This window comes from Apus apus, chromosome Z (genome assembly GCF_020740795.1).
Source record: "Apus apus isolate bApuApu2 chromosome Z, bApuApu2.pri.cur, whole genome shotgun sequence".
Taxonomy (NCBI): domain Eukaryota; kingdom Metazoa; phylum Chordata; class Aves; order Apodiformes; family Apodidae; genus Apus; species Apus apus.
In genome coordinates this window covers 26,520,371-26,663,878 of record NC_067312.1, presented here as the reverse complement: position 1 = coordinate 26,663,878, position 143,508 = coordinate 26,520,371, and the positions used below count along the sequence as shown (strand labels likewise).

The 143,508-nt window shown below is 42.7% G+C and overlaps 6 protein-coding genes across 7 annotated transcripts in view; 3 read left to right on the top strand and 3 right to left on the bottom strand.

Moving 5' to 3' along the window:
* The window catches only part of ENC1 (ectodermal-neural cortex 1), a 12,807-nt gene extending 10,378 nt beyond the window's left edge, over positions 1–2,429 (bottom strand). Inside the window, exon 1 of the mRNA XM_051642987.1 lies at positions 2,370–2,429. The gene's annotated coding sequence lies outside the window, so the exon portion shown is untranslated. The remainder of the gene's footprint in view (positions 1–2,369) is intronic.
* A 24,901-nt stretch (positions 2,430–27,330) lies between these two features.
* Positions 27,331–42,449, top strand: HEXB (hexosaminidase subunit beta). Of its 2 annotated transcripts, XM_051642988.1 has the most exons (14): positions 27,331–27,669; positions 27,793–27,950; positions 30,660–30,725; positions 31,246–31,292; positions 31,509–31,619; positions 33,963–34,064; positions 35,554–35,683; positions 37,191–37,371; positions 38,407–38,493; positions 39,068–39,140; positions 39,765–39,939; positions 40,756–40,846; positions 41,061–41,165; positions 42,079–42,449. In XM_051642988.1, exons 1-14 carry the CDS (start codon positions 27,383–27,385, stop codon positions 42,140–42,142), a joined length of 1,677 nt encoding a protein of 558 aa, XP_051498948.1. In that variant the 5' UTR covers positions 27,331–27,382; the 3' UTR covers positions 42,143–42,449. The 2 variants fall into 2 exon arrangements, with proteins under 2 accessions (XP_051498948.1, XP_051498950.1); XM_051642990.1 differs by lacking the exons at positions 27,331–27,669; positions 27,793–27,950; positions 30,660–30,725; positions 31,246–31,292; positions 31,509–31,619 and adding an exon at positions 32,957–32,975.
* Positions 42,418–66,701, bottom strand: GFM2 (GTP dependent ribosome recycling factor mitochondrial 2). Its single transcript, XM_051642985.1, has 21 exons — positions 66,492–66,701; positions 65,228–65,317; positions 64,203–64,287; positions 62,374–62,419; positions 61,300–61,397; positions 60,269–60,394; positions 59,788–59,876; positions 56,725–56,813; positions 56,419–56,479; positions 56,148–56,333; positions 52,229–52,309; positions 51,593–51,741; positions 50,789–50,929; positions 50,608–50,707; positions 49,671–49,860; positions 48,838–48,914; positions 48,206–48,344; positions 47,871–48,056; positions 45,251–45,366; positions 43,811–43,993; positions 42,418–43,346 (listed from the first exon to the last, which is right to left on the bottom strand). Exons 2-21 carry the CDS (start codon positions 65,288–65,290, stop codon positions 43,218–43,220), a joined length of 2,334 nt encoding a protein of 777 aa, XP_051498945.1. The 5' UTR covers positions 65,291–65,317; positions 66,492–66,701; the 3' UTR covers positions 42,418–43,217.
* Positions 66,702–66,926: 225 nt separating this feature from the next.
* On the top strand, positions 66,927–71,274 carry NSA2 (NSA2 ribosome biogenesis factor). Its single transcript, XM_051642992.1, has 6 exons — positions 66,927–66,995; positions 67,177–67,364; positions 68,419–68,569; positions 68,897–69,076; positions 70,196–70,388; positions 71,011–71,274. The coding sequence occupies exons 1-6, from the start codon at positions 66,993–66,995 to the stop codon at positions 71,076–71,078; spliced, it is 783 nt and encodes a 260-aa protein (XP_051498952.1). The 5' UTR covers positions 66,927–66,992; the 3' UTR covers positions 71,079–71,274.
* Positions 71,275–74,006: 2,732 nt separating this feature from the next.
* FAM169A (family with sequence similarity 169 member A) lies at positions 74,007–109,102 on the bottom strand. Its single transcript, XM_051642986.1, has 13 exons — positions 109,031–109,102; positions 93,140–93,277; positions 91,595–91,694; positions 90,451–90,536; positions 88,898–89,069; positions 86,379–86,558; positions 84,941–85,069; positions 84,611–84,720; positions 82,694–82,748; positions 82,186–82,324; positions 79,935–80,100; positions 78,942–79,148; positions 74,007–78,222 (listed from the first exon to the last, which is right to left on the bottom strand). The coding sequence occupies exons 2-13, from the start codon at positions 93,272–93,274 to the stop codon at positions 77,725–77,727; spliced, it is 1,977 nt and encodes a 658-aa protein (XP_051498946.1). The 5' UTR covers positions 93,275–93,277; positions 109,031–109,102; the 3' UTR covers positions 74,007–77,724.
* Positions 109,103–125,990: 16,888 nt separating this feature from the next.
* On the top strand, positions 125,991–128,197 carry LOC127395705 (uncharacterized). The gene is made up of 2 exons (XM_051642993.1): positions 125,991–126,412; positions 127,717–128,197. Exons 1-2 carry the CDS (start codon positions 126,127–126,129, stop codon positions 128,112–128,114), a joined length of 684 nt encoding a protein of 227 aa, XP_051498953.1. The 5' UTR covers positions 125,991–126,126; the 3' UTR covers positions 128,115–128,197.
* Positions 128,198–143,508: the final 15,311 nt, after the last annotated feature.

Below are 143,508 nucleotides of genomic sequence, written 5' to 3'. Positions count from 1 at the left end.
CCCTGCAAAATTTTAACTTTCCCAGGTGCTTTAGCATTTTAAATGCAATTATGATACAGTGCAAAGCATTCACTAGATCTCTGCAAACTGGCTTTCCCCAAGCTGCGGACCTGCAAGGTTTCCTTGCCAGGGAGCAAGACAGGAGCTAAACAACCACTGATCGGGGACAACAGTCACTAGGATATGAAGATGCTCGTTGTCCCCCTGCTCTTCATCCCAATTAAATGAATGTGTAGGCACCACAGACAAGGCATGTTAGGATCTCTATGGAAACACCATTCCTCTCCTTTCCCCCCACATATAGGGAGAATTCAGAGTACACCAAAAACTTACTTTTATCATGCACAGAGAGTTCAAAAACAGGGCAGGTACAGTTTGTGTCAGAGGCTGTAAACACAGGCATTCAGATCTTTCCGTGGTCTCTGTGCTCCTGTGAACACCACTCACTCAGCATCATTCAGAATGAGCCCAAAACCACACAAAAATAGAGCCAAACATTAAAAACACACCCTGAAGTTATGCATGCATTGGACACTAGTGAGCTACATAACATATGCAGAGAGAAGGAACAGATCACTGCCTGTTACCCAAGCCCACCCACAGCAATGAACACCACAGTAAAAAAAAAAATATCATAAGTCACTCTCAAACAGCTATTGAATAAGGTATCGGCATTTCATCCCACTAAAAAAGAAGACTTGGTCTTTCAGTGAGCAATGCCATTTCTCATGAAGCACTTGCAGATTTCACATTTGATGGTCTTTAACTGTTCTAGTAACATTGCCTTTATCACTACAATGTCATCTATTGAGGATTCAAAGCACGTCAATTCTCGTTTAAGATAAGCTAACATATTTCCCAAAACAGAACAAAGATACATATCTATACATATCTTTTTTCTCCAGTGTGGTTGCCAGATGAATTCACACATGGACTAGTCAAACAAACACCCTTACAAGCAATTACCCTAATTTACTAACAGGCAGTGTTTCTGTAAACATGTGCTTTTGCAGTTTCTGACAATCCGCTCAGTACGTAATCTTACAAGAATATTCAAGTGTATAAATGACATCTCTGATTTCTCTGTTTGGTGATGGAAATTAAGCAAGCCTCAAATACTTCAACAGAGGTAATTTCATCTTGAATAATATGAGTCAACTCCCTTTAGGCATTTTTTCCTTAGAAATAATAATATTTGTATGTAAAAGACAAGAAGTGGTCAGTAAATTGCAGATACAGATTTTATCTAGGGACAGAGGTTGAACCAAGACTTTGATTTATAATTACACTTCAACAGGCTGCTTGTCACTGCAGCTCAGTAGTAAACACTACTTTAAGACTAAACAACAAACTCCCTGCCCTACTTCTACAGCATGCAGGTCTCATCCTAAGTCAAGTGAAAAAAATCAAGTATTTTCCAATTAGTGACACATCCCTGATGTAGCCTCATTTAAATATGACTCTGTAATTACATGGTAGTGGTTGCGTTTTTGTTTAGAATCAGCGAAACAGCTGAAGGAGAGGAAATCTGCTAAACATCCCATCCATTTAATCAACACCGCCTTCAGTTGCTAAATCTGCAGCGATCCTACCAGTGCTGCAAGAGCCAAACGCTGAACCTACCTAAAGTCCTCCAGCACAAACTCATTGGCTTCCTAGGAACCTGCAGCGAAACGGAACGCAGAACACGCTTCTCCTGCTAGAAATGCAGGACTGCTCACCACATCCAGACAAAGAAACCCAACTCTAAATTCCCCCAGGCAGCTTCCATCATAACGCCTCAACAACTCCGTCTCTGAAAACAAACTTGCTCCTTTTCTTCCCACCCTGATAAAGAAACGGCATGTAAAGTTAAAATGCATTTGGTCCCCTTCACGGACCAACCACCACGTGCTCAAGTTCCTGTACCAGCGCGGGGACAGCAGCGCCGCAGCCAGCCCCGGGAGCAGGGAGGCGAGCGGTCCCTTCCTCTGCCCTGCCCCACGGGATGCTCCCTGCCGGCGTCCCAAGGAGGAAGCCGGAGCTCACCAGGGAGGCTAGCAGCCTTCCTAACAGGAGCCGGCACTTTCCGAGAACAGCCGCACATCGGAGACACTTCACAGCCCCCGCAGATGCCCACTCCCCGGGCCGCCCAGCGTCCCGCTGCCTGAGCACGGGGCGATGGTCCCAGACCGAAGGAGCGGCAGGGCAGCCCGGCTCCAGCCGGAGCGGCCCCGCAGAGCCCCGCGGGCGCGGACCCAGACAGCTCTGCTTGTCGGCTCGGCCCCCGCTGCCGGATGCACAGCAAACGGGGCCGCCCCCCGCCCCGCACTGCCCACCCGCCTCCCACCGCGGCCGGCACCGCAACAGGTCGGCGGGCACCGACTTACAGCAAGGGCTCGCAGGGGGGGCGCGGATGTCCCTCTGCCTCCGCGCAGCGCCGCGCATGGGAGGGGAGCGCGGCTGCCGGCTCGGCGGAGAGGTGACAAGGCAGGCCGGCTGCCGGGAGCCGCGCCGGGCGGAGGTGCTGCCCGCGGCGGGAGGCGGGCCCCGGCAGGGAGCGGCGAGAGGCGGAAGGAAGGCCAGAAGGGGGAGCGGAGCGCTGCTGGCAGCGCCGCCGCAGCTCTGCCCCGGCGCCGCCGCGGGAAGGGGTATATGGGCTGGGGGCGGGGGGAGCGCTGATGCAAAGCGGGCGAGGGACGGGCGGGGGCGGGGCGGCAGGAGGCGGGCAGCGCGCGGGAGGCGCGGGGGGGCCGTGCGGGCGGCGGGGCCGCGCGTCCCTTGCGCGCTCCCGGGGCCCGCGGAGCTGCCCCGCCGTCCCTGCCCGCGGGAGCGCTAGAGCAGCGCGGAGCTACCCCGTCTAAGCCCGGGCAATTAGCAAAATGTGAAAACAACGGGCTTGTAGAAAAGGCCGATTTGAAGAACAAGCATCGTCTAGGCACAACAGCAGTGTTTACATCGTGGTGTTTGCAGTGCAGCTCTCTGCCAGGAAAATACAGGATACACTACTAAACAGGATTCATAATGCTAATTTACCATTTGCTAATACCATTTAAAGCAACGATATTAGCCTGAAGAGGCTTCAAGGAAGATAAGAACAATTATTTTACTTCCAGCAGCAGGTAACTCCTACCTGCATATAATAGTTTGGAGAATTAGTTTATTCATTAGAATAAAATGTCACCCAAATTTCTGCAAGCCATATAATATAACGCAAAATAATATAACACAATATAATATAACACAAAATCCCTGCAAACCATATAACTAACGTGCAGAGGGTTACTTGTATTCCTGTTGCTGGGCTCCAGAGACTGGAGATAAGCACACACTTAGTGTACAGCAGAACACGTCTGAAATTCCAGAGAGCCCGGAGAACAGGGAGCAGATGAAAGAGTAATTAGTTTCACAGATTATTTCTTTTTCTCAATATTGTTTGATTATTACATGAAGTATTGCAGATTGCAAGATCTGAAAATGCTGCACATCTGTAAGTAATAAAGTGTGTTCCAAAGCTGTTTAGGTGTGAGAAGGTGTTGGAAATTGTAAACGACCCTATGCAAGGGGTACTCATGGGCACCAGTGCTCACTTAAGTCATGCATCTCTAGAGGATTTTGGTTTCGATTCCGAATGTTCAACATGTTACACATCAGATTGTCTATTTTACGAGTCTGGGGTTTTCCTTTCATTATAACATTTCCCATAAAATACCTTGATCTTGTTTTCTACCATTTTCCCCCAACAAAACCTGCAGAGATTCCACCCAAATCCTGTCTCCTTAAAGCTAATTCCATTACGGTAAAGCTTGCGTAGTCTCGTGTCAGGAAGTCAGATTATATCATCCTATGCAATTAAAAACACAGGGCCTCATTACTTCATCCAGTGTGAGGACAAACTTCCAGCAAGTAGAACTGCCACCATGAGTTAAAAACAGAAATGGTAGGATGATGTTACCTAATCTATCAGTCAGCAATGTCTGAACTGTAAAACTGATTTTGAGCATGGTTATGAGGAGCTGCCAGTGAAAAATTAGGTCTGTAGAGAGGACAACAGACAGGGCTTGCACAGATGCTCACAGCACACAGATTTGGGCAGGAACAGAAGGAGGCAATAATCCTGAAAGAGATGAAGTACGTATCTTCCTTGTCCTCCATAAAGCGAAGAACCTGTTGAAGTTAATCAGGACAGAAAGACTGGATGAAGCTATATATCATCCATTGTGGAAACAACTGCACAGCCAGACAGTCCCTTCTCTGTGCATGCAAGTCTGCTCATATGCACTGTGTAAAGCAGTGCTACTGGTGGGAGCAGAGAGAGACGGAGAAGGAAAATGAAGTTCCATAGTCCTCTGCCTGTATTTCCACACCTGGAATGCTTACAAATCACAATAGCAGTTCTCTTGAACATGCTCATGGGAGGTGACAAGGATCTTCTAAAGTGCTTCTCCTCTCTTCTGTACAGGAGTTAAAACCAGGTAACTCTGGCTGAATACATCTTACAGCACATTTAGAATGCTTTCACGGCTATCATGGAAAAAAACATTCAAGAAATTAACCTGGTCCAAAGCAAATTTTTGGCCTGGTTTATGTTGGTGTAAGAACAAAATCAGGTCACAATTAAACACAGTTCTGGTTAAGCCAGTTTTGTAGATGTGCCGATCTGTATTTTGACACTGCTGAAAACAAAGCTGGCCTAGCCTATTCCAGGACATAGTTTAACATACCCAATGAACTAGTTCTAACATGTTTCTCCTAGTTATTTGTATGCCAGGTTAGATAGGATCTTTGAAGTGTTGCTAAATATCATAATTTTATCACAAATCGTAAGATAATTGGCCCTTTTCTCAAAGCACCAACTTCTAGAGTCATGTGAAATCAATAATCACTTAGAGCTTGTTCTGTTGGGTTTGGGTTTTTTTTTGGTTGGTTGTTTTTTGGTTTTGTTGTTGTTGTTTGTTTCTTTGTTTCTTTCATAAAAGTCTGAAAGAATGACTATGTAGAATGGAAGTGTGGCCTTCAAAACCAGTAAGCATATAAACCCCAAAATACTTTAATTTTTCATCTCTGGAATTTTAAGTGCCACATATGACTCAAAAAAGTTGGGGTAGGAAAAACTCTGTTCAACTCCAATCCAGCTTGCTATGCAGGGGAGCACTGCTGTTTTAACTAAAAGAGTTTCACCTCACACTTTATTTAAATTGGTTTAGCTTCTGTGTTGAAACAAGTTCTTGGGTCCTTAAATAGCAATTTTTATAATATGGCTTTATTGACACTTAAATGTTTTGCAGACATACCTTTGTACCTAAAATGTCTTCTAGACTACCGTAGCAACCCTAGCAACACCAGCAAAAGTTCCAACGCTAGCAGAGCTGTACCAGCAAGATAATTCATATACCAGTGCAGGTTATTTCATTCAGAAGATGAAAATACATTTTTTTGTTTTGCTTTGTTAGTATCAGCTGCATCTACACTAGCAGGGTTTGCCAGTACAGCTATCTTGGCAACCCTTTTAAATGCAAACCAGCAGTATGTGCCCGCAGCACAGGCTGAGATCTCATTTTTAATGCTATTAAACAGCTGTGTCTTGGGCTTTTGCCTTGTTAGACTCTGTAACCACATTATTTTGTTCAACTGCTAAATAAACAGCATGGGGTTAAATGTATTAGTGTAATTTATCTTCATTCCTTCCTAATTTACACTTTGAATTAATTAATTAGAATGATCTAATTAACACTGTACAATAGCAGTACCAGTGCCAGATCTCTTCCAGGAGGATAGGGTCAGGAACACCCCTCTGTGACCCACACCTGCTTTTCTTATCATTTTTCTTCTATGGGCTTCTCCAGCCTGGCCTGCAAACAGAGGTTTGGGTTGATAGAGCCCAATGTGGTACAGTGCTTGTTTAGTGCCCGAGATGTGTTTAAAGTGTTTGGTGGGAGATCAACATTCAACAATACTTAGCAACAGTTAGGTCAGCTTGCCCACTGATTCTGGGGCGAGAAATCTCTCTTTGCTCTGTTCTCCTTTTCTCACCTCTATCTGTGTTTATTTTTCAAAAGGATTGCATTCAGTGAGTCTGGCCCGTAGATGTCACTCCTGCGTGGCATGGCAGCTGGGACTGAAAGGAAAATATCTGCTGTTGTCTAAAAACTAGCTGTGCTAAGGGGCAAACTATAGTGCATGTGACATGTAACTGCTCCTCTCCAAAACAAATTTATATTCCATCAGTGTGACAAATTGTTGTGAGGTGAGTCTCTTGTTATTTGTAAGTATATGAACACTAGCCCATTTGAAGTCAGTGAGTTATGCCATCATCTTATACGTAAGAGATAGGAAAACTCAGGCCTTGGTTTTTATATAAGGGTGAATATGTTCTGTACCAAAGATTTTCAGAAGGGTCCATTTGTCTGTAAAATAATGTTATAGATGTGGATTATGTCTGGAGTAAGAAAGCTTTTCCCCTGAGGTTTCTTTATCTTTAGGTGAAACCCTGGGAAAAGCCTGAATGTTGCATCCAGTCCAGAATTCACAGTTCTACATCATACCAGAAGTATGTGCTGAAATACAGAAAAGTAGTATTGAGGAAAAAATACATTTTAGGCTATAAGGAGTAGGCATTTCCCTTTTGTATGTAATTCTTCTGTCCATCTTATAGTTTTTCAGTTTGTCTTGATCTCTGATTACTCCCAAAAAAATCTCTGCTCCCCAACTTCATTTTTTTACTATTTCATATTGCCTATTCTCTTTCTTGGCAAGAAGAGTCATTCCTGATCAATTAAGACAACTGTGATGATGACCCACTTTTGACTAAATGTGATTAGCAAGGGGTCCCAGTTATTACAGGTATGAAAACCACTTCCAATAGATACCTGGACCAGCACAGGACTGGGAATACCACTGCAGAGAGTGGTTGGTGCCGCTTCTGCTGTCACTCTTGGTGACATTCAGCAAAAGCCTTAGCATATCCTTAGGAGATTTCAGTTGCTTGCACACATCTTTGCTGGTTATTCCCATCTCTGAACGGCGGCTCCACATCGGGGCAGTTCCTTCCTTCTCTCTAGGAACCATTTCCTGTCAGTGCAGACGAGGCCTTGGAGCAGCCTCCCTTTGCTTCTGTCTTGTTAAGTAGCAGTGGCCCCCAGTGGTGACAGCTAAGCTGGCTACTTATTTCCAGTTTTCCCACTCTGTGCTGAAAAGCCTTCCTGCTGTAAGAGAAACTTGGCCTAAGGACTTGCAAGTTCCCCAGAGCTTCCAGTTCTGCAGGGAAGATGTGCCAGTTCCTCCTGATCCCTTCCAGCACCTACAGACCTAAGCTTGGAACCCACCAACGTAATAAATCGCTGAGATAAGGCTGTCCCTTATATTATTCATTAAAATGTTTAGTCTTTAAGAAGAAACTAGATAATTTAAACAGAGGACATTGTGTCATTTAGGGAGACCCCTAAATGATGGATATTTTTTACTTGCCTTCATCTTTTATGTTAGAGAGCAGGAAGATAAAAATGTATTCAATATAAACAAATGGCTTTGGCTTTTTAAGGGCATGTTCTTATATTCATGAGTAGCAGTATGCTATAAAATACAAGGTATTTAAGGACTTTTCATACTTAAGGACTATTTAAAGACTTTTATTTAAGGACAAGGATTTATTTTTTTTACAGGAGATGGGAGCACACATGCTTTTTTGGTGGTGTAACTTTGACTCACTCAGGTCTGAAAACACAAAAAAGTAAAAAAAGTTACAGTTTTGCTTGGGGATTTGTTACACTGTTCCCCTCAGATGCTATTTTGCGCTCAAGTAGGAAGGGAACTAGCTCTGCAAGCCTGCTGAAGAGTCAAGCCCCACGCCAACAGATGCCAGAAAGAAGGCAGCGCATAGGAGCTGAAATGCCCTGACTGCATCACGTAGTATGTAGGAGAGCTTTGCATTTCTTCAGGTGCGTAAGAGGAGACACAAGAGAAAAACTTGTTTTGCTCCTTGTCTTTCAGTGTCCAGGGGACATCTTACGGATACATGACTAAATTAGGACCTTGAGTGTAAGCTGGGGTTGCCCACTTGCCAAAAGTCTATGTCTCACTGTTATACTGTCATCCGCTGTACCAAATTCAAGTGGCAGCCAACAGAAGTCTTGTAGCCATGATTTCCATTATCGTATGCATGCATCTTAGAGGACCTGTTTCCAAACTACAGGCCATGAGGTCATGGGAAGTGGTCCACAGAACCAAAGTAAGCTGCGAAGTTTATATTGTTTCCAATTCAAAAAGTCTGATAATAAGAATGCATGAGAAATTTGGAAGCTTAGTATATTTTTGGGGGACCACTGCTTTAAAGAGACAAAGAGTACAGAATTTCCTCATTTTTATGGGTTTAGGACAGATCCAGACAAGTCTTTTAGAGTAAGCTTGTTTGTGTAAGTATGGCTTTATTAATTTTCCTGCTGAACAATTCACCACAAACATCTGGAACAGCATTATTAGTTTTGAGGCCACATTAATTCTGGATATTTTTAAATAACATTTTTACAGATTCTTAAGAACACTTAAGAAAGGAACACTTTTGAAGGCTCTTGGCAGAACATGAGAAGGTTAAAACAGAGTCTCAGTTACCTACTCTTATTCTGTGAAGCTTGTTGATGATTGTGAGGACTAAGTAATCTGATTCCAGACATTTTAACAGTATGAAATGTGTCCTATGGACCTGGCATTTCTGTGGTTTAGATCTAACTTTTGAACATGTTGCCTTCAGCAGGGGTTGTTTCGCAAGTAGCCTCAGTATCCTCATCAGCCTGTGTCTGTTTAATAAGGACTTAAAAGGACACATTTGCTTGTTTTAAAAGACCTGCTTATATACTCTCTCAAAGCCTTTATTTGAGACTTGATTGTTCTTGTGTACAAAGGAAAACAGTGAATTAGATCCTGCCACAGAGCCCATGTATTATACAAAGGTTTAAATTCTTCATGGTGTTGGTTTGAATTTTTTTAATCTTTTTTATGAGCAAGCCTTTGTAGAAGATTAATTCACTGTTTGCGCAGTGCTGGCACATTCAGATCTGCAGCAAAAACCTTTTTTAAAAGGAAAAAAGAGGCTATGAGTGAAGAAATGTCATGTATAATAGGCACCACCTTGCAAGTTTCACGTTCAACAGTGAGGGGAAACCAGATTTCTTAGGTGAACAGTATTCCAAAAAAGCCTATTACTTCTCTGGTCTACATTTTGTTTTGGACAATTTAGTTAAGCCCAAGCTAAGCAGAGAGGCTTAAACTTGGAAGAATGTGTAGTGTGGGCAAAGCTTCAAAACTTTCTTAATAAAATCAATGTGGCATTTACTCTGGTTATTGATTTGCATCATCACAGCTCTGCTCTTTTTTAGGTTAATGGAGTTTAATTAGAGATCTGATTGCTGCTGAAAGTAGTAGAAATGAAACTGTTGATGCTTTATTCCAGCTAAACATTTTCTGGCGATTTTCCCAACCTCCAGGACATGTCTCAACATGTTTTTACTTTCCAAACTGAAGAAGGAGCCACTTGGCATGTCAACATATGTATGTTTTGGCTTAAAGAAGAGACAGTAGTTTGGAAATACAAAAGACAGCTTCTGTCTTATGTAACAGGTCGCGTGTTAAGATGTAAAAGAGGTAATACATTAAATTAGAAAGAATTTGAAGTGCATAGTTGGAAGATAGCTAACTGATCACTTGGGTTTTCTTAAAGAAATGTTTTAAGGTTTTAGTTAACAGGCAATTTCCTTTTCAGAATCTACTTCCATGTGTATGTAAGCTTAGAATTTTGCTCAAATAGAATAACAAAGCCTTGTGACTTAGCACATCCAAATAATTGATTGGAAAAAACATGGGATGTCTGCACATTCAGCTACGGAAGCAATCATATTGCATGCTGGCTAAAAGATCAGAAGATTTCCACTAGTACATTCTACAGACACCTTTGAAATGCATTGCTTATAGCAATAAACTGCACATATCACAAGTCTTCTGGATTGAAAAATACTTGCAAGCTTTGACATATCACAATAAACATATGGGGGCAGGGGATGACAGCCTTAAGAGACTAGTTCTCACATAGCAATTGTCAAGCACACATAAATGGGTTTTGTAGTTCAAAAGTCCACAAGAGTCCACAAAAATATCTGTGCAAATATCTCTTAAGCATTGTGTGAAATGCCAGTGCACTTCTGGCACACGCACACACGCACCACACAAGCTCAGCCTATGGAATGTACAAGCCCAGCCAGAATTTGTGTTTATACATGTGTAGTACAATTTTCTCAGATAGAAACATAAAATGGAAATTTATCAGTGACTCATATATAAAAATTATATAAAAATTCATCAGATTTGGAAATCTGGCTTCAAAAATTTCTCAAGCAAATTTTCATTGTTCAGTGTTCATATGGAGACTGAAAATACCTAAAAACCTCAGTAAGCATTAATTCAACTGCCAGGTTTTCATGCAAATGAAAGCTGCTTGCATATGCAAACAAAACCCTAAAATTTGCCTAGAGGATTACTTGAGCTCCTATGACCAAGGCACTTTGGAAAGACCTTCTGTTCTCTTCTTCGCAAGAACATTTCAAGAAGCTTCCCTTCTGCTGGGGGTCTTTGAGATTCCAATATGTTAAACAGGGAAAAATCTTTGAGGTACGAAATACCTGAGAAAAATGATAAGTGGTTTCATTAGTTGCTATTGATTTTCTCTGATCACAGTAAGATCAAAAGAAAAAATAAAGATTTTTAAAACAAACAAACAAACCACCCCAAAAAACCCTCATAGAATTCTCCTTTACAATTGACACAGCAGATTTCATACAGTCTGTAGAAAAATAATAAATAAAATTATGTTATGTTGCTTCTCTGAGCAGGTCTAATGAAGATGGGTTTCTGCAAGACAGCTATGTTGTTTGACAGCAAAGGAGTTTTAAGTGGCTAGAGTTCCTACATCTTATTTCCTACCAAATAACATTAATGTGTGAACTTCTAAGACATGCATTAAGTAGTGTGATGTGGTTTAGCTTTTTCATGCTAATAGATCTCAATAAACAGAGCATAGAAATTAAAATATATTTAAAACACGAGTCCCATCCCATCCAAATATGAAGTATAAAATTTTGTCCATGATCTTCAAGAGTAAATTTACACAAGGACTAACCTTTAGACTCTTTATCTTGTAGGTTTTTTTCCTTTTAGTCTATCCTAAATATTCTAAATATTTCAGCATACTCTGATATACTCCTGTATGAGAAAATAAGCTAAAAAAATACAGTCCATTGTTTCAAGGGACCAAAAGATCCGTTAAGTATTTGTCACCACCACAAGATTTGTAAGAAGAGGAAATATCTTCAAAGCATCATTCTTCTTCCAGTGTTGCAGTTACAGCACCATAACTACTACCATGGAACTACTATAAGGTTCAACCATTTGCTTGCTAGGCATAATGCTTTAGACACCTCTTCTTAAACTGTGGTGGTCATAAAGGCTGGGCTGCATTTTGCAGCCAGCTCTCCCTGTTCTCTCTCACAGCAACGTGACAGGTGCCTGCCCCAAGTCAGGACCTCTGCAGGCAGGGCAAGACTGGGACATCCTCCCTGTCTGTGGCTGGGAGACAAGGACATGGCACCAGGCAAGGTCAGAAACTGCCCAGAGCTCATAATAAAGTACATTAAACTCACTGTTTAGGCAATCCCTTGTCATGAACAAACATTAGGTGTCTGAAAAGGGATGAGGTGAATTCTGGCTTTGTTGAAAACAGCACAGATGATCAGAAATGTCATTTTGTCTCACTAAGTATTACAGAACCAGGCAATTATGATTAGCGAAATAGGTATGGCTTTATATTACCTGTGCTCACAAATGTAAAACTAACTCCACCCTTACCTCTTTAAATACATCCGTCCTCCCTCTTATATTATTACTTCTGGTACAATTACTTACTCTTTACAGATAAACAATTCTTGAGGAACTCATGACAATTATGTTTTTTCCTTTCTTGTTTTCTGCATATATTTACTTCTCTTTGCACATTCCTGTCTTGCTCTTCCTTGCCATACTGCATTCAGGCTGTGCCCTGACTGTTCACAGTGTACTTTCTCTTAGCTACCATCCTAGTTTAGGAGTATTCGTTCATAAATATAGAAGGAGGTGCAGAGAGGGGAGTCTGCCAGTTGCACAGCCAAAATATACTCAGTCACACCCTGGTAATGGACTGATTTTGGAAAGATCGCACAGATTCCACTCTGGTATATTTTGGTACCACATCCCTTATCCGACCCACTTAAATCCCCCAGCCATGAAAAGATATGTCTGATCTGTTAATATCTGCAGGCATAGTTATCCCTTCTACCCTATCTCAACCAAAACATTAACTTAAAGTTTCTGAAGCACATTTTGTTAACATTATTCATTTAAGACTAAAACCCAACTCCTGTGAAGTCACTGGGAGTTTTGCCAGTGAACTTCAACCCCTCTGGTATTTTATTCCTCAGCTTCCTAAGCAGACACTGTCAATCATGCTGTATTACACAGTAATTTTATTAGGCATTCAGTTGCGCTTTCAGTGAAGTAGAGACAAACCACCTTTGCCTTTGCCAGCAACAGAATCAGACTCCTTCAGCAAACTGATAAATTCTCTACATATTTCTCTTGTTGGAAAAGACAACTGTAAACTGCTTCAAACTATTCTGACTTCTGAACTGATAAACATGATGCCATCACATATATTTAGTATCAAACTCCTGTCTGCAAGCCTATTTTCTAATTTTTTTTCCCCTTTTTCAGGAACTAAGTATTTTCCCGTTTCCTTCTGAATTTCAAAGTCTGTAAACTAGACATTGATAGATTCTGTTATATCATTCTGTACAACTAATATGAAGAATCAAGAAAACATAAGATAATAAAAAAATCCAAATCATATTTTTCTTCAGAAAATCAACTTAGACTTCATAAAAATGTGTATTACTTCAGAATTTTTGCATAAAATATGTATTTTTAAAAATTATAAATATACATATGACAAAATGATAATATGGCTAATAATATTTGGCAAACTTCTTAAAATATTGGTACCTTGGCAAAGCGGCTCTTGGCAGAACTGAAAGTAGTAGACACGTAGGACTTTAAACTGTCTTACTCTCTTTGTTTCCAGTTCTCAAGCCACAGCCAAGGCAAAAAGCCATCTCCTAGCTTCTTTTCACAGTGTTCATATTCAATAGCCCTTGCAGAGGGAAAGCAGAAAAGTGTCAGTACATGTGTGCAACCTCAGGAACTTGAAATGTGAGTAGCACAAGTCTCCTCCATCCAGGGGTTTGCCTTAAAGCCATTTTGCACTACCAGCATTGGTAGAAGCAGGTCTAAGCATAGGGTCCCATTTGAGTGCACATTCCCTTTATCCAATTGACTTGAACAAAGCTGGCTTTCTAAGCACTCTTCAGCTGTCCAAACACAGTGTCAAAAATGGTAATAACAAAAGGCATTATAGAGTCTATTTCTGATACCATTTACTCGTAGTAGTACTATGAAGAGCATTTACACGAAGCATCCCAGGCAATAAGAATAAATAATGACCACAAGAAGATGGAGTTAAATAACATGATCTGATCATGTCTTCCGACAAATTGATCTGCAAATACAATACACAAGCTTTAGAGTTCACTGAACAGAAGAGATTTCTTACAGACTGCCAAAAACGAAAGCAACATCTGTTACTGGGTTCTATACAAAGAAAATATTACTGTTTAACTGCAATCAAAACCATTCTGCAGCTCTTAAAATCCACATTTCTCTTTAAATGTATTGTATTTTTTTTGTTGAAACTTGATATTTTGTCAGGTTATTTTAATCAGTCAAGAAAAGTTTTTCTCAAAAATGTTTCACAATAAATCTTGACATACTTGTCAACAAGTTTTACTCAGTATATGGAGCAATACTGCTTACAAATGCCTTTTAGTTACATTGTGGTAGCTCTTTGGATTGTGAATCTGTGTTTATTCAGATCTTTCTTTGACACTCGTCATAGTCATAGCTTTCAGATAACAACTCTCAGGCTCCATGCTGTATTTCTAAATGAAATTATCACAATAAATTCAATATTCACAGTAAAGATTAGGGACCTGGGGAGGTGTGTGTGTCAATAACTATATTGATTATGTATAAAAGGACTAATAATTCCTTCATTTTATGAATACACAGAAAGTTAAAAATATTTCAAGTCTAAATGCTCTTATGGACACAGCACTTTTAAATATAAGCTCCATAAATTCCAGAGAATTTACTTTGTACTTGCCCATTAAGTGATTAAATTAATTTTGAGAGCTGAGATCCCTCAACAGACTAAAAGTTATCAGATTATCTTCTTTGTTGTGCTGAAATCAGAATACCATCTGGAAAGGGTCTCTGGTGGTCCTTAGTCCAATCTCTTGCTCACTGGAGGGTTACTTCTGCAGTTCTTCTTATGCAGAAAAAGATACTTCATAGCTGCCAAGCCAGCATCCCTGCAGGCTTTTACTCTCTTTCAGTATAACTTAAGGGATGTGCTAGAAGAACTACAGTGGTATTCTGGTATTGACACCTGCCAAGGCAGGCCTCAGTGCACCTGCTTTAAAACAACCTATAGCTTGTATTTCAAAGTACACATGTAGAGGACTTATTTGTCTGAGGAGGTATTGCAGAGTGAAAAAGATAACTAAAGAAGCTGCAAGAGAAATTTGATATTTACAGCCCTTCTACAGGCAATACTCATGGAACACGGAACTGAAGGACTATACCAAATGCAGAATATAGTAGGATCATCTCATGTAGACAGAGCTTAATGGGCTCAACAGAAATGGGAATGGTGAATGAAAGAAAATTGTGGCTACTATTCTTGAAAAAGCAGTGATGGTTCAGGCTGAAAACAGTAAAAACCTTAGACAAAGAAAATGTCTACAGAACAGCTCAGTTACGTGCTTTTCAGGGCTGCTTGGGATGTAAAAATGAGAAAAGCAAGGTGAACAAATAGATGTTCAATTCACCTTACTTGAAAATGCTGTGGAAGACTGAAAATGGAGACTATGCAGCTGGCTTTTATGCAAAGCTGTAGTTCTAATGAGAAAACGTGAAAGGCTGAAGAGTAAGTATTTAAAAAACCCTGTTTCTTAGACCAGTAAATGTAACAGAACACAGTCCTAGAGAAGAAATAAACAGCTCTTAGGTCAAAGGATTCATAGATCACCTTCACTGGAGGAATAAGTAGTAATTTATTAGTTGCCTTTTTTTTTTTTTTTTTTTTTTAAGCTAGCTCACAATAAGTATAAAGCTTAATGTCAATTTAAATTACATTTACATTTTTATGAGAGATTCATTTGCTTTTTCAGGTTTATGTCTAACACACTGACAGTTTCTAATCAATAGAAGACAATTCCCTTTGAGAGTTATTAAAATATACCTTGCATTTAAATGCTATAAAAAGCATGACTGAACATGCCTCTGTTCCTCATAACACATAAATACCACATCTGGTCCATTAAAAACAGGCATTATATAGAGGTTGTATGAATGCCAGATACGTATTATTACATGGAACTGTTTTATCCATCTAGCTTAATTTCCAGATGGTTTATTACTTGTAGACAAGAGTGTTGTCAAAATTGCTGCTGAAGTCCATTTATTTCAAGAGGGCAAGGGACAGGGATAGTGCGTTAAGCTACAGGAAATGTTTGGGATACAGTTAGTGGCTAGTCATGTGACTGAATCATCAGCACTATCATGTTTAAATAGATGCACTTAAAAATTCAATTTCAGACTAAAATTTCAGTTGGCTGCATTTTAAATATGCACTTACTCTTCTAGCAGTAAATGGCACATAATTGTAGGCAATATTTACAAAAAAAACAGAGGAAGCAACTAATGAAAATGAAATGGAAATAATTAATGCAAAAGTTGCTGGTAACCATAATCATATCCAAAAAACATATCAAGCAATTAGCTAAAAATTCTGAAGACACTGACAATTAAAACCTTTAATCCCTCCAATGTGGAGTTGGGCTGTGGGATTTTTCTTTGTTTTGCTTTGGGTTTTTTGTTTCTTTGTTGTTGTTTTTTTTTCTCTGTAAGGAGCATAAACATGGTTTCAATCATTATTTGAAATGAAAGCAACAGTTCTAAAGGAGCCTTATGAAGAGGCTCTGAAAGGCTTGTTTTGGTTTTCTAGTGAGGTTTTCTATTACAATGGTAAAACTATGAGGCAGGGAAGGGGATGAAAAGGCATGTAGGTGAGTGCATAAAGGAGAGGAAAAGCAGCAGACAGTATGTTATAAAAGTGGTGTTTCACCAATATGTCAAAAGAGACAAGGCTAGGGTTAGTCTGAGCACAGCAAGGCAGAAATGAAGCATTATAAGAATGCCACTAGAATGTAGGCACTAACGTTAAGGGCTGGACAGTAGCTGCTAGTTTTCCTTGTAGAGGAAGTCCCTTCATTAAATGCAGGATTTGGTTTAGTGAAGTACAAGCTATACAGAGATGTGAAGATTACCAAATGAAAACACATTGATTTTTAGAGTATTTGGTATATATCAATGTGACATTTCTGATTTTATCCCTTAAAAACACCAATAGGATGACTAGTAAATTTATGTAACAGTCCCATTCAAAGGGGCATCATAATGTGATTTCAAAACTTATGTTTCAAAGAAGTAACATTAACCTCAGGTTCTCTTCTGTCCTGTAGTATCTCCTACACTGGTACAGAAATCTTAAATTAAATGTGGATCCTATTTCAAATTACGTACTACTTCTCACACCATACTTTCTTTTTAGTAAATCCTGAGGAGAAGCACAGCCAATTAAAATACCACCAAACATCTCAATGATCAGGTAAAGGTAGGCAGTCTAATCGTGTCTCAGAGAAATCTGGAAGCTACAGTCCATGATTCTAAGGTCAATTTCCCAGTTTATTTATTTATTTATTTATTTATTTCACCGACTCTCTTTTTTTTACTAAATACTAACATTTAAAACAGGTTTACACTATATCCACTGAAAACCTAGAAAACATTTCCAAATTGTTAGAGGTACATAGTGGCTGTGAGGATAAAATTAATTTCAGTCCTGTGAATACCATGGCCCTATAAATTTTATTTGCCTGAAACCCAACATAGACTACAAACATGACCCAAGGCTTAGACAGGACTCAAAAAATGGGAAAATATTCATCATTCTGTCCATGAAAAATGTGATGGTTACTCTACCATCATTGATAGTTTCTCAGCAATCAAGTTGGGATGATCATCAATAACATGCCCTACAGGTTAAGGCCTGCCCTGCTGCAGCCATTAGCCCTCTTCTCTGAAGACAGCTCCAGCAAGTCTCTTAAACCAGCCACTAAGCTTGTGGTTTAGTGTACTGCCAAGTACAAGACCAAAAGATTATCCTTGCTAAACACAAGGCTCCTTGGTGGAAGTCAACAGCCTGCTGAATGGCTTCTCAGCGTGGTCTGTAGCCAAAGCCAAGGGAGTTCTCATGTCCCCTCTCAAAAGGTTTGTGTATAATGGTTGAGACAGCTGCGATAAGACTAAGGAGAGAATGTTTCTAACTGTATGTATCGGCCTTATCACTAATGCATTCCCTCCCCTTTCTCTTTCAAACTTTTTGTTCTCTCACAGTAAATGGAAAGCACAGAGAGCACATCTCATTCTGTTTGCATAATTGGATGCTAAAAGAGGACAGAGCATGTGTAATATCCCGTGTACAGATACCACCAAAAAGAGAGAGACAATTCACTTGTGCAGTGCTGGAAGAAAAACATCACCTACATTCTCTGCAATGTTTCTGTGTAGGAAAAGTAAATGAATTGTTCCTTTTTGGATCTCACAAAGAAGCACTAGTTAAATTAATCTTGAGACTCTGCATGACTCCTGCTATTGAAAGTAAAAACAACTCAGCTTCTCTGCCCTGCCAAATATCCTGACATCTCTAGGGATCAAATCTGTGACTTAGAATATGTCTATAGCATATCTAACAGAATTTAATTAAACTTGACTGACTACAGAAGTATAAATATATAATAGTAAGAGAATTCAAAACAAGCAGGTTGTTAAAAACATCACAAGACTTACGCCTTTATGCTCAAAGTGGATTTTTCTGCAAAGTTAAGAACATAAAGAATATAAATCCTGGTAGTAGTGTTTACGTTAGGAGGTCTCCAAATACTTTGCAAAGGAAACACAGGTCTCTAAATATTACACACCAGCCAAAAACATGCTAACCAAGTAAAAAAGATGGAAAAACCCCATCTTAAATCAGAACAGCTGCAAATTATATGGAGGTAGAACCGGTCTCAACCTCAGTCTATAGAGTAATGCATTCACCTGTGTTCCACTATCAATTTTTATAGAAAGCATCTGCAAGCTCTCACTACTACACTCTGTTGTCCAAGGGAAAGACAAGTGGTGTTAAAACCAAAACATTATCCTCAGTGTTGGCCCCTCTGAGGATTTGTCTCTATTCTCATACCTATATTATTGTCTGAAACATAGGGTTTTCCTTTTGCAGTTCTCATTACACCCAAGGAAAAAAAGGATATCCATCTATCTTTGATTTTTTGGACTAGAAATTGTGTCTGCTTTGTATGTACTTTGGGTCTTGTTTGCATACATGCTGTAATCCTAACACATGTTCTTGTTTCATTTTATAAGGACCAGTGGAAGAGTTTTTATCCACTGGCTTCTTTACTGCTCCATAAAGCATGTCTCCTCTGTAATCAAAGTTTGTGATAAAAAATGAAATGAGCCTAGGGAGGCTAATTCATACCTCCTTCCTCCATATCCTATAGCCACTCCATCCTGCATTACAGAGTGTGTATTTGACATTGCAAAAAAAGGTTTAGATTATTTTTGTCTTAACAGACTACCCTGCTTGCAGCTTGCTGCTTTTTGGGATCACAATCTTGTTTTAAAATTACGGAAAATCAGTTAAAACTTGCCAGCAGTGAACAATGCACCCAATCTAGTCTGGCAACACACACGTCATTGGGGGACAACACTATCTGAGCTTTTGGACATACAGATACCAAATAGAGATTGTAACGCAAATATGCCAAACATTTTTTAAGCATCTCTGCCTCTCACCTTCTGCTAACCCCTTCTTAATACGTGATCTGATTGTATTTGAGCCAGAAGTTAACTTACAGGACTTAACCTCTGTGGAAAACCTTGAGCATTGAGTGATACATACACCTGCTCTCCCTACAAGACTTATTCTTCTTCCAAGACCACATAAATGCAGCAGTAGCTCTGCTCCATGTCCAGGTCAGCTTTTCCTGCACCCCTACCTACCCCCACACACCAAGGCACAGTCACAATGAGGATGCAGGTTCTCTCTCTCCAGCTGCAGCAGCAAGAGGCACAGCTTGGCCAGGTGGCATAGGGAAGCTGAACCTAGTTGAGGGTCTCCAAGGAGGACAGAAGACAGTATCATTAGACTACTATGCCTAATAACTTTGATGTCACATGTTAATCACCTCATTAATCAGCGCACATACATAATTTGACTGTAGTGTATAAAAGAGATCTACTGCAACTGGCACTAAGCCACAGCAGCATTGATCAAAGAGTATTGGCAGGAAAGGACTTCTGTGCAGGGTGGACTAACATTACCACCAGATGAGGTCAGCCACAGCTTTATTTGGCAAAGATCAAAAGTCTCTATGGATGAAAATGTTTTGGCCTCTTCAGATAGCTTGTTTCAGTGCCACACCAAGGAAGTCACCAGCCTGTACTGATGCACAGGGTTATTCTACCCCTGCACACTTCTCATCATTGAAGTTGATTAGTTTTCTGTCAGTGCAATCTTTAGTTTCTCAAAGCCTGTCTGAAGTTCTACCTGTAGGTCTGTCATTCTCTCCTACTACACTGCACCATCCACAAATCAGACCTTTAATCACGACAGACCCATCATAACCCTTCCTAGAGAACTGAGACTGCACTTGAAACCACTCTATGTGCTTGTTTAGTGGGGACTTAGTACAAAGGAAAATCTTTAGGAGAAAGAGATCAAAACTTTCAAGGCTCCAAAAATTAAATTAATCCAAAGTATTAACATTTTCAGTGATAGTGAGGAGGGAGCCAGGAACAAAAGATCTACTCAGAGTCTGAGAAGTAATAATTTTGTTTCCTGCCTCTTTGCTACTGGAAAATTCTTTTAACATCCTTAAAGAGCATGGGCTTACCTCTCTGCACTAAATGTTGCCCTGTCTCAGAAGCTGTAGCAATTATATGATTAACCATTATCCTGAAATCTCTGATCAGTAAATTTTAATGTTAACTCTTCACAAAACAGCTAATCATGAAGTAGCCATCTGATTTGCACGGATTTCTTCAGTGACAAAATGCAATAATATTAATTTTGCTATATATGCACCATGGAGGAACTCAGCAAAGAAACTACGCGCGTGGAATCCCTGTACAATTTCTAATGAGCTAACAAAAGGCGTAGAGGGGACTGACAGCTGTTTCATCACTGCCTGTAGTGCCACTTCCAGGGTGGTGTCCCCAGGAGAGGCAGCCAAACGCCCGATTCAGTGAGGGAATAGCACCGCCTGCTGCCAAGACAAGGTTTCAGAAAGGAGGAAAAGATTTTGCCGTTTCATTAGGAGAGAAAGAAAGGAAAAAGAAGGGAAGGGAAGGGAAGGGAAGGGAAGGGAAGAAAAAGAAGGGAAGGGAAGGGAAGGGAAGGGAAGGGAAGGGAAGGGAAGGGAAGGGAAGGGAAGGGAAGGGAAGGGAAGGGAAGGGAAGGGAAGGGAAGGGAAGGGAAGGGAAGGGAAGGGAAGGGAAGGGAAGGGAAGGGAAGGGAAGGGAAGGGAAGGGAAGGGAAGGGAAGGGAAGGGAAGGGAAGGGAAGGGAAGGGAAGGGAAGGGAAGGGAAGGGAAGGGAAGGGAAGGGAAGGGAAGGGAAGGGAAGGGAAGGGAAGGGAAGGGAAGGGAAGGGAAGGGAAGGGAAGGGAAGGGAAGGGAAGGGAAGGGAAGGGAAGGGAAGGGAAGGGAAGGGAAGGGAAGGGAAGGGAAGGGAAGGGAAGGGAAGGGAAGGGAAGGGAAGGGAAGGGAAGGGAAGGGAAGGGAAGGGAAGGGAAGGGAAGGGAAGGGAAGGGAAGGGAAGGGAAGGGAAGGGAAGGAATGATGACAAGATGCTTCCCTAGAAAACATCCTTTTTAGAGATTGTACATACAGACAGTTTTGTCTAGTATAAAGCAAGGGATGTAGAAAGATCTGTGTCTTCAATGTGTAATTTATTACGATGATGCAACAGATAAGTGATTAAGATGCTCTGATAATAATAGTAACCTCAAACAAATGTGCTGTAGTTATGTTTGTGAGGTTCTGCTTTTGGATCATATTACATTAGCAGGTGTCTTCCTGTACCACACCTCTTCCTGATTCACCAGCCTGCTCACATGGATGAGCTCTCCTCTTTTGAGATCTTCGAAGCCTGATGTCACCTCACTGAAAAAATGCTGCTGTGCAGTTGAGCTTGGTGCACCTCCAGGAGACTCAAAATAGTGACTCATTTGCTAAACACCTCAGTTCTAATCCAGGACAGCTTTACCATGTCCTACCCTGCCAAGCTGTATATAGTGATGGACAGTGATCTGAGAAAGCAGCAGCTAGTGAACAAGAACAGATCATTACTCAAAGCAGACTGTACAAAAGCCCTTACTTGCTTCAGCTTTTTCCCCTCTAATATCGCATTGCAATTGCTGCAGATCAAAGCACCAGGACTGATGAAATTAAAGACCCCAGAGAGATCTATTTGGGAGCAGCAGTTCTGCACCAGGAGACTCCATCAAGTCTGAAGTCCCCAGACACACAGTCAACAGCACTCCAGACCTGAGAATTCCCAGACATCTGTAAAGCAAAAAAAGACAAATCAACAAAAGATCATGAAAGCTTCTAGCCAGCCAGCAGAGTGGAATGTTTCTGCATCTGCTATATGCTGGTGCTTTCTCACAGCATGTTTTTTGCACCCTGTGTGGGCTTACACACTGAAGCAACAGACTTGACTCAGTACCAGATTTATTCAGATTTCCTTTTATCCAAACACAGCAAACACTGACACACTATGCAGACAGTAACACACAGTGAGGCTTGCAGCCTAAACCACAATTCTCTTTACAAAACAATATGCATATACTATATATGCTATGTCCACAGTTTGCTTTGTAGCTGGTTCACTTAGACTCATCCTGTGTCTGGCAGGTCCATCCATTCACAAATTGTTCTTGCTAATGTTTGAAGCAGTTTTGACCTATGAGTTTTTTTCAAGTTATGTGAGTTAAACATCCTGTGTGGGTTAGTTCTCATCCCTAATTACTTATGTATGTCAACATCAGTACCAGCATTCTCAGAGTGTAGCTCACACACAGCTCCTGTATAATCTTCTTCCATCTTGAAATTCTCCTCAGCCAACAAAGACACTTGAGGTCAGCTGGTCCCAAGCCCATAATTCAAGCCAGTGTGTGGTCACACACAGGATTTCTAGGCTATCAGAGGTTTTCAACCTTCTAGATCTAATAGGTGCCTGGATAACCCTGATATATAAAGGATGTCCTTAAAAATAAAACTGTACAAGGTTTTGCCACAACCTGTGGCAGAATCTTGACAGACAATCACCACTCAGAAGACTACATATAAGATAGATTAGGAATTTACAGTGCAGCAAGTGACTCCCTGCTAGAAGCTTATTCTATTTCCAAACTGCAGAATCTTCACAACCTTTCCCTTAATTAATAGGAGGATCTACTTCTAGTATGAAAATACAGAATCATAGAATTGTAGAATCATAGGGTTTGGAAAGGACCTCTGAAGATCATTGAGTCCAACCCCCTTGCTGCAGCAGGAACACCTATGGCAGATCACACAGGAACACATCCAGACAGGTCTTGAAAGTCTCCAGAAAAGGAGACTTCACAGTGTCTTTGGGCAGCCTGTTCCAGTGCTCCATCACCCTCACAGTAAAGAAGTTTTTCTTCATGTTGAGCTGGAACTTCCTGTGTCATAGTTTGGTGCCATTTCCCCTTGTCCTGTCACAGGGCACCACTGAAAAGAGACTGGCCCATTCTTGACATCCACACTTCAGATACTTATAGACATTAATAAGGTCCCCTCTTATCACAGAATCATATAACTGTCAAGATTGGAAAAGACCTTCAAGATCATCTGGGCTGCCTAGAACTGCACACAGTGCTTGAGGTGCAGCCTCACCAAGACAGAGTAGGGGGGCAGGATCACCTCCCTGGTCCTGCTGGTCACACTACTCCTGATGCAGGCCAGGATGCTGTTGGCCTTCTTGGCCACCTGGGCACCCTGCTGGCTTCTGTTCAGCTGTCAGTCAACACCCCCGGGTCCCTCCCTGCTGGGCAGCCCTCCAGCCACTCCTCCCCAAGCCTGTAGTGCTGCTTGGGTTTGTTGTGGCCAAAGTGCAGGACCCAACATTTGGCCTTATTGAAACTCAGGCAATTTGCCTCGGCCCACCAATCCAGCCTGTCCGGATCCTTCTCCAGAGCCTCCCTGCCCTCAAGCAGATTGACACTCCCACACAACTTAGTGTCCTCTGCAAAATTCCTGAGGGTGCACTCTATCCCCTCACCCAAGTCATCAATAAAGATGTTAACCAGGAGCAGCCCCAGCACTGAGGCCTGGGGAACATCACTCGTGACTGGTCACCAACTGGATTTAACTCATTCAACACAACTCTTTGGACCCAGCCATCCAACCAGGTTTTTATCCAGCAAAGCATGTGCACATCCAAGCCACAAGCAGCCAGCTTCTCTAGGAGAATGCTGTGGGAAACCTTGTCAAAGCCCTCGCTAAAGTCAAGGTAGACAACATCCACAGCCCTTTTCCTCATCCAATAAGCATGTCACCCTGTCATACAAGGAGACCAGGTCAGTCAAACAGGATCTGCCCTTCAAGAACCCATGCTGACTGATCACCTGGTTGTTCTGCATGTACTGCATAATGGTACTCAGGATGATCTTAGTCTTAAGATCTCTTAGTCTTTTTTTCTCAAGACTAACCAGCCTCAGGTCTCTCTGCCTTCCCTCATAACACAGATATTCCAGTCCCCTAATCATCCTCATAGCCCTCTGTTGGACTCTCTCCAGCATACCTCTATACCTTTTGAACTGGGGAGCCCAGAACCAGACACAGTACTCCAGATGTGGCTTACTAGGGCAGAGTAGAGGGGCAGGAGAACCTCCTTTGACCTGCTGGCCACACTGTTCTTAATACATCCCCAGATACTATTTGCTTTCTTGGCCATAAGGGCACACCGTTGTGCCATAGATAACTTGTTGTCCACCAGGCCCCAAGGTCCTTCTTCACAGGGCTGCTTTCTAGCAGGTCAACCCCTAATCTATATTGGTGCGTGGTGTTTCTTCTCCCCAGGTGGAGGCCTCTACACTTAATCTTGTTGAACCTCATTAGGTTCATCTTTGCCCAGCTCTCCAGCCTGTCTAGATCTTGCTGAATGGCTGCACAGCCTTCAGGAGTATCAGCCAATCCTCCCAGCTTTGTATCATCAGCAGACTTGCTGAGGATACACTCTATTCCCTCATCCAGGTCATTGATGAAGATACTGAATAAGACCAGACCCAGTACTGACCCCTGGGGAACACCACTAGCCACAGGTCTCCAACTGGACTCTGCACCATTGATCACCACCCTCTGGGCTCTGTTGTTTAGCCAGTTCTCAATCCATCTCACTGTCTGCTCTTCTAACTCACACTTGCTGAGCTTATAACCTTCTTTTCTTCCATGTTCTTAGAGATGACCTCCAGAATAAGCTGCTCCATCATTTTTCCAAGGATGGAGGTGAGGCTGACCAGTCTGTAGTTACCTGGGTCCTGTTTCTTGCCCTTCTTGAAGACTGGAGTGACATTAGCTTTCCTCCAGTCCTCAGGCACCTCTCCCATTTTGCAGGACTTTTTAAAGATGATGGTGACCATCCTAGCAATGAATTCTGCAAGCTTCCTCAGTACACATGGGTGCATCCCATTGGGCCCCATGGATTTATAGATGCCCAGTTTCCTTAACAGATCTTTAATCCAATATTCAGTCCAGGTGAAGTCTTCATCACTCCTGACTTTTGCTGTGGTCTAGAAGTTTTGGGAATCCTGAGGGTCGGCCTTAGCAGTAGGCCTTATCATCCTACCTTACTCAGTCACACAACTCTTTGTAGGCAAGCCCTTCAGCTGAGGTACCCTATGCCATTTATCTACAGAGTAAGCTACTGCATGTAAAGATTCAGGCTCATCTGCAAAGGACAGTCTTCCTTAGAGGATGTGTTCCACTACCCACATAGTGGAACATTAGAACTGCTTACAACGACAGTGAAAACATTTACTTGTAATTTAAGTAAGTTTCAGTTCACTTAGGAATTCAGCTTAGCTTGGAAATGCAGCAAATAAAGTATCACCTGGTTTTCCAATAATGAGAAAGTCACACTTCTTGCTAACTGTGATTAATTTCTCTCAAAAATCAATGGACAGGCTTTTAACATACTCTAACAAGGTCTTAAAGGGACACCAATGCAGAATTCCCAGTTTGGTGTCGATTCACACATTAGTTTACTGGGCGGTAACTTCCCCATATGTTGACTAGACTACAGTGGCCACAGAATATTACTTGGTGATAAGTCATTGTTTCCTCTCTGCTACTTTGTTATTTCTCAAGTAAGGAGACCACTGCACAGACTACCTCTTTGTAGAGTAAATCTCCTTGACACCTAGAAGCACTGCTGAGAAATCTCCAGTCACTTTGAAGTGACTGCTCTAGTCACAGAAGAATTGGAAGAACTGAAAGCCGCCTTTATCACTTCCTCCCATAAAAGATATTGCTGTCCAGCTCTATTCCACCATTTTTGTTAGCAAGATGAACATTGGAGATTCCTTAATGTCAACAACTGCTTTTATTTTTTCTCCTATTTAACACGGGAGTGTGTGTGTGCAGGAATCTGTACCATTCTGTTGTAGAACTGGAGCTCAGCCATATCGATCGTGTTCTATTTTATCTTTCATGTTCCAATTGCATGGATGGGGACAGCGAATAACAAAACCAGGTTGTTTTGTGATTCATTCCTTTCAGCTGCAATTCACAGTCTAAACATGCCTGGCATAGTCCCAGCCTTCTCCTCATCCTGCCATTTGTTCCCCCACTTTCCAGTGTGCCATCAGTTTTCTGGAGGGCAATGAGATTAGATCAGCTCCCCAGACCTGCTGGGAGTAACTGCATGGACTGGGAGCAGCACTGGGGACACCTGGCAGCCAGGACTCCCCTTCCCACAAATTTCTGTGCAGCCCAGCCCCACTGTGATTCACCAAGTGGGCAGCACACCAGCCTTCCCAGGTAGCCTTCCCAACAGCAGGAAGAGCTTCTCCTCCAAACTGGCAAAGCAACATTCACCAAAAGAGGAGGACAGGCCCTACCAAAGGAGAGGGATTTTGCTCCTTATAAATTCTATGGCAAGACACGCGCTCTTTGCAAACGGATCTAACTTTCGTTGTGGGCATACCCTTTTCACTGTCGTTTTCTTTTTGCTATTGTTTGGGTTTTTAACTGAAGAGTCTGTTTCATACCCCAGCCCACGCTCCTGTGTCTAACCTTCCGCGCAAGGAAGACGGCTGTGGGAGCAGAGGCCGTCGGGCCCCTCCGCTCCACGCTGATGCCAGCAGGCAGGCATCGGCTCCCTCCTCCCTGCCAGTGCCCTGCTCTCTCTCCTAGGACACTCCAGCGTTTGCATTAACTACCTCATCACAGGCGGCGCAAAAAACCCCAATTCCTCCCCGCTGTGACTTCCAGTTCTGAAACGCTTCACGTGCCTTACCAACACTTCCCGACAGCGTTCCCAGACTTGCGCTGGGCTCCGTCGAAAGACCCAGCGCGCTCGGTTGGAGCCTGAAACACTGCGCTGCCACTCGGGGTTCTGCTTACTCACATCGTGTTCCGTGACACAGCCCGCAGGAAGCCCCTCAAAAAGTAATTTCTGCTGAGACTGACGGTGCTTTGTAACAGCAAAAGAGATGCGCTATTTTCCCTTCAGAAAAGGTATCCCAAATCAACCCCTTTCCCCGCAGAAATGGAGCTGCTCAACATTTCCCACCCAGGAACGCCTGCCTGCTCGTTCCTCCTTCCAGCGCTGTCAGGAGCCGAACCGCGCCAGGCCCGCAACAGGACGTGCCCGGTCCCGCCCGCCCAGCCCCTTCCCGGGCCCCTCCCGCAGGTCCCGCTCCCGGCCGGCAGGCGGCGCTGCAGGCGTTGGGGCGCGCTCCCGCGGCGGGTGCCCGCGGCCCGCCCCGGGATGGCAGAGGCGGGGCCGGGGCCGCGCTGCGCGGGCTGCCTGGTGGGGCCGGCAGAGCCGCCGCGCCATGGGCAGAGCCATGGGGCTGGTGGGGCTGCTGCTGGGGCTGTTCCTGGTGCCCGCCGTGCTGGTGAGCACCGGCCTCCGCCACGGCGCCCCGGGGAGCGAGCCCGAGCCGGACGAGTGGGGGGCGGCCTCGGAGCCCGACCCCGAGGACTCGCTGTGGCCCCTGCCGCAGCGGCTCCGCACGTCCCGCCGCCAGCTGCAGCTGCTCCCCGGCCGCTTCCAGCTGGTGCACGGCGCCGGCTCCTCGGCGGGGCCGGGCTGCGGGCTGCTGGAGGACGCGTTCCGCAGGTGGGGAGCGGCGGGGCCGGGGCCGGGGCCGGGGCCGGGGCGGGGGGAGGCGGTGCGGGCGGCGGCCCGGGGACCGGCAGTCGTTACTCCAGGGCCCCACCGGCGTCTGTGCTCCCCTGGCAGGTACTACGAGTACGTGTTCGGGGGGTCCCTCTGGCGGGAGCGGGGCTACAGGCCGCTGGGCGCCCGAGCGGAGCCCGAGCTCCGGCAGCTGCAGGTGGTGATCGAGTCCGGGGAGCCGGGCTGCCGCAGCTACCCGCACCTCGGCTCCAGCGAGGCCTGTGAGTACCGCGCTCCCTCCCTCCTTCGCGGCTTGTGCGGCGTCGCTAGCGCTTGTTTTCCCGGCGTGTGCCCGATCTGAAGTCAGCAGCGTGTCCTCTTGAGGAGCTAGAATTCATAGGCTCACTGGGGCGCTTGAGAACATTTCACGAGGGTGGCAGCTGAGAGGCAATGCTTGCTCTTCGTGCTGTGGGAAACGGCACCCCGCACGAATCCTGGAAGCTGGTTAGGAGCATAACGTCTGGTTTCTGCAGTTTATCTAGCTTTCGACTCATTTACGTGCTGCTATCCTTTCTAGTAGCTGTGATGAAGAATCAGAGGCGTTGTGCTTTGCTGTGCCTGATTGTGTATGGCAGAGCTACACGCAGGCAAGAGATCATCCGTTCAGCACAGGGTGTTGACTGAAGACTGGATTTGCTTATTCCTCTGTTGTCCTTAGCCCTGACTGCATTTGATTTGAAAGCTTCCTGCACTGGCTTGTGTACGTGGTATTCCTGCTTTTCCAGGAAAACCAGAAAGTGTTCAGTATTATAAATCCACATTCTTTCTATGACTACATACAAGACGGGAGTTAAAGACGTGATGGTTATATGGAATTTGCTCTGCTCTGCTTCTTTGACTGAAGTCTTGAGTGGAGAAGTGCTCTAAAATCAGGTCCTCATCACCAGAGAAGTTTCTTAACAGGAATAAGGATAAGTTGATAGTATTGCTTTTTGTCTTGGCAGGTTAGAACAGAATTCAATAAATCAAATTAATCTAGTTCTGTCTTGACATAATCTTCTGTACTAGGCAAGGTGGTTGTTTGGTATCCAGGATACAGATCCTTAGAAAAAGATCCTTTAATCTTAAGTCATACATCTGCAGCAGGATTAATTCCACCTGACTCGGGATAGAAAGTACTGATTTTAAATTTACTCAGGCTTTTTGTTAAATTTAGCCAAGTAGTGCAATTTTTGTGTGCAAGTTTATCAGACATTTCAATGCAAATGAGGTTTTGCTGCACAATTGGTAATGCTTTAGAAAATTTCTGCCACAGTCAGGTTATTATACTGCTTTACTGCTAGTTGAACTTTGAACTGGTTTGTGAACTTAAGGTTTTAACCAAAAGTGGTTCCTCTGTCTCGGCATCTGTCAGATCATGTGATTTTTAGGTTGCAGTCTTCAAAACAGTCAGGTTTTTTTCACTCTGCTGTAGGAAAGGAGTTTGCAGTTGCAAATAACATGGAGTTTTCCTGTGTAATAAGTTGAGCTCTCTATACTAAGCAACATTTTAATTTTCTGCTTCTGATGGGATAGCTTGTTCAGGGAACAAGTGCTGAAATATGCAGTTGTTAATCACTTGTTAACTGACCAGCTTGGCTCTTTTTCTTAATATAGTATAGATTAATTGGTGGCTATCCTATAGCATGTACAAGTTACTTGCCCTTCTCCCAGTTGGCTTCTGGCCTGCTTGTGTAAAAGGTTCCAAATAGCTGTACAAAGCTTGTTGTTCTGTGTTCATTTAAAGCATTATATATGTCCAGAAAATAACTTGCTGTCTTGGAAGTAAATCCCTGACTAAACTAGAGTTTACACCAGAAAGAACCAAGGAGATTGCAGTAGTCTTCTAAGTTCTCTCTTCTGACTCGGACCTTTGAGTTTATACAGCCTGTGCCTAGGTTAACATGGAGGCTTGAGGCACTTTCTTCATGTTGCTGAACTGCATTTCCCTGGTAGGTTAGACAAGTGTTTGAACTTGTCTAAGTATAATCTATTAAAATCTATAACCAGCTGCTCTTTCATATTGAGGCAGATCCAATAAATCATTGTACAGCAGTTTACCCCTCTGATTCTTTCTCTGCAACTTCACATGGGTGACTCTGGCCAGTTTATTACTGCTTTGATGTTTAAATATTAATGTAAAGATATAGATTTATAGATACAGTGTATTTTCATATGTGTAATATTTATACATACTTTAAAAAAAAAAATAACATTTTAAATATATTTGCTTATTCACTAACATTTGCTGAATGGCCTTTAATGGAAAAACAAATTTTTGCTACCTTTTTTTTTCCCCAGTAGTTTGTACTGTACTTAAGTACGTACTCAAGGAGAATTGTTATGGATACCTTCAGATACCATTCTTCAATGCACTTTTTTCTTCTCACTGCCCCTGTACATGTGAGAATTAGGTGGCGTGGGTTCAATGAATTTTTTTTCTTTGTAATTATTTCTTTACAGTAAGCACTTAACAATATTACTTGACAAGCTGTATCTCTAAAAAGGTATGTAAGCAAGATCCATATAAAAGGAAGATAAAAGGAGAAGTAAACTTTCACAGTTAGGTCTGGCTCATGTTACCCAACCCTTATCGCCTGTGTCTTAAACGAAAAAATATCATCTGGTATGTTTTAAATCAGTTGGGTTTGACTTGGCTGGATTTCTGGCTCATGTTACAATATTTGCCTTGTACAAATTGCCGTTATTAAGCACTATATTTGTTTTATCATCTTGCTGATTAGCTTTTGGCGCTCTGACTAGAAGCTTACATTATTTCAGGAGCATGTAAATTAAGAATAGCTGCACAGTGTCACAGTTACAAATGGCATTGGTTAGATTTCAGAAAACAAAGGGAGATAGGACAGTTGCAGAACTCTTTAATGCTTGTTGTAATTGTCCTGTCAAACCATGCCTTCTTGAGGAATAACTTCTTTTTTTCTTTTCTTTAGATCGCTTAACTGTAACTGAGCCTGTTGCTATACTGAAAGCAGCTGAGGTATGGGGTGCTTTAAGAGGTAAGCTGGTACTTTTCCCTATGTAGTTATTCTAGGCTTTCTGATCTACAGTGTGAACAAATTACTCTCTGACTACACCTAACCACACATGCTGGTCACATCACCAAAAAGACCATAATGCTGAAGTTTCAGTCTGCTCTTCTTGCTGGAATGTTAGTCTAAATAAGCAGATTTTTCGTACTGAATTAGAAACTTCACCATTTCCAGAAATTACAGGAATAGACTCATGACAAGACCAGAAATTCCTACCTTACTCTCAGTAAGTTGAACACTATTCAAGGATTAATTTGGTACAGCTGAGCTGTAGTGCTAATAGAAGGTTTGAATGGTTCTCCCTTCAGAATTTCTTTAAATGGGGTGCTCCAGGAATTGAGAAAACTGCACTAAAGAGAGAGAAACTGAGCTTACAAAGCATTCTTTCTAGCTGTGTGAATGCCTGTAAATAATTATGGTCCTGTTTTTAACTAAAACTTTAAGTACTGGGTTGTACTCCAGTTCCTTTTCTTCAATTTTTTTCCAGGTTTGGAAACCTTCAGCCAGTTGGTTCATGAAGATGACTATGGAAGTGTAAGTATAACTAATAACTAAAACCACAGTGCTTTATACAGACAACAACATTATTTCTTATGTGCTCTTCTAGAAACTGCAGATTTACTAGTTTCGTTAGGTGTTTTTTCAGAAATGATTCTTGGAAAGCTGTTAACAAAATGAAAACCAAGTATTTCCTGTTTGAAACGATCAATCTAAAATGGCAATTCTATTTTTTCAATCTTGTTCTCATAGTTCCTTATCAACGAATCTGAAATTGATGACTTCCCAAGATTTGCTCACAGAGGAATCTTGCTAGACACTTCAAGGCATTATTTGCCATTGAAATCTATTCTTACAAACCTGGTAAGTGGGCAGTTTTGTATCATTAACAATGAAGGCTTTTTGTTGTGTTTTCCCCCTGAAGTAGGTAGCAGCTGGAGCTGGTATGAAAGGAGAACCTGTCTCCTCTAGCTGACTCCTAAAAGGTCAGAGTGAACTTAGCTAAGTGAAGGTTAGAACATACACTGGAGAGGAACTCAGTGGGCAGACACAATGATTAGTGGACCTGTAAAGTAGGCTGGGATTTGTGGTACCCTAGGTTTTTTTATTGCCTGAACCAGCTCATGTATTTCTTGGAAGTGTGTTTTGAGACGTCTGACGTCACCTAGCAATGCATGGGAGATCTTGCAAATCCTGGCTTCAGTGCCAGTAACTGCAGGAAAATTTCAGCCTTTTCAGTAGCTAGGCTTTGGTAGTCCTTTCTTAGGCTGCTAAGAGCGAGCCATTAAGTAGTACAGAGCAAACAGGGAAATTGGAAGTTTTCATTGAAAGCTACTGATTTCTTGCCAATCAGAATTTTCTCCAAAATCTTAAGTAAGCACACTAAGAATTGCATACTGCCACCTTGATGGAAAGGTAGTTAATTTGTGTAATCACAGAAGCCAAAGCTTGAGTCTTCCTGTTTTGTACTCCCCCTTTCTATTGAAATGCTTGTAGCAGGGCCATTTGGTGGGTTGAAATGGAGATCATTTGAGTGGAGGAACATGAAGATCCAGTCTTGTCTCTGTCTTGCTTTTCCAAGATGAAATAATACTAGAAATATCCCTGCTATGTTGCAGAACTTTGTAGAGCAGGCTTAAGATGGTCAGGAAGAGAGTCTTAAGATGGACAGGCAAAACCAGTCTTAATTTCCAGGGTCCTCGTTGAACTATGATCAGAACTTGCCCCTCCATAAGTATTTACCACTTGTGTATACCTGTAAGATCAAGCCCTGTTCAGCAAGTGGTGTTTGTGTAGTGTTTTTTTGCAACTGAGGGTGCTTCAAAGACTCAAGTACTTTAGTCAGTACTTGTTGTCTTTTCTAAAAGAAGCAATGATATTCAAATAATAACTTGAGTTTTGAGACTTGCATTTCGAACCGTTTTTGTGTTGCTGTTCTGTTCTTTTTCCCTATGTCTGGGCCTCTTGATACTTTCCCAGAGCTACGTTTTATGCCATTTTGCTGGTTTAAGAACAAGTGTGCATTTCCTCCCACCTCTGTGCCTGCTTGAATCAAGGCTAACCTCATAAAAAGGCGCAGTAATCCTTTCCCTGACATGCAGTAATTAGATGCTTAAAGCAGCAGTTCAAGTATATTTCTTGTGTTCAGCTGCTGTACTCTATTTCCAGGAAGGGCATTGTCCTTGAGGAAGGAGTGGCTGAGGTGAAGGTCAGGAGACAGTAAGTTTCCAGAGATAATCTTTCCACAAAGAAAACTATAGAAATGCATGAAGTCATGTGGTAACTTAAAATACTGCTGTCTAATAAAACAGATGAGATAATTTGGGGAAATGGACAAGGTGTAAGTCTTCCTTTGGATTTGGTGGGAGTTCCTGAAGAGATTTTGCCACGTCTTTAAATACAGCTTGGTTAAAAAAAAAGAGGGGGAGGGGTAGAAATAATTGTGTTGTGGCAAGGGATTGGAAGCAACTGTTGTGCAATTACTCAGTTACATGTAGAGAGAGAGCACTTACTCCATCTGCTCGCAGCATGCAACACTGCTAGTGACTTAACAACTCGCATAACTCATGGTATGTGTGTAACTGTCTATCTGGAGTCATGATTCTAAATGTGTTAACATATACATTTATCTTCAAGTTCAAAAAAAGGGAAGTACTGGCACTGTAATGACTGAAAACATAAGGCGAACACTATCTTCTGTGGGAAAATGTGGTTCATTTTGCAAGCATTTGAAACTGATTCTGCAGAAGCCACTAGCAAGCAGGAGTGTTCTAAATACTAGGAAGTGCTCTCAAGCTGTTTAGTTTTCGAGTCCGAAGTATTTAGGTAGAAAAGTATCAGCTTTTCTGTAAGCTGAAATACCTGACGACACATGGAGAAATACTCAGATACGTTCTGAAATAGAAGAGGCTTGTAAGCCATTTATAGCAGTTCCTCTTCTGCCAGCCACTGTAGCATGATCAGATCAAGAGCATTTTGACAGGAGTGGGGCAGAGGAATGGAGCAGTAGTATAAACAGACTGGTGCATTTTGATGTATGCTTCTAGGATTTGGTGAAATATGCTATGCTTTTTCTTTGTTGTTTTCTTTTTTTATTAATTGTTGCAGTAGGCTTGCAGGATATCGTGGGACCACACCACCTTTTTTGCATAGGTTTTCTGTGAGAGTGAAGTGCTTAACTATACTGTATTGCAATGTTTCTTGCAGGATGCCATGGCTTTTAACAAGTTCAATGTTCTCCACTGGCATATAGTAGATGATCAGTCATTCCCTTACCAGAGTATTTCTTTCCCTGAGTTAAGTGACAAGGTGAGTAAACGTCACTGGAGCAGGGTGGGAAGGCAGAAATCTGTCATGTGTTTCGTGAGAATAAAATGCAGAGCCTACCCATAGATGAACACATCTTCTTTCACTGGAGCAGGGTGGGAAGGCAGAAATCTGTCATGTGTTTCATGAGAATAAAATGCAGAGCCTACCCATAGATGAACACATCTTCTTTCGCTGATTGTGAAACAGTACCAGAGGACTGGTAACCAACAAGTCCACATGTAGAATCCTACCTGAGAGTCTGTGGACCATGTTCAAGTCTTCCTTGGTGGTTGCATGGTGAATGATCTTCCTAACTTTTCTATGCACATCTGCTGGTGATCCTCAGTATTTGCAGGCCTTCAAGCAGTAATGGTGTGCAGACAGCCTGTTATGGTGAATACTACTTGAGTTTCTGTTGGTTTGTCAATTTAACTGGTAGTCTTTGTACCTTGCAGACAAATGTAAGGGAGTTACTTTGCCCTGAGATCTAGTGAACTTTACGAAATACGTGTATAGGACGTCCAGAAGTGAGAGGTTTTCCAAAACAAATTAAGTGCAATGTATCTGTTTATTTCCTGATTCTCAGCAGATACTGCTAATTAATGAAAACCATCATGAGGTTCTTGCTCAGCCACAGTAGAGTAGCAGCCAAATCAAGCATGAATAATGAAGTAGACTGAGCCTAAGCACAAGATTTGTGATTCTGTTTTAAAATGTTTACTAGAATTTGACTCTTCTGAAAATGATGTAGGAAGTGCTTGAGCAGATGCCATAAAGAAGTTTGTAATTATAAACACGCAGATGTTAGATAATGCAGTCAGATGGTTTTTCCTAATAATAACTGTGGAGTTCTGTCCTGTTCCTCACTCACAGCTGGAGAGAGGGAGATGGCCTTTGTCTCAATAGCCACCTTTTGGAAAGGCTTCTTGTTTAACATGGGGTTTTTTTAGCAACTCTGCTATGGAACCCATTTCCAGATAAATGGAAGCTTAAGGTGCTATTGTCAGGAGTCATGATACTTTTCTGGCATAGTTTGGCTCTTTGGCAAGCATCTGTTTTCACCAGACTGGATCATTTGTCACATTTTTTGGCTGTGGCAAATTCAGCATCACAAAACAAATGTGCCCGATGCTAAATCGGGCACTGTATCAAAACTGACAAACTGAAGTGTTGGAAGACAATTCTTTCTGACTTGGCAGAATTTTTCCATTAGTCTTGTATGTCATGTAACAAGGGCCCTATATTTCAGAACTAATGATGCAGAGATGGAGGGGATAACTAGCTTGCCTCTGTACTGAAGAGCTGAAAAATGTATCTTTCAAACATCTGATTAAATAGAACTCTTTTCTTTAGTAACTGAGAGCTAAGGAGGAAGGGGTGGTCTTCTCAGGAGATTTGTCTAGGTGTGGAAAAGGGTTTAATTATAACACTTTAATCCCAAATTTGCGAGCTGCGTTGTAAACTGTCTTTAAATATGAATACTTTACAGGGAGCATACACGTATAACCACGTCTATACTCCTGCTGATGTCCGTCTGGTGATTGAGTATGCCCGGCTCAGAGGCATCAGGGTTATACCAGAGTTTGATACCCCAGGACACACGCAGTCTTGGGGAAAAGGTATGTCCAAGGAACTGTTAATGGTTAAAAGATCATGGTAAGCGGGGTGTAGCAAGCAAATGAACTTGTTAAAAAGCAGCCTTTAAAATGCTTTGAAAGGTCCTTGATAAGAGGTAAGAAATGGGCAGACTCAGTGACAGTCATGACCTTTACATGCTAGAGGAAGTAAAGTGACTGGAGAAAGCTGACACTTGCTGTGCTGGACATGTGTGCAAAAGCAGATATATTCTGTCTGCCTGAGACGTCATGTTGTTGTTTACCTAGCCAGTGCTCTTGAGTTCAGAGTAATAAGGCTGTGGCTAGAAATAGTGAGCTGTCATCTCTAGAGTAGAGATTTTTGCTTTGAGAAGATTCTTTCCAAGTGCTTGATGTTTCTGTTATTACTAAAGTTGTAATCTGCCAGTGTACAAAACACAGCAAATGTGGCTGCTGCTTCACTCTCTGTATTCTGGGTTACAGAGTAATACTCTTGACAGAAAGTGCTTGAATCCTGAGAGTAGTGTAGCGGTGTTTGCATGTACTCAAGGACCAGGGAACTTTGTGACTTAATTCAAGGTGTAGTAAAGATTCTTGTAGTGATTCATAGCTTTGGCTTTAGCCATGGTGTGAGTCTTGTGCTCATTCTGTGCGGATGTGGTCATAATGTTGGAAGGTGCTTCTCACTAATTTAAAATGATGGGGAAAGGAAGCAGGCAAAAACTAAATTTGCTTTTTTTTTTTCCTTTTGTTAATGTGATGCCTATGAGCCAGTCCTGGCTTTGACTATAAACCTGGGTAGTTATACTTCATTTGCAGGAAAATTCAAGAAACTGAAGAGAAGTCTTAAGGGATAGGAGTAGGGTTGTTGAAGCAATCTACCACTCAGGCAATGAGGGAAATGTGCTCAAGAACCAAACAGACAGTCAGGAAGGTTCTGCTGCAACTATAGTTCACCGAATAAACTGAACGTGGGGATCTGCAACCTACATCAACTTTTTCCTGTTTTGTTGTCCTGGATCACGTTGTTTCAGATACCTTGTGCAGTGCTTAGTTTTGATGTCTTAGCCTTCCTTTCTTGTGTAGAGGTAAATTCCTAGCAGACTGAGGTAGGACATCTACCTTGAGTCATATACTTCCCACCTATTTAGGTGTTAACAAAAAAGAGTAATAAAAAAAGAGGCCTCTGGAGAATACTCATTAGATTTGGCTTTCTTCATAAATCCTTTAAAGCTTTTTCATTCAAGCAGTTACCTCAAAACTGTTTTCTAGGCGTAGTGACGTGTTCCAGAAATGAGCATGTGATAAATCATAAATCTGAAAGTCAAGAGTCCTGATTTCCAGATAGGAAGTACTTCAACCTTGGGCGAGTTGTTTTATTTCATACTACTTCTACTTGATTATACTTAGAATACATGAGCATTTAAGTAATGAATATTAGCCTTTTACATATGTGTAACTGCCTCTTCCTGCTAGCAAAGTTAGCATACCAACATGGAACTGAATATCCTGTATTAATTGTTTCTATTAGGTCAAAAAGATCTTCTCACCCCCTGTTACAGTGGACAACAGCCAACTGGGTCCTTTGGACCTGTAAATCCCATTTTGAATACAACTTATGACTTCATGACTAAATTCTTCAAAGAGATCAGCAGTGTATTTCCAGATGCATACATTCATTTGGGAGGAGATGAAGTGGACTTTGATTGTTGGTACGGTGACAGTTCAAAGAATAAACACCTAGTGCTTCTTGAACTTGCCTAAGCACGTCAGTTGTGGAACTCAGTTGCCTGAGACATTTTTCACTGCTTAACCCAGAGATCTCCACGGCTACTTCTCTATTTACAGGCAGAGCATTTGCAATCCTCAACAAGCAAGTGATGTGCAGAATTTTGCTTTGACTAGTAGTTTCACAAACACTGGATTTCTTTATGAAAATTAACCTGGCAGGAAGGAGATCTAGTATGGTAGAAAAGTACTATAGGAGAGAATCAATGTTTCAGTGTTGCATGTTAATGGAAAAGCAGTTATTTCCATTTATTTCTGCCTTCCAGAAAATCTGCTAACATTAACTATTACAGTATTGAACCTTGTGTGCTTGTATTAAAAGTACAGCATGTTTTAACAGAGTTCTTATTTTGCTTGTGGATTTTTAATATTTCAGAATCTCTCTGCTGGAATAACTAATAATACAGAATTTGGAGCAGATCTGGATGAGTGTTCAAATTGATCTAGTTAGTACTTGTGTATTCTCTTGAAACATCAAATCTCAATGCTCAGAATTTGCTTTAATTTTTAAAAAGAGAGAATATTTTTGATAAATGCTTTCTCATAAAAGTTTCATTTGGGGATGTTTTCCCAAATTCTTGATGTTACTCTGACCCATCCCCTGGTACTATGGCTGCTCAGTTTCCAGACCTGCTGGAAACCTTCCTACAAAACCCCAGAGAAGACAGGAACCCCAGAGCACTTAGGAGCTTGAGGCAGTCTGCCAGAGACTGCTTCAGAACAGGGGCTCCAGTACTACCAGAGAAACAGGACTATTTATTTCAGGTCTGGACACTGTTTCAAAACTACCCAAGCCACGTTAGCCTGCTGCTCCTGCCCTGTTGTGCATTCCAGGCTATGGCATGCCTAAGACATCAGCTAGTGTGCCCCTGCATAGGTGGAAATAGTTGGGAAATCTGGTTTAAAACACAACAAAATTATATATATTTTTTAAACTTGCTTTGTTGTTATTATTTAAGGAAATCCAACCCTGAAGTGAAGCAGTTTATGAAGAAGCAAGGATTTGGCTTTGACTATGCTAAGCTGGAATCTTACTATATTCAGAGGTATGTTGTTTTTTTAATTCTTGCTCAGCTTTTCACAGCCAGTATCTGGGGGTGGTGTTGAGGTGCAAATACCAAAGCTGATTTACATTTGCCTGTATCATTTTCAGAAATTGTTGTGTATTGAGGACTACACATGGTTTTATTTTATTACACTGAATGTAAAGTTTACAGCTTTAAAAAGTGAGACACAGATGTGTAGGCTAGTGCTACACACTGAATGTTTTGGTTTTCTGCTGTGTGCTGTAATGTCAGCATACAGGGTGGGGAGGAAAAGTCCTAAGGTTTTTTCAGCCATTTTACTTCTCTCATTCTTAAATAACATGGATTTAGACACCTAAGTTGCTGGTAGTTCTGAAAATCAGTTTGTGTTACTGTACGTGTGTATCCTTATGCATGGGAGAACCTGCTCTTGGAGGCAGAGCACTGAAGGCCAAACCTAGGGAAAACTGGTTTTCCTTGGTCCCCTATGCAGTGCTGGAAAAGGCTTGATGTGCCTTAGGGCACATGTGTGGGTGCTTTGTGTGTCTGTACTGTCACTGAAGTTCACAAACATGGTCTTATTTCTAAATTCTAGGATTTTGGACATTGTTTCTTCCTATAACAAAGGATACATGGTCTGGCAAGAAGTGTTTGATAACAGAGCGCAGGTAAGATGGGAAAATAAATAAGATGATAATGCGTAATGGCGCGATTTTGTGGGAGGTTTCCAAAGTAGACTAATAAGCAGTTGTGGTTGTGTCTCTTTAAGAGTTAAAGCTAATCTGCAGACTTGAGCAGGTTTCCCCAGGTTTGGGGCCTGCCTTGAAACTACCATTTATTGAACATGTAAAATAAGTGGAACAGAAACACCACCACTGAAGTGCTTTCTAAAGGTGAACACAGATAACATAATATGTTTTAGAGCATTAGAGTAAAGGATAGGGAAGTTTCTATGAGTCTTCAGATAACTTTTTTCTCACATAATGTGTGTGTATAGTGTACTAATACCAGGTGCTCAGCTTTTCTGATAACTGCTGCAGGTAGGAACCCTCTTAGGGCCTTAATTTTCTATAGTATAACGTAGGCTTCGGTCTAGTGTGAACTCTAAAACTAGCAAAGATTAATCAGTTTTAGACTGGGGGAAAGGGCAAGAAGTATCTTCCGAAGTGCTCCATTTCTAAACAAAATACCCCCCTCCCATTCTTGAAATCCATTATCCTTTTTCCTGATAACTGCAATTAGGACTGTCTTTAACCCTTTGGGGGGTTTTGTTTTGTTTTTACCTCTTTTAGCTCAAATCAGACACTGTAGTTGAAGTATGGATGGAAAACAACTATGTTGATGAACTGAGCAGCGTCACTAAAGCTGGGCACGCAGCTATCCTGGCAGCTCCCTGGTACTTAGACTACATTAGTTATGGACAAGACTGGAAGAAATACTACAGAGTTGAACCACTTAGATTCCACGGTTTGTTAACTTTTTAATATGCATGTTCCATGCATGAAAAGTCTTTGGTTCATAGTAAGGTGTAAATGAAAATAAGTCTATTTAGTGTGGTCATACAGTCATTAATGATGAGATACACTGTAATCAAAGCACGTTAATGTCAGCTAGAACTCTTGAAAGTTCTTATGTTTGAAAAATGCAACTTTCCATTTCTCACAGGGAAGACTATTGCCTCAAGCATCTGGCACTGGTGCTTGCGTGAGACAGGATGCTGGACTAGGTGGACAGATGCATTATGTAGTAGAGGAACAGCTGCGCAAAATGGCTGTAGACAGCCATGGAATTCATACGTTAGCAAGCTGCTGGGGTGCTAGACAGTTCTAGAAGAAGACGTTCTCTCCCTCTGGCTGAAGCCATTGCAAACATCTTGTGGTTTGCCCAGGACTTTAATTGTGTGCAGGGTAGCTCTCTCAGTTGACTGGAGAGAACACCTGATTTCTGTTGCTTTTTCAAGGTATGTTCTGTGTGTGATAGAATGAAAAGTTATAATCAGGACTGAAATCTGAAGAATGCAAGAATGCTGAGCAATGTCTTCAGAAGATAAGTTAAAATCCCTCTGGAAGTGGGTTGTCTGGGCAAATGGCCTGGTGGTTCTTACATTCAGTAGCAAGACTACCAAAACACCAAGTTAGCACTCAGGATAGATTATTATAGATTATTATAGCTGCTAAAACAAGCAGCGGAACAGCAATCCTCTCCGAGTACTGGAAAATGACATTTTTCATATGTGCCCATCTTCTGGGCAAATAAAAATTCTACTTTTTGCTTTGAATTCAGGATCTGAAGAACAGAAAAAGCTTTTAATAGGTGGAGAAGCCTGCCTGTGGGGGGAATTTGTGGATGCAACTAACATCACACCAAGATTATGGTAGGACCTACTTTATCTTTGGATTTTAGAAAGCTAGCTACAAGGAGCATTAATTAATTCAGCAGGACTGTATGTTAGTGGTTAACAGTGCTCTGTACCGAACCCGAGCAGCTAGAAAAACTGATGCTTCTGGATATAAGACCTGGCATTAAAAACTTTACTCTGTTCTTGGTTATAGACTATACCTACTCTTCAACTCAGTGTATCTTTACAGGCCTCGAGCAAGTGCTGTAGGGGAAAGACTCTGGAGCAGTAGGAATGTGACCAACTTGCAGGATGCCTATAGAAGACTAAGTGATCATCGATGCCGCATGCTCCGGTAAGAATAATAGGTGTAGTAAAGCTTGGTTTTCATGCGTTATAACCAGTGGAGTTCAAGTACATGCCTAAATTGCTGGTCTGGTAATGAAGGGAGGAGAGCTAGCAGCCTAGTCTGACTATGTATATGTCACCGCATGTGTTTTTGTATCCCCAGAAGAGGCAGAACAGATAAATTAAGACCAGAGTTCTAGACAGTTTTGCAGCCAGCATTTTCAGAACTCACTAATTTTATCCAGTGAAATACTCGGAAAATAGTTATACTAAATTGTTATCTCAGTCATTAGAAAAGTAGATACCTTAAGAGATTTACCATGTTAAAAACAAGATTAAAGGGCTTTAAAAAGATATCACTTAACAGTATGGTGCATGTCTTGATGGGGCTCAGAGAAAATACTGATACAGCTGAACAGTGAAGCAAACAGTGGCTGTATCTTTGCAAGTAGGGCAATCTAAGCCATCCTGTTTCTGGACCTGGTTAACTATTGCCACATCTCCATCTTCTTCCTTCATCCTGGCATTGATATATAAGGAGCTGATCCAGACAAGTGCAGCTGCTCTGGTAGGGCTAAGGACTATTCCCTGTACTCATTGTACACTTGTTCCTTAAACTACTTTCTGGTGTAAGATAGGTTTTGCAGAACATGAAGAAAACTAGCACCTGAATTTAAGGTTTTCAGCTTGTCTAATATCCTGGTATATCTGATTGGAACAGAGAACTGTACTTAACTGAAGTACAATTAATGGTAGAATAGGGCCATTTTTCAATCCCTACATACAGTGCCTGTTACTTCTTGGAAGTAGTTTTGTTTACACAAAGATAAAACAGAGTGAGTGCTAATATCTCTCTTCCAGCCTACAAAGCCAGCCAGGTGTTTAGTTATAATCATACATGTTCCACTTTATTTTAACAGCCGTGGCATAGCAGCAGAGCCTGTGTTTGTTGGATACTGTGCCCATGAAGCAAGAGGGGAGTAGCAGCTGCAAGGACCTCCTGGTCAACAACCTGAAGTGCCTCTGACATATGAACACATGTGCATGCAGTTGGATATCTGAACCAATACTTGAAATTTTCACATTTAAAATAAAGTTATTTGGCATTTGTGTTGGGAGTAAAAACTAGGTGGTTTAGCTTTTCTTAAAAATGGGGATTCTTCTCTGTGAAATCTAGAAACCTGGTATCATAGAGTTACCAATTCAAGTTTCCTTACATTCTAAAGTTGAGGGAAAATAAATGTTAGACATTCTTTAAATAAAGAACAAAATACCTTTTTATTTCAAAGTATCTTATGATTTGCTACTTTTCTGTGGAACCAGTAAATTGCTGATTTGTAACACAGGGCAACTCAGAACCACTCCATCTTGCATCACTTGTTCGTAAGGGTCAAAACCAATCGTCCCTCAACATACTCCAAGATGGTAGGTAGGGATCAGTGTTCTGAGAGAGCTCTGCCTTTCTGATACTGTTTTGCACAGATCTTACTCAATTTGCAGAAGTATTCATTCCATTTTTTTGCTAAAGCAAACTCAGGTAGAAGTTACACCCAGTCCTGAACTCCGGTTCAAACTGGTTTCTAACAAAATAGGAAGTAATATGTTGGGTTAGAGTTTAAGATGCTTATTAACCATATTATTTTACTCGTCTGAAAACAAATCACAATACAGCCTGCCAGAACTGTAAAGTTACTTAATTTATAGAGATAAACGTCACAAACCTTACTTAAAGAAAGAAAACGGTCCTAGTGGCACATTAAGATGTACCTGGTGCTTATTTCTGTGAAGAGGATTTGCATCACTTATTTCAGACAGCTGTAAGGTAAGAATTTACAAAGCAGCAAATGGTGGTTGCACCTCTAGTTCAGCTGCTTTGCAATTACAGGGCTGTGCCTTCTGTTGGGCAGTTAAAAGTCCTGTCTACTCATACACATACTAATTCATCTTTTACCACAACCAGTTGGTCCCAGAAGAACATACTGGTGTACATAAATAGGCTCCTGAAAATATTTAACAGGGAGGATAGAAAATATCATTGTTGTTCTACAGAGTAAAGCTATCACACCAATCCCATCTTCCTCTGAAGAAGTGCACTTTGTTCTTGACTGTTCAGGGCTTGGTAACTGGCGAGCTCCAAAGTGAAGGTGGCTGAGCCTGATGTTAGAGAACGCAGAACTGTTGAGTAGCCCTGGACAAAATGGAGAACATGTCACTCATTTTAGGATAAAGGGAGGCAAGTTAGCACAGAAAGTTGCGTAGGTCACACAGAGTCAGCAGTATACTGCAACATACTAGTAAGTTAATTGTTTTAACATTACTGTATTAAAAGTGCAATACATGTATGAGTCAACCCAATAATAAACCTTTAAAAATAGTCTCTGCAAAACCTGTTTTAGTAGCATTTGCTACTTCTCCAACTTACAGTTGAAAACACAATGATTTAACAATCCAAATTAACCACAAAAACACTTAACACTCACTAGATTTGCAGGCACTTGCTTCAGACTTTAAGTAATTAAAATACAATTTAAAACATCCATTCCAAACTGATTCATAAGTAAAAACAGGAAAAGTGAATTGAAGACTAAGTATTTTTAAGCATATAAGAAAAGCTCGTATTTGTGCTTCATCATTAATAAGATAATCACATACCATCATCTCTGCTAGTGGGACAGCAGCAATCACAACTCTGTTATCTTGACGACTCTGGATTTCCTGAACGCTGCCTCTCCGCTGTGCAAGGTCAGTGAGTGCTGCACTGAGATGGTCTTCACCCACTGTGATTTCTAGGTTCATCACGGGCTCCAGTATTTGTATACCAGCTTTCTTCAAAGCCTGCATGGAGGGAAAGGACAGTTATGTTGCCTTTTTCCCCACAGAAAATTTTCATTAAAAGTAGGTATGTGACTCAAGCTAACACTGTCTCTCAAATCCTCTTCCAAAAGCTACAAGGTCCCCAGGGAGTTCATTCTGCAGTCTGAGAAGAACAATTGCCAGATACTGATCCACATGTATTTTCCCAGTGGTATCACAGAATCATAGAATCATAGAATCCTAGGGGTTGGAAGGGACCTCGAAAGATCATCTAGTCCAACCCCCCTGCCAGAGCAGGGTCACGTAGAGTACATCACACAGGAAGGCGTCCAGGCGGGTTTTGAATGTCTCCAGCGAAGGAGACTCCACAACCTCTCTGGGCAGCCTGTTCCAGTGCTCTGTCACTCTTACAGTAAAAAAATTTTTCCTGATATTCATCTTAAACCTCCTATGCTCCAACTTGTATCCATTACTCCTTGTCCTATCACTGGTCATCACCAAAAAAAGCTTAACTCCATCGTCTTGACACTCACCCTTTACATATTTGTAAACATTGATGAGGTCCCCCCTCAGTCTCCTTTTCTCCAAACTAAAGAGACCCAGCTCCCTCAGCCTTTCCTCATAAGGGAGATGTTCCACTCCCTTAATCATCCTTGTGGCTCTGCGCTGGACTCTTTCAAGCACTTCCCTGTCCTTCTTGAACTGAGGGGCCCAGAACTGGACACAATATTCCAGATGCGGCCTCACCAATGCAGAATAGAGGGGGAGGAGAACCTCTCTTGACCTACTAACCACACCCTTTCTAATACACCCCAGGATGCCATTGGCCTTCTTAGCCACAAGGGCACACTGCTGACTCATGGTCATCCTCCTGTCTACCATGACCCCCAGGTCCCTTTCACCTACACTGCTCTCCAGCAGGTCAGCCCCCAACCTGTACTGGTGCATGGCGTTTTTCTTCCCCAAATGCAAAACTCTACACTTGCTCTTGTTAAACTTCATCAGGTTTTTCCCCGCCCAAGTCTCCAGCCTGTCTAAGTCTCTGAATGGCAGCACAGCCTTCTGGTGTGTCAGCCACTCCTCCCAGCTTGGTGTCATCAGCAAACTTGCTGAGGGTACATTCTGTGCCCTCATCCAGGTCGTTGATGAAGATATTGAACAACACCGGTCCCAGTACCGACCCCTGAGGGACTCCACTAGTCACAGGCCTCCAACTAGATTCTGCCCCATTGACTACAATGCTGCTGTGTTCTACAGCAGTGTACAGTTTCACTGTACCTTTTGCATGCAACGGGAGACACAGGCTGATACCATTGTGTGGGAAGTGTCAGGATGCACCGTCAGTGACTGCACTGTCACATCTATATCCTGAACTGGGAACCCAAGCAAGGGCCCTAGGAAAAAAAAAAAAGCACAATTTGCAGAATATTAAGACACATTCAAGAAAGTTTCAGCATTAATTTTGAGGTTCTCACTTTCCTCTTTCCCTTCTCCTTCCAATTCCTCCCCACAAAGGCATGGCTACTGGTCTTGCTCCTCATGTGATTTTGTCATTACCTGGCCTTGCCAAAAGAGACTAAGAAATACAGACTCACAAAGCACAAACTATTTTGAGAAAAAAAAAGTTCCCAAGTGTGCTAATGGACACACACCTAAACCTTTTGTTTAACCAGAGCCTCTGTAATCTTCCCCTCCCCATTGTACTGGTGAGGCCGCACCCCAAGTACTGTGTTCAGTTCTGGGCCTCCCATCACAAAAAGGACATTGAGGAGCTGGAGCATGTCCAGAGAAGGGCAATGAAGCTGGTGAAGGGTCTGGAGATCAAATCTGAGGAGGAGCAGCTACTAAGGGAACTGGAGTTCTTTAGCCTAGAGAAAAGGAGTTTTGAGGGGAGACCTTAACGCTCTCTACAATGACCTGAAAGGAGGTTCTAATAAGAAGGTTTCTTCTCCCAAGTAACAAGTGGTGGGACAAGTAAATGGTCTCAAGTTGTGCCAGGGAATGTTTAGATTGGGTATTAGAAGAAAATTCTTCACTGAAAAGGTTATCAAACACTGGAAAAGGCTTCTTTGGGAAGTGGTTCTATCACCATCCCGGGAGGTGTTTAAAAATGTGGTTTCATGGTTTAGCACTGGACTTGGTAGAATTAGTTTAAAGGTTGGACTCAATAATCTCAGAGGTCTTTTCTAGCCAAAACAATTCTATGATTCTAAGCCAGAATATCTTCTGTACTTTTCAACACAATGTGATCATAGCAAAGCCTGACACCCACTACCAGAACTGCAGGGTTAACTCAATTCCATGAGTTAACCACATCTACTATCTGAGGTAGGTTATCTCCCTCCAACTGAGGACTCAACCAGACAAAAATCTGTATTAGACTGGATGTGAGGCCTGAACCACATCTAAAAAAACAAGCTTTTTATCCTCCAGAGACCATTATGAGATATTTATATATTTATTGATCTCTAAATAAATTCATAGCATACATTTTAGGCTGGAGACAGTTCTGAAGTGTTTTCAAGGAGCATGAAGAAAGCACACAGTCAAGACTCACTGGAACAATAGAATCATAGGGGTTGGAAGGGACCTCTGAAGATCATTGAGTCCAATGCTCCTGCTGCAGCAGGACGACCTAGGGCAGGTCACACAGAAACACATCCAGACAGGTCTTGTAAGTCTCCAGAGAAGGAAATTCCACAATCTCTCTGGGCAGCCTGTTCCAGTGCTCCATCACCCTCACAGTAAAGTTTTTCCTCATGTTGAGGTGGAACTTGCTGTGTTGCAGCTTGGTGCCGTTTCTCCTCATCCTATCACAGGGCACCACTGAAAAGAGACTGGCCCATTCTTGACATCCACCCTTCAGGCATTTCCAGACATTAATAAGGCCAATTCTTGGGCTTCTCCAGACTAAACAGCCCCAGGTATCTTAGCCTTTCCTTGTATGACAGATGTTCCAGTCCCTTAATCATCCTCGTAGCTCTCTGTTGGACCCTTTCCAGCATATCCCAGTCCATCTTGAACTCGGGAGCCCAAAATTGGACACAATACTCCAGATGTGGTCTTACTAGGGCAGAGGAGAAGGGGAGGAGAACCTCCCTCGACCTGCTGGCCACACTGTCCTTAATGCATCCCAGGATACTATTGGCTCTCTTAGCCATGAGGGCACATCGTTGTCCCATGGATAACTTGTTGTCCACCAGAACCTCAAGGTCCTTCTCCATGTGGCTGATTTCTAGTAGGTCTACCTCTAATCATTCCACAGCCAGAGACGACAGGCGCAGAACAGAACAAAGCAACATGGAAAAAACACTTCCTGCTGCTGCTTCTACAGTAATTACCACTTATCAATCCATTGCCTGTTAACTTTGCCGTATTGAAGAGTTCTTTGGCCAAAAGTTATTAAATGCTTCCTATTTTTAATAAAATATGAAAGATGCTTTTAGTCCTTTAGAAAGCCTGTTCTTTGCAATTAGGTAAGGCTTTTCATTGTATATTGTCATGGACTTAACATACTTGAAAATAAAAAACCAAAACACGTCAGTAACTAAGAGCAGTGTGTTACGTATGTTTGCCTCTGAAACCACTTCTGTCACATCACTGGTTTACATAATGTCATCAAATCCAGATTAAAAGAAAACAAACAAAAGAACCCCAAGCTCACTGTTGAGTGACTGAGAAGTCAGCCTTAAAACCAAAGGCATGCCAACTTCCTTTCCTAGCACAGGGAAAGGAGTTATTGGCAATTTTTGTAGTTAAGGCAATTTCAAATTTTTCCTTTGTATCTATTGTCAGTACATACTATCTTCTAATTTTCAAGGTACCAAGGAGTTTTTCCTCCTAGAAATATATTAAATCCCTTCTTACAGAAATGTTAGACCAGTATAGCTTCCTTTACCTTGAATGCATGAATTTGTGATGCCATTTTCTACAGCTCCTTGGAGTTCTTTGGGTAGTTCTTCAATGACACTCGCAGAATACTCAATGACAGGTTTTGTCCTTGCTCTCTCCCCTAACCTGGGCCTCACCTCTAACTCTGCAGTTACAAAGTGTCGTTTATCTCCTACTGTTTTGTCCAATATATCTGCAGGACAAAAAAAAACACAACCCAAAACAACCATTTGTAAAAAAAATAATACATGTAATTAATCTGGAAGTTACTCACAAGATCATTTCAAGTAAATCAAGCTACAAAATCAGAAACAAGATGTTCCTTTCATTCACTCATTTTACCTGTAGCTTGGGCAGCATTTAGAATGGTTTCTCTGTATGCTATCTGAAGAGGTCCCAAATAAGTCTCAATTCCATATTCACGTTTGATTCGGTCATGAATGATCTCTATGTGCAGCTCTCCCATGCCACAAAGAATAGTCTAGTAAGGAGACAGTTTTCAAAGAAGAGAAAAAAAGCAAAACTCAGGTTTTCAATAAAAATTGTTTAAGCCAGGACTGGCATGGTTTTTAATAGTGCCTTAGAAATATAAGAAGCCCAGAGAGAAAACAAGACTGCTTTTGGTCATCTGACATAAACACGATGTGAGTGAGATGGTAATTACCGCTGCTGTGACCATTATAAAAAAGATCACCTTATATTATCTTCATGACTATGTAACTCAAACTTTTAAAAATACAGAACTGTGAAAAACATGCAGAGCACGGGATGTCTTCCTCTACTCTGTAAAGCACAAGTGCACAAGACTCCTTTTTAGTTTGATGGACATAACTTTGTACATAGATGACAGGAACATTTAGCAAGTTTTTTTTATTCCAGAAAATCTCAATATAGGATCAGTAAATGACAGCTAAATCTTGACAGTTGTAAAATAAAGCTTGGTTATAAGGTAAGCAATAGAAGATTCATCTTACTTGTCCTGTGTCAGGATCTAGCTTCACTTTTAAACTTGGATCTTCACGTTGAAGGCAGCTCAATGCGTTATCCAAGTCTGCAGATAAAAAGCAAACATTGTATCTAAAGAGACTTCAGTAATCTGAGAATCACAATGAATCTAAACATCACTTTCCTCATAAGGTCAAATCTTACTCTCAGAAGGAATCAAAAGGACCCTAGAGAAGCACATGTTCTGGCAAAGCAAATTTAAATTACAAACAACTTGCAAATTCTGACTCTCTCCAACAAAATTAACTGCATACTACAGAGTGCTTATTTAATTATTTAAAATACCAGTTTCAGGGTGGAATTTTCTACCTGTATGAAAACAGAATGAAACCTGTAAGTGCTTCATCAAGTCAGTAAAAAGTACTGCTCCCTTTTTCACACTACAGAGTACAACTGCAAGTATCGACTGAAAAACAGTTTTCAAGGTTATTTGTACTAAGGACACTTAATGCATGGCACACCAGCATGACTGCAGCAAAACAAAGGGTGACAGTAGGAAATCAAAGTGCCTCCACCTCTTCAACAAATTACTACTTTTCTAGACACAAAAAATAGAAAAGCACTGGTACTGCTCAGCATAGTAATAGAAAAGGATACAGACAACCTCTATAAAAAATATACTATCTGTGCAAAACACCAAAATGAGCCTTATTAGACCACTGTCATGAGTGCAACACACTCATGTCAACCAGGTGTGGATGGACTGGGGATGACCATTGTTCCTTGTATTTGAGAATATGGTTATGCTTTAATATCTGATTTGTAGAACATCTCATCATATTCTTAGGTAGCTACGTTGTACCTTGTTGTTTGGCCACTGAAGGCGGTTCAATTGTACAGAAGAAGACAGGGTCAGGGATCTCAACGCCTGCCAGCAGAAGGCTCTCTACATCACTGGTAGACCTCTTCTCTCCCCCAGCATCCCTTCCAGCTCGGCGTGCTGCAGCTACTGCTGAAGCCTTTGATGACACTATGGTATCTCCAGTGGCACTCTACAGATCAACACTCAGTGACCCACAAGACACAGGAGGGGCAGAGGAGGGGATGTGGAAAAAACCCAACCAACCAAAACAACTAAACCCACAAATCCTGACCATTTCTCTTCCTCACTTGTGCTGAACTTTACTTACTTACTTGTTTACAAACAATTGCTGTAACTTCTCTTTTCAAATAACCAAAATGATCCAGAGGAGGAAAAGCTGTGCTTGCATTTAGACTTGTTTCTTTGCCTAGTTCACTGCATTTTCAATCTAACTGATCAGTCCAGATACAAAGAACAGTTTTGTTAAACAAAAATTTGCTTAAGCATGCCAAAAATTGGTTACATTTTACAAAATCTGTGCAAATGAGATCTATGCAGCCTGTTCAGACAATAAAACACTGAATTAATAAATTAGTAGAAGCAAGCACAGAACAAACTTATTTGAACTAAAGTTCAACTCTTTCTTTTGTGTAACTTGTTTGGAACACCGTCCTTCCCCACAGGAAGTCTATCCATAGCAATACACCTTCAGTTTTTAGTCCCTTCCATGTAATCAGCACTGCATCTCCCAGAGCAACTACTGACATTTGTACTTTGTAGTATTTCCTTTCAGGAGGAAGTACATGTACACATACTTCAAATAAGGCAAGTTTACATATGTCACAATAATCAGGAACACATCTGAGATACCACACCATTGAAGCAGAAAGAACACTAGTGAAACAAGCTCCCTTACAGAATCAGTATTTTCCATTACCTGCTTCAACCCAACAGTAAGGGCAATGTTGCCAGGCATTAGCGATGGTATTTCAATTTGCTGATCAGCAAAAGGCAGAAGCAGCCGGCTCATTCTCTCACTGAAAATGAAATTCTTATATCACTCAGGAATGTGGCAGACATTCCAGTGCAACACTAAACCATACCTGTGTCTTACTCACATGCAATTTTTGTTAATATTATATACAGCCGATTGAGGTTTCAGTGAACCCGAGTAAACGCGAACGAAAACTAGTGGTCCACGACATTTATCGTGGAGAACTTTAAACGCCAGGGCACACAAGTCATCCTTGTACCATTGTCTGCAAAACAAAAAGCATACTTGTAGGATTAATCCACTCAAGCTCACGTTCACCTGAATTTCACAGAGTCACAGAATCACTTGGGTTGGAAAAGACCTTCAAGGTCACCAAGTCCAACCATTAACCCTACTCTACCAAGTCCAGCACTAAGCCATATTCCCAAGTGCCGCATCTAGAGGACTTTTAGACACATCCAGCGATGGTGACTGGATCAATTTCCATTCATTTAAGAAACAATAAATTTCTCATTGTAACATTAATACAGGGAGATATTTAAAAATCATAATTTATGTAAAAAAAAAAGTTAACCTAAGCAGTTCCAGCTCCAGTGGGATGTGTATGATGTCACGTTACTCAGCCAATATTTAAGATAATCCCTACACCTCAATTTTGTAAAATGTCATTATTACAGACAAAAAATGGATTTTAGAACTCTAAAGTGCAAGTTTAACAACTGTAGACAAATCCATACAATTGCAATAGCACTGACCAAAGCAGGTTCAGTACTTAAGTGTATTTTTACATCCACATACCTTTACTGTTACTTAATACCTAAAAAAAGTAAATATTTTTAAATACGTGAATGCTCTGACAGTGTTTTTCATTTTTTTCCCTTTGTTTTCCTACTTGTTTTTCTTGACCTTCCTTTTCCCCTGTACTTACAGAAACGGGTAGGAACGCTCATCAGGTGCAGGCAAGTACATAGTGACAGCATCCAGTAAGGGCTGCACTCCTTTGTTCTTCAGCGCGCTGCCGCAGAGCACGGGCACTGCCTTCTGTGCTAGCGTGACTCTGCGGATAGCAGACTGTAACTGCAAGAAAGAATTACTTTCTGTCAGCACTGGTGCAGCTACTCTTCTTTTAACAGTCCTTTTAATTCAGAATGTTGTACCTCACACCTTTTTCAACATGCAGTGTCTGAAGTTATTAACCAACTCCTTGTCAGTAAGAATCAGCAGCTTGGACACAAACTGTCTACCTGGACACAAAAGTCTACCTGGAAATTCCATTCCCCTTTCCCTAAACTCTTGCACAGCAGCCTAACTTTCAAAAAAGACACCTTCCTGAACAAAGTTACCCTACCTACAAAGGTACCCTACCCATCATAGTGCATTATCGTATAAAATTCAGACAGTTTGTCTTAAATACACAGCACTGTAAATTCACTGATTTTTTTGATGATAAAAAACGCACATCTGCAAAATCATCATCTGCATGTGACACAAGGAAGAAAACCCCAGTATTTCTGAATAACAGCTAGTGCAAACTTGTTTATAAATATTGAAATGTAAAAATTACCTTGTCAGCTGGTATAAAGTCAAAATTTTCACTATGTTCTCCAAGAACCAGTTCAGCAAATTCATCATCCAGATCTGCAACCTTCAACAGAAAAGTATTCTATTATTTGGCACATAGCAGTTTCACAGACAAGTCACAAATCTTAATTATTTAGAACATATAGCTAAACAGAACAGAAAGAGAAGCAGAAGCCTTTAAAGACATAAGAGATCATGAACTCAAACTACACAAAATTATGTAAATAAATGTTTCAAGAAAGGACAGCAGGGGAAAAAATCAACTTATTAGGCTGCTGTCAAGCAAAACATCAGTGGGAGAGAGAATGCTTGTACTTCTCCCTGAAATGGAAAACACCTGCAGACATACAGTGACAGGCAGGAATGGTTTAACTGAATGTATTTCAGATGCACAAAAAGGCTAAGTCTGAAGTAACCAGCAAGTAACCTTTGTAAGCCAGCAGATACACAGCTGGAAAAACAAACACGCTTTCAGGACACTCTGACTTTCTTCATGTCAAAGGCTTGTATGTCCAAGAGCTTATCTGTAACTTTAAATCGTACCACTTAGCTAACTGCTCTTCAAACCTCGTCTCACTTGCAGCCTTGCACTGTCCTAGGAGCCCCAGGAGTCCCTACGTGCAGAAAGGCACTTTGCCCCCTCTAGAGGATACGACAGCAGTTGGCAAAATACTGAGATGAATAAGCAATCAGAAGCCTATTAAAGCTAATAATTAAAACAGGAGAGATAAAGGAAAGTGTTCATTTAATTAAATGAAAGAAAAGTGTGCAATATGGCTAGTATTCCAACTACTAAATTTTACAGTATTTCTGATAAGGAGTGCTGATAGGATGGAAAGCATATAAAACACTTCACCAACACAAGGTTATCTCAATCATCACAGTACTGGGTCCTCCCCTTCCTGCTTCAGGAAGAGCACAGAAACCAATGGAAAAAAACCCAACACTGTTGTTAGAAAAGCTTTCTATCTGACTATACATTTATCAAGATAAGAGGCTGAGTAATAACACCCACATTTACCGTTTGGAAATTCTGAAAACCAGTTTGTGTGTATGTTTTTCTGAACTCGGATAAATATAAAACATATCCCTCTGATTTTTATTATTATTCTGATTATTACAGTACTTAAATATGTGTCAAGAGGAAGGGGCCAGTCTCTTTTTGGTGGTGCCCAGTAATAGGACAAGAAACAATGGGTATAAGGTAGAACATAAGCAGTTCCACCTCAACCTGTGAAGAAACTTCTTTACTGTGAGAGTTACAGAGCACTGGAACAGGCTGCCCAGAGAGGTTGTGGTGCCTCCTTCTCTGCAGATTGTCAGCACCTGTTTGGATGCATTTCTGTCTGATATGCCCTAGGTGATCCTGCTCTGCAAGGGGGGTTGGACTAGATGATCTCTAGAGGCCCCTTCCAACCTCTAACAGTCTGTGTTTCTATGATTCAAAGGAAACTGAAAGCCTTGCATCTTCTATTTATGCGCTAGCAGTGTTATTCAAAGCTATACGGGGAGCAGTCCTTCCAGCAAAAGAGACCAATATGTGAGATAAACATGGTTGTTAACCTCCCATATTTTTGCTTATAGACACATGCATTCAAATGTAATCACTACTAGACTTATAAAATGTAATAAAAAAAACTTTTTTGCTTAGAGTATCTCAAACACATCCAGATCTTCCAATACCATTATACAAAACACACACAAAAAAATGTGGGACCTAATATTGCCAGCTGAGGGGAGAATAAAAATACTCTGGACAAACTATTCCAAATATTTTGCACTGCTCAACAGGCAAGTTATACTTTTACTTCCATTAATTCTTCCATTCTTCACTCCTTCTAAATTGTCAACTGAGAGGTGGGCAAAGAGGAACCCAATGAGGTTCAACAAGAGTAAGTGTAGAGTCCTGCACCTCGGGAGAAGTAACATGCACTAGTACAGATTAGAAGCTGACCTGTTAGAAAGCAGCTCCATGGAGAAGGACCTTGGAGTCCTGGTGGACAAGTTATTCAGGGGACAACAACGTGCCCTTGTGGCCAAGAAGGCCAATGGTATCCTGGGGTGCATTAAGAGGAGTGTGCCCAGCAGATCGAGGGAGGTTTTCTTCCCCCTCTACTCTGCCCTGGTGAGATCTCACTTGGAGTACTGTGTGCAGTTCTGGGCTTCCCAGTTCAAGAGGGACAAGGATTTACTTGAGAGAGTCCAATAAAGGAATATGAGGATGATTAAGGGACAGGAACACCTGCCTTATTAGGAAAGGCTGAGAGAGCTGGGGCTGTTGAGTCTAGAGAAGACACAGGGGATCTTATTAATGTATATAAAACCTGAAGGGTGGGTGTAAAGAAGGAAAGGCCAGTCTCTTTTCAGTCATGCCCTGTGATAGGACAAGGGAGCACTGGAACAGGCTGCCCAGGGAGGCTGTGGTGCCTCCTTCTCTGGAGAATTTCAAGACCTGTCTGGATGCACTTCTACGTGACCTGCCCTAGGTGATCCTGCTCTGACAGGGGGCTTGGATTTGATGATCTCCACAGGTTCCCTCCAACCCCGAAGATTCTGTGATTCTATAAACTGTGCAAAACCTGGTATTAAGTAGGGAAGTTTCTATTATCTTATTATCATTCATATTGCTTCACAATTATGAAATGCATAAAGAAATGTTCCTACTGTTCTTTTCTCATCTCTCACATGGACATTTTTGATGGATCTGGACCAAAATTTATGGCTGGATTCAGCAGGATCTCACACAGTGTTTAGTGCCATTTTGACCAGCCTGCAACATCCTATCCAGCTTCTTGCTGCCACTACAGAAAGGTCTGATTTCCTGCAGGTTCTGAGTCACATCTACCAGGCCTTGTGTGAATATTCCAGTATCTTCTGGCACCTAAGACAGTGCAAGATCCCATGTTAGTCAACTGAATGCTAAATTTAGTGTCTGATTTCTACAGTTCCCTGCTTATAAAGCAGGAAGTATTTTCCATTTTACCCACTTATTGTACAGCCAGGGAGCCCAACTCTCTATATGCAGCATATTTTGCCACCATGGGTTTTTTTGATGGATGTTTCCAACATGCATTAAGAACCTTTGACAAATGGAAAGGAAGTAAAGAAAATCTGAAATTAGTACAATATGGACCAACACAGAATCCTGCACCTGTGACAGAACAGATCCATGTGCTGATACAGAGGATCAGCTAGCTAGGAAAGAGCTCTGCAGAAGTCAACCAGAGAGCCTTCCTGGACAAGTGAGCATGAGTCAGCAGTGTACCCTTCCAGTGACAAAGGCTAACTGCCTTCTGGACTGCATCAGCATGAGCATAGTCAGTAGATCAGGGCAAGCTGCTAGTACCCTCTGCCCTGCACTTGTGAAGCTGCAACACTGTCTGCTTTTAGGTTACCCAGAACAAAGGAGACTGACCAACTCTGGGATGTCCAGTGGAAAACTACTAAAGTGGCTGGAGACAGCTGGAGGCCCAGAGAAATGTGTTTTGCCTAGAGAGGTTAAGGCAGGGTTGAAAATGCTGTCTCTAATTACTCAAATAGTGCTGGTGCTGGGCCTGCTTCAGGGAGAACAGAGACAGGCTCTTCTCAGCGCTACACAAGGAAAGGTCAAGCAGCACTGTTGGAGGTAGCTACATGGTAAATTCCAGTTAGACAAAAAGAAAGAATTCACTACAAGGACAGCCAAGCACTAGGACAGACTGCCTAGACAGATTGTAATGACCATCCTTAGAGACTTGAAAACTCAACTGAAGAAGACCTGAGGAACCTGATCGAATGCTGAGGTTAGCATGCTTTGAGCAGCTCACTGCCCCAAACACCTCCAGAGGTCCCTTCTGGCCTATTTTTTCTAATCTTCTAAATAACAGTTTTAAATATATTATGCATTTACTTTAGAACTTTACTTGTTCTATTAAGGTATTTCTGGCATCCTGGACTTCTTGGAATAGGTTGGGATCATCAGCCTCCAGCAGTGGCTTTTGCTCAAATTTTTTTCCATCATCCATATCAGAAGTAGGTTTCCAAATTATTTGTTCCTTAGTCACCACATCAACCAGTCCTCTGAAGGTCTTGGCTTCCCCAATGGGCAACTGCAAACAGAGCAGATATTTTAGACAGCTGCAAAACATTAAAAATTTGAAAGAAAGCAAATAAATGTTTAATTTCTAAGCTTACCTGTAAAAGCAAAGGTTTTGTATTCAACTTTCGTTTGATACTCTCAACAGCACACCTAAAACTATATGAAAACAAAAGATACTAAGTTACACAAAACTTAATGATACCATAAAATAGGCTTACCATTCCTTATGTACTGCTAAAATTACTCCTAAAATTACAGAAAAATATGCATCTGCATAATCAAAGACACACATAATAAGTACTAACATGATCGGCTTGCTCTACGCTAACAAAAAATTTAATTTGATTAGATACATCCTCTTACAAGGTTCTGAGCAATGATTAAAATAACTGTCTGAATACCTTGCCCTGTTTTTGTCCATCTTGTTCAAAAAGCAAATCCGTGGTATCTGATGTTTGTCTGCTTGTCTCCACACTGTCAGTGTTTGGGCCTAAAGCAAAAGACAAAACATAAACACCAGTGCCAAGAGCTGAACTATACAGTCTCCAAGACCACAGAGGGACTGACCCAGATCCCTTGCTAAGGGCATACAGGCATATGGGCAAGGCAAGGAATCATGGAGAGAAACTAATCATTACAGGGAATATATATGGAAAAAAATCAGTAATGTATAAACTTAAACCTTTGTTGTCAGATCTAGTTGTTTTGCTGGTGAGGGTGGGGGCTGCTACTCAGTTGAGATTCTTATACAATGGCACCTAAATGCTTTCCTATAGCAAGTTACATACTGTGACTCACACAGATCAAGTGTCCTTTCATGTCACATCTAGGAAAAAGGAATGTTCCATGGAACACAGTGAATTCACAGCATGCAACTTTTTTACAGGATTAAAATACTCACACACTGTGTGCTATGAAGTCAAATTCCAGCCTGCCTCTACCTTTTCTGCACTATGCTCTGAAGGGCAAGTTTTAGATTTCAGAAGAGCTAACTTCAGCTTGCTCAGGGCTCAGCTGGAATGGATCCCGTGAGAAGCTTCCATGGAGGGTAAAGGAGCTGTGAGTGCTGGGAGTTTTTCAAGAACACTCTCCTAGATATGCAAAACCAGTTCATACTCTCTAAAGGTAAGGGAAGTAGGTGGAGCAAGAGACCCCTTGGCTTAACTGTGAGCTTCTGGGTCTGCTCAGAACAAAAAGGGAAATGTAGCAGAGGTGGAAATGTCTAACATTACTAACTGTAAATTACAAAGGCATTGCCAAGGTATGAAGAGATGGAGAGTTAGGAAAGCAAAAGCTCAGCCTGAGCTGACATTGGCCAGAGATGTCAAAAACTTCAGGAAAGGGTTCTTCAGATACATTAACCACAAGCAGAAACAGAGGAATAATATTGGCCCACTAATAAACAGGAGAGGTGAACTAGTCACCAACAATGCTGAAAAGGCAGAGGTCCTCAACACCTTCTTCACCTCTGTCTTTACCAGTGCTGTTGGGTCCCAGGCCATAGGAATAAAAGTCCAGGTTGACTAAGACACCCACCTGCTGTCAGTGAAGGAACAGTTGATGTGTCAACTATTGCAGGAGCCTGACCTGTACAAATCAGTGGGTCCAGCTGCCATCCACCCTAGGGCAGTGAGAGAGCTGCTGATGTCATTGCAAAGCTGCTCTCCATAATCTTTGAGGAGTCATGGAGGTTGGGAGACATCCCTGAAGACTGGAGGAAGGCAAATGTCACCCCCATCTATAAGAAGGGTTCAAAGGAGGACCCAGGTAATTACAGACCCATTAAGCCTCACTTCAGTTCCTGGAAAGGTCATGGAGCAAATCCTCCTGGGGACTGTCTCAAGTCAATTGAAGCATGTGATCGGGAAAACACGGATTTACCAGGAGCAAATCGTGCTTGACAAACCTGATGGCCTACGACAAAGTGACCTGCTCAGTTGATGCAGGGTGAGAGGTGGGCATCATCTACCTGGACTTCTCCAAGGCTTTTGATACGGTCCCACACAGCCTCCTCCTGGAGAAATGGACTTGATACGGCCTTGACAAGTGGTCTGTGTCATGGGTGGGGAAGGGGCAGAGAGACCATACCCAGAATGTGACAGTAAACAGTTGCTCCTCCAACTGGCAACCAGTCACAAGTGGGGCCCCCGGGGATTGATATTGGGCCCAATGGTGTTTAACATCTTCGTAAATGATCTGGATCAAGAGCACTCAGAAGGAAGTTTACTGACAACACCAAGATGAGTGTTGAGGCTGATACTCCAGAAGGGAGGGCCACCTTCCAGGATGACCTAGACAGGAACCTTATGAAGTTCAAAAGGGAGAAGTGTAAGGTCCTGCATCTGGGAACACATAACCCAAGAGTGCAGTTCAGATTGGGACCCACCTGGCTGGAGAACAGCCCTGTGGAAAGGGACCTGGAGATCTTGGTGGACAACAGGCTCAACATGAGTAAGCAGTGAGCTGCAGCAGCCAAGAAAGCCAACAGGGTGCTGGGCTGCATCAACAAGGGCATCACCAGCAGAGATGAAGAAGTTATCATCCCGCTCTACTCGGCGCTGGTCAGACCACACCTGGAGTATTGTGTTCAGTTTTGGTCCCTGCTCTACAGAAAGGATGTGGACAGGCTGGAGGGTCCAGAGAAGGGCCACAAGGATGATCAGAGGACTGGAGGACCTGCCATATGAGGAGTGGCTGAGAAAACTGGGTTTGTTCAGCCTTGAGAAGAGAAGGCTTCAGAGAGACCTTATTACCATGTTCCAGTACTTAAAGGGTGGCTACCAAGAAGATGGAGACTCCCTATTTACAAGGAGGAAAGACATGGAAAAGACAAGGGGTAATGGGCACAAGTTGCTCCTGGGGAGATTCTGATTGGACACATGAGGTAAATTTTCACCATGAGGACAATCAACCATTGGAATATTCTCCCAAGGGAAGTGGTAGATTCCCCCACATTGGACAGTTTTAAGTCTCAGCTTGACAGGGTGCTGAGCCATCTCACATAAACTATAATATTACCGAGAAAGGTTGGACTCGATGATCCTTGAAGTTCCTTCCAACCTGGCATTCTATGATTCTATGATAAACAGGATATTGGAGAGGGAGAAATTTTGGCTGAAAATTACTCATTTTATGTATAAAATCTGAAAATGAGAGATGAACAGATACTGGGTTTTTTTCCCCCACTGGTGCAATTAGCCAGAAGCATTCACCTCAATCAACGTTTCTAAAGGACAGCAACAAAACAACAAAAATACTCCAGACTGTAATGGACATCCCACCTGCTTGCCCCTTATTTCCATGTAAATTCTTGTATAACACAGGACTTTAAGTGCTCATCTTCCTGGAGATGAATTTTTATCGAAGCATAAGAAGAAACAATACCAGAGCAACATCTCTGTACTATTATTATTTCAGTCTCATTTAAGTTATTAGACAGAAAAAAAGCTATCAGGTATTTTTACCTCAACACCAGCTGAAGCATCAAACACTGTCACAGCTCCATCCAGGACTCTCAAGCAACGCTCAACTTCCACAGTGAAGTCCACATGACCTAAGAAACAAGTCTTCCTTTTATACCATCATAATTCAAACAGGCAACATCAACACTGTAATTTTTATGGTTTTTTACATCACGTCAAAACAACCCTGTCTTCATTTGCAGAAAAACACACCCATCAGTCCTTGAAACACACAAGGCTGTTAGGCTGCAATCCCAGAACTGAGAGTAATTTTGTCTGGACATGTCTGAACTCACTTTAAACGAACTAAATTAGGCAAACAATATTTAGCCAAAGCCAAACAGAGCTCAGCACCAGCCTTTTTTTACTGCTGCAATTAAATCAACTAAACATTGCACAATATTCAAAATTAAAACTTATGTTTTATGACACCCCACCTCATCTCCTCTCCCCTAATAAAGTGATTACTGCTTAAGTATCATACCTGGGGTGTCAATCAGATTGATTCTGAAGTCCTTCCAGTCAAACGTAACAGCAGCAGACTGAATGGTAATACCACGTTCTCGCTCCTGTACCATAAAATCTGTCACTGTGTCCCCATCATCAACATCTGTGAGCAGACAGCAGGATTACAGTTGGGAAGGGAAATAATTCAAAAGCTGAAATTGTCTTGGAATACAGATGCTGAGAGAGATTTGGAAGTACTGTCAGTTTTATGTATGTATAAGACATGAAAACTAGGCTTTTCCAGAATATGGTCATGTAAGTCAAAGACAAGAAATTCCAACAAGCTTTTTGTTGTTCTTAATCCTAGTAGCACATCGAGAAACCTGAAAACTAAAGAAAAGTCCAAAATCATTAACAAACTACAACTGCAAAAAGCTTGGCTGCACTCGTATGGAATATGACTGACCTGTTAAAACTTAGTAATTAAAAGGTAATTAAGTTAAAACTAAACTTACATTAGAAAAAACCCCAACAAACAATAAAAACCCCAAGCAAACAAGTAAGTGGTGGGCTTTTGCTTTTGTTGTTTTTTTGAGGGTTTTTTTGGAAGAGGTTGTTTTTTATTTTTTAATAAAAAGAGAAGCAGTTCCACATTTTTAATCAAGCAGGCCACAAGATTCAAGCACTCCACAAGCCTAAGATCATCTACCATTCTCATACACAGTAGAGAACAGGAAATTAAATTTAAAAGCATAAAAGGTAACAAAAATTGAGGATGTTGTGACCCTTTCAATCTTGAATTTTGTGAGAGTTGTTGGAAGTAAGGAATTCATACTGTGCTATGGTTTTCAAAATAAATGGTTACTTATTGTTAACCTTGCTGCTTTACAGGTCAAAGTACAACTGAAGAAACAGCTTTACCAGGTGGCCACTAAGAAACAAGTAAAGCTAAATGTTAAACAAATCAATGCACTAGAAGTAAAAATGTGATCCTCTGATCTCTGCATTGCATGTTACTGTACACTGTTAAATCTCTCAAACCTACCAAAAGAAAAAAGTATTTCTAACCTCCAAGTGTCCTTATGTATCCAGAATAATACAGCATTCTCTCTGTTGTTGTAGTTTTCCCTGCATCAATGTGGGCCATGATGCCAATGTTTCGGATTCTGCAGAAAGTGAAATCATTGCTTTTACTGTGGTCATTTTTTTTTTTAATTCAGTGAGAATGTTATTTGTATAAAAAATTCATATTCTCTGAGAATAGCATACCAGGTTAATAATACTTTTCCTCTGTGACTTATCTGACACATTCTGATGCTGAACTAGTTAGTATTCCTCAGATCAGTAATACTCAAGAATTTTGGAACAGGTTTCCACTCTTCATTTCAGGGTCAGACTACTTCTTGGTCTCATCCTCACTCATCCACCCTCCGCACAGACAGAAGCAGCTCATCCACCCTCTAATCCATCCCAATCTCTAACCCCTAGTGCCTGAAACAATCGACTGCATATATGCACTTTACTACTCAAATATAGCACCTAAGTTCCCAGGAAGCTGTCCTTGAATCTGTTGAGCCAAGTCTTCCTTTCTGAAGTACCTCGCTAGTAGCTTCCAAAACTGCTTCACTAGCTCTGCACATCACAGGTTTGTGATAGCCACCATATTCACCTTAATGCTAGCCAAATTTGCCCTCTGGACAAGAAATAAGTCTTCCAAGATAACTTCACCCCCAAGCCACCCCTTTGGGAGGTCAGCCCATAATTACTTTGCTCATGTTAATAGCAAAGTTAATAAATGTTAATAAAGCCCTCATCTAACATAGCTGAGTGCTTCCACAACCCCAAAATAACCCTTCCACCTCATTCAGTGCCCACCAGCCACTATGAATTCGGAGCTTCCTTAAGAGCTCAGTTTTAGTTCTACATATGTAAAGTAGAGACAGCCCAAGACCACCCTGACACCAACAACTGTTCTGTATTGGAATGTCAGAAGGGTAAAAGTAAGGAAGGAAGTAAGAAAATTCTTTTAATTTAGAATATGCACATGAACTATGCATGTGACAGGTACAGCAACAACCCACAACTTTTTTATCACATCAGTTGCTGTGGTTGCAACCTAGAAAAGAAGCTAGCATGACATACCTGGATATATGAGGATTAATGACAGAACGCAGAGATTTAACATCTCCTGGAGAAAAAACAAAACAAAAATCTGTAAACTGATCCCAATGCAGAAATGATCGATTTTAACAAAACTGAATAAATTTCGGAAAATAAGTATAATTAAATCTATTTAAGAAAACTCCTAAAATGCTTATTTTAAAAAGCCACTATTCATGAAAATCCTCAAAGCTCTAAAGATATGTACTTAATTTTCAATAAATACCGCTTTCTTAAAAAAACAGTTAAAACTCTTCAAACAAGGTGTAATTTAGAAACAACAGGAAAAAGCCTACACAAAAAAGTATCATCAGCACAGTAAAATCTTCCTCTGCAGAAGCCATAATAAAACATACCACCATTCCAGGCAACTGTAATGCCAACATTCTTCTGAACTGGCTACCAGATAACACATTTCAAAAGTAATTTCTCCTTTAAGTAGTGAAGCCAGACAGCATTTATTCCCACATAGAAAACACAAACTAACCTAGGTTAAGAAAACATGGGACTGAGGAGTTTTAAAGGCATATTGTCTTGAAAGTTATTTCCTCTCTCACACCCTATATAGCTGGAACAGAAGCTGCCAAGCCAAACTTTTATCAAACTAATCACAAATTCAGTTACTCAAGCCATTTAAGTTGTGTTTCAGCAACTCACTCACCACATACTTTATAGTACTTTAATATGCTACATCTACAGATCACCTGTCTTATCAGCAAGACAATAAAGAGGCATCTTATAGGTTAACATCTTGACAAGGAGAAAGACTCATCTTAGAAGCATAATAGCAGAGGCTGGACTTTCACTAACACCACCAACTCAAATAAAAACCCAATTAACATTGCCTTTTTCCCCTCTGGTTTCTAGAATAACCCACAAAATAACACATTAGTATGTCTGAGACTTCTTGCTTGTCCAAACCATGCTATCTTCTTGTGCATGGAATGAAGCTCTGCCTCCATGAGAGACACTGAGGTACTCCACACAGCACAAGCAGGGATCAGTACAGCAGGCAGCAAGGACACTGCACAGACAACTACACAGAAGTGTAACAGGAAGCAACACAGACCATGCTGACATTAGCAACTAAAGCAACTCTTCCTCTTGCCTACATGACTGCATGTCACAAGATAGACACTGCTGAATCCATTAACAATTTCTTTTTTTTTAAGAAGGTGGTTACCCACCAGTTACCAGTATTTTCCTCCCATCTGCATCTTGAGGTTGATGAAGCACAGAAAAAGTAGCCCTGACTCCCAACACTACCTTGTACCAAACAATTTTCACTCCGTCTCAGTGCAACTACCAAATAAATAGCAAAAATTCCTTTTTGTTGAAATATTGTTTACCAAGTACCTTATTATTTTTATTCTTTCAAACCCAGACTGCAAGGACTAATACAAGTACCAAAGTACATTACTTTGAAAGGAATTATCAAATACACCAACAGTAATTTATAACTTCTGTTTAATCAGATTCCTGTTCTTCTACACTTGTACAACGTGGTGGCTATCATCAGTTACCTGATAACCAATTAATGCTTTAGGCAACTGGGCTGGGGTTCCAGCAAACTTCACACCTGATCTGACTTCTTAAATATCTGCTTCTTTTAAAGCATACATAGAGTTAGAAAAGGGCAGCAATAAAGAAGATTTCTTTTCAGTCCTTGAACTTTTTAACTGCTCTATTTGCACTTCACACACCAAATTCTATTAATCATGACCAAAAGAATGCAACATAAAACAACTTAAAAAGTATTCTCACTTATTTTTACAGTAATGTTTAGTATTAAGAAAATAATTTTAACATACCTGGTGGAGAACTATAGTTCCTTAGACCACATTTTTGTGGTATCACACTTAGGACTCTCATTTTTGTCTTCCTGAAATAGAAATGCTTAAAAGGAAAAAAAATAAAAATCATATAGAGTATTTATCATTATAAATATTTGCCCCACTCCTTAGAAGTGCTCAAGACCAGGCTGGATGTGGCTTTGAGCAACCTGGTCTTGTGAGAAGTGTCCCGGTCCACAGTAAGGAGGTTCTGTGATTCTATGTGAAACTACATTTTTGCCAGCTGTAGAAAACTAAACTAAAAAAAACATAACTACAAGATCCGATACTGCTGTTAGATATTTATATACAACCTGCTCTAGATGAACCAACTTTAGCAGAGGGGTTGAACTAGATGGTCTCCACCTCTACCATTCTACGATTTTATGACATAAGATCCAAATACCAGCTACTTGGAGGCAGAGGCATGAAGATGATAGAACTGAGGTTTAAACCAAGTCCAATCCCAATATCACAGAATCACAGAATGGTTTGGGTTGGAAGGGACCTTAAAGATCATTTAGTTCCAACCCCCCTGCATGGGCAGGGACACCTCTCACTAGACCAGGTTGCTCAAAGCCCCATCCAACTTGGCCTTGAACACTTCCAGGGATGGGGCATCCACAACTTCCCTGGACAACCTGTTCCAGTGGCACACCACACTCACACTAAAGAATTTCTTCCTAATGTCTAACCTAAATCTACCATCTTCCAGCTTAAATATTACTTGGGAAGTCCAGTAAAAATCTATGATTGTATCAAAACACACTGCTGGTAGTCACAATGTTTTAAATAAGTCTTATTTGTGTAAGTAAGTTAACAGAAAAATTACAAATTAAACTTCCACCTTCTAACTTAGATGAAGCCTAATTCCAACATGGAATTATGCATTCAGTTTGAATACCAGTATGTAAATGAAAGACAAACCCCAAAAATTTACTGAGAGTAGCTCTGGTATCTCTTTTGCTCACACAGGAAGTATCACAATTTAGGAAAAAATTTACCTCATTGCACAAACTTGAGAACTTCAATGGGTTCACCGAAAATTTCCTCATAATTCTCAGCATTCTGGCATCTCTCTCTAAAGCTGTTCTCTGCCAAGACAAGTAAACATTGTGCAAAATGTTCACAACAGAAAACAGTTAACTATATTATTTCCATTTAAATAAGTAATGGAATTTAACTGTCTTTCCAAGTTACATCAGGTTACTGTTTTCCAGGTGACTGCTCTAAATCAGTGCCAAATAACGTTATTAAGCCTGAAAAATGCAGCAGAGACACATGGCCACAAACACTAAATATATTTCTCAAAGAAATTAGCAAACAGTAAAGCAGAAAAACTAACATCACAGTTTACAGTCACACTGAGATAAGCTGTAGGGTAGCCATCAGGGAAACATAAATAGCTCTTTTGATCTGGAAGGAGAAAGTGGGGCAGGGAAAACCACGTATTTGGGGCGGAAAGAGCATGAAATATTAAATACTACGAACTTCTATCCTCTCCCAAACCAGCATAACAGAAAGCCTAAGTGCAGGAGCTTCAAAAGCTTCTGGTTGAAAGCCGCTTATGTAAGAAGAGACCCCTGTCCAGATGCAGGGACTGCCCGGTTTTGCAGAGGAAGGAGGGAGGGAGGCAGGCAGGGAGGCAGGCAGGGAGGCAGGGCAGGGAGGCAGGGCAGGGAGGCAGGGCAGGCAGGGCAGGAAGGCAGGGCAGGAAGGCAGGGCAGGAAGGCAGGGCAGGAAGGCAGGGAGGCAGGGAGGGCAGGGAGGGCAGGCAGGCAGGGCAGGAAGGCAGGCAGGGCAGGAAGGCAGGCAGGGCAGGAAGGCAGGCAGGGCAGGGAGGCAGGCAGGGCAGGGAGGCAGGGCAGGGAGGCAGGGCAGGGAGGCAGGGCAGGGAGGCAGGGCAGGGAGGCAGGGCAGGGAGGGAGGCAGGCAGGCAGGGAGGCAGGCAGGGAGGCAGGCAGGCAGGGAGGGCAGGAAGGCGGGCAGGAAGGCAGGCAGGCAGGGAGGCAGGGAGGCAGGGAGGAGGCAGGCAGGGAGGAGGCAGGCAGGGAGGGCAGGAAGTCAGGCAGGGCAGGAAGGCAGGCAGGGCAGGGCAGGGCAGGGCAGGGCAGGGCAGGGCAGGGCAGGGCAGGAAGGCAAGCAGGCAGGCAGGGAGGCAGGGAGGAGGCAGGGAGGCAGGAAGGCAGGCAGGAGGCGGTCAGGAGGCAGGCAAGGAGGCAGGCAGGGCGGGCAGGCAGGCAGGCCGGCCCACTGCTACCCCCTCACCTCACAGCGCGGCAGCTGCCCTCGCGGGCCCGCAGAGCAGGGCGGGAGCGGACCCGCCCGCAGTCCCGGCCGCCCAGCCCCGCCGCCTCCCGCACAGGACGCGGAGCTTCAGCAGGCGCGGGGCAGGGCGCGACGCGCGGGGCCGGGCCGCGCCCCGGGCAGCACAGCCGCCATCCTGCCGGAAGGCGCGCTCCTTCTTTCTGTCCCCGCCGACGGCCCCGCCTCGCCGCCCAGAGATCGGGGTTCCGCTCTGCCGCCCCGATCTGACAGACCCAGGCAGCAAAAAGCAGGAATCCGGCCCCTTCCTCTCCGTTTTCCCCTCTTCCCGGCCCCGGGAAGTGGCGCGCAGCCCCCAGGGGAGGGGGAACGCCGCTCCCCGGCAGGGCGGAACCCAAGCGCCGCGCGGCAGCGTTTCCAGCCGGGGAGGGCCCGGGAGCGGCCCGCCCTTTCCGCGGCGGCGGCGGCCTCGGCGGGGCGCGGGGCACGCGCGGGACCGGCGCCATGGTGGGAGCCGGGGCGGGACGGGGCTGCGGGCTGCGGGGCGGGGCGGGACGGGACGCGGGAGGGCTGGGGGCGTCCGAGCGGGCCCCGCCGCCTGGCACGGAGCGTCCGGGCCCCGGGGGGCGCGGCGCCGGGCCCGTCCGCGGGCGGCGGTGGCCGCTGACCGCGCTGCTTGTGCCCGCAGCCGCAGAACGAGTACATCGAGCTGCACCGCAAGCGCTATGGGCGCCGGCTGGACCACCAGGAGAAGAGGAGGAAGAAGGAGGGCCGCGAGGCTCACGAGCGCTCCCGGAAGGCCAAGAAGATGATCGGGCTGAAGGCCAAGCTCTACCACAAGCAGCGGCACGCCGAGAAGATACAGATGAAGAAGACGTGAGTACCCTCCGCTCGCCTGCCGTCGTTCCAGCCGTCCTGGCGTCTGGAGGCTGAGAAGTTACAAGAGCGGCTTGTTGTTTGGGTCAGACCTGATCCCTTTTAACAGCGCTGAGGTTGTAGGAGAAAGTGGGTTTTTCTGACTTGCTTGTGTTTCGATGGATGTTAACAATTCTGCTCCTAAAAGCCTGCCTTTAATAAGTGGTAATCAGCAACAGCAATGAATCACGTAGTTACGATGAAAATACCAATGCATTTACTTCGGGCCTTTACATCAAGTGCTGTGCTAGTGCAGCAAGAGGCAGCAGGCTTTCTAGAGCAGGGTTAGGAGAGCACAGCAGCACACAGTGCCTCAGCAGAACACGAGGCTTGTCTGCCAGGATAAGTAAAGTATAAAACGTGGATAAACAAAAACATTTTTCTGAAAATTTTTCCTGCCTTAGAAATCAAACTAAAAACTACTAACAATCTGCTTTATTGCGAATGACCTTAATTTCTATCCACTGTGTTGTTTTTGCTGTTTACCAAGTGTAGACAGTTGTTTTCCTCTGATACTTGTACAGGTATTGGTTATGTTAACTAGTTTGTGGGTCTTTTTTTTTTTCTTTCTCCTAAAAAGCCTCAAAATTAACAAAGCACAACCCTTAGTGCACAAACACGTTCCTCAGGGTTTTAAGCATTTCCAGCAAATCTCAGAAGAGTAGTAGTAAGTTGTTTTTTCATCAGAGAGGAAGGCTACTGTTTCTCAGAGTGCCCAGCTGCCTGTTACAAGTAACTCAGAAATTCCTTTTACAATATGCACGTCTTGTGCTCCTGTCATAATGGAAATAGCCAAGCTTTTATGCACTGTGCAGCCTGCCAGTTGTTACGTTAAAGGAATGCATTAGTTTACCTTGAAAATTATTTAGGATTATGCTTTAAATATGTACTTGTTTACAAATACCTATTTTAAAAGAAAATTTTGAGCAGGCACAAGCTAAGTTAAAAGGTTATATCTGATCTAAAAATGAGCCTTTTTCCCTACTTTCTTAATACTGGTTTTCTTTCCTTGCAGCATTAAAATGCATGAAAATAGAAATACAAAGAAAAAGAATGATGAAAAAACACCTAAAGGAGCTGTACCAGCATACCTGCTGGACAGAGAGGGCCAGACTCGGGCTAAGGTTCTCTCTAACATGATCAAGCAGAAGAGAAAAGAAAAAGCTGTAAGTAACTGTATTAACATTCACATACTTACTATTACTTGTGACAGTGACCACTTGGTGTTGCTGATGCTCAGGTGACTTACAGACTGCAAGCAAAGTCTAAATATTCATTCTATACAGAACATGAAACCTTAGCTGAGCAATCTAGGACAAAGTAAGAATATTCAGTATCTTTGTTTTCTTAACTTTAAGTGCTACTTAAAATAAGTAGCTATGCCTTGTATGAAAAGTACTCTTGAGGGAAACTTTACGTTATGCTTTGGCTGTCCCCTTTCATTTAGCAATGAACCATGTAAGACTATTGACTTTTTTTCTTTCCTCTTCCAGGGGAAATGGGAGGTTCCTGTGCCAAAGGTCCGTGCACAAGGAGAAACAGAAGTTTTGAAAGTAATTCGTACAGGAAAGAGAAAAAAGAAGGCCTGGAAGAGAATGGTCACAAAAGTTTGTTTTGTTGGAGATGGCTTCACTCGGAAGCCTCCTAAATACGAACGATTCATTCGACCAATGGTAATGTTACTGAGCCTTAAGGAATGCTTATGTAGCAATTCTGTTAGCTTACTGCTTTAAGTTCCTGGGGCAAGGAAACTTTCTTCTGTGGTAATTCACTTGATTCCTACTGATACAGAACATGGTTATTAATTTCCTTGCAGAAATCCAAATGTACAATAGTCTGAGGATGGGGAGATGCCCCTGCATGCTGCATTGAGACTTCTGTTCTTACTCCCGTAACCCAGATGAAGCCAGAAACCTAAGTTACAAACTGTCAGCTTAGCAGAGGAAGATCTTCTTTAGCAAAGGCACTTTGAATTAACTTTGAAGGTCAGAGGCTTCTTTTTCAAGCTGCTGTGATTCTGTCAGCTGCAGAAGCGAACTCTTGTTCTAGGGCTCCAGAATCCCTTCCTCTGGCTTGTTCAGCATGCTTGAAGCACAGTTGTGACTGTAGGTGAGGGAAGTGATGTGCCTCTAGCCTGACCTTTCCTACACAGCTGCAGGAACCATGGCTGGGCCCTAGCAGCCTGGCAGTGCACAGGAGGAACAGTTAGACTCACTAAGACAGTGTAGTCTTTCTGTAAATACCTGTTCCTGTTTCCTCATAGAAATGAACACAATCTCAAGGCAGGCCGCCTGTTGGATCATACCATGTTACTATTTTGATGGTTATCTTACACAGAAGCCCTGGGAAGATTTTTATTGACACAGAAAAGGTTATTTCTCACAGGTTGCTAGATAAAAAGTGCTAAAATAAATGTTTTTTCAGTTTTGCAACAATAAAGGAAAAAATTTCTACTTGTGAAAATCAGTAACGCGGGTAAATGTGTTACCATAAATGCCTCATTTCTTTATGGAAGAGAGGCCACCTGAGGTAGCACATGTTCTTGTACTACTGTTAAAAAATGGCATCCTGAAAATATACATGGAAAGCTTTATCTTCCCATTAATCTGGTTTTAGAATGGATCTAGCATCTTACAGTAGGCAGATACTGTTTTGTATTTTAGGTAGTTTCAGTCTTCCAACATTCTTGGAACATGTAAAACTGAGGACATAATGCTAAAAAGTGTTAACCTAGGTTAGTCATGACAGCTTAAAGCAAATACTAACTTGTGCCAACACTCTTTATGCAACAGGGCTTACGTTTCAAGAAGGCACACGTGACACATCCTGAACTTAAAGCTACCTTTTGCCTACCTATCCTTGGCGTAAAAAAGAATCCTTCTTCTCCTTTGTATACAACTCTGGGCGTAATTACCAAGGGTACCGTCATTGAGGTGAACGTGAGTGAGCTTGGCCTTGTGACCCAAGGGGGCAAAGTTATCTGGGGTAAGTTGTTAAACTAGCTGGACTGCAGAATTACTTGTGAAAGTTTTAAGTCTTTACTGCCTGATGTATTGTTAAGACCACTTCCTGTAAATTGTCATAATTGATCCACTGTTAAATGTTAGGTCTGGGCTGTAGCAGAATCTAGGCAGCTCTAAAAATGGAAGTTTTAAGTTTTAGTCTTACGCTTTCCATTCATACTTTCAAAATCAAATTAGGTGAAGTGCAGAAAAAAGACTAAACATGTTTGATTTGTGTCACATTAATCAGTGCTACAAGCCTGTAAAGACTTAACTATGCACAACCATTGTTTTCAGTGGATTTATCTTCATAGGATCATGTTGCCTTCTTTTAAGTTTACTTGGACTATAGCAGAAACTGTGAATTATTTTCTTTTGATCTACTTGGAACTCTAAACTATGCATTTATAAAAAACAGCCTAAAGAAAGTATTTTGAGAACCTAAGTGTGCAACTCAGCAGAAGGTAGATTTAAATTTTAAAATGTATTTCAGTTTTGGAACAGGGATTTGTGAGACTTGTGGATGGAACTTGCAAACATAGAAAATTCTGATAATATGAACTACTACAAGCTTCTGCAGACATTTAATTCCGTTTTCTCTTTAGGAAAATATGCACAAGTAACCAACAATCCAGAAAATGATGGCTGTATTAATGCAGTGCTGCTTGTTTAAGTTATGTTTTGATAATAAGCATTGGACATGGGCTCCAGCAAAATCAGTGGTTTCAACAAGTTTGCAAGCTCTCTGGAACTATTCAAGAATGCTGACGCTTAAGCTGCTGAGGAGCTTCAGTGGGCCAGAAACAGCTTTTGGGAATTTTCTATTTTGCTCAGCTGAACACTGTCCAAATAAAGTGATTCAATTTTCATGTTCTCCTAATGTCATAAATTTTCTCAGCCTTCTTGGTCTTTCTACAGTGGCAGTTTTGTGGCTTAGACATATTCTATAAATACTTAATTCAGCACACATTCCTTGTGATGGGAAATATAGTCACCATCTCCCATGATGCCCTGCTGTACCTGGCTGAAGGTACAGAGGAACATACTAAGTTGTATTCTGCTTCTCAGAAGGCAGAAGGGCTGGAAGAATGCAGCTGTTCCAGTGGCCAAGAAAGCCAGTGGCATCCTGGCTTGTATTAGAAAGTGTGACCAGCAGAAGCAGAGAGGTGATTGTCCCCCTGTACTTGGCACTGGTGAGGCCTCACCTGGAGTATTGTGTCCAGTTTTGGGCACCTCAATTCAAGAGAGATAATGAGGTGCTGGAGTGAGTACAAAGGAGGGCAACGAAGCTGGTGAAGGGCCTAGAGAATAAATCTTATGAAGAATGCTTGAAGGAGCTGGGAATGGTTAGTTTGAGGAAGAGGAGGCTGAGGGGACACCATCAGTCTCTACAGGCTGATCTGAAAGGCCATTGTAGAGAGGTTGGTGCTGGTCTCTTTTCACAGGTCATTAGCAACAGAACAAGAGGGAATGGCTTCAAGCTGCAACAAGGGAGGTTTAGACTGGACATTAGGAAAATTTTTTTCACAGGAAGAGTGGTTAGTCACTGAAATAGGCTGCCCAGGGGGGTGGTAGAGTTGTCATCCCTGGATGTGTTTAAGGGTAGTTTGGATGTGGTGTTGGTGGATGTGGTTTAGGGGAGAACTTTGTAGAGTAGGGATGGTGGTTGGACTTGTGATCCCAAGGATCTTTTCCAACCTGAATGGTTCTATGATTCTGTGATGCTTGCCTCTACAGAAGAATGGGTTTGAGAGCACATTAGCAGCATGGGGAGGCAGAGGAAGAACATAACTAGGGGAGCATCCTCCCTCCATTATCTCCTGTTTTTCTCCCCTTTGCATCCATGACTGCATTAATGGAAAGAGTAAGGGTTGGAGTGTAGCACTGTGGCTTCAGGCAAGAGAATAGTTCATCCAGGTTTAAACTTCTGAAGTTGTAGGGGTTTTAAGATGTAAAATTTGAGAATGCCACAACAGCCCATAAACTACAAGTACTTGTAGCTATTTTGGTAGCTTTAAGACACACTAGTGTGAACTAGCATGAACTCATAATATGGATTTAGTTTGCATCCTCAATACACAAGAAACAAAAGCTGCTTCTAAACCAGGTTTCAGTGACACGGTACAACTGCATTGGTAATCTTCCCATCAAGAATTTGGTGGTAACAGACTTAGCACAATCTATCACAAATAAACATACAGTTTTCCTGCTCTCAAGCAGTACTGCACTTCAAGCCAAGGAGCTTTTAACACAAATTCCAAGTCAAAGCCCTACATGCTTTCTCTGGTTTATGAGGGTACTCTTAATCCTCAACATTGTAAGAATCAAATCAAAACTTCTGCTTCAGAAGCCAGAATGTGAACAGGTTTGCTTTGGGGCTTGTTGGATTAAGGTTAGAGGTGGTCATGTGTGCAATAAAGAGTAGCAGATCATAGAGTAACAGTTGTTTTGGTTGGAAGGGAGCAAGTCCCCAGTCTAGAGTAAACTACGGCAGGTGTCTGAGGGCTACATCCAAGTCATGTTTTGAGTTACCTCCAAGGATGAAGACTTCAGCACCTCTGGACAACTTGACCCAGTGTTTGACCACTCTGAACAGTTTAAGATGTTTTAGGAGAAGTACTGTATTCCAGTTTGTACCCCCACCTCTTGTCCTGTCACTGGGAACCATGGAGAAGAGTCTTGCTCCATCTTCTTCATACTCCCCACTAGGTATTTGTACACAAGGTAAGATCCTCCTGAGCTTTCTCTTCTCCAGGCTGCACAATTGCAGCTCTTGGCCTCTGGTACGACTAATGCTTCAATCCCTAAATCACCCTCATGATCAGGTCATGTTGGAGAACTGGAACTCTGGCCGGGAAGTAAAGGTAGCTGCTTTTGTACCAGCTTTCTATCTTCTCTTACACTATCTGATAGAGGCAGAACTGTAATTATACCAAAGTCTTCTCTTACAGGCTGGTTTGTTAGTTTAACACATTGCTCTAGTCTAGACTTAACTTACCGATTTTTACTTCCTTGTGTAGTGAAAGAAAGTTATTTGAAACTAAGAGAGGCTCACAAGCCAGGAAGTCATTTGCCTGGAGAAGAGGGCATTCTGTCAAAATGGATAACCCTCCATCTAAGTTCTTGCTGCTTCACACTTTACTACATGTTAACAAATAAAATTAGCAGAATACTCTGTTTTCTACAGAAAATGTCTCAAGAAAATTATGACATTTTGTGCTATATGATTTGTTGGCTGAATATAATTGCACTTGAGACATCTCAATGTAGCAGACTGTAGGGAGTGTGCTACAGCATTTCTTGTTGTCTTAGCTGTAGCAAACTACCTTAGTAACTGCTAGGTTTATACCAACCATGTCAACAGCAGAATGTGTGCTCTAACATTCAGAACTGCCTGTTCTACAGCTTTTTTTATAGAAGTCTGATGCATAAGCTAACTAAGTGTAGGAAATTGTTTTAATTTATAGAATATTTTTCAATTAATAACCTTTGAGCTTTTAGAGCAACTAGGTAGCAGACAGATTGTAAAAATGGAGCTAGTTCCAGTATGTGCCTCCTGTTGTCACAAAGGACTCAAAAGACTAAAAACAAAGAAGAAAAATAATCACAAAATATAAGTTTAATTACTACTTCAAAACATTTCAAAAGCAGCCAAGACAGTACTAAAAAAAGGAAAAATCTAGCACTGTAACAAGACTTGAGTACAATATTCTAGAATAGCAACACATCTTTTCATAAGGTTTATAAACAGGATTATCACTAGTTTAGAAAACATCTAACACCATATTTCTGAAAATAAATTCAGAAGTGTATCCCCTTAGAAGTAAGATTTTAGAACGGTCACTTAAAGCAGAGAAGCTGAAACACAGGCCTATTTGTTGCTATGTTTAACTTAGTAGTGTTGATGACATCATAAATGATGAAGTTGATTACTGACATCTACAAATGAAACAGTAGAAAAAGCAACAAATCAAGGTCAGACATCACATCAAATAAGTTAAAAGCACTTCTGAAATAAGACATGTATACATTTTCATGTAAAGGGCTATGAAACATGAGAACAGCAAACAAGAATTCTGCATGAAATTAATACACAGCAAAAGAGAATGTGGGAGAAGTAAAGCAAATCTCATTAAAAATTAACAAGATAACAGAGCCATTTGAAAAAATGTCTGATTCAGATGGAAAACCATTTACCATTCAAGTGCAATGCTGAACTCGCAAAATAATGTTCTTTAAACTCTATTCCTAGACTAAATAAAGCTCAAAAATAATACTGATGTTTTTCACTGTACACATGTAGTTCCACAGCATATTGTAATAATGTTTGGTACAAACTTGTATAAAGTTGGTGTTTTACTCATTGGTTGCTGGTACAAGATCTTAAAAATTCTGGAAGAGTTTGATGGTAATAAGACAGTTAACAGCCAGAAAAAAAAAAAGAAAGAAAAAAATCATCCATGCCTAAAGTAGTCTGCTTTTCTCAAGGTAAAACACATCAGTTAATACAGTTGTCAGATATGTTCCCTTGCATTAATGCAACAGAAGGTGCAGACTAATTTTAAACTACTGTTCCAATGGGACAATCATTACAGCAATAAAAAATATTATTAAAGTCAGTGTTTTCATTTTCCTACTCCGTATTTACTGCAAAATGATTGGTGCCAAAGAAGTTGTTATAGAAATAAACTACACCTTTCAGTTCAATCAGTACCCAAGATTTACAGACTCAAGACTATACTTAAAAGATGTGAATTTAAGTTAATTTTAAAAGTATTTATAACTGATATAGTGAAATGAGGTTAGCAATCTGATTCTTCTCAGTAGAAACAAAGACTGTTGTAATCTAATAATCCTGTTGGAATATTTATGTATTCAATATGCAAAAAAGAAATATGCTTAAAAGACAGTAATCAAAACTGGTTCCAACTTATCCATGAAAAGTAAGCCAGATGACTGACCTTACCTTCCAATGAACAGTTTTCCCATCTCATAGGGAATACAAGGAATAAATGTACGTAAAATCCACCATAAAGTAACTGAAATAGTTTTTCATAAGGAAAATCCTTGATGTTTTTTTTACGTGGATACATTTTTCAGTTAAGTATTCAGCAGATTAATCTTTATAAAGCTTGCTCTAAAAATGAAAGACACGTCACAATATACTGTATATCACCTTTTCAAAGCCACCAGCCCTCACAAGTCCTAAATTCTTAGCAATTCAGTATGTGTTTTCTAGCCACTCTTTTTTTTCTGTACAATAAATCTTAGCACTAAAAGAGAAGCCATCCAGAAGATAACAGAAGTTTTGTGTCATGTGTTTTATAGAAACGACTGGTTTTAGAAATGCTTAAGGTTCACTTGAATACATTTACAAAGACTCATGAAAGATCTTGGATGTTTTATCAGTCAAAAGGTTCATAAGGAGTACGTGTATGCACATTGACAGCAAGTTACAGCTATGAGCAATAGTTCAATGAACAGATTTAACTCGGTAATCCCATGCACCCCGAATGTAAATTCAGGTAATACACATTTCTTAAAAACCTCTTGTTTTTTATCCCCTGTAAGCTGCTCTTAACTGGTTAAAAAGGAGCATGGTACTTCATCAACTGAAGAAAATAGTATGAATGTATCTTATACAGTTAAAATATCTTATAAATACAGTTAAACTGTATAAGCATAAAAGCCAAAACCAATTCTGACACTAGCTTCACAGAGGTATAAAAGTTAGGACACCTTTGCAACTATTAAAGTGAACCTTGTACTCAGAAGTCCTAACAGCCTTTTCTAGTTAAGTCTACTTCAGAGACACTGTGGGAGACTAGTTCTCTCATCTTAGAAAAGGCATATAGCAGGACAAATAGTGGTGTGATTTTCTGCTCTTAGAACCACTGTTCTTTCTTATTTCTGAGTTTTTAACCCATTACAAGAGGAGCTTCATTTACTGAAAGAAACACATAGCAAACTAAGGAGTAACTTACTGTATGTGTGACAAATTAAGCTAAATACATGGTTTGCCAGGAAACCCTCTGAAGGGAAAGATGGATGACAAGCCTGTTTTTATTTCTGCCTGCATGTAGCAAAGTTTGGTCGCTGCTTTCAGAAAGGCTATGTATGGAGAAGCTATCATCCCAGGCATTACACGCAAGTTAGAAAAAGAAAGTGGGAATGAGATTTGCAAGTAATCTCCTGCTAACTCCTAAAGGCAGTTTGGCAAACAAGCATTGGCCGAAACACTCACTAATATTCACACTAATGAATGTAACAACCACCTGAAATGCCAGCACTCACAGGAGTTATACACCTGGCAGACACAACATTTTAACAGTTACCCACAGCACCAGCCGAGTATTTGGAAAACACAAAGCACAACTTCCATTCAGACCAAAACGAGATCAAAAGTCATATCTTTTTCCTGTAATGTAACGAGTAATCAAGTTGAGTAACCGCTCAACACATGCAAGTAGTTAGGAAGGCAGTTCAAGCTATTTCTTACGTGTACTGGAGTCTATACTCCATACACTCTGAAAAAACTTAAGCTTAAAGAGAGATGCTTGCTTTGTAAGCTACAAATTGTTTCCTGTGTAGGCATCTCTCAACTGGAAGCAACAAATCTGTTTCCTGTGTAGGCATCTCTTAATCTTCACGAAAAGAACTTTATTATCAGAGTGCGCTACGGCAGATGCTGCTCTGACAGTGCTTCTGACTCAGCTGTTTCAAGTGATTCTCATGAAAGACAGATGCTGCTTCTGTAGTTTTATCTACTGACTTATACTTTCTTGAGTATTTTGAGACCTAGAATTACAGAATCTTACATTCTTTTAAATCTCATCTGAGAGAACCTATGGAGAGGGAACAAGAGGCAAGGAATGATTTTTCTTGTTCTACTTCTTTCCATGGTAGAGAACACAACATTATTAAAAAAAAATGCGAGTGATGCCTGGCCTCATGGAATTTTATGGGAATTTAAGGGACCTTGATAGGGCCAGGAATTCACACTGCATTTTTCTTTCACAACTGCCACCACAAACATGGAAACTGTTCCCTTTGCTAGCACAACTGTATTTATTCAGCACATATCCTTTATAAAAGGAGGAGACTGGCTGTTTACTTTCATACTCTGATGAAGCTTTATGTCTAGTGGTTAAAAATTCAAGAAAACTTGAGGAAAGGTGACGAATCCCAAGAGGAGGTCCAACCTAGAATTTGAAACGTGTGTGTGTCCTGCATCCCATATGGTTTAGTTACACCCTAGTGTTTTACACAAAATAGTAACTGTCTTATAAATAGCTGAATAAACAATCAGTATTTCATTTTTAAGCTGGTTTTCCTTTCTTCTTGGGTGGACCTTTGTAGCCTTTGGCCTTTCTTCGCAGGTTTCTCCGGTCTACAATCGGTACTTCAACTTCTGCTTCCTCAGAGCTGCTGTCTGCAGCCTGCTCCACTGTTGTCTGCATGGACTGATCTACCTGCTCAGCAGGCCCTTCTGAGTGCTCTTCCAACTGGTTCTTCTGTCCTTCCTGTCCAGCAGACTGCTGCAAAGAAGCACCCTCAAGTTCAACCACTATCACAGAGCTCTGACTCACTCCTGCTTCCTCATTTGGATCTTCCCCACTGTTTTCAGAAGAAGTTTCTTCTACTGCTTCACTTACCATAGCGTTAAGCAAACCATTGTCAGAAGGCTCTTCCTTTGACAGCGAAGCAACTGCATTTTCAGTGCTGGTCTTTTCAGATTGTTGCTGCTCTTCATTGCCCTCCTTCTCTACAGACATAGTTTCTTCAGTCAGCACTTCTGAATCATTTGAATTTAAAACCTGGGAGGGGGGATGGGGCAGGGAGGCAGGAGGGGACAGGTGTCAAAACAACCAAAGGGACAATTAATTGTAGATCCAAGAGGCTAAACAACTACTGCCCATAGCTAGCAACCTCAAAGGGTAATTTGGCATTCATCAGTTTTTAATACTACATGTACCATTAACCAGACTATTTTTTTAACTGTATTTAATATCCAGAGTTGCTCTTCTATTTTCAAATTTAAATTATTCAAAGAATTACTCAGGCACAGTAAAAACATTTTGAAATGAACCTAGGGGGAAAAAAAAAGTTTTTTTATTTTAGATATTTTGCTAGCATATAACAATCTGCTTTGGCACTATAAACAAAAAACAGAAAAATCTGTGTTCTAGAAGGGTATTTTACCAGTAATTAATGGCTTGCACACTTCATCAGGGCAGAATTACTACACAACTAAGATGTGGCTTTTCACTCATATGTAAACAATATTTTAATGAGAAACAGCTGTTTCATTACTGCTAAGGCAAACTGGAGCTATATATCTTTCTTTTCGGTATTACATGCACATTAATATATTCTGTGTATGGATTTACATCATCTGGTCTAGTAACTGCTTCTCCCAACAATTCCGTATTATGGTAGGGGCTACTTTCAATCTGTTACTTAACAAAAGAAAAAACAGTAAGATATGTACACTCTGAAGGAAAGGGACCTTCATGTTTTATTTCAATTCTCTCACCTTCTCTGATACACTGTCTTCTGAAGGTTTTGCTGAGGACTCAAGGATTAATGGAACCAACTGTGTTAAATTTTCTTCTCCTTGACTCTCAGACTGCAATTTTGATTCACCACTTAGAACTTCATTTGCCGTCCTCTCTTCAGCCACAGCTAAAGTCTTATCAGTTTCCTCTTCTACCTCACCATTAAGAGGTTCAGATGGAGTTTCCTAAAAATCACATTTCTAGATCAAGATTATGCCCAGCCACCATTCCCCAACACTATTGGGTGTATCTGTGATATAAATTTGCAACTTAATGAGAAGTAGATAGCTTGGGAACCTAAAAACATGTACTAAGAAGGCAGAACTCAGTGCAGAGTAGCTAACTTAACCAGTGTATTAGCTTGGTGTTGTCACCTGCACTAAAAATTTTTCAAGAGCTTGTGCTGTTAGGAGCCCAGGCAAGCAGTTTTCATGCATCCCACCAGCATACATGCTACAGCCATTCATTGAACCCAACACAATGTAAGATCCCCTTTCTCACTGATCAATTAGTGAGAACAAAAAACCTTGGAGGCACCACTAGGCACAATGGATACTCTAGGTTTACGTGAAGAAGTAAGAAGAGCCAACAGTAGTCACTGAAGCATAGCAACTATTGGCTTCTTCAATTAAACTTTTTTTTTTTAATATTAAAGATACCAGATCAGATCTTGACCTTACTCCAGTTCTCCAAATATTTAAATAGGAGAAAAAATTCAGAAAATTAGGCTGGTAGACAAGTTAGAAACTTACCTTACTGAAGATTCTATGAAGGGTGTCATTCAAAACAAGTGTAATGGAATATTCCCTGAAACTAATTTATTCTAGCCTTAGCTTCTCAGATGTACACTTCAACAAAGCATTGGTACAGAAATCAGAGTTAATTAGTTACATGAATCAAGGCAGCAAGGACCATATTTAACAGAAACTGTAGCTGTATTCCAGGCTTAACTGCTATCGTACCCAGCTCACCTCCTTCTCACTCTGTTTCTCAGGGGGTGACACATGTAGTTCTGCTTCTGATGCAGACTGGCTCTTATTTTCAATAATTTTTTTCTCATCCTCCTCAGAAGTATTCTCCTCAGGTACTTCTACTAAGTCCTCAGGGCTTTCAGATGTATGAGAAGGAAGTTCCAGCCTGCAGCAGGTATTAAGAAATATCTTTTAATCTTTTAAATTAATATATTTTGGTGATCTCAGCAGGGAAATTAATTCATGACCAATTATAAAGTGCTGTATCAGATACTCACCATGGGAAATAAGAAACCAGAAAACTACGTAACATCTAAAATTGCTAACTCCTCATTAGCAAAACAAAATATCAACTAGGAAAAATTGCTTTGGAAATTATAAAGACACCTGTCTCGCTTCCACCTTCTGGGAATAAATGTCAGAAACTTGTTTTAAGTTGGTTACTTTCAATTTAGAAAGCAGTAATCCATTACACTTGGAAGCTCCCAAGGGGTAAGAAGAGAGGCAACTTCTGCCACCCCCACTGTAGAAACAATTAAAAATTAGGGAGTTATGGAAGTAAATGTCTTTCTACAATTGTTGAATATCCGTACGTTAGAAAGACCATGACTAGAAAAAAATTCAAGGCAATAAAAAAAATATGGCTGAAAAAGGATCAATCAGCTAGAGATTAAGTTAGCAAATAGCTAAAGATGAAGTTCTGATGCACCTGATGGGTAGTAACACTATCTCAAACATTCAGTTCTCATCTTTGAGATGATACAACTCAGATGAACTGGAAGTATTACAGGCAAACAATGGTGAAAAGTACATCCAACAGATTTGCAGGAGGCTGCTTCATGATCTTACAGTAAAGGCAGAATTGGACGGCTTTATCCCAGGTACCAATCTTGAGATGAAGGCACTTCATAAGGGCAAAGTCCCTGACAGAAGATCCTGCTGCATTTGCTATTGTGCATGGAAGGAGAGAACCAAGCTAACATCCTGCCCTGCTGCCACAAGGACTCCCCTTAGCATTGTTTACAAACACCATGCTACACATCTTGTTCAAAGCAGCAGTGGCACCTGATTAATTTCATTTTGCCAGGCCCAAAGTACTGATGTTCAGTAACAAGCTAGTCCTCTCACATAGCACCTAGCAAACTATTTGTAGTAAAAGGAAAAATAATTTCTCAACCTGTGGCAGCATCAAGCCATGCCATTTGGCCTGTCTGAACTGACTTAGAGCAGAACACTGACAGTGCAGGATAGCAGTCCTGTATCTCTGTAGCCACAGAATAATATAACAAAAGAATTATGCCATATCTCCCTGAAGACTTCAGCTTTATATGAAAAAAAAACCAAACAGAAACAACCACTGACAACTAATTTGGTTAAATAAACCTAATGGAACAACTCTTTGGGGGATTTCCTAGAAAACAATCATGGTATCCTCAGTTATTCAAAAGAGGTTTTTCAGGTTGTATTGGAGTCCCGTTGGGTTTTTTTGGAAGAGAACAAGAGACATAGGGGCACAGAGGAGGACAATGTGTATCTATGATCATACACACACTTATGTAGGAGGAAGGGAGCAATATATATATATATATATATATATATATATATGAGAAGAAGGAGCAATTTATTTATTTGAAATAGCCTTAGTTCTGCTTTCTGGATGGAAGCCAATGCCAATTAGTACTTCAAGGCCCTGTGTTGTAAGAACTGTTATGGTACAACTCTTCACATCCCCATTTAACAATTATTACACAGGATAACATCCTATACACTGGAGAGGAGCTTGAGGTTTTATTGCCAGGATTTAAGTTTGGGTATGATGGGTTTAAATTAGAATTTTTCTAAACAAAGGGCTTTACTTTGAAGATGGGTGGTGGTTCCCTGTAATTCTTATTATATAGGGACAATACGCCACTTGTTATGCCACAAAAATCACACAAAGCATTGTGGATGTTCAACTATATTATTGCAAGAAATCCTGCTGTATGAATACAGATGGTTTTACCTTCATGCAGACTCAGTTAAAACAGAATGCCTTTAGCCCTGTTCTTTGCAGTATCTGCCAAGCTTTCAGAGACACTGTATTTTGGTGCAAACATTCTTCAGGTGATGTACCAATTTTATCACATCAGGCTTTACTTTTAGCAATTTTAAAATCAAGCAAGTAAAATAAGAAGTACAAAGTAGCACATTGTGAGACACTGATCTGCCCAAGCAACAAAACAAGAAAGCAATAAAATACGGGCTCCTCTACCTGCTTTCTGACACAGGAAGAGCATTTTCCGTATTTCCTTGGGAAGTTCCAGGTTCAGGTTCCTGTCTATGTCTTCCTATCCTGGGACGTTTTAAATTACTGCTTCGTGTCCGAAGGAATACAGGAGCTATATTAGGGTCTTAGGAAAGAAAAACAAAAACAAAGCAACAAAATAAATGCAAGTGAACAAATGCAGTGTAAGATCTGCGAATAATTTACCCTGCTAGTATTTCATTAAAGCAACTGAGTGAAAGTAAAACAGCATGTCATTGTGATACTTTTTTTCTGAATACACATGCAAATCATCTTTACCAAGAAAAAAATCTTTATCATAACCATTTTTATCTGAAGTCCTCTAAGAGGTTTATGAGTTCAGCCTCACGACCTTAGAGGAATGAATGTTTTTATACACTTTGCAATTAATATGCTGAGATTGAAAGCAGTAAAAGAGCCTGCTAACCTATTAATCCACAGTAATTAGAATATTGATAATAAAGGTTATTTTTACCTTGAGATGTGCTGGCATGAACATCTGTTGATTCTTTACCTTTTTGAGGGTCAGCCTGTGAAGCAAAAGCAAAGCTAATGTCATTTAAAAAAATCTGAATTGACTGGTATATCTTAATCTCCCTATCTGTGGTTGCATCTTCCTAAAGAACTACTTCATAATAATGAGTCTATGGAAGAGCTGCTAAAAACACTTTCTTTTTAAGATACTTAAATATATGTACCTTATCTTTCAACAGATACATTTCTTAACAAATGTCTTTATTACAAGGATTTTTTTTTAATTTGCATTTTACTTCTGGCCTTAACATAAAAGATAAGACTTGAAAACAGCCTGTCATAGAAACAACACTATCAAGTTTTTTCCAAAACATTCCATTTATAACAGGTGTCAGTGTAATTAAATGCTAGAAGTTTGTGGGGTTTTTTCCTGTATAAATCCAACGGATTACACCACAGCAGCTGACAAAATTTAAGAGGAAAGTTTTATTTTTATATTTTATTCTATTTTGTAGTCTTATTTTTATCATGGCATGCAACAGAATACTGCAGCCTCTGTAAAAAAAGATCAGACAAGGAAAAACAGAACTGAATGATTCAGCAGTAATGCAGGCTACAAACACAGTCAGCACAAGAGCCTGCTTATGTCAGAGTTCCCTCTCTCTGCAGCTCTTTATCTCTTGTTCTTCCCCACCATTCCAGTATTTCCATTTTTTTCTGCAAGTTAACTGAGGACCCAGTTGTCAAGGACTTCACATTCTGAAGCTGGTACAAGTTGTACACATTAAAATAAAGCTATGCACAGTCCTCTTTCTCAGCTGCTGAATGTCATCTAGAAGCAGCAACAATCAGCATCCAGGTGCTCCAGGTGCCACCTTTCCAGCCCTACTTCCTGCACTAGCCAAGAAGGATGGCAAAAAGCGGCCATACCTACATACTGCTGCTTGAAATAGTTTCAAGTGATTTTTAAATACATAAGAAATTGTAGACTAATGACAAATTAGTTTAAGATCCCTTCCAACCCAAACCTTTATATGATTCATTTTAGCATCAAAACACAGAAAATAGGGAGCTCTAACTGGAAGATGAAAATGGAAGTTAGGGAATGTTTTTTCCTGGTGTGAGGGAAGGCGGGACATTCTATTTCGTTTGGTGGTTCAACCACTTCCAAAGCATTACAGAACTGCTTGTAGATAGTGCAGGTGCCAAGAAGAGAGCTTCCAGAAACTCTAGTAAGCTAGAGGAGTTGGAGCACTTTGGTACCTACTGTCTCCTTCTTCTGGAAGGAGGCCAGAAACAGGAACTGAGTTCTTAACTCACAGCAAGAAAAATCATAAGAACTACTATCCCTCTGCTATCTTCTCCAAGTATATCCATAGAGCTCTACAACCAAAACAATATTTTTAGATTTTGCTGATATGATCACTATTGGAATCTCAATCTAGAACTCAGTGACCATGCTCAAAATTCTGTTAGAAGTGAAAGACAACATAAAAATTGTTGCTTCTGGCCATTTAGAGACTAAAAACATCATACTTCGGGGCTTTTTTAGTAACTAAACAATCAACTGAAGAGGCATAACTTTCTGGGAAAAGCCATGGGTTCTGCCAAACTGGTTGCTGCTTAATTTAAAGAGGTACAAAAAATACAACCTCTTCACATAATCCAGGACTACTCTTTAAGAACTTGAAATAGAAATATCAAGCAAGCGTAACATACTGTTGATTAAACATACTCATCTGCTCAAATCCTTCATTTCTTAAGTTAAGAAATGTACTCTCTCATAGAAATTACAAACATTTACTGACCATAAAAAGCAGGTAACTAAAGTCAGAAGAATAGGACAAAATATATTACATGAGTACAGAAAACATAAAAGCTTTCAAGCCTTTTTAATATACGGGTAACGTGTACCTACAGTTAGATGTGTCTCTAGCTCAGTCTTCTGTCCACTTGCTTCGGATACTGCTGCAGACTGCTGCAACCGAACTTTTGCTTGAATAGTCTTGTTTTCTTTCTGTGAGGTCTCTGGTGTTAAGATTTAAAAGAGGAGTCAGGGAAACGGAAAATTATAGTACCTTCATGTAACAATTAACCATTCCAAAGATGATCTCACAGATATCAGGACAAAAAAATGTATATATCTTTCTGCTAGTTTCTATAAGCAGTGTTCATAGAAGTCAGTGTTATAGAGTATTTGTTCAACTCCTACAAAGTGTCAGAAAACAACAAAACAAAGCATCCATACCTGTAATTTTGAGGTTCTCTCTTTGTATTCTCTGTGTAACAGACCTTCTCTGGAACCAATGCCCTGCTCCCTCCACTTCCCAGAAGAGCGACTTATCCCCAGGGTACTTCTCAAGATACTGCTTACAAGCTGAACACACATAAGAAAACCAATATATTATATATACACTATATACTCAGCTGTACCTCAGTTTTTAAAGCTTATCTGGAAACAAATTAATTTGCAGTCTTCCATCATACACATAAATGACCACAGACAGAAATATTCAACAAAACAGTTGATCATGAAATAAACACAGTGCTGCTTTGCCCTACTCCTCCTTCTCAATAAATCCCTTATTCAGGTTAAAACACATTCCAGTATTATTTTATCTCTAAGCACCCACTTGAGTCCCTGTCAAAGAACCCACTGGTCCCTGTCAAAGAACCAAACCCAGATGGAAGGGCTCTAAGGCAGAGGATACAGTCAGGTGATCTGTGTTAATCTATGTTATTACAGGCACTCATGAAAAAACCTCTTTGGGAATGCAAACACATTACCATTGAATGGTTTATCATTCACTCACTGTTCACTTCTGGATTGTTTTCTTAGCTGTTCCTCCACCTCTTTTCTCCCAACACACATACTAAACATCAATGTCGAGACACATGCTTTGATGTTTTTCTGTAGTAGCTACAAGGAAAACTACAATTTCTCACTTGAGTCACCATTGATGCATAATCTCAATGGATAAGATCCCTGTTGTACAGTTCCTAGACCAGGGAAATAGATTAGTCATAAAATTCTGCTCACAACATTTTGCTGGTTGAAGCCTAATAAATCAAATCTAGTCTTAGTAACTGGCCTAAGAGTAGGACAAGCCTTGATAAACAGGACAAAGGATATGTTTATTGCCTGAACACAGCCCCAAGAAGTATCATTTCCAGAACATGTCATTTCCTACATCACATAACCCTCTTCGGTTGCTAATGGAAAAGCCATAGATGTTTTCCTTATACATTAGAACTGTGCCTTCTTATATCCAAGCTAAAACAGCCTAATAAGTCCATTTGACCACAAGTTCTGAGAAACCATGAATTAAGTGACCTTGTGAAGCTTAAGACAGAGCAAGAAAAAGGTACTACAAAGAAAATACATTAGATTACACACAGAAATGCCTCAGCCCATTCTGGAAGCTTAAAGGGAACACAGTGGAAAACTTTGCAGTAGCAGAAAGCCAACAAAGATCCAAAACTCTAATCTTATGTAAGGGATTAAAAACTAATCACGAACTACTTCACCATCTTAAGCAAATCAGCCTTTCTAACCTTCACTGAAGAGCAGAGCTTTTAGTAAAAGAACTGAGGATGCAACCACAAACAGAGCTTGAATGACAGGACTCATTGGGACATGTAAAGAAAGCACAGGGAAGCAGAGAAAAGTAAAATAAAGAGCTTACCAGCATACATGAAAGACGACAGTGGGTACCTTAGGCCAAGATTTTCTTCATTAAAGGAATCCACAAAGTCTTCCAACATGATTAGCCCAGAGTCTTTTCCACGATGTTTCTTTCTTACAAATATTGTGTCTAGCACAGGTAGCTTGTACCTCTGAGCACAGTAAGAGCCATAAACACTTCCTGAAATAATAAGAGGGGAAAAATATCCATCAGTTCTTCAGCACAAGACTTATAATCTATAAAACTTATACCAAACTCAATAATCGTAAATCATGCAATTGAATAATAATAATAATAACAACAACAACAATAATAACAACAACAATAATAATAACAACAACAACAACAATTATGTTCATTAAAAATAAATAGTTGCTATCCGCCATTCATTGGCTTTTTGGGCAAGCTTCATAATGTTGTTAAGATGCACCAATAGATTAGTATGTTAGAAGAAGTCTGTAATACCTGAAAAGAATACCAGAAATAAGAGAGGAAAGGCTCACTCTGAAATCTCCCTATATAATTCCACAGGAAATCTCTACTAAAAATGAAACTGAAAGAAGGATGAAGGAAAAGGAGACAATAAAATTACTGAATTGCACTTTCACTGAGATTACATCACTCCTCAGGACAAATATGAAGTCTACAATTCAGCTCTTGTCTAAAGACTAAAACAATTCCAATTTTTTTAATAAAACCACAGATAATCCTAGGACACTTTACAATGGAATTATCCCATAAGTACCATGTTATTTGTAGTTAAACAAAGTCAAAACAGACTGTCACAACACATAGGTGCTTCAGTATGAAAGGGTAGCTATGGACTCAGCAACAAAGGGATGCCATATAATGGCATTAAGATAGCCCATTAATTATCCAACCCATTTCAGGGTCTCATTTTGTGAGTCACTGAACTACACTAAAAAATTGTCCTTTCCACTAACAAGGCCAAAGAGATGAACACAGTTGTCTATATAACATGTCCTCCTTGCAACCTTGTATGTTTTGAGATCAATGAACATATTTACTTACATTTTCCAAGCAAGCAAAACATGGGCAGAAAGGTTACATCACTTGGGTACCCTGAGAAATATCAGTCAAGCTCCCCCACTCTTTCCTAACCATGTTTCCAGAGCTATCTTTCTCCACACAGACTGCTCAATTTGCAGAATAAAACACACAACCAAACAGGGTTGAAATAATAACATCTAGAAAGATTAGCCTTCAGTGTTTGCTAACTAAGGACAAGCATATGAGAGGGCCTAATGAGACTACAAGGAGTGTTAAGTATAGCAAAACTTCAGTGCCACATCACATCGAGAAGTACCCCCATTCTAGACTAAAAGCATAATCACTACTTTTGATCTCCAGCTTTATAAGGCCACAACAAAAAACACTGCAATGTAAATACTACTTTGTGACCACCACACCACAGCAATTTTAATATTAAAAAGAATATTGAGACTTAAACTATGCAATGCATAATCTCTTTAAAGAAAAAAAGAAGAACACAAAAAACCCCACAAAAATCCATGCACAAAAAGATAACAAAGACAATCAGAACAAGTTAGCTGGTTACTTTCCTATCTTGACTGACAGACCAGAAAGGTCCCAGAAAGTGCCCCAGTTTTGGTTGGTTGTTTTTTGTTGTTGTTGTGTTGTGGGTTTTTTTTTTACAGTTTGCAAAGGTATATATAATGTATGCTAGATGGGGTAAGTCTCCAGCAAGCCTCCAGTATCATCATTGATCCTGAATTAGTTAAGTCCTTCTAGAGATGAAAAAAGAATATAAGGCTGTTGCTCCTTGATCCAAACACTGACATTCTACAAAATGCTATCAATGTGCTAAACAGCCTATCCAAACACTATTTGTTTTCAGCAAAAAAATAAAAACATAATAAATTCCAAAGTAACTATAGGAAATTACAATATTTTTAGAAAAAAAACCAAACAACACAACAGAAAGTCTGTAATGTTAATAGCATAAATCTGCCAGCTCAGTTTTAATCTCTGAGGGAATGCATGTGTGGAAGGAAAGGGAATCTCTTTGTTATCACCAGCAGCAGCTGAATCTTATGCCTGTGAGAAAAGTTCTTATGCTGTTATGCTGTAAGATGTTTAAGTCATAATGACATCTGATTCTACAATCATTTCACACAAAAAGAATTTGGCATTCTGGATCTAGGTTAAAAAAAAAAAAAATAAAAATAAAAAACCAAGCACAGCCCAATCCAACCAGAAACAACTTGCTCATCAAAAAAAGAAAAAATCTTTGGCGTATACCTCTTTTATACAGTTTTAAATGTGTTTTGTAGAATATTAATAAATCTAAAAACTTAGATTGCTAAAGCACATAAACCAGAAATTTTACAGCAATCTGACCTCTTACGACTTCAGGAAAACACCTACTTCATTAGGCCTGCAAGGCTTGTAAAGTCTTCTAAATAAAATATTCTTCAAATAAGCTCTTTATCTCCCCCTGCTACTCCCCTAAATCCCACAATACTCAAGTGTCTTACCTGTAGGTTTAACAGAATAGAACCCAATAGCCTCTCCTTTTTTCCACATGATCTTAGCATAGTCACTGCTACCATGACAGAGAAAAGGGACCTCATTTCCCTCCATTTCTTGCTTCCGGTAGATAATTCGATTTAGAACATAGAGAACAACCCTCTCTCCAAGAGACTTCACCTAAGGAAACACAGAACAGTATTTTAGACGACTGGTCAGATTAGTTAATATTCACATATCAGCACCTTATTTTTCAAAGTTGCCAGTTAACACAGCTGCAGATGGAGTCAAGAGAAGGTGCAAGTGCTAAAGCAGGATGAAGCTCTGGGGTTTGTCTGAGGGCATGGAGATGCCTGTAAGCACAAACCACTACCATAGACAGAGGGTATTTCACTACTTCAGTGCCACTCCTAATCCAATGGGTAAAAGCTGAAAGAAGTGCTGGGAGTGGGGAAGTAGGGGGAAGTTTTTTATTTTGACTCAAAATAACTTTTGGATTTAAGAAACATTCAGCAAGCACGATAGCAATACACCAGGCTCAGACTTCCCAGGCTAGCAGGTAAGTGGAGTCTTAGAAATTATGAGCCTCACAGTTTAGCAAGACTTGGCATACTCTACCACTGCTGACAGAGTGGTAGACAACAGGACATGATGCAGTGGAAGAACTAGTTGCAACAGTTTCCATGGCATGAAACAAGCAACTCAAAATCCTTCTGTCAGTCCTACACGGTTCCTTTTACATGCAAAATTTAAATTCACCACTATCCCTATCCACTGGGAAAGAATAATGTCCAGAGTATCTGCTACCCCATCAGTAAAAGATTCAGCTTTCCCAATTTAAACACCATTCTACCATTAAGAAGCACATGGAAACAAGGTTTCATATCAAATTCTCTACAGTAAATCTTAAAAAAACAAAACAAAAAAATCAGAGATGAGTGCCCAGATTTCATGAGCATATATAAATTATCCTGCTCAAAAAACCCAAGGATTTCCAGTTTTGGAAAAAAAAAAAAACGCAAACAAAACAGAAGTCCATGCTACATAGGTGTCACTAACAGTAACAAAGGTCAGTGATGAAGAACATACCAGATACCGGGCAACTTACTTTCTAAACCTCATGGTTTGCTACAGCAAGCCACCAGCTCCAACTTGCCTCTATCAAAGGGTTCCCAACAATATTTTTAGCTTGCTAGTCTCCTGGTAAGACCAGCGGGTTTAGCTGCTATGGTCCAATGAACCACTCTACTAAGATGTTTCCACAGAACCAGATGTACAAGAGTACAGAAAAAACCTCTAAACATCATCAGTATCTATATAGTTCACACATGAAGCTACTGTACAAGAGTCACTCTCGCTCCAAACACTATTTTCACAACAAACTTCCCTTCCTTTTTGTGCCTATTCCTCTAATCCCACTTACCTTGCCTTTGATGTAAGACACAGCTAACTTCTGAATGAAATGAAAACATGAAACATCTCACACACTAGCTATTTGCCATTACTTGTCATTATCTTGAAGGATAAAAATAATTGCTAGGTGAATGCTGGAGTGCTTTACCTGATGAAGCCCCTGTCTAGAAGGGACAGATGTTCTCACAATGTCATCAATTGACCACCACTGTTCAGCAAGATATAGGGCTACAGCTTGAAAGAAACAAGGGGAAATAAAAAAGTTAGCGATTCTTAACATTCCAAAAGAAACATACTCATTAAAAGCTGCTAAACAATTAGGAATAAAAATGTAGTAACAAAGTTAAGCATCTTCTAGTTGGCACTGTACTAACACAGTCCTTAATACACAAGAACCGTAAATGTGGTGCTATACACCCCCCAGTATGTGATGCTCCCTAGTCCATTATTTGCTTGAAAATTGAGAACAATAAAACCAAATGTAGGTTTTGTACAATTATGACATACAGAAACTGTTGTTCAGACATAACCACTACCCTCCACCATTGTGCTCTTGAACCTTCTTCCACCAAAAAGTGTACCTGCCAAGGAGTCTCAGTCGCACATATTTTGGTTTTGGGTTGCTAATTGATATTGATATTGAAACTGTGCAAGTTTTAGGTAGTCAGATGAATGAAAAAAGGCTAATGGACATGTGATTGGTAGTCAGGAGTCTGATCTATGGGCATTTGTGGCAAACTTGGAGATCATACACATGACATGAAATGGAAAGAGAAGGCAACATGGAGGACTGGAAGGAGAAAGAGAAAAGGAGAAAAATCCACCCAAAATAGTAAGATGTCACCTTATCTAGGGCTATGTTAGGACTTAAAGCTAAAGACAAATTTACACTTGAAGATGACCAATCACTGCTAATAAAGAACATCTAAATCCACAGGCAAATTAACAGATTCTATGAATGCTCAATTAATTTCTTTTGGACATGTGAGGTGTACATAAGGAGACCAAGAGGCACATGTTGTACTTGGGATTCAGATAAGTACCATGTTATTTTGCTATACATCTTTTGAATCCAATGGATCCAGTTCTACTCTGACAACCATGCAACGTTCTGTCACTTGTGTATATGACTCTACAACAAAAATATTAGTATGGGAACAAGAATACAGTGAAAAACAAATGCACAAGTGGCATAGTTATGAGCTACATCAACATGCAATGAGCAAGGGCCTGGTCACATGTTTGTCATAGTAAAAGAAACAGCAACAGAGATTAAAAGTTTAAAATGAAACCTGTGAGCAAATCCCCTGGTGCAAACAAAGCAAGAACTTTGTGTGTCTGCTCTTCACCATAAAGAGGAACGAAGCCCACAGTTGGCAAGATAATAGGAATCTGAAACAAGAGTGTACAATACTTCAATAAACTCTTGCTAAAATGTTAGCAAAATACATAGAGAATGTTTAGCAGAGTAAGCAAGACAAATGTTGAAAACCAAGAGCTTAACAGTTAACGGTAAAGGACAAGCATCAGACCCCAGCCCTTACTTTAGATATATCTTCCTAAAGACAAGACTAGATTATAAAGAGCTTTGACTCTAGTTCTGGTATTTTTAGTGACAGTAGTTTACACCGCTACATTCCTCTGCTGTCAGCAGTTTGCATTTACGTGCACAACTGAAGTAAGGTGTGCAGACAGAAGTACATTCATTTCAACTGCCCCAGCTATGCAAGCTGTCAAAATCAACACAAAGAGGAAGGCAGCTAAGCACAGAAACCAACTGGCACACTGAAGCTGCTATTTGTTAACATGAGCCCGATTGTGCTAAAATGGGAAAGCTGGATTCAAAAGCATTTTCTTCTCTTAAATCATATGTATTTTAGAAATTCCAAAGTTGGCTCCTTGATTTCCCCCCAGCAACTACATGAGAAGGGTGAAATCACTCTACATTTCAGAAGCTGAATAACACTGTGAAAATGCATTGTAATACATAAATTAATGCTTTTGATACTTAAATAATGCATAAAAACTAAACAGACATTAACGGTGTTGTAAATAGACTTGCTTACCCAATTTAATACAATTATGATATGCTATACCACAAGCAAGGATGTTAATACAAACATATAGGCATATAGCACCTGCAGAAACACAGGAAAGTACTCAAGATTCTGCTTCTGCCAAGGAATCAGCAGCAATGACAATTTTTTCCCACAGAGAATCCTCTCAGCTCACTTATCTTTCATTCAAGATAAACACTATTGCTTTTATTGGTACTAGTTCTAACAGCAATGTTCTTCTAGACAGAACCAACACAGTCCAACTTACCACACAAGGGACAAGTGGTAAAAACATGAAGTGTCACAGTCTCTACTAGAACTCCCAATAGGAACTGTGACTATTTCAAATAAAAATTAAGAAATCTTCTCTGAAATTACTGAAACTTGCTGATAAAGAATTAAGGCCAGCCATGAAGAACATTGAAGGATTGAGATACAAAGAGTCAGTTAGCTTCAGTAAATAATGAACCCCACAGTTATGATAGATTTTTGTGACTGTGTGAGGTAGTGCTTTTTATATCTCATTATTTGAGACTTCCCAGTTTTTAAAAAATTACTTAATCAGATCTATTGTCTAGAAGCAGCAAATAGTTACTGATGCTCAGATTTAAATCCAACTACAGAATGAAGAAAAAGTAGAGCTTAACACACAAACAGGAATTTGGAAAACACAAAAGCTTTGCTAAAATAGTCTTGTGATTCAGTAGTTTTAAAAGATTTTTAAAATCTAGTTCATATCTACAAACATATCAAGAAAACCAGGACTAAGATAGTTCTTACTTTGCCATGGCCTGGCAGAGAAAAGAATTCAGGATGCTCTGGATCCCCACTCTGAAGGTCAGATAAGTAGCTCTCTGCTGATTTCTCCAAGTCCTCATGACTGCAGTTGTTCAATATATCCACAGGGAATGGCATCCTCTTAAGAAATAACAGGAAGAAACACTTTTACTGTGGGTAGTTTAAGACATAGTATGCACAGCTCATCATGTTTTTACTAAACATATAACTACGACTGTACCCCCTCCACACTACCCGCTCCCCCTCACTGCTCTCTAGATCCAAGCCAGAAAGGAAAAATGCTCCAGACACTTAATTAGGATGATGCCTATTAACACCTATTCTGTAAAACAATACATGAACCCCACCTATGTTTATAAACAAAAAAGGATTAATTGAGCCATAGATCCCCCTAGACTCAAAAGTGACAGACTTCCAAGATACAAGTCCATGCACCAGCACATGTACAACAAACCACCTGCTGACTTGCAGTGGCAAGCTGATACATCTCCCTGCCAGATAATGTTTTGAGACCACACGTACGTAAAGCATTAAGTGGCCATTCAAATAAAGAGTAAACAGCTCGAAAGATAACAAGAAAGATAAGTTAATTTATTTTGGAGACTTCACATTTAAATCCATCTTTGAAGAAATCAAGGCATTGTTCAGAACTTCTCTCAGCAACTGGCCAGCTAATGTGCCTACCAGCTGATGTTTCCAAGAGCATTTCAGCTGCAAAGAGGAGTTAAAAACCCGAGGCCACAACAGATTAAAAAAGACAGTTTAAGGAAGTGAAAAGACAAAAACTAAAGCCCTGAAGACCAACCTTAGTGGCAATAGTTCCTTGAAAACGATTAGATTCAAATTTGTTTTGTTAAAGTGGTGTCAAAAACTTGAACAACAGCTCCTGGAATCCACTGAGTTCTCTTCTGCTAAGCATTGTCAGGGTGTATAAGCTATACACAGAAAAAGATCCCTCAGCTCCCTTCAAGCTACAGTGCAAACGTTCATTAAGTATGAACTACAAGTTCATGAGAACCTGCTCTGGACAAACACTGGGATCTCCCGACCTGCCTTGCTCAGTTTCCAGGAACTCAACACCCAACACTCAAAACCAGAAAGCCTTCCACAGAGGATGTGCGATTCTTAGCTTCACTAAGAAGTCTTTTTAAAAATGTTTATATTAAATCTGAATTTCCAGTGATTTTTTTTTTCCCCTTTAGCTCCAGCCCCCTCCTTTTAATCTGTCATTGAGTGCTCCACTGACATATGTAAATCAAATCCAAAGGAAGTTTTTATTTTGAATCACCCACTAGCAATTACAAAAATCTGCATTTATGTAATATTACTAAGTTGCATGAAAAGATTGTTAGCATTTTAAGACAGCTCCTGAAACACAAAGAGACACCATTTAGGAAGGAGATTCTGATATTTATTGCAGGTTCATACAAAACTGGGTGCTTGGTGCCTTCCCACAAATCAAGCACACTAAGCGAGATTTTTCAAGACATTTATACACAAAACTATAGTTAGTAAGCTTCTAAGTCCATTCTCTTTATAGTGACTGGTTAGTGACTTACATATAGTGACATCACTATTTCTACTATCACACATGCTCAGGAAAAAGTCTTCACCTGGGCAGGGGTCTTTTTGACCTGGCAGTGTGATTTTTAGCATTATGACGACATTATAATGAGCTAAGTTCACCTGAAGACCACAGTATCATAACTTCTACATCTTCAACTGCTCAAGACTGTTCTAGCCATCAGTCTTCTTAATTCATGTCTTCTTTATGACTTCCTGCATTCCTTAGGTCCAATTATTCACATAAACCTCAAGTCTTCTCTGCCAAGTTGGTGATTTACATGAGACATTCTCTAAACGTCTTGATTTAATTGCTTTCTTCAAGGCCTAGTTACTGCAGGATGTCCTTGCTCAGTGCTGGCTGTGGTACTAATTGTGTGCCTCTCTGACTGCAATTTGAACTCATATATGTACACAGAGTACATCTTACACAAAATAACCACATCATTCTGAATTTCTGAGCTATCTTCCAACGAGATGAGGCTGCTCTTTCTACAAAAGAGGGTTTTTTTCCTGTTAAAATTGAAAAACAAAGTTGGACATGACTTCTCTGGCATTTATAACTGCTAGCTGTAATGCTTTTGCTGATGAAAACACTAATGCTTTTCATGAATGCTATTGTTTAGATTATACACACGCATTCCCCACGGCATTTTTTCTTTCAAATTCAACTCATTCCTTCCCCTTATTGGTATTTTCTCTTGCCTTCTCTTTCAGCCTCTCACATTCCTCCTGCTATTGCCCATAGCCCCTTTTAGATGCATATCTTAATACTGACCGGAAAAGGGGAAACATAGCCTCCAGTTTTATTAAGGGAAGAAAATAAGACCTGGGAACTACAGGCCGGTCAGCCTCACCTCTGTGCCCAGCAACATCGTGGAGCAGATGCTCCTGGAAACTATGCTAAGGCACATGGGTAATAAGGAGGTGATCGGTCACAGCCAACATGGTTTCACTAGCGAGGCAACAAATTTGGTCACCTTCTATGACGGGCCTACAGTGCTGGTGAATAAGGGAAGAACAACTGACGTATTCTACCTAGACTTGTGCAAAGCATTTGACACTATCCTGCGTGGCATCCTTGTCTCTAAATTTGAGAGATATGGATTCTATGAATGGACCACTTAGTCGGTAAGGAATTGCCTGGATGGTCACAATCAAAGAGCTGCAGTCAACAGCTCCATTTCCAAGTGGAGACCAGTGCCAAGTGGCAATGGTTAGGGTTCAGTTTTGGGACTGGCACTGTTTAACATACATCTTTGTTGGTGATATGGACAGTGGCACTGAGTGCACCCTCAGCAAGTTTGCCAATGACACCAAACAGTGTGGAGTGATTGATATGCTGGAGCGAAGGGATGCCATCCAGAGGGACCTTGACAGGCTTAAAGTGCACCCAAGCAAACCTGCATGAAGCTCAACAAGGCCAAGTGCAAGGTCCTGCATATGGGTTGGGGCAATCCCAAGCACAAATACAGGCTGGGAGGAGAATGGATTGAGAGCAGCCCTGAGGGAAAGGATTTGGAAGCATTGATTGAGATGCTCAACATGAGCCAGCAACGTGTGATGAAAGGAAGCTGCCCCACTGCAATCTACAGCAGAGCACATATAAACAGTTCAAAAATCCAAAAAACAAGCATCTTCCTTTTGAAAGGCAAAGTAACCTAAGAAAGACAAACCAAATGGCTTCCAGTCATAGTAAATTAATAAATTTCCCTTGCATAAACACAATTGATATGTCAGTGCCTTTAACAAACAAAAACAGAGATGGCTGCACAACTAGCCAGTTTCTAGTAAGGCAGGATAGAGAAAAAGGGAAAGAGAAAATGGCTTTTCAGTTTTCTCTTGTCTGACAAAAGCATTACACATTTTTCTCTGCAGAAGCAGCCAGCACAGCCCAGGTCTCTGCCACGCAGTCCCTCATGCCTGATTTTGTAACTCTAAGCCTCCATGTGTTGCGTGATGGTAAAACTGTCAGGTCAAATCCTTGTCACGCACTGCAGGACCGTGCTCTGCTCATGGGATACCACTCCCATTGGTTAGCAAACAGTCAGGCTCACCAAGCACACTCAGTACTGCCTGAAGCAACGAAGCTCATCACGTGTACTAGTAGTGTGTGTTTAGAGGGTGGGTATAAAATTTAGTTTTTGAAAGATGCAAATTACGCTTTTCATGTTTCAAGTGAAAAAAAATAAACCTTACACTCTTCATAGAATTTCAGGTAATGGTATTAAGGATTGTATAAAATAAACTCACATGAGCATCATTAGTTTTAATGTGGAATTGTATCAGTTTTCCCCTTGTCAACATGCAAGCCACTATGCAATAAACGGCTTTTTTATTTTTAGGGACAGCTGCAGTACCAGAGGGTAACAGAGATCAATTCAAGGAACACAAACAAAAACCACATTTAAGAGGATGAATGAACATATTCCTGTGCAATTGTAGCAGTTCCAGACTCACAAAGTCTTTATTACTATAAGCATTAATGTTAAAAAAAAAAAGTAGAATAAGTGGGCAACATTGCAAATGGATTTAACTATAAATTACAGCTGCAACCCTTGTTTCATCTTAGAAGTACATGAACGAGAGATGTACAGCGTGTGCAGCCTCCAGCTCACACATGGATTTCAGCAGCAATTGAGAGATTGATTCATCCCCTTGCAGACCCTCAACATGAAGTGCCAAAAAAAACCATAATAAAGATAAGCCAACAGCTGTACTGTTTCTTACTACATGTTAGAGTGCCTAAATACACCTTAAAACTGGCTTGGGGTGCCTTTATCTCAGGGGAACTGAAGTATAAGTGGTTGGGTTGCAAGCCAAGGATTTAGAGGAATGAGGGTAAATTTCCAGCTCTAGTATACACACGTTACATCACCTGCCTGAACTCCTCATCTACAAAACATGAATAATTACCTCAAGAGAGACAAAGACATGAAATACTGTGCTGATATGAGATATTTGAACAAAAATTGTATCACAAGCAATCCAGTAAGGACTTAAAAACAAAACAAAAACACCCCAAACAAAAAAAAACCCACACCACAAAAATAAAAAAGAAAAACAAAACAAAACAAAAACCACACACACACAAAACAAGTCCAGTCCTCTGAAGAAGAACTGTCCCACCCAAACAGTAAACCTCAGCACCTAACCTAATGTACTGAAACAAGTGCTGAAGTATTGGATCACAGAACTCCACAAGGACTGCTATGCATTTCTTGTGAATCATCATGAACTTTGAACCAAATTCTATCTTAAAAATAAAATCCTACCATGATCTCCAAGACTAGTGATAAACTACACTTGGGATAGCATCACAAGAAGAGACATACATATCAAACTTAATATGTACCTCCAAATACACACTAGCTGTTAATGTTCCAAAAGACAATCAAGTCAGGACTGGAGAAATCCTGGGCCATGCTCCAGAACCAGATCTAATGATGAACCAAGCCAGCAATCATCTTTTCAATCAGAGCAGCAGGAAAATAATTTGCTTTTTGCAATGTTAATTTCCCACCTCACAATGTCCAATTGTTGGTTTGGTGAAACCTGTGAAACTACGTAGAAGCTGAGGAAAAAAGTAAGTGGGTTTTTTTTATAGTAGTATTTTTAGTCTTTTAGCTTCAACTACAAAAGAAGTATCACATCTGTCACTTCTAAAATTGTTAAGATTCATTAACACTATTTCTGTTAGCAGAGAAATTACATAAATGTTTCTCTGCTTAGATTACCAGGATGTTTTTGTATACACACAAAACATTTTTATTGCTATTGTTTCTTCTTTATTCAACACATATTTAAAACTCAGAGGGGTTTGTTTTTAAATGTTGCTTTTTCTTCTTTCTATTCAAAGACAATCTGAAATACCTAAATAAGTAAAAATACTGTTAATCCCTTTCTAATATAAAAATAAGAAAACCTTATACCCATACTAAGACAATTAGTCACTTGAATATGTATACAGAGTACCTTTCCGGTTTATTACAAGTCTTGTGGTTTGAAATACATAGAGAAAACTTGTCCCATAGTTAAAAATTCAGACCACTACTATAAGAAAGCTTAAATGTTTTATTAATATTCCCATCTCTTTTAGAACTCTATCCATTTTAATTTGTAAAGCAATATATGTCAAATGCAGGTAGCTGTTTTAAAAAAGGGAAGTTGTTTTTTAAAACACAAGATATATATATATTAGGATTTCCATAAAAACATACAGGCTTGAAGAAGCACCAGTATTACACTATTCCATCTGCCACAGTGCACAGACAACTCAAACCCTCCTCGCTCAAATAACCACATCATTAAAGGCAGGTTTTCTTGGGTTTTACTTAGGTAAAGCTTATTTTTGTATATTCCTAAGTGATCTTCAAGCCTTTATCTGCACCATAATAATTAGTCATATAATTACTATTTTCTGCACTGTGGCTTATGTTTACATTTAGACAATATAGACCCATCAATCTTAAATACAGACTCTTGCCAACTCAGATAGATTTGCCTCCTTAAGAGTTTAGGGTTGTTGGTTTTTTTTCCTAAAAGGACAATTTTCATTAATTTTTTAATTATTTTTTTTTAAGGAATATAAAACCTCAAATAACATCTACTCATATGCTATAAAATCCCAAATAGGAAACACAGGATGATGATCTAGAAATTGCTGTCAACATCCAGCAACAGCTCTGGATTAGTATGCCAACCACATTATCCGTAATCTGATTGAAGCAGCTTAGACAGCTCTTGTTTTCCATCAGAGACACAAATCAAAGCTGTTGATTTGAATGCAAATAAACAAACAAAAATAATAAATCCTTTCATTAATTAGCCTCTGCAATTTAACTTGCATTTTGTTGTATAACATAGAATTATGAAACCTAGATAAAAAGGGTCCATCTTCCCAGTTCTCATATAAAACACAACTGCATTAGAGATCAGAAAGAATTATAGTCAAAAGGTCTATGTCACTGGGTTCAAATAGTAACCTCTTGAATGAACCATGAACAAGGAAGGAAAAATAGAGTACTCCAGATTGAAAAAAGTCAAACAGTATTGGCATGTAATTTATTTTCAATTAAAAAATTAAGTTTTAAAAAGTCTATTAATTTCACTAAAACAGAATATAGTCTCTAAAAAAAATCTAAAGCTCATTCTCCAATTATATCCATGACATTCTAACATAATAAAAAATTAACATTCAGTATTTCTACAAACATAAACCTAGATATTTTTAATTCAAGTACAAGCAACAACATTAAAGAGTACTTTTACTCAACTGGTGGTTAAATTTGCAAAAAACTCTGCTAGCAACTAAAAAAGTTGTATGGCTTTGATGAAAGCAGACAGAAAACTTACCAGTTTTCAAAACCAAGGCACAGAGTACTATCAGGAGAATATATTATGCAACTTCACTCTCAAACCCACCTTATGTAGGTAAGGTTCTTAATCATACACCTGATTAAGCACCTGTGTTAAACCACTGGCATTTTGCTCATGTGACTAAAATTAGGTATTTGATTAGGTAGCCTATTCAATCAAAGACTTAAGTTCTTAGATATACAAACTATTAACATATTATTTACATTCTTCTACAGAATCTCACATTTTAATGAGATTATAACCTGGTTTCTTAAAGAGCACTTTCCCAGTAGAGAGCTTTGGGAAATTAATATGTACAAGTCTTTCCTCCTAGGAAAGCATGTTAGATTACTAAAACTGTGTTTGAGAATAGCCACAATTAATAAATGTTAAAAAAATGAGGTTTTGTTAAAGAAATATTTCATGCCTTCCTTTTTACTTCTTAGATAAGAAGTGTTTTTTAAACACAAAAGTAGATATTAGTATATATTATCCATACACAAAATGAAATCTAGTTGTTTGAAAACAATAAACATCTAAAAGACAGAAAGACAGGATTATGTGGGATTATTACTTCCTGGATCAGACCCTCTGAGCCATATCTGATCTGTCCTGCGCTCAGCACTCACTCTTCTTTCTAATCTCCCACTTTCCTCTATCTCCCCTTCACTACATAAGACAAACCTGCTTGGTATCTTAAAAATGTAACACCAAACCCACAGAGACACCCCTAATAACCCACCTTTCCTCTCTGGTCACTGTTTTTTTTCCTCCTGTACTACAGCAGATCAGAGCTGCTGCTTTGCAGTTCTCCAGCTCCACTGTCAGTTATCTCCAGTTTTTCTCCTCCATTTTATACCCCACAGCTTCTGCTCTTAGAGATCTTACAGGCATTCCTACAGTACAGCACTTGTAGCCCACATTAGACTCCCTTCTGAGGTATTTGGCTAGCCACTTGGGACATACCCAACAACGCTGCTCTTGCTCCTGCTCATTTCCACAACCTTCCATCCCTAGGTTTGCCTCTTGCTTCTCCAGGCACCTCTTCAAAAAGGCCTTCAAAAAGCCTCCTCTCTGATTTTCTGCAGCTTTACTTGCAACTTGCTATCAGAAACTGTCTCCTACTCCCAAGTAGCCACATCTGTTGGCAACTTGTGCAGTTGAGCGCCTTCACACTCTCCTCTAACATTATCCCTTTCGTTTGGAAGGGCCACCCCATAAATACATCTAATTATTTCAGTGATAATAACAAATAAAGTTTTTAACCAGAATTACAAAAACCCTAGTGAATCCAGTGAAACAACTGGTGGACCATCCAGTCTAATGTAATCCACCTAACACTACAATGAGACTGGTGTTGCAATAACTTCATATACACATTTGCATCTATTTTTAAAATGCTTGGTTGTGGTGTCCTACCCCCCCATCCCACAACTGAGGTGGACTTCAGAGCCACACCGATCAGCTTAGCCAATTGCAGACACATATTAGTACAGTCTAATGAGTTACTCTATCAGCCAGAGAAGACCAACTCTCTTTATGGCTGCTTCAAGAACACCCCACATGCAAATTCAAATGTGATGGTGACCATGGCTACTAACAGTGAGCAGCAGGTTATTAAGCTTTACAATAATAACCTCCATAACCAAGGAGTTACAGTTGTCTGACCCACAATTATGCCATGTTAAGTCTGTGGATATCATGGCTTTCGGTAGAGGAGGTGCAGGAAATTCCAGGGTTAAGCAGTATTCAAGTTCTTCTTGCCTTTTTAAATTATCCATAGATGGTTTGGTTGGCTTTGTTCTGTTTTTGAAGTCATGTGCAGCAGACTTCTAACTAAGAAAGCAACAATTGCCTTGGTTTTGTGGGCTATTCAAATGAAAATCACCCACAAATTAAAGGGGTTAAGAAATGAACATGGGATCTTCCCAGCAGCAGGAGTAAGTCACAGAATTGAAGCAGGGAAAGCAAACTAACAAGGCTCCCAAGAACAGAACCCTGTCAGTCAACCCTAAAAATTTCTTGCAGACCAGCAAGAACACAGAATCAAGAAGTTTCAGAGTGTGACTGTATGGCCCTATGGCCCACTTACAGTAGCTTGAGGATTAGAAACCAGGTATCAGCAGTAAAGTATAACATATTTCATAGAATCATAAAACTATTCAGGTTGGAAAAGACCCTTGGGATCACAAGTTCAACCACCAAAGTTCTACTCTACAAAGTTCTCCCCTAAACCACATCCACCAACACCACATCCAAACTACCCTTAAACACATCCAGGGATGACGACTCTACCACCTCCCTGGGCAGCCTATTTCAGTGACTAACCACTCTTTCTGTGAAAAAAAATTTCCTAATGTCCAGTCTAAACCTCCCTTGTTGCAGCTTGAAGCCATTCCCTCTTGTTCTGTTGCTAATGACCTGTGAAAAGAGACCAGCACCAGCCTCTCTACAATGGCCTTTCAGATAGCTGTAGAGACTGATGAGGTCTCCCCTCAGCCTTCTCTTTCTCAAACTAACCATTCCCAGCTCCTTCAAGCATTCTTCATAAGATTTATTCTCTAGGCCCTTCACCAGCTTCGTTGCCCTCCTTTGTACTCACTCTAGCACCTCATTATCTCTCTTGAATTGAGGTGCCCAAAACTGGACACAATACTCCAGGTGTGGCCTCACCAGTGCTGAGGACAGGGGGACAATCACCTCTCTGCTTCTGCTGGCCACACTATTTCTAAGACAAGCCAGGATGTCACTGGCTTTCTTGGCCACCTGGGCACACTGCTGGCTCATATTCAGCTGCTTGTCAACTAGAACCCCCAGGTCCTTTTCTTTCAGAGACTTTCCAACCACATTTCCCCAAGCCTGTAGCCTTGCCTGTGGTTGTTGTGGCCCAAGTGCAGGACCCAGCACCAGGCCTTATTGAAGCTCATGCCATTAACATTAGCCCAAACATTTGGAGCAGTAAAACTTACTGTAGATTAAAATTTGCATTTTTTCGAAAAAGGGAAGCGGTAGCTGTCTCCAACTATCATTGCAATTATGTCCAGAAGATGACAGATGGTAAAAAATATGGTGTTCAAAAAAGTGAGCTCTGAATTTTACCTGCTATTTGCATTCTGTGTTCTACAGCAGCAAATTCTTTCAGCTGCACACAGTTGAAGGCTTGACAATGTACAACCAAATTATGAATTTCAAAGGCAGTGCAGTCCATGGCCTTACCAAAACAGGGCAGGACCAAAGAACACCAGAAGAACTAGGGACACAGCTAACTACTAGAAGCTACTTCATTTTCCCTTTCTCAAGAGAAAGGCAGGGTGAAAGTAAGAAGAAAAGAATACCATAGACATCAAAAACAATGTTCAAAGGAAGTAATCAGGGCTTTCAGACACCATATTTGGGCCACAGAATTATGACAAAGTCATTACTGAGTGTCAGACTGAATTCACTCATTTTATGAAGAGATATTTCAAGCTACTCATCCCAGATGACAGACACCATTCTCAAAAGTACAGCGACAGATGTAAGCATTTCCGTATGTCCATGCAAAACAGCACCAATATTTCCTCACTTTCACAGAAGCCACACAGACAGATCACACCAATCTAGCTCACAGTTGGACTCAAGAGTATGTCTGTCTTCCTTATCCCATCTTCAGAAGAATGGAAAATAGGCACATATGAACTAAAGCTATAAAAGTAGAAGTAAACTCCATTCATTGAAAAGTAAGCATTCAAGAAACACAAATTCAAACCTAGCATCTATATGACTAAGAAGACAGGAAGGAGTCAAGCATCTCGTAGTTTGCTCCAACTAGAAGATAAATCTAAGTAGCAAGGCATGGTATTTCTTGTTTATGTCAAAGCCCTGGTCCTGAAACAAAAGAAGAATAAAACATAAGACTATTTCAGTGCTCAGAGCCCTCAAGAATCTGGTCAGACCCCAACTGACTTAAATACCTCTTCTCTAGGCTTTCCAATGGGACAAAACAAATGAGCAGCAGCTCAGGGCACATCATCTTCCCCAAAATTAATTGCTTCCCCCCTGTTGTCCATACCTACTGCCATCAGAACCAGCATTTAGGAAACTCATTAGCAGATAGAGAACATTCCTGAGCAGCTCTGCATTTGTCTTTTCTTTCAGCACTCTCATACTTGCAGACAGTTCACTTCTGTTTCTCACAGTTTTCTGGGTCTAGCCACTGCAGTTTTAGTTCAGCCTATCCCAGCTGCATTCTAAAAAAATATTTGTTAACATGTATTCACTAGTTATCAGTAAACACATTCCCACAGAACTGAGGTTATGTATCTGAGAAGTTAGTGAAAATGTCTCTAATAGGGGAAAAGAATTCACACACAACCTCCTCCCTGGTATCGACCTGTGCTTAACTGCATCATCAGTGGCCCTAATGTCCTTCCAAGAACTTACACACTTCTGTGACTATAGTGTATTTCTGCTGCTTCTCACTGTAATGTACATTTGTAAGATTCAGTCTTCTAAGCTACACCTCCTAGCACCTAGGCTACCCTGTTATGGATGTACTTGAAATTTTGAAAAAAAAAAAACCCACAACAAACTTAAAATCTTAAGTAACTGATCATCTCTAGAAATACAGACAGTGCTTGCTTGTTAGGTGTGGGTTTAGAACAAAGACATGCAAGTTAATAATACGTCTGAACACACCAGCATACCCCACTGTATAAAAAACTGGAAGGCTATTAGCATTGCTAACTCATTATATTAACCCTGAATTAGTGTTCAGATTTAAGCCTCTCTTGCAGGAACCACACTGTTACCTCCTGCCTCTTCAGAAAACTGTTCACAGCTTCAGAGTAAAGGCTGACAACATCAATTCTCAATGCAACAGTATCAAAATGAACAAAACAGTCCAACATTTATAAATCCATTTAAGTTGTCTGTGCTGCACTGTAATAACATTTACATTGTTATTGTTAACATCCTCAACAATTTTATCATTATCAACTCACAAATAATTAAATTTCCCCAAAGTTATGATTATTGCTGGCTAATTCTACAACAGCTGTGAGAAATGCTATCCAAGTTAGAAAACCTTTTTGTTTGCAGGATTTGATACCTGCAAAAGACCTAGATAAAAGATTGGCCTTCTGGCAACGTATTTGCTAGCCTAAACACATTTCACATGTTTATGCCCAGCATACGAGAAGTATAAATCCAGTCAGGGCTAATGCAGCATTCCATACCACCCAGAGTTCATCGATATTCTCACTGAGCTTGGGCAAGGCCAGTGCCACAGCAGGATCACAACCACTGCTAAGCTCCAACTTCTGAACAGGGTGTACTCTAGCACTGCCTCCAGGGCTACTGATTTGTCAGAGAGCACACCTTTACCAATTATTCTTCCTCTTCAGTGATGCACAGAATTAAGGAAACCTACTTAACCATGTTTACTCTGTATGTTTTGATTAAGCTATTTAGAAGAAAGAATAAGAGTGAATTGAATTCATCCTGGCCCATAAACAATTTCTAACTATAAGCAGAAAGGAGAGGCACAGGCACTATGAATACACAGGTCCTCTGTTCCACAGTACTAATAAAATTGTAAGGTTTTATTTTACTACAAAATGAAGTACAGGACTGAGAGGGGAACAACTCAGATTTGAAAACAAAAAACCTAAAATGCTATTTTGAATAGCTGTACAACACACATTTCAGAACACAATTCCTAGATTTTAAATTGAATGAATCACTTAATACACTCAGATGTATCATGTAAAAACACTAGTAGGTTTTCCAATTAACTTGGAAAACAGGTATGTTTAGTCCTGGCAATTCTCACTAACTTCAGTGCAATTTTACGGAAGATGTGAAAGCTTGGCACTCATTTGGGACAAGATTATTTTACATATTTTAGTATGATATTTAAAAGCTTCTTTGAGATCTCAGGCTCACTGGAGCACACCAACAAAACTGATACTGATTAAATAAATATATGCTGTCACACCTCATCACTAAAAAAAAAAACACAACAAAAACAAAAGAAAAAGTCAGCAATAGCTGACAAGCCTGTTAGAGTGACAGAGAAGACCTATCAAGACACCGCACATGCTATTTCAGTTGTATTTTTGAAATGCAGTAGAGGAAACACATTTAAAGCAGGCTTTTCCACTTTGCATCGTTTAACCTAGGCTGTAACAGCTGGAAGGAAAAGTTTAAGAGGGGGGTTGAATTTTGCTTGATTGTTTTTCTGCAGTGTTAGAAAGATACTTTTTTTGTTTTAAACAGTTTACAAAATGATTATCAAAGACACACTAACTGATGAAAGCAATTAAATAAATAAGTAAATAAATAAATAAAAGTGTACACCTTTACCACAGCTGCCCCAAACTTTGCATTTTACAGATGAAAGGATGACTGGCTTTCTGGAATGTACAGCTGATAACAATTTGATGACTAGGTTACAACTGCAAGAGTGCGAAGTAAGGTATTTGTCTGTGAGGAAATGAAATGCTAGTAACCCGATTAGAGAAAAGTTTAAGGAATAGCAATATGAAAATCAGAAAAAGTACACATTTCTTTAGCTCTAACAACACTATTTGTATTTGAAGTTTAGAAACATAATTGGTAACAACTTTAAATTGTTACTACTACTTGATACTCACTGACTGTTACGAAACAAAAAATGATACCAGCCCTTATTATACCAAAGAAAATATGCAAGACCTCTTCTCTGATGAGCTTCTCCAGTACCACCAAATTCCTTTGTCTTTAGTGATTTCATACTAAACAACTCCACTTCACATTCAATAATGAAAACCAAAGCATTTATATATGTCAGCTTCAACACTGAAGTGAACCTCCTTTATCTTTCACTGGCAAAGACTGCATCATAACAGGTATTCAGTTACAACTATTTAAACCAACCTGCACAGATAGGGAGTTTGGGTAAGCAAGGAGAGCATTAAGCTCATTCTGAGTTGTGTTATCTTTACAATATTAATAAGCATTAAAAAAATCCACACAAAACCCATTTTTTAATTATTAAAGCAAAGCAACATTTTCTCCCCTAATATGCACACAGAAAAAAATTAAGAGTACTTTGCAGATTGTTTCTCAGAGTACTGTCTCTCTGAAAAGAGGCCAATCATGAAATACTCCAAAAAGACAAATACTGTGCGTCCTCATCGCTTATTGCTGAAGACAGCATACCAGAAAAGTTCAGCAGAATCCCATTTCACTTAGTTATCTTCCACAACAGTAAAGAAAGGTACTGTAAAACATTTACTTTCATGCAGAGCAGATGCTGAGTAAGATCATATTGGGTGAAGGGGAATGGGAAACACCTGCCTGCTGTATCTAACTCCTCAGCAGCATTTAATTCATACAACAGTACTGAAATTGAGAAGATACTGAAATTCAGGTTAAAACCAGATGAATTTAAACATTTATAGCATAAACTTGGCGCTGACATTTTTCCCTCTGTGAAACAGGTGCTAAAATATTTTTTTACTAGTCACCCTGAAGAGGTGAGACATTCTTAAGTAACTAAATCAAGCAGATGTGGATTACACAAGAAAGATGACAGCGTGGTTAAAGAAAAAGAGAGGAGATGCGCTGAGCTCCTACAGAAGAGTCTGAAGGAGAAGTGAGACCACAATCACTTTGATCTGCATGAATGTTTATAGCTCCTCCGGTGAGGCAGAACTGATTTTATTATACTGATCACTTTGCCATGATACTTATTCTCCTTAAAAATCGGGGACTATGACCAGTGGTGCAGCCCAACACACAAAAAAGGTATTTGCACTTAAATAGAATGAAAAACAGAGTTCCCTTCCCTCTCCTCTGTGCCCATACACAAAAAAGTATCAGCTGGACAGTGTCTCCACACCACAGGCTACTTTTTCAAATTTCTCATTATGACTGAAAAGTCCACAGCCCAGAAGAGCTTAGACACCACGCTTTAATGGTTTCCTTTAAACGGGATATTAGTACATATATAAAATCAGTGAATTTGTTGTGGGTTTGGTTTTTTTCCCATTAATGTGAGTAAAATCTTTTACACTAGCTCTCAGAGTAACCCACTTTTCTCAGGCTGGATTTACCACTCCATAAGCAGGACAGAAAGGTTATGTCAACAGACATCTTAGAAGCTTGCCCCTGTTTTAAGAGAGAGGAATCAACCCCACCTCAAAATGAAATTAAGAAAAAAACAAACACACATAATTAAACAGAAAAGCGTGTGTGTGCACGACTGTGCATGACCACATGTATCTTCACATATACACACACACAGCGATCTTTTGTAGCATTGCAACTACTACGCTCATCTCTATGTGTAAAGGTATGTGTACATGTAAGGGATGTTCTGCATGTGCGTGGCTATAACACAGGAATTGCAGAGCAACAATAGATGCAGCCGCAAAAGATGGCTGGCCGTTGCCAACAAGGAGCGGCCTGGGCCACAACTCACACCGAACTTGGCACCAACCAAGCCCCGGCCCGCAGCCCGGGGCCAGGAGAGGCACGACGTGTCGGATACGGCCGCGGGGAGCCCCGGCCGCGCCCCCAGGCCCCACCGGGGCAGCGCCCAGCCCGCCCCGCCGCCCGGCCGAGCCGCCTCCGCCTCCCTCCCGCGGCCACGCCGGCCCCACGCCGGCCTGCCCGGCGCTGCCACGGCCGCGGAGGCCGCCGGGGGCCGGGCTCTGCCCCCGCGGGGGAGCGCGGCGCCCGCGGGCGTGCCGGAGCGGCTGCGGGGGACCCGAGGAGCCAGGGCCTGCCGCGGAGCAGAGGTGTCCGGGCAGCGGCCGCGCCGGCCCGCCCACCTGCCGCCCGCTGCGCCGCACGCCCCGCGCCCGCCGGGCAGGGCCGGGCAGGGCCGGCCAGCCCCCCTTCCCCCGGCCAGGCCCGGCGGGGCGGTGCAGAGGAGCGGGACGCCCCAGCAGGTTACCCCTCACACCCGGTCGCACCGCACCTCACCTCAGCCGGCCGGGCAGCCTCCCGCGGCGGCAGCAGAGGAGGAGGCAGGCGGCGGCGCGGGAATGAATGGAGGGGCAGGGCCGGGCTCCGCAGCGGCGCGAAGGACGCTGCCCAGCTCACCTCCGGCTTCGCCCGGCCCCGCCGCCCGCCGCTAGATATTCTCTCCCCGGCGGCCTCCCCGCCCCTCGCTGCTGACGCGCTCCCGCTGTTACGCCTGGAGCCGCCGCGCGCCATGGCGGCGCCCCCCGCCCCTCCCCGCGCTGCCTCGGCCCGACATGGCGGGTGGGTCCTGCGGGGCCTGGGCCCGCGCTCGCCGCGGCAGCAGCAGGCCTGGTGCCGGCTCCCCGGCCAGCCCCCGTGGCTGTGGAGGTGCCCGCGGCATCGCTCAGGGTGATGGGGGTAGCGGTACCCGCCCCGCGGCCCCGGCACACGCAGGGAGCCCGGGGCTGCCTCGGAGGCCGGTGGTACCCGCAGGGAGGAAGGCGAAGACCGCGCGTAGTCCCGCTCGAGCTGTGCCGGTCGCCATGACGCTGGGGATTAAATATTGCCCCTGTGGAAACGGAGGGTTCGCGGCCCCGGCCGAGGACAGCTGCCTCCCCATCTCCGATAGGCACACACCCCACGGGCCGGGCCGGGCTCGGCGCCGCTCCCGTTCGCCGCAGCGGGGCCGCCTGGACGGCGGGGGTGGCAGGGGCACGCTTGCCAGAGGAGAACTGGGCAGCCTTGCTCCCCAGCGGTGACCACCGACAGGCCACGGCATCAGGGTATCCACCCCCCGAAAGACCTGTGTGCCATGGAGCTGAAGCACAAGACAATACAGCACAGGTTCTTGTGGCAGGACAGAGCTCGCCCTTGACCCGGGCTACGCAGCCTATCTTCGCTCTCTAGCGTACAATCCTTTGCTTGGAGCTGGGCGAGCATGAGGGTGCATAGCTGTGGTGACATGGGTCGGACAGAGGAGGCTGGGCACAAAACAGTGTCACTGCCCAGTGAGGGGGAGAGCAGTCGTTCCTTGGACTTGTCAGTGCTTTCTGCCACAGACAGGTTTGTCGCTCTAGGGGCCTGTCGGGGGCCGGTGTCGGGGGCTACCGGCTGTCAGGTGCTGCTGCGACTGCCCCCGCTGTGGAGGGGCTTGTGAATGACCCCGAGGGTCACACCTGGCGCTGCCTCCCACACAGGAACGGCCGCTGCGGGACCGCATCTTGGAGTATTTTAGAATACCCCTCCTCACCACGCTCACAAGTGAGTCCAATGTTTAGTTTCCGAACCAACCGGTTTATTAAGGGCTAGTACAAACTGAGGGACCGAAGTTCAAGAGAGGTAGACTAGGTATATATCAGGAAAATAATGCAAAGGTACTACGGTCTTATTACATGTACACTCCGAGGGAGAGGTGTGGAATCAATGGAGTAAAAGGGTAGGAGTTGAGTCCGGCAGGAAAGTTAGGGAGTGTGTGCGCGGGCGCGCGCGTTCACCCTTCCGCAGCGTGCGGCTCCTGGATGCGGCTTCTTCTCCAGCGGGCAGGGCTCGGCAGCAGGTCCTTGGGAGCGGCTTCCCGGTACCGGCAGCAGGTCCTTGGGAGCGGCTTCCCGGTACCGGGGGCGACCCCCCAGCAGCAGCAGCGGACGCGGCTCCTCCGTGAGCCTCGGCGAGCTCCAGTCCCGGGGCAGAGCGGCAGGCGGACCGGGCAGGCAGCGGCGGGCTCCGGTCCGGTTTGGCTCCGGCTCTGGTGTCAGGCTCGGGCAGCTCCAGCCGGGCAGGATCCCGCCGGGCAGGCTCCGTTGGACAACAGTCCCTCGGGAGCGGGCTGGCTCCCCGCGGAGCGGGTGCGGGCGGCCCCGCCTCGGCTTCTGCGGGCAGCTGTTGCGGGGCCGCCCTCCCTGCCCTCTGGGCTCCTCCGGACAGCGGTGCTGGGGCTGCAGGGGCTTCTGGTGCTGCAGCAGGGTCTCCTCCCGGGCAGGCAGACAGAGCAGAGCCTGCAGAACTTGCCCTCTTTTATAGATCAGAGATCACTGTTTGAATTAGGTACCACTGTTCAAATTAGCCAGTTAGCACTGGCCAGGTACGTACTCTGTCAGAGGCAGGCTTTAACCTGTTGTCCATTTTGCTGCCAGTTATCATAACCCTCATGCTCTTTTCTTGCTGTGGACTTACCCGGTAGAGCCAGGGGCCTGTTCCAGTTCTTCCTTGGCTAAATCAGCAAAAAGACACCACTCTTGTTTTGCTGGCTTGAATGGCATTTTGTTTAGTCTTATGTGGGGGGAAAGAAGATGGACCGTTCCCCACAGGGCCACAGGGGAGCATTCAGGACATTAATAATTATTAACTACATGTAACTTTGCTGAAAATGTCAGACTATAAGAGGGGGTTTGGGAGACAGCATGACCAGAACTTTTAAAATACAGGGTTTACTTTAAAAATGCATTTACAACCAAGCTTTGACCAAGGTCTGTTGGCTATGGAGAAAGGGATTAATATGAAAATGGTGTTTTGGTCATAAAAATACACTTACTCCATCAAGAAGTCTTGTGAGCTCAAAGATAAACTCATATACCTCTATGTAGTAGGGCCAGGTCTTATGCTACCTTATTTTTTTTTCTCCTAATTAGAGTAATACTGATCATATTTCACACTTGCCTTACAAAGTAAGACAGAACATTTTATTTACATTCATTTTTGTTTCACAGCTTCACAGAGTGAAAATCGTTCTTCAGTATGTAGTAGTAGAAAACAAGACACATAAATGCAGTAAGATTAGAATTTAACCTTGACAGGGAATTCTTAAAATTAGTTAACTCCATTTCCTGTATGTTTTGCTTTCAGAAGAAGGAAAGAACCTAGAAATTGGTTGTGGGTTACTATCTTCTTTTTTGCTGACAGTTTCATGGAAGGCCCAAGAACCTCTGGGCCTTTATTTGATGAAAAAAAAATTGACCTGTTTTTTGTCATGGTTATTTACTAGATATTGCAAAGGACATAAGGAGACTTTAACGTACACAATGTAATTTAATAAAATATTTCCCTTAGTTGCTTACGATATGGATGTGCTATTAAAATCCTGGTCATGAAGTATTTTAGGAAAATAAATATAAAGACAGATACGATCCGAAGGCAGAAAAATAAATTTGGATAACAATCATCCAATGTATTATTGTCTTCACAGGTGACCTCGAATATTTTTTAGAAATAGATTTTCACCGTTTGGTTTGGTTTTGGTTTTTAATTGTTATTACTTCTTTCATGCCACCTTTTATGTCTGGAAGAACCTCTGTGCAAAACCCACAAATAAATACCCACTTTCTACTTTAAGTTACATTGTGAGGCTTACAGAAATCTTGACAAAAGTTGCTTGCTCGTGGCTATTGCTTTTTCTGGTAATCATAGTAATTTTATGTGAGATTCTGTATTCCTTCTGTCCTATATCATGCTTACATAGCACATTTTAAAAAGCATGTTCAGCCTCACTTGTATGACTACTCACAACAATACAATTAAATATATGCAGTGAAGGATCTTACCGATTACATTGCATAGAACTGGGATGACCCCCTGAATACGTGTGCAATGGAGTATAAACACACACGCGCATTCCCACCTGCCACAAAGGGCCTTTACCTCTCCTTTGGCATTTTGGTTGCTGTGATAATTTTTGCAGTAAAGACCGTACCCCATCACAGCTCTGGTAGTGTGTAGCGTACAGGAAAAGAAGATGCTCCCACAACTAAATATTTTTGTGAAATCTTTGCATTAAAGAGAGAATCTAGCATCTTACCATATATTTGTGTATCTTCTGTCTCTGGTGTTCTTAGAGCAATTGATACTTTGCAAGAATTGTCAAACTGGAAGGAATGGACAAATTGTCTGGCTTGTCTTGCAGTGAGGCAAAACCAGCACTGGGAGATGTTTGTCTAAGCTGTGTTTTCTTAAATCGCTAGTGAGGGAGATGCCCACAGCCTGGCTAGGTGAACTGGATCAAACGTTTTTCCGGTAAAGAAGAAGAAGTAAAGGAAAAGGAACAAGTTCTCATGGAGTCATATTTGTGAGTATTGTGTGCTAAATGACAGGCATGCTGTATAGCATGCTAAATCCAAGCATTCTATGCAGCTACAAGATACACATCTGACCATGCATTCAGCAGAGCTTGAGGCTTGTACACCAAACATAAGTTCCAGGGACATATGATGTACTTAGAAACATAGAACAATGGAATGGTTTAGGTTGAAAGGAGCAATTAAAGATCATCTAGTTCAACTAAAGATCATCTAGTTCAACACCCCTGCCAAGAGCAGGAACATCTCTCCATAGATTAGGTTGCTCAAAGCCCCATCTAACTTGACCTTGAACACTTCTGACATGGGCCAAAATAAGGACGGGGAGATCACTCACCAATTCCCTCCACAGGCAAAACAAACTAAACTCAGGAAAGTTAATTTAATGTATTGCCAATCAAATCACAGTAGGATAATGAGAGAAAAAGAATATATCTAGAACCACATTCCTCCCACCCCTCCCTTCTTCCTGTGCTGAACTTCACTCCTGACTTCTCTACCTTCTTCCCCTCAGTGGCACAGGGGGACAAGGAGTGTGGGTTGAAGTCTCCAGCATGGGTCCTTCCCACAGGCTGCAGTTCTTCACAAACAGCTCCAGCATGCACCAGTGTGGGATGCTCTGTGGGCTGCAGGGTGGTTATGTGCTCCACCGTGGACCTCTGTGGGCAGCAGGTGGACAGCCTGTCTCACCATGGTCTTCACCAAGGGTCGCATGGGAATCTCTTTTCTGGCACCTGGAGCAACTCCAGCCCCCCTTCTCTGACCTTGGTGTCTGCATAGTCGCCCATTTTCTCACTCCTCTCTCCCAACTGCTGTTTTGCAGTAGTTTTTATAACCACAATCACATAAGAAATTGTGTTTCTCTCTGTTTATATTCCTGTAGAACAGCTAGAAACATCTCCTTTTCTGGTCAGCTTATTCCACAGGCAAAAGGATTTTCCTTTGTCATCAAAGTTTCATCCAACAGCAAGTAATAAAAATAATGGTTCCTGTGTTAACAGCTCCTTTTCAATTTCTAATGTAATATCCTGAAATCTCTCTTTTGCCTCCAAGTGCTGTATGAGATTTGTTTTCCCACTCTAAACTTATTTTACTTAGCCCTTACCCTCTCAAAGACTCCATATTCTGTCTTCCAGTAAGACAACATTTTTGTGTGGTTGTAATAGGTTTTACCAGGACTTGAAGATTTTTGTAGCATTTGGGGATTATTTAGTAAGCTTCTTTCATCTGCATTTTCCATTTCTTGACAAAATTTTCCTACTCCCCAAATACAGAATGGGCATTTATAAAGAAATTAAAGGTTCTGTAAATGAGCCAAATAGAAAGCTTTATCTTGTAGAAAAAAAGGGAAAGTGAGAATAAAAGGTGGGTAATTCCTCCTTGCATTGCTCTGATGAGTCATGTTATAGACAGGGAGATGATCTGGCCTCACGCAAGTGGAACTGCATTGTAAACCACCAACATAGACCTCTTCTTGTGCCATGTTGATATTGCAGTCAGATGTGTGATTGTCACAAAGGCAGATGTATTCGTGTGCAAACAGCGTGCAGGCCTTGAACCACATCGGCTCCGCTATTAGTAGAAAAAATAATGCAGACTTGTGTATTCAAAGAAGATGCCACGTGGAACTGTAGATATAGAAAGTTCTCTAAGAGGGCTCTACCATCACAGAGCAACCCCAGAGAAGAAACTTCACAAAGGCTGAGAATCAGCTTTGTCATTCTAAGACTGCCCAAATTTGCTAGATCAAACTTGTATATTCTTTATTGTTTCATCCTTCACATCTTCTGCCATTAGGGCTGCCTGCAATCAGTAGTCTGGCCTCCACAGGATGCATCTTCCTAACCCCTCCTGATCTCCTTGTACAATGCCCTTATTATGCAGTTAATTTGAAACCTGGCCTTGTGGCCTCTGTCCTCTTGGTGGCCCCATGACTTACTGCTTCTGCTGACCCTAAGTCTTATGGCCCCTCACAGCTTTCCCAGTGTGACATGAAATACTGCAGCAGTTCCATCTGCTCTGTGCAGCAAAAGTCAAAAAAGCACTCAGTAGTTGCAGTTCTTCAGGAGCTGGAGAAGCCCTGTGCAGGGCACACACATGGAAAGAAAGAGGGAAAATACACAGATGGAAAAAAAGTGCTGTTGAGTTGCACTGAAAAACTTATATAACATTTACAAGATATTACTTAAATGGTGAAGAGCAGAAAGTTCAGGTGAGCAAGCTCAATTTGTCTTATCTCAGAGTGCAGTGACACAAACAAGTTAACTGTGCAGCAATTATTGGTGTGGATTTAACAAATCTATAGTAACTACCCATGAATCACAGGATCACAGAATGCCAGGCTGGAAGGGACCTCAAGGATCTGGTTCAACCTTTCTAGGTACTACTATAGTTCATCTGAGATGGCTCAGCACCCTGTCAAGCTGAGACTTTAAATTGTTCAATGTAGAGGAATCTACCACTTCCCTTGGCAGACTATTCCAATGTTTGAGTGTTCTCATGGTGAAATATTTACCTGTTGCACCCGATCAGAACCTCCCCAGGAGCAACTTGTGCCCGTTACCCCTTGTCTTTTCCATGTGACTCCTTGTATAAAAGCAATCTCCATGTGGATGATGACTTCCTTATTTCTGCTGGTGATGCCCTTGTTGATGCAGCCCAGCACCTTGTTGGCTTTCTTTGCTGCTGCAGCTCACTGTTCACTCATGTTGAACCTGTTAACTGCCATGATCTCTAGGTCCCTTTCCACAGGCTGCTCTCCAGCCAGGTGAGTCCTAGTCTGAACTGCACTCCTGGGTTATGTGTTCTCAGGTGCAAGACCTTACACTTTTCCCCATGGAACTTCAAAAGATTTCTGCTATCCCAGTCCTCCAGTTTGTCCAGGTCATCCTGGAGGGTGGCCCTCCCTTCCAGAGTGTCAACCTCTCCACTCATTTTGGTGTTGTCAGTAAACTTCAGGGTGCTCTTGATCCCAACCCCAAGGTCACTTACAAAGATGTTAGATAACATCTATATCAGAGAGGACTTCTCATTTAGTGTTGAATACTGGAGGCCATGGTACAGGATAGCAAAAATTTACACTTCATCTCTAAATTAATATGACACAAGGGCTGTATTTCTTCTCAGGGAAATGCCTCCTTGCAAAAATAAGTCACCTTTCCAGTGTCATCCTTTACTCTTGGCTACTGCAGCCTGTGTAGTGTAGTAGATAAAATCTTGTCCTAATTTCTAATATGTCATTCCAGAATATTTACAGCTTTCAATGCCTTCTGATCTATTAACTTATTTGAGAACCTATCAGCTGTTTCTAGCAATACTGGAATAATCATAAAGCTATTACAGGTATTGACTTTAAATATGATGTGGTGAGTCACAATGTACCCCTACTAACAAACATTTCTATACAGGCATTTGAAGTTGGGCTTGGTATAATGCTTTCAAAGCAAGTTTCTATGTCAAGAAAGTAAGTAAACAAACAGAAGAGTGTGAAATATACCTCTCTAAAAACAAAGTTAAGTAAGGTAAAATGTTGATACCAGAACACCTTTACCCAATGATGAGCATAAGATAATTGCAAGGAGGTTTCCCTGTTAATTTTTTTAAAAAACAAATTTCTACTGCACTTTTACCCCAAATTCTGGCAGAAATACACACACCTATCTTGTACATTACAGACGTTTTCAATAAATACCGAAGCAGCTCTCCATGGCTGCCCTCAGATCCCTTCTTAAAAACTCTTCTTGTCTGTCATAGCTTGATGCCAAGATCAGTAGGTGCAGACCACTGATGGACTTGAACCACTCCTTGTCAGGCTGGTTGCTGTTTTGGCCCTGTTACCTTGTGCTTCTTCGGTCAGCCCACAAACCCTTATGTTTCCTTTCTTATCATGAGACTGACAGTTTTCTGGACAGGATCCATCTTCTGGTCACAGGTGAAACCATTCCTTCCCTATTGCAGGATTAACATTTTGTGACAGTGGAGAAAATGGAAGGACAGCCTTTGCCTTAAAATACTGCACACAAATTACCACAGCCAAATGGTAATCCTGGAGGCAGGATTTGTCCGGTAACTTCAAAGGAACCATAGGTTGTTGTGCATCTGGCAGGAATGTTGCCTATACTATGCTTTTGAAGGTAAAATGTCTCACAGCCTTATATTTGACCTTGTCTAATACAGTGACTTTTAACATGGATATGTATAACTGTGTGCTTGTGACAATTTTAAAAGGATTTCTGAAGGATAACTGAAAAGAAACAAGTGTGCTGTCCTTAAGACTTCATTTTAGTCTATAGAAGTAAACATTGCAAAGCAGAGGTCTGTCATGTTGGAAAGAGTAAAAGCAATTGTTCTAACTGAATATATTTTTAATGTAAAAAAAGTTAGAAAACAGTAAGCTCTTTCTTTCACTGTGAGATGTGTATGTGTATTTATTACTACAAAACACAATTTGGTAATTGGTCTGATTAGTTCTTAGCACTTTATTTGTTCAAGTGTTTTTTTCACTTGAAAAGCAGTGACTTCACCAGCTGGACAATCACATTTTCAGAAATAAATTATTTTCTGCTTTTTTGCTCCTACAATTTACAGGAAAAAACATGGCTTTTAAAACTCATTTGCAGCAGTCCCTGTGTACCACTTGTTTCTATTTGCTGATTCACCTGTGGCTTGGGAGGGTGTCCCCTGATGCAGAAGACAGTGGTGGCATCAGCAGTCACTGCTGTGTGACCGTGCCTACACTCTCCCACTCCAGAGGAAGTGTCCCTGTGAGGACCGCAGCTGCTGCAGTGTCATTCTGAAGTGAATGAATACAATTTTTGAAGTCTTCATTTCTTGCAGTTAGTATTGAATAGCATTCGATGTGAAGGAGAAGAGGGAGGACTTGTTGGGGAGATGGTAGGAAGAAGTTACAAAGTTGCATCTGGGAACCTGGGGAATCTCCTGCAGCACCATGCTGAAGTACTTAGATGACAACAGGTAGGAAAGACTGTTTTGCAGAAGGGAAAGTCCTAGTAAAGGTCAGAAAATCACCAGGGGATATACAAGGAAGCCCATCACAGCTCTGATACTGGACAGAGAATGGTTTGGTCATGGAGATAAGCATTTAAGACCTTTGTGGGGGTGTAAGAAGGACAGAGGCACTGTCTGAAAACCTAGTATTATTTTTTACACCTTTATTTTCTTCTCCATCTAATAGCAGCAAGCCCTCTCTCAGAAACACGGAACCAGTCCATCCCTTTGTACTGAGGGATGACTAAGCCTGGGCACAACTCTGGCAGATACTTGTCTAAATTTGCTCTTTTAACCTCTAGTGAAGAAGAATCCACAAAAATTTGCCTTGTACTTAAAAAAAAAATAAAATAAAAAAATTGATGTCTAACCAAACTTCACATGAAAGTAATTGTTTCCCTGTCAGTAATGTACCATTGCTGATCCATATGCAGTTTGCAAATTATTATAATACTGAGGTCCTTTTCTAGGCACTGCTATCTGCCCTGTTAGTCCCTGTGTCATGTGTGCATTTGATGTCTTCTTTACAAATCCAGTTCCTTTTCCTCTACCTATTGCTCCCAAAGAGCTCCTCTCTGCCATTTTTTAAGTTTGCAGATGTTTGCTTTCTCTGAGGTCCACTCGTCATTCTGTTGCCTCTATATCTTCTGTTTGCAATAATCACTTCACCAGTTTCTAAGAGCTTTCTCCCATACTGCAGAGCAACCGCTTTTGGCACCACGTTACTTGTGACACCCTTGCAAGCTATTTGCTAAGTCAGCTTAGCAGATCTGGAAGTGTATGAAGCACAATGATGGAGGAATACTTCAGCCTGGGATGCCCTGTGCAGTTTCCTGAAAAGCAGTAATGTCTTCACAGGTAGGTAGGGGCTGTGGGCTCAGTGACTCAGTCTTGAAGGCAACAACTTGAATTCCAGTCTCATGTTCCATTCTCTTCAAATTGCACACATCCTTTCACATTTCCAAATATCAGTCAGATTTTTACCCCACAAAATAAAACATTGAGGAGGATGAGCAAATGTAAATGTAGAATGAAATTAAACTGCTAGGTAAGTGACTCTCAACATGCCTTATCTTAAAAGGCTCTAATACCTGTAACTTTAATTCAGGTCTTTGTTTTTTAAGGACAAAATCTTGAGGAAGCTTTGAATAGAACCTTCTCACCTGGGAAAAGGCAGATCTGACCACCTGCAAAGGCAGATTTTTCAGCTTTCTGAGGGAAGTACTATTCTGCTTTGGAACATTTGTGATCAGGAACGATAAACCTCAATTTATCTACAGACAAAGGAATTAAAGTTGTTCTCCTTAAAACATGGATAATCTGCAGGGATATTTTTCTGTAGCAAATATTCATGGCAAACCAAACAAAATCAATGTCTTTCTTGATTAGTAGGAGCAAGTAGAGCTTTACTAGCTGTGTTTAGCATATTAAGCAACTAAGCATTTCATTCCTTCAGGGCCAGGAGCTGTCTTTGTTTTAATTATTTATGTTATTCTGTTTTTACAAATAACATTTATATTATCCTGATAGCAAAGTAATGGTTCTTCAGCAAGATTTTGTTTTTGTGGGGAAATTTTACTTTTTGCAGTTTGTCAGTTTTGTTTTAATGCATACTATCAATTTCAAAATAGGCAAAATACTTCATTGAAAGAGGTTTCCAGGTAAGTTCCAAACAGGATTCAAACCAAGAAGGAGATGCTGCTTCACAGAGCTGGCTGACAAAAATCTGCACATAACTTTTTGTAACTGTCATGTACATATTTGTTGAAACTGAAATATTTAATGGTAATAGTTTTATGTTTTTAACAATTTTTTTTGGACAGAAGTCATTTTTTTTCCCATCCACAGTATCATATAAAGTAAAAAACAAAATTTTTGTTTTCCTAGACCCATCTTCTCTCAGGGTCTGTCCCAGGAGGACAATCAGCCTCCTGGGCTGGGGATGACACCCATCACTGTGAGTCAACATACAGTCTTTCCAAGGCACCTTTCAGGCTGAGAGGCATTATTGCCTAGGACTACATGACATACAGGATTGTACTCATTTTGCCTAGGACAGAGCTGAATTTTTTCATAGCAGCTGGTGTGGACCGTGTTTTGGATTTGTGCTGAAAACAGTCTTGATAACTCAGTGATGTTTTTGTTACTGCTGAGCTGTGCTTACACAGCATCAAGGCCTTTTCTGCTTCTCACCCCACCAGTGAGTGGGCTGTGGGTGTAGAAAAAGTTGAGGAGGGACTGTCATGGTTCAGACCTAACACAACAACAAAGAACCAGCCCTGTGGCCACTCACAGGGCTTGCATATGTTACCCCACCCCTCCCTTCTTCCAGGGGCCCAAATCCCTTTGTTCCCGGTTTCTCTCCCTCCTTCCCCCCAGCGGCACAGGGGGACAGGGGATGGGGTTTAGAGTCAGTTCACAGGCTGGTGGTTCCTGCTGCTCCTTCCTCCTCGGGAAGAAGGATTCCTTACAGTCCTGCCCTGCTTCCCCATGGGGTCCCTCCCATGGGAGGGAGTCCTCCACGAACCTCTCCTTCATGAGTCCTTCCCACGAGGTCCGGAGCTGCTCCAGCCTGGGCTTCCCACAGAGTCACGGGCTGCTTCGGGAACACCCACCTCCCCTGGGTCTTCCACAGCTGCATAATCAGGGTCCACTGACAGCAAAACCAAGTTCACCCCTCCTGGCACCTTCAGGGAATGTTCCATCACGTTCCTCCATGAGTGCAGGGGCACAGCTGCCATCTCGCCATGGGTTGCAGGGAAACTTCTGCTTGGGCACCTTCTTCCTCACCAACCACCAGCACCGCTCTCCTTCCCCAGCACAGCTTTCTCCCACTGCTAGCTCTGCTCAGGTCTCATTTCAGTTCTTTCATATCTTAATTGCAAAGTTACATCTATTGTCTCTCTAGTGGTTCCCCAGCTGGTTTTGGACTGAGGGAGATTCTCAGCTTCTTACTGAGCCACCCTTGGGGCCCTTCCCCACTACTAAAAAGCCTGCCAAACCAAACAAGCACAGGGATTCAGCTGGGATAGCTGATTGCCACTCACCACAGGGATATTCCAGCATATATAACATCAGCAATAAAAAGCTGGAGGAAGAAGAAGGAAGGGGGAATGTTCAGGATTATGCATTTTTATTCCCAAGTGAGCATTACTCATGATGGGGCCCCACTTTCCTGGAGATAGCTGAACACCTGCCTACCCATGGAAGGGAGTAAATTTCTTATTTTGTTTTGCTTGTGTGTGCAGCTTTTGTTTTACTTATTCAACTGTGATTATTTCAGCCTATGAGTTTTCTCACTTTTACCCTTTCAGTTCTCTCCCACATCCCATGGGGGAAGGCTGGGGAGGCAGCAAGCAAACAGCTGTCTGGGGCTCAGCTGCCTATTGGGGTTAACCCACAACAGGTATATAGTAAAGAGCATTTGGGAATTGTTTAAGACTTATTGAAGGATGTTTAGAGGAGAAACCAAGGGTGGGGAAAGAAAGGGTTCAAGGCAGTGTGGGGAGGAACAAGTATGCAAAATAGAGGGATAAAGGGATAAAAGGGGTGGTGACATGTAAACATGTTACTGCTCAGTACACTTGTCTGGCCATGTCCTGTGCCATGTCCATGGTCACTACAGTCTGGCCTGTCTTCTAAAACCTTTTTCTAAGCAATTTTCTGGGTGACGGACTCCCTACTCTGCATATATGTGTGGTCATGGGTGTCTGAGTGGCAGCAACTGGAGCAGGGAACGTAGGGCTCATTCATCCATGGTGCCAGCAACTGGCATGAGTCCAGGTGTACAAGCAAGCTCATGCTGGACAAGGTGGCAAGCACAGGTGGCGTTGGAGCTGTGGGTGCATGCTTCTCAGAGTGAGGCCACCAAAGCAGCTGGCTACTGGACAGATGGGGGGTCCATGCCAGACTGTGGGGTATGGGGTCAGACCTGTTTGTATCTGTATGTGCATGTGTGTCCGTGTGAGGCAACTGGAGACATGAGGATCCAGGTGACACTTCCAAGGAGATGGTGTGCCTGTGTCTGTGAGTTGGGCTGTGGGCACTAGGGGCTTCTGTGCACAGGTGCTTGCAACTGTGAAAACTGAGGATCCAGGGCCAGTTAGTGAGGGTCTCAGTCAGTTACTGGAGCAACCTGTATTATGTTTGTATATATAGACACATTTCCTACCGACACATCCTGATGAACCAGAGAAGGGAATACTTAGAGGCCATTGGTGCTGCATGCATTTGTGTGAGTGGTGGGTTTTCTCTCTGTGTTCATCAGTGTGGACTGCTAAGTGTATACGTATTAGTGTGTTGTATACATGTGTCTCTGTGTGTACCAACCTGGACTACCTGCTTAGTCTCTCTTCTGCTTGTACCTAGGAGCATGGAACTGTGGCTTTACTACTGTTGGACTGTTTTCTCCATTGGCTGTATTCTCTCCATTGCAAGGTTTTCACATCTTATGAACGTATTCTAATCTCATTGCAACCAAAGAGTTTTTGATTTGTTTGTAATAATAAAATCTTGATCTCAGCCTCAAAATGCTGTGAGAGGCTGTGAGAGACTGTGAGAGAGTTTGTCTTCTCGTTCCAATTAAGAAGAAAAAGTATCCCAAATATGGAATTTTCAATAGGGAAAAATAATTCTTCAGAGTTTGTGTCTTTGAGAGGCTCTGGCAGTTCCAGAATTGGCAAACAAATTGCTAGAAACTTCACATTTGTATTTGTATGTTAGGCTATACTTTTAATCAAACATAATTGCCATAGATTGAACTGTGCAAACAACCCCACAGTAAAGTTATGAAGTACTGGCATCTTCACATCTGATCATTTCAAAAGGCCCAGGATGACCTGAGGAGAATATCCTCATTTTACCTCAGTCAGTTATGCTGCAATTAAATGTTGTTGTCCTAGTTCCACTGCAATTAAGACTCTGTTCATTAGTCTCAGCAAAAAAAAATCTCATCTTACAACATCCCTTGTGTACTATAATGAATGAGGAGAGGACCACTCTGATATTGTACTTCTGTTGAGTGGGGACAAACACACAGTGGGATTCCCAATATCCTCCTGCTGCTGCTGGAGCTGGAGGATCAGGCCACCATGAATGCAAGCAGCAGCTTCAGACAAGAAGTATCTAACATTCTCTTTGACTGAAGCTGTAGGGCAGAATTTAGATAGGCAGAATTCAGCCATCCAATCTGGTGTCAGAGAGAGTGGACCAGTAAGAAAAAAAGCAGCCTTTTTTTTTTTTTTTTTTTTTCCCAGGGAAGATCTGGAAACATCTAAAAGGCTTTTGTAAAGATTGAAAAACAAACAAAAACAAAACCAAACAAACAAACAAAATCCACAAAAACCCCCCAAAATAAATTAAAAAAAACCAACCCAAACCAAACAACCAAAAAAACCAAAACCAAACCTTGAACTTTGCTTCTGCCTGTAGATTTTAGATTTTTCCAAGGACATTTTAGGATTCTGAGGTACTACACAGATTTTAAATTGAATGCAGGTGTAAAAGACAATAGTTAAAAATTTTAATACTTCATTAGAGCTCATCTGAAAGTCACAGTGGGTTGTCTAAATAGACTGATTCATGAATATATGTATATATTAATAATTTTCTTGACTGTGTTACGAAGCAAATCTCTACCACGTGACTGATCATTCATAAGCTCTGTGATATGCTTAAATTTAACTTGGAAAGTTCATGTTGACCAAAATTAATCCTCAAATTAAAAAAATCAAAGGTACATATCAATACAAAATATTAGTATCTTGCATAACTCCATGTCCAAACACAATATTTTAAAGTAGGCTAATATTAATTTATATTTATTGATTGAACATATACATTTTTAGCCCTTTACCCAAAATGTTTTTAAAGAAGTAAATGCAACATTTCTGGATATCAGTGACATACAACTACTTTGTAAGTGCAAGCAGTGTTATGAAGAAATGCTGCTCCCTACTTATTCATGTACTGCTGCTTCTTTCCATTGTTATTCTCTTTGTGAAACAGTCATAGAAACCATGCAACCCACTGTGCCCCATGTTTCTCACCTAGGAAAACGGCTGTTTCCTTAGATTCCTAGGTGTCTCTGCCACATTCCTGTTAACAGGGGCATTTTTAGCCCTTTACCCAAAGAAGTTTCTCCTGCAACACGTATGAGCACAGTTTGGATTTCGTCAGTAAGCTGTAAGATCCACTGGCATCTTTCGCATGCTGTGTCTTTTCCAGATGCTAAAGGCTTGGCTGGTGAGGGGAAATAGCTGTGTTTGTTGCTGTTTCCCTATGAATGGAACCTCCATTTAATATGGTCACAGAGATGCACTCAGACATAGGAAGAGGAGGTAACAGATGCAGTGGCATCTGCTCGCTCTTTGAGAATCTCAACTGACAGTGCTCTGAGGAACTATTTCCTACCCCCTTCTCAGTAAGCACCAAAGTAGTTCCCCATTGATAAAGTTTTAAATGTCCACACCCTTCTATCACTGCTTCTCAGAGACAGGAGAGGAGTGGCTGCAATATGCTCTCACATTTCCCCAGCGCCCAGTCTGAAAAGACCCTTAAAATACTTAGCAGTGGTATCCTGCCTTTGCAAGCCAGGGTTGAGCCAAGGTCACAGGAAGCTTGGGCAGCAAGACTGGGCTCAGGAACCCCAACACAGATTTGGAGGGTGCAGGGCATGTTCCCAAGACCATGCATGTGTCATTTAATCATCTGATGATACTGATTATGTATACAGACATATAACAGATACTACTATGTCTGAGGAAATATGTTTTGTGAAAGGCTTTTTTAATGCTATAAATAACAAAAGCTACCCATTATCAACATGGATACTTCTCACACAGGACAAATTCTCTCCAGCAGAGCTGTGGAGGCAAATATTTTGCAACTATTGGAAGAATATCTTGTGGAAGAAAAACTATGGATTGTTTTTGGTTTGGGTTTTTGGATTATTTTTAATATGGGGGTATTTTCTGCTTCCTTTTTTTCCTCCTTCTTTGTCTCTCTCTGAGAAGAGCTGGGAATGCAATACATTTTCAACCTCAGGATTTCTATGAAACACAAACACAAGTCGTGTGTTTCTATTAGATGTGTCTGCTAAGAGAAGTACTGCCAGAAAGACAATTCAAACATTCTCCTGCAATAGCTCCTGTCACAGCTTCTCCTTCCTACTCCAAGGACATCATCTAAATTAAGAGATTATGATCGACAGGAGAACTGTGGTGGTTAACTTAATGATGAATACAGCTCTGTAAAAGTCCCCCTATGATGGCTTCAAGACTAATTACCTAACTTTTGGAAAAATATTTGGAAACATCATAGAGTCATTATTTATTATCTTTCTTATCTCTTTATTATCTGCAGGGCAAACTTGGTAATTACCTAGGCCTCACAGTGCTTCCAAAAACCCCTAACATCTTCTGAAAGTGTAGTCTTCTTCTCCAGAAAGGGCTCAAATTCACCATGATACATCCCACAAGGCACTGCAAGATGGCCACTGCATCCTCACACCAAGCTTCACTGCAAGGGGGGCTGCTCAGTTGTCCCAGGGGAAGTTCAAGATTTAAAAAAACAAGGAAAGAAAAGGATGAGCAGCACGGTGTAGGTGCCAGTTAATTGCAATAAATATACTTGCCTAATTGAGAGTAAGGCGTTCCTTGTGTCTCAAAATTGCATCCTACAAAGAGATACTACATTTCACACATCACAGCTGAGAGACAACAACCACCTGAAACTTCCCCTGGGACAACTGAGCAGCCCCCCTTGCACATTGGCTGCTTGCAGAGTGTTCTTGAGTGTCAGAGCAGGAGGTGGACCTGGAGGAGGAATGGGGATGGCTGCTATGATGGAAAGGCATTTTAAGTGTTCCTCCTGGATGGTTTTAAGGAGAAGTCAGAGCTCTGGAATTGGCCCTGTAATTAAGAACCAATCCTCCTGCTCAAAGCAATAGGTATTCCAGTTCATCATCATGGGCCAAACACCGAGGTGATTAGTCCCTCTGCAGCTAATTGGAGCTGCTGGTTGGAGCTGGGGGCCTGGCCCATGCTGCCTCCTGCAACCTCAAGGCAATTCATTCCCCTGGGAGGAGCATCCCTGTGCCCAGCCCAGCAGGATTCCCTGCTCTGGCAGCTCACACACCTGCCCGGAGCCCATCCCAGCTCCATCTCTCCCCACCCTTATGCAGACGAGGTCCGTGCCCTGGCTGGAGAAGCAGGCCAAGCAGAAATTGTTTCCCTTTCGTTTCTTTACCCAACTTCACCTGCTGTTTTCTCTCCCTCATGCCTTTCCTTGGGAATGACCACAGTTGACATTAAAAAAATGGTGGCAGGTACGGAATGGCCTCCGTCAGGCTGTGGAAGCGGGGCAGGCGGGTGCATGTGACCTGTCTTGTGGAACCGTCCAATAAATCCCTGAACAAATCTCACCAGAGTCTTTTGTTTTTCAAGCCGTGTTGACTCCTGCAGGCGTCAGAGCGTTGTGTGGATGTGGCCGTTCACGTTTTCAGTCACCACTGGAGAAAAACCACCCGGGGAACCTGGTGGCTTGTGCAACCCCGTGCCTCTTGTCTTGTCGAGGACGTGACACTGTATCTGTCAGATTGGCAGTAACTGAGTCCTGTGTGTTTTAAACCAGCAGCTGTACCAAGTCGTGGAGGTTTTGGGATGTTTTCCAGCCTTCCCATGAGCTAGCTCTTGTCTTACGTGTGGCTGGTCACTCTGCAGGGAGGTTTCTTGGTGTGACATCATGTCTCTGTCAGTGTAGACCTTTGTACGTGCTTTTGGTTCCCAGGACCACCAGCCCTCAAAGACACACACACAGTTTCTCCACTAACCCTCAGTCCCCTTCCCATGCTGGGCCTGACCCTGCAGACTCTTGGTTGCATGAGTGACCTGCAGTCCTGAGAGCAAGTTGTGTCAGCTGGAGCCTGGAGCCCTGGCCAGGATCACGTCTCCTTCTCCTAGGGCCAAATTCTAGGAGATCATGAGGATTTTAGGAGGATCATGAGGGTGGTGAGACCCCAGCCCAGGTTGCCCAGAGAAGCTGTGGCTGCCCCATCCCTGGAGGTGTTGAAGGGCAGGTTGGATGGGGCTTGGAGCAGCCTGGGCTGGTGGGAGGTGTCCCTGCCCATGCAGGGGGTTGGAACTGGATGTTCTTTAACATCCCTCCCAATCTAAACCATCCTGTGATCCCGTGGGCTCACGAGCTGAGACAGGCAGGAGGTGATGAAGACAAACAGGCACCAGGAAGCAGCAAGAGCAGAACTCAGATGGGTCTCAGCCGTAAAACCTCAGCCACACTGGCAGGCTGCAGTTGCAGAAGCTCAAAGCATCTCTCTGTGATGGAAGGAGGAGCCCTCCATGATGAAAGGAGCCCTTCACAATGGAAGGAGTCTTCCATGATGAAAGGAGTCTTCCATGATGGAAGGAGCCCTCCGTGAGCCAGCAGCTCCCTCCACTATGCAGCTCCCTGCCTGCTCTCGCTGCCACCTTGGTGGGCCATGGCCCAAGCCCCCTCCCTGCCCTGGCCCTGTGTCAGCCCTGCATGCAGCATGTTCCATGTCCCCTCGGCGCGGCTCGGTCACCGACGGCCGCGGTCCCACTGGACTAACCTGATGCTGTTTGTGTGTTCCAGTCGCTTGGTTTTCTTTCGATCCTTCCTCTGCCCACGCTGACATCATCTTTTCTAATGACAACCTGACTGTCACCTGCAACAGCTATGATGACAGGGTTGTGCTGGGGAAAACGGGCTTTTCCAAAGGGCTCCATTACTGGGAGCTGTCGATCGATCGATACGATAACCACCCCGACCCGGCCTTTGGCGTGGCACGCATTGATGTCCTCAAGGATGCCATGCTGGGCAAGGACGACAAGGCCTGGGCCATGTACGTGGACAATAACCGGAGCTGGTTCATGCACAACAATTCACACACCAACAGGTACGTGCTCTGGAAACGGGGTCTTCCTCCCAGAGACCACAGCCCAAGTAAGAGCTTGTCGAGTGGCACCCACAGGTGCCCGCGGGAAGGGTGACGTGGCTTCTAGTCGCCTCTGTCAGAGGATGTGCCCTCACCCGAGGGGAAGGACAGCCCAGGGCAGTGGTGCATTCCCCAGCATCAGACACTTCTAAGCATGAGACATTGCTCTTCAAAACCCCACAGCCCCCTTGGTATTGAGGCACACAGGCGAGAAGCCCTCAGGCAACTACTCAGACTCTTTCTAGAGGAGACTAGAGCCCTTGCTTTGCTACGGTAGACTTGAGTTGGCTCATTCCCGAGTTTATTAATGTCTAGATGTCCCAGTTAGATATGCACAAACGTGGAGGTAGTGCTCATGGAAGGAGAAGAAGGTGTAATGAAACTGAGCACAAAAATATCTGCTCGGTGTAAGGGGGGGCTTTCCTACTTCGGATGACGTCTTTCAGGAGATCCACAGCAGAGGGCAACCTGTGTAGCCCCTGAGCTTGGTGGCAATTCTGCCATGAAGAACAAAAGCCCATGCTCTCAGATGGTGCTCCTGGCAAGGCTCACCCCCGTTTCCATGACAGAGGCTGCCTTCCAGGAATAGGACATGAGATCAGCAGCCCGCTTGAGCCAAAACGCGACACTTGGCCTCTTGGAGAGACCAGCTCTTCTCCCCTGGCCCCAGAGGCACCTTCACAGCTCCCTGCCTTAGAGCCACCAACAATGAATGCCTGCAGCTGACTGCCTTAATTTGTGTTGGAAGGGGAAAACCGAAGTAAGGAAACAAGAGGACATTCACCTCTTACCCAGGGAGAAATGCCCTTATCATATCCATGGCAGAGCAGAGCATCCCCACCAGCAGCCATGGAGTTACCCCAAGCCCTTCTCTGTACACAGAACAATTGTGGCCTCATTTCCAGCACATGCTCCTCTCTTGAAGAGGATACACCCACATGTTTTCATGGAGCCTGTAGGAACTTCTGTCCTCAGACACCTTGGCTAAGAACAGCCTGCTAGTCCAGGCATTACCTAGGGAAGGAGAAGGGGGCACACGTACACATCTGACTATGTTAGGCTCATTGCTCAAGAAAACCAGATGAACCTTCCTTTCTTCCCCAAATTATAAGGTAGGCATGTGCAGCATGAGTAATGTTTCTCCTCAGTCCAACTCAGATGTTGCATCACCAGGGATGTGACTGTTGGTGTGACTTCTGCAGGTCCTTTCTTTCTCCATGAAAATCAGTGTTTTCCAATATTATCCAAATGGCCACACCTAACTCCAAAGGACTTAGCTAAACCAACTTCAAAGGTTCAGGCTGGAAACTGCAGCAATGCTGTAGACCATTTTAAAAATCCTTTTGCCTGTGTATCATAACCAAGAGCAAAAGGGAATACTTGATCTAGCTCCTCTCTGAAAGATGACTCTAACCCATAATATATTTTGTCCACACAGCTTTCACATCTTCAGCCAATTTGTTCACATTCGCATTAGAAAACAAAAACCTACCCTCGGGGTGTTCAGCCTCCTGAGATGGAAGATAAGCATGGAGAGCAGAACAACCCCCCCATAATCCAGGAGGAAGTAGTTAATGATCTGCTTCTGCACCAGGACACACAAATCTATGGGGCTGGATGGGATCCACCCAAGAGTGTTGAGGGAGCTGATGGAGGAGCTTGCTAAGCCCCTCTCCAACATTTATCAACAGTCCTGGTCAACAGGGGAGGTCCCAGATGACTGGACGGTGGCTAATGAAACACCCATCTACAGGAAGGGCCAGAAGAAGGATCCAAGGAACTGCAGGCCTGTCAGCCTGACCTCAGTACCGGGAAAGATCGTGGAGAGGCTCATCTTGAGTGAGCTTTCATGGCAAGCACAGGGCAGCCAGGGGATCAGGGCTAGCCAGCATGGATTTATGAAAGGGAGGTCTTGCTTGACCAACCTGATCCCTTTGTATGACCATGTGATCCTCCTTTTGGGTGAGGGGAAGGCTGTGGTCATTGTCTACCTGGACTTTGATGAGGCCTTTGACACCTTCTCCCACAGCATTCTCCTGGAGAAGCTGGTGAATCATGGCATAGACGAGAGTACTCTTCACTCGGTAAAATCTGCCTGGATGGCCAGGCCCAGAAAGTTGTGGTAAACAGGGTCTAATCTAGTTGGCCCCTGGTCTCCTGTGATGTCCCTCAGGGCTTAGTTTTGGAGCCAGTCTTGTTCAACATTTTTATCAGTCCTCTAGTTGAGGGAATTGAGTGCATCCTCAGTAAGTTTGCAGATGACACCAAATTGGGTGGGAGTGTTGATCTGCTAGAGGGTAGGAAGGCTCTACAGAAGGACCTGGACAGGCTGGATCAACGGGCGAAGGCCAATTGCATGAGGTTCTATGAGGGCAAGTGCTGGGTCCCGCATTTTGGTCACAACAGCCCCAGGCAACACTACAGGCTTGGGCAAGAGTGGTTGGAGAGCTGCCCACCAGAAAAGGACCTGGGGTTACTGGTGGACAGCTGGCTGAACATGAGCCAGCAGTGTGTCCAGGTGGCCAAGAAGGCCAAAAGTATCCTGGCCTGCACAAGGAAAAGTGTGGCCAGCAGGAGTAGGGACGTGATTGTGCACCTGTACTTAGCTCTGGTGAGGACAAACCCCAAGTACGGTGTCCAGTTCTGGGCCCCTCACTACAGGGAGGACACTGAGGTGCTGGAGGGTGTCCAGAGAAGAGCCACCAAGCTGGTGAAGGGTCTAGAGAACATGTCATACGAGGAGAGGCTGAGGGAACTAGGGATGTTTAGTTTGGAGAAGAGTAGGCTGAAGTGAGACCTCATTGCCCGCTTCAGCTACCTGAAAAGAGGTTATAGGGAGGTGAGAGGTGGCCTCTTCTCCCTGGTGAATAATAACAGGACCAGAGGAAATTGTCTGAAGTTGAGGCAGGAGAGCTTTACATTGGACATTAGGAAGAATTTCTTTACTGAAAGAGTTATCAGGCACTGGAACAGTCTGCCCAGGGAGGTGGTTGAATCACAGTCCTTGGAGGTACTAAAGAAACGTGTAGATGTGGAACATGAGTGTATGCTCTAATGGCTGAGATTGTAGGGTTGCTTTTTTCCCTGGGTGTTATTTGGTGGTGTTTGTGTTTGTCTGGGGTTTTGTTGTGTGGATGGTTTTTTTGTGGGGGTTTTTTTATAGTTGTTGTACTCTATGATCTCAGAGGTCCTTTCCAACCATGACTTTTCTGCAATTCTGTGAAAAAGACAATTCTATTCAGTCTGAGTTCTGCAGTCTTTCTGCTAAGCCCCTGTGGCACCACAGGGCTCCTTTCCAAAGTCCCAAGCAATGAGAGACAGATGCAGCCATCATCCTGCCGCCAATGACCTTGCCATGGGCCACCACCAGTGCTGCTGGTCAAAGGAGGTGGCCACCCACACCTGCAGCAGGGCCACTCAAAGAGCAGAGAGGACGTGGGAAGGGATGCTTAGCAGAGGGCATGGAGGGAGCATGTCCTTACCCATCCCACCAGGAGCTGGGGACGCGGGAGCAGAGGGACAGTCCTGCCACAGGCACTGCAGCCAGACCCTGGCCTTGGCAATGCCAGCCCGTCGGTGTGGCACCTGAAAACAGGGGTCTGTGACCCCTCGAGGACTGGCGCAGCCTGCTCTGCTCCTCTGCTGTCAGCTTTCCCCGGGCACTCTTTCCAGGGCAAACTGGGCACCAGCTCAGTTCCCCCGAGTGGGGGTGCTCAGACCTGCAGATGACCCTCATCTCCAGGACAGGTCCGCCACCACCGCCGGTCCCGCATGGCTTGGGCTGAGGACTCTGTGCCAGCACTAGGGTGCAGAGGAAGGACGGGAGCACGCCTGAAGGGTGCTGTGCTGTCAGTGTAAGACAGCACCAAAGGAGACAGAACAGGGTCAGGAGGTAAAGGGAAGCTCTGAAACACAATGCCTTTTCTGTGTAGGGCAACAGAAACACCAGCCACATGCTGCTTGCAGCTTGTGTGTTTGTATAGCTCCGGTTAGCAAGGTTAGCCGGCCTGCTGATGAGCATCAATGTCTTTTAACCAAAAAAAAAAACAACCCAACAAGCAAACCCAAAACCCTTTACCAATGCCCTTTTGGGGCTGTTGAAGGCAATTCAGCTGAGTCCTTTTTCCCCAAACTTCTACCAATATCTCCACCGGGGAAGGCAGCTCACGGTGGTGTTACTGGAGGTTGACAGCCACACATGGGACGTGGACAGAGGGGAGCAGGGCAGAGAGGAGCTTGTGGGCACAGCCACTGGCTGGGGCTGGCCCAGCCTTGCCCAAGACCTGGGGCTGGTCTTGCTTTGGAGCTCTGGTAGCAGCAGATCAACCACTGTTAGTAAAACAACTTCCAAGCATGGAGAAGTGTTCAGCTTCTTTCAAGAGCAGTGCTTTATTGCCCAAGTGCACCGACAGAAGTGAAACAAAAGCACAAATACCATAAACCCCTATGAAGAGCGATGTTTCTGTGCAAGCAGGTAGAAAGGCAACTTCAAGAAAGAGAGCGTGCAGAATTAAGAGTGAAGAAATAAAAAATACATTATCTAAAAATAAAAGGGAGACTGCAGCCTGTGAACTTCAGTAGTTTTCAGATCCTGATACAACAGCAACTGTTGCTAGATTGGTGACAGGAAGTTTATGTTGTGCCATAAGCTCCAGAGTATAAAAAACTTACCTCTGACTTAGTGGTGAGTCAGCCCTCTTTTGAACAAGCAATCCCATGAACAAGACTGTTTTTAAATAGCATAAAAACACCCTAATTCCTAAAGACTTTCCATGGACCTCCCTGTGGCTCCTCCCCCACCAGATAAAAGGTGAGCTGCGTATCTTTCCACTAGAGGATCCTGGTGCTTGGTATTCCCTCTTCTACCCAAGAACCTGATTTTTCCAAGATTTAAAGGCCTAATTTCCTATCCCCAAAGCCCCTAACCCACCACAGGTGGCTGAAACTGCAGGAGGTGCAGGAGGGGACACACACCCCTGAAACCCTGTTCCCTGTGCAGCCAGGCAGAAAGGAGCAGGGACAGCATGGCCCATGCAGAGGGGCAAAAGTGGCAGAGTACACGGCCCCATGGGGAGACCTTGTCCTGTCCCCTACTTGGCCCAGCAGAGTCACCCCTGCTCCAGGGACCCCTCAGGGACATCCTATCCCATCTGATGAGACAAGGAGCCATGCTGCAGGGCAGCACAGCAGATGCTGCCTGCCTGCTCACAGCCATCGGGACCTCGGTGCTGGGGGCTACCAGAGACATTCCCCCTCCCCTGATAAACACAGCCACGGGGCCTCATCAGACATGGGGCAGCATAACATACTCCATTTGTAATGGGACTTTTCCTAGTCCTGGCTGACCACTGGCACCAGCATCTCCCATGACCGGTGAGGAGGACATGGGTCCTCCTGGCCAGAGGTGAGCCCCACCAGAGCAGGGGGGCTGCATCCATGCCAATTTCAGCTCCTGTGCCACCCAAAACAGGGCATCTCGCACGGCCCAAAGTTGCCATGGAAATGGTGGTCCTATGTAGGTCACTCAGCCCCTTCCCAGGGCTGCTGGATACAATTGTAATTGGGCTCAGGGTACTTCTTCAATGCACTGTCCAGCACTAGCCAAGTAATTTTCAGCTGACAGTCCTCTTCAGGATTCAGTACCACCAGATGGCACCCAGCAGCTTTCTAAAGTTTAAGCTGAAGTCAGACAATAATAATGAAGACACATTTTTAAAGGGTCTCTGAAGTGCATGGGAGAGCATTGCCGAGCAGTGACATTAAAACTGCTTTGAGAATCCCGTGAATAACAGAAAACAGTATTGACAGAAACCTGCTCCAAAGTCAGGTATGTAAAATGAACAGGCTCCCCTGATTCTTGTCCCTGAGGAAGAGAAATGAAATTAACCCACTCTCTTGTACTGCAGCATTAAGGACCGCTCAAGACTTCACCAGCCAAGCACAGGACAGAAGTGAAGGGCACCTGAGGCCCTGAGGAGCTGGCCCTGGAGGCATCAGCCAAAGCATGTCACCTCTCAGTGAGACCTGAACATCCTCAGGAGCCCCAGGGAGACAGCTGTGGGTGCACCCCAGTGCACAGAGGGGACAGCCTGAACACCTGTGCTGGGACCAGCCTGGCAGTGCTGCAGCAGACAGCGGTGGAACAGCGCTGCTGGCAGCAGGGCTCCCCAGCAGGGACAAGGCAGGTGACGCTAGAGCCCCGCGCAGAACCAGGCCCTCAGTTCCTCGATGGGCACTGATTTAATTCAACACCACTGTCTGACAAGCACTTTTCCTTTCAGCCCTCTCCTTCCAGGCACAGCAGAGCACCAAGCAGTCTGCTTGGACCCTCTGGCAGAGAAAGAGGGGCGAAGCAGGGTAAGGGCTGAAAGAGCCAGTGTCAAATGTAGGTGACACCTGGAGCAGCATGTGCTTCAGATTTCTTCTGTACAAAACTGTACAAAAAGGGAAAAAAAAAAAGAAAAAAAAAAAAAAAGAGAGATGCTGGGAATCATTGAGCAACTTGAACACATCTAACTTCAGAGTAGAAAAAGTGCATCATAGTAATTCAGAATATCCTCCTGATAGGAAACCTGAAACTACAAGCTCCAAAGCAGAGGCGACAGAGAAATGTGACCATCTGGAAGAGAGTTTTTCTTGTTCTTCACTGGGATAGACCAACACAGCTCACCTGCAGCCTGTGCTCCTGCAGCCTCAGGCCTTGTAGCCCTGTGTTCTGGTCACGTCCTCTCCTCCAATAGACCCTGCTCACCAATGTACCAGCTCTTGAGGTCCACTGAAGGTATGTGAAAGTGAGGACTTCTTTCTTCCTGAGCTGTTCTGCAATCACAGACTCCACGGAAGGTTGTGTCCCTTTATCTCACCTCATAGAATCATTAAGGTTGGAAGGGACCTTAAAGATCATCAAGTTCCAACCCCCTGCCATGAGCAGAGAACCCCACCACTAGACCAGGTTGCACAAAACCTCGTCCAACCTGGTGTTAAAAACCTCCAGGGATGGGGCATCAACAATCTCCCTGGGCAACCCATTCCAGTTCCTCACCACCCTGATAGTGAAGAATTTCTTCCTAATATCTAACCTAAATCTCCCCTCTCTCAGTTTAAAACCATTACCCCTTGTCCTGTCACTATCTCCTCTGATGAAAAGCCCGTCCCCAGCTTTCCTGTAGCCCCTTCAGGTACTGGAAGGCCACTATAAGGTCTTCCCAAAGACTTCTCTTCTCTAGGCTGAACAGCCCCAACTCTCTCAACCTGTCTTCATAGCAGAGGCGCTCCAGCCTTTTGATCATCTCTGTGGCCCTTCTCTGGACCCTCTCCAACAGGTCTATGTCTTTCTTGTGCTGAGGGCACCAGAACTGGACACAGTGCTCCAGGTGGGGTCTCACCAGAGCAGAGTAGAGGTGCAGAATCCCCTCCCTGGCCCTGCTGGCCACACTTATTTTGATGCAGCCCAGGATGTGTTTGGCTCTCTGGGCTCCAGCACACACTGGCGGCTCATGTTGAGCTTCTCCATCTACGCCCACCCCCAAGTCCTTCTCCTCAGGGCTGCTCTCCAGAAATTCTCCCCCCAGCCTGTATTTGTGCCTGGGGTTGTGCTGACCCAGGTGCAGGACCTTGCACTTCATGAGGTTGGCACTGGCCCACCTCTCCAGCCTGTCAAGGTCCCTCTGGATGGCATCCTTTCCCTCTAGGGTTTCAACCACACCACACAGCTTGGTATCATCAGCAAATGTGCTGAGGATACACTCAGTCCCACTGTCCATGTCTCCAACAGAGATGTTAAACTGCACTGGTCCCAGTACTGACCCCTGAGGGACATCACTTGTCACCTGCCTCCATTTGGACACTGAGCCATTGACCACAACCTCTTTACTCATTACTCAAATGCTCCACAATATTCAATAGATTGATGCTGTATTGGAACAGATTTTTTTTTTTCTTTTTTTCTTGTTTCCTCTGCAGTTGCTTCAGAAGTGTCAAAGCTACATCAAACCTGATCATGGGATGTGCTCTGTGGCCTCCTTTAGGGTTCCTGAGTCTATCTGGCCTCAGCCTACACATCCAACCTTCCTTCCAGTGGAAATGAAGACAGAACAGACAGGGCAGAGATCTGTTCCAATGCACCAGCTGCTAGCTGTGTGCAAAGTCAGCGTAGCAGCATTCTGACTTAAAACAGCCAAAGCGCTTTTGCAAATTACTTATCCCTCAGAAATTTGGCTCTAGTGCTTTTCCCTCTGTTATATGCTTAGAGCATTACTCTGTCCCATTTATTCAGGTCATGCTCATTTCTGATGCTTACATAGCAATCCTGGATTTGAGAGACAGTCTAGAAAATCTGGTAAATTTTGAAGTTCTGGAGATTAAAACAGAAACAGAATATTTGCATCCTGTAATAAATAGGAAATCTAAATTTCCCTTCTGCAGAGAAAGATCATTCCATCTTCTGAGCTCTGCAGGAGTCCATTGCTGTTTGTGCCCACACTCCACCTTAGAAAATTTTTTTTAAGCAAAGCAGGCTTAATTATCTAAAGAAATATGAATTAAGTTAGAATGGTATCATGTCAGGTACTCGTCACACATGGCTAGCCATCTTGGAGACATCACATGAACAAATGCAGTTGCATTTGGGAAAGGGAAGACAAGCCCCCAGAAAAGCCAGGTCAAGTCACCAACAACTGCTAAAGTTAACAGAACTAAAAAGAAGTGAAATCAGGATCTATGGAGGGTAAAGGATTTGTTATTAGAGTGAATGCATGTAGGAAATCAAAAGTGACTCAGTATTAATTTTTTAAGAGTAGCTATTGTTTTGTCCTTCTGGTTTTCATATACTTAGGAAACTGGAATTAGTCCTTTTAACTGAAGATGCCAGCTGAGATCCTCACCTGGCGCAGGATCACAAGAAGCCATCAGTCACATTTAAATGTTACTTCCTACCAATAGCAGGGGAGTTGCATCTACTTACATTACAATTACAAAGCTGTAGTATAGCAACTGCCTGGCATGCAGTTGTGTATACAGAAACAGAAACGTCTGCAGCTGCTGTCAGTGGCAAAGCTCTTGTCAGATGTTTCTCAGTGTTCTCCACAGAGGCCTCTAGTGGGAAAAAAGCAGCAAGGCTTCCATATCTTCTGAGCCCAAAAAATGGGATATAATTCATTTTTTTGACTGACCTGCTAATCTGACAGTGCTCTAGATAGGTCACTGCACTTTAGAAAAATGACTTCCAAAGACCAGTGAAAGAGAAGCACCAGGTGATGAGCAGAAATTGGCAGGAGGCACTAGACCAGGACAGAGGTCAACCAGTGGTGCACCCACACATGCAAGGTGGATCTCCCCAGCAGCTGGGCTCGGACAGGACAGGCACAAGGTGCCACCCAAGACTAAGCCAAAGGGACAGGAGCAAGTCTGCTACATGAACAATTTTACCTTTATCAACCAAACTTGCAATCTCATCAAGAAGTGACTCCACAAGCAGCAATTCTATCACTTTGACCAGGATCAATGCCACAGCTGATGGACTAATCACTTTTAATATTATCTAACTCAATTTTGTTGACTATTGGTACAATCCCAGCATTCTGCCAGCTATGGAGCTTCTTGGGTAGCTGTTGCATGAAGCCCTTCTGGAACTGCTGGTTTCAAAATCTCTGTCTTAGTAATCACCCTTTTCTGAGAGGCAGTTAAGTTACATCCTATTAATTAATCACTCTTCCAAAGGAATACATTATCTGTTCATTTGCTCTTTCCAAATGCAGCACATAAACTTCATGGAAAATCTAAGCTGCTGCATTGTTCTTGAGAACTCTACAATACCTACCTAAGGGTGAGCAAATAATACTGGTGTATTACATTTTTCTTAATCCTTGGAAGTTTCTTTGCACTGCTGTTAATATATCTGATACAGGGTTTTTTGCTTAGCAGTTTTCTGTCCTTCTTTGCATAGAACTTACATCTTTTGGTAAAAGTGGACACATTTTTCCATTTAATATTGTTGGTGGTCTTGTGGGCAAGCTTATGAGAGTTGCTATTTAACATCAGCCTCACCTGAAGCTGGAAACAGGCCAGCCAAAGCATTTTTAATTGACATGGTGGCAGCAGAGGCTTAAGCATTAGATCATGGTTATAGAAGGTCTCCTTTTTCTTGGAGAATCATCTGCTTTCTTAACATGGGGTCTTCTGAAAAGGAGGTTGATATCATCCTGGCAAGCATTTAGATGATGATGATGATGATGATGTGTATGCATCTAGCTGTCCTTCCTCAGTATCCCCATTAATATTAGAAGCTATAGTTCAGTTTGCCAGGGGTAAGATGTCCCTAGATCACCAAGAAATCCATGAAAGCCAAGATCATCAGCCAAGATAAAACAGAAAAACTGACTGTAGGGGTGACTGCCACCACCATTGCACACCTTAGGAGATCTGTGTGGGCCAGTGGCACTCTAGCTGCAACAGGTATGAGCAGAACTAGTTTAGGTACATTGTCAGACACAGATCTGAGGTAAACTATGCTTCCCTGTTCCTTGGAGTCAGGCATGAAAAGTGCATAGTTTGTTCAAAAGATCTTTCTCATACATGACTTGATCACAATGGCTTTCCACATTTTGAATTGGCTTGACAAGCACTGAGACTTGTTACTAACCCTGCCATGTTTACTAGGAAGATGCTTATTTAAACACTAACAGCTTGGTTATTTTAGCTAAGCTAAGCTACGTGTTTACAAACACTTTGGTAAAACAAACCAGGTGAGTCAGCCTCAAGAAGTGCCTTTCTCTTCCCTGAATACTAAGGAAGCTCAGAGAGCTAGCTCGGATCAGACACCTAATTTTGAGACAGCCACAATCAGTGAGATGAATCAGGCAAAAGGCCTAGACTGGATCACTGGAAAGTTCAGTGTAGGTATCTGCTTATTTCGGCCTAACGACAAAACTATCAGAACCGTAAGATGCACCACATTGCTCCTCACAGTCTCTCTGCACTAGCCGAGGAGTTGTTAGAATCACAGAATGTCTAGAGTTGGAAGGGACCTTAAAGATCACCTGCCAATCTGCCCTAGGGGAAATTTCCTTCCTGACCCAATGTTGCGAGCCAATGCCAGGGGGGCTGTCGGCTATCAGGATGCTTTCCCAACTTCCCCCCCAGTTTGGAGGGGCTGTTGAACAGGACTGAGGGCTCACACGTGGTGTTCGCTTCTCACAGAGGAACGGCCACTGTGGGACCATGTTTTAGAGTGGTAGTTAGAATGCACCCCCACCACGCTCACAAATTGCCACTGAGACCCATGTTTAGTTTATGAATTAACCGGTTTATTAAGGGTTAACACAAACTGAGGGATGACGTTTAGGGAAAATGTAAAAATGGCAAATGGCTACCAGGGGTGTATCAGGGAAGTAAGGTGTCCTTCAGGGAGGTGATGCAAAAAGTGCTGTGCCCTTAAGGCACTCTCTCTGAGAGAGGGTTGGGGATCAAAGGAGAGGGAGGGAGGAGCTGAGATTGTGTGTGTGTGTGCATGTGTGTCTGTGCACACGTTCACCCTTCTGTAGCGTGTGGCTCCTGGGATGCGGCTTCTTCTCCAGCTGGCAGGGCTCGGTAGCAGGTCCTTGGGAGCGGCTTCCTGGTACCAGGGACGGCCCCTTAGCAGCGGGCAGGCGGGCGGGCAGGCGGGGCGGGCAGGCTCCAGTCCCGGGGCAGAGCTGCAGGCAGAGCAGGCAGGCAGCTATGGCAGGATCTCGAAATCCGTGGTTTCGGGGGCGCAGCCCCTTGTGGTTCGGCAGCGGCGGCAGCAGCAAAATGGCCCCGACGGCTGCGGGAAGGACCCGGTGCTCCAGGGGTCAGAACCTCAGTCCCACCTGCTAAACTCACCACCTTTTATGCCCCCATGACCCACCTGTCCAGCCAGTGTCACTGTCCAGAGCCAGTTGGCATCCATGAGTCCCAGGTCAGGGCAGGGCCATCAGATCCCTGAGAGCAGCACCAGGAGTCACTACTGAACCCACTCCCTGTCGTGCCCAGGTGCTGGGTGCAGAGCAGGTCCTTTTGACATGTGGTAGTACTCTTAGATGTACTCACGTTTACTTACCCGATGAAACAGGGTAAGCACCTAGCTTCCTGACACGCCATTCATTGCAAGCACAAGCACAGCCCACGGGCACAGTGCCCTGTGCTCTGGCTGCAGAGGAGCACAGCGGGCCCCATCACGCCCTCCCACTCATTCCTCTTGCCCTCTGCTTTCAGGTGGAGCTTTCCCAGCGACTCTGCTGGCACGTGGAAGGGCCTTGGAGCAAGGAGCTAATCCGGTCGCCTGCAGAAATGGAACCAACGCTGGGCTGTCACCACACAGCATCACCTCCGTGACAGCCTCTCAGCTGGGGCTTGCTTGCACTGCCCGCTGATATATCACCCTCTGTGTTAGTCTGGGCCGGGCACTGGGGGCTGGGACCTGGCCGCAGGAAGAGCTGTAATGGTGCCACCATTTGACTCAGGTGTGACAACAACGCTCTCGATCCCTTCCCCATCCCACCCAGGCAGGGAAGGAGAGAGAGAAAAAGAGAGAGACTTGGCTGGATTGAAAACTACACTACACAGCTTTAATTAAACACCAATGATAAAAGAAAATCTATACAATTCTATACAAATATGTTCAGACGTGCAAAAGCCTCTCGCCTCCCCCCACCCACAGCAACTCCCACAGCATCTCCTGAGCTGCAAGCAGACCCGAAAACTTCTGGACTGATGCTGGAGAGAGCACAGAGTGATGAGGGTCAGAAGAGCACGAGCCTGGGGGTCGACGGTGATGGATGGACACGGACCTCCTGGGTTTTTTACCTGCCTTTCTCTTAGTTGTGATGCATTGGTCTTGGGCCAGGAGAAGGTGGTCCTTAAATATCAGCTGGCTCTTATGGGCCCCTCTTCCCTCCTGGATGTTATTCCATGACACTCTCTCGAGCAGATCCCTGAAGAGGCTGAAATCTGCTCTCCTGATGTCACGGGGGGTAACCTTACTGTGCACCCTCCTTGCTGTGCTAAGGATCTTAAGCTCCACCACTTTGTGGTCACTTAGAGCATAACAGCACCTCTGCTTTCCATCCACGTTACTTTCTTCATTTGCCTTTCAAAGTAGCGTGGCAGCCGGGCAAGTTCGGGTGCAGGATGACACGTTGTGAAGCTAATTCAGAGGACAGGGCGGGCTGGCTGTTCTCTTTCCTGGGCCCTGCCGAGGCCAAGGGGCGGTGGCCTGAGGGGCTGCTCAGGATCCTCTCTAACCCTCTGCTGCTGTGCCAGATGCCCAGTGCCCTCAGGGCACCCTGCGCGCCCATGCAGGGACCTTCCTGGTCCCGCAGGAGACCACAAAACACAGGGCAAACACCCTCTCTGAGCAGGCTGTGGCGGGCTCACCCCAGCAGAACAATGCCCAGCCAGGCCCCAAGCAACGGCTACTCTGGACCAACGGCCCAGGCCCTCTTGCGGGGCATGACACTTCACGGCATGGAACAGCTCTGTGCTCCACTGGGCTCAGCTGTCCCTGCTGTGTCCCTCCAAGCCTCCTGCCCACTCCCTAGCCTACTGGCTCCAGGACACACGGGGACGAAGAGGGGAAGCCTTGGTGCTCTGCAAGCGCTGCTCAGCACCCGCTAAAGCGCGGGTGTGTTTTCCAGACTGTCTCGTGCCGAACGCGAAGCGCTGGCCAAGTGGCTGTGGGGGCCTCTCCCTGTCCCTGCCCTGTGGTAGCGTCCTCTATGACATCACAGCTGTGACCTCACAATGGCTGGGGCAGGGCCCCTGTGAAGTCCAGGCTGCCCACCCTGCACCAGGCACTCTGGCCAGAGCCTCCTGCCTGGAAGGAGCTGGCTGTGTCCTAGAGACTCCGTGCCTGCGACAGGTGTTTTCCTTCTGGCAAAAGGTCTGGGCCTCTCACCCGAGTGGCCTGCTCTGGGCAGCAACACTCCTGCAGCAGAAGGAGGATACATAAGCTTGCAGGGAACCTTCATTTGGCTCCAGGATGGGGAGAAGAAAGGCTCCTGCAGCAGCCCAAGGAGCACAAGGTGCTGCCCTCTCAAGAAGGAGAGCTGGCAGCAAGAGGGATGAAGGTGCAGCTGGGCTCGCTCTCATCCCGGGCAAGAGGTACCGGGGTTTGTTCCTTACGGGGACATCAGCTGGCGGCTGGGACCCACAGAGCCTGAAGGAGGGCTGGGGGGACACGATGGAGAAGCCTCCAAGCGCTGTGGGCAGCACAGTAGTGCCCGGGCTTGGGAAACCTGCCGTGAGTGGGCAGGTCCTGGGGCCAGGGGGGTTCTGTGGGGGCTGGGGGACACTTGGGGTAAGAGGCTGCTGTGCCAGCCCGCTCTGCTGCTGCTTCTGCCCAGTCTCACCGCAGCGGGGACATCTCCTGGGAGGTTTCAGCTGGGAGCCTTGCTCGTGGCCAGGGCCTTGGCGAGCGTGGCAGGGAGATGTGCAAAGCAGCGCTCCACCTTTTTCCCCCCACAGGGGCACCCTGTCTCAGGAGAAGCAGGGCACCGGCTGCGAAGGGCCAGCACACCGTGGCTCCCCTGCAGGACTAAACAAGTGTAAGTTGCACCCTGCCTTTCACCCCATGTTTCCACCATGAGCCTGCCTGGCTCAGCTGGGACCCAGGGCCCGGCAGAACCGGTGTCATCCCGCCCCAAGGGAGGCCTGGGGCCAGCTCACCTGGTGACCCTGTGGCACTGGCTGCCAGGGCTGTGTCTCCGTGGTACATGGGGGGAGCCACAGGCCGAGAGGCCAAAGCCTTGTGCCAGCCTCCTTCATGCCCTGCCTGCAAGGGGGTCTTCAGCTCCCCCCTCTTCAGGGCACATCACCCTGGCCCTGCCCCACAGGAAGGGAGGTTAGGGGCCCAGCCTCCACCTCCACACAGGGGCCTGGCAGACACCCTGACAAGCCTCCTCAAGAAGCGTCCTCAGGCTTTTTTTCCTCTGGTTTCTTTCCCCAGGGCTGGTCTGCATTGCCCACAGCCTGGCAGTAGCCATGCTGTCCCTCCTCAGCTGGCTCAGCACAGCCACCTCCACCCCGTGAGTACAACACCTGTGCACAGGGAGACAGGGGTGCTGGGGATTAGGGCGAACAGGAGGAGGCTGGAGGTGGTGCTCCCCACCAGGAGACCCCATGAGTCGCTATAAGCTGCTGCTCCTCAGCTTGTCAGAAAACCCTCCTGGGCAGGGTTCTGCCTTCAAGCTAACTGCTAACACAGGACTTCCTCTTTTCCAGGAAAGTGGTCATCGTCCTGGACATGAGGAGGCTCCTCGGGACCCTCTTCGTGGTGAGCTTAGCTGTCCTCGGTGAGTCTGGCAGGTCATGAGATGCTGGCTGCATGCAGGGGACACGGGGCGTAGCTGTGGGGTGCAAAGCATGCCCAGGAACCAGGGCTGTGCAGAGCCCTGAGGAAAGAGTCCCAGCCTGGAGCTGCAGCCTCCCTCTGT

What these genes read in the sequence shown, in the direction of transcription:
- HEXB (XM_051642988.1), top strand. Translation starts at nt 27,383, where the DNA reads ATGGGCAGAGCCATGGGGCTGGTGGGGCTGCTGCTGGGGCTGTTCCTG. An exon ending in TCCCTGAGTTAAGTGACAAG is followed by an intron (nt 34,065 to 35,553) that starts GTGAGTAAACGT and finishes AATACTTTACAG; the next exon opens with GGAGCATACACGTATAACCA. An exon ending in TGTTTGATAACAGAGCGCAG is followed by an intron (nt 39,141 to 39,764) that starts GTAAGATGGGAA and finishes TACCTCTTTTAG; the next exon opens with CTCAAATCAGACACTGTAGT.
- GFM2 (XM_051642985.1), bottom strand. Translation starts at nt 65,290, where the DNA reads ATGCTGAGAATTATGAGGAAATTTTCGGTGAACCCATTGAAGTTCTCA. An exon ending in TCTCAAGTTTGTGCAATGAG is followed by an intron (nt 64,288 to 65,227) that starts GTAAATTTTTTC and finishes TTTCCTTTTAAG; the next exon opens with CATTTCTATTTCAGGAAGAC. An exon ending in AAATGCTGCCCAAGCTACAG is followed by an intron (nt 48,057 to 48,205) that starts GTAAAATGAGTG and finishes TTTGTCCTGCAG; the next exon opens with ATATATTGGACAAAACAGTA.
- NSA2 (XM_051642992.1), top strand. An exon ending in AACGATTCATTCGACCAATG is followed by an intron (nt 69,077 to 70,195) that starts GTAATGTTACTG and finishes TTTATGCAACAG; the next exon opens with GGCTTACGTTTCAAGAAGGC. An exon ending in AGGGGGCAAAGTTATCTGGG is followed by an intron (nt 70,389 to 71,010) that starts GTAAGTTGTTAA and finishes TTTTCTCTTTAG; the next exon opens with GAAAATATGCACAAGTAACC.
- FAM169A (XM_051642986.1), bottom strand. Translation starts at nt 93,274, where the DNA reads ATGCCATTCCCTGTGGATATATTGAACAACTGCAGTCATGAGGACTTG. An exon ending in ACCAGGGGATTTGCTCACAG is followed by an intron (nt 90,537 to 91,594) that starts GTTTCATTTTAA and finishes GTTTCTTTCAAG; the next exon opens with CTGTAGCCCTATATCTTGCT. An exon ending in AGCTAGAGACACATCTAACT is followed by an intron (nt 82,749 to 84,610) that starts GTAGGTACACGT and finishes TTTGCTTCACAG; the next exon opens with GCTGACCCTCAAAAAGGTAA.
- LOC127395705 (XM_051642993.1), top strand. Translation starts at nt 126,127, where the DNA reads ATGCTGCCTCCTGCAACCTCAAGGCAATTCATTCCCCTGGGAGGAGCA. An exon ending in CATTAAAAAAATGGTGGCAG is followed by an intron (nt 126,413 to 127,716) that starts GTACGGAATGGC and finishes TGTGTGTTCCAG; the next exon opens with TCGCTTGGTTTTCTTTCGAT.